Here is a 115,896-nt window from a genome sequence, read left to right as displayed (position 1 = left end):
TATTAAAAAAAACAAAATATGTAAATATATATGTAATAATAAATCACTTTATATGTGATTAAAAAATGAAAATATGGAATACAAAAAATTACAAAAAAATATAAAAAATTGCTTTATAAATGACATTATTAACTAATTTACTTATTTTACTACTATTATTCATTTTGATTATCTTGGTCTTGAAATTCTAGTACATAGTTTTTAGCTTTTCCAACTTTGGACACTCGAACTTTCGACATAATTTAACACTAACACGGCCAACTCAAAATTACACGTCTAAATAAACACACGTCCCGTTTGTCGATGTCGGTATACTGACTCGCTGTCAGTACTTCAAACGCAAACACGTATTAATAAATCGTTATCTATAATTTATCGAGGTAACAAATGTCGAATATAATATTATATCAACGGTAGATTACGGTCGATTAGTTCAATAATTGGTATTATTTTGTTTACGTACTCTTTGAAACATAGGAAATCGTATACATCGTATACAACTATTAATAAATCGTAAATTGTCGAAATATGTAGGGAAAAATGGAATTATTGAGAAATATGTAAAAATATGTAAAAATATGTAAAATAAAATATAGTTCATTACAATGGAAATCCCTTGAAACGAATTTATCACTTACCTAAATTAATTTATCAAGTCACAGTAAAAATATGTATTTACATATAAATCCGAGCCCTAGTTATATATAAATTACTTTATTCACAATAATATCATCAAATATACTTAGTAATATTACAGGCTGATCTCAGGTCTTCACTCAGAATCGTTTATCTTATACAATGATATTTTATCATTGAATTCAAATTTAACACCATCCATTACAGTGACCCACTTGTAACCTACTGTACAGCAGAGCGACATCCACTTACCCACCTTTTTTATGTTAAAATCATTGTAAATATTAAGCAAATTACTATCTAAAATATTTGACTTGAAAATATTGTTACGCCATTATTGAAATATTATATGCAAAATTAACTTAAATTTTCACACAAATAATATTATATATTCGTAATGTATATTTTGATTTTATTGCCAATTTCGCACAATTATGACAATATAGCTTATTATTATTTAAGATACAGTCGAATGCATTTAATTTATTTTATAAACGATAATAGTTTCCAATTTAGAAATAATTATAAATAATACAATTTATTTATCATAATGTTACAACGAAAATCACTTACAAAACATGTAGTGTAGAAAGTATAAACATAGAATAACATATTTTTGAACTTTTTTAAAAATAAATAAATACGTATTTAAAAAAAAAAAAAGGTAATCAACAATTACAACGAATCGATTCAAATAATAACTATAGAATCAGTGTGACATCCACTTGCCCACCTCTTTGTTAATTGTTGTTGTTACAATATAGGTATTGTTAAACTATTGGTCGATAGAAATAATGAAGTTTAAAATAAACATAAATAATATGCACTACCTACCACGTTATGTTTCCTAAGATAAGGATAATACAAGAACGTATAAAATGTGCATTCATATTGTACGGGTGTTGATTGTATGAGTATAATATTATGTAATATACTATTATAGTTAATATTAAAATTATTGTTTACAATCTCTCACGTGGTAGTCTGTTGTGGAACGCTATTTCAGCAGATTACAGAAACGCTCGACTGACGGGTTCTCACGAGTCGCTCAGTGCCGGCAGTGCAGTATTAAGCGTCGTGCAGTGAACTCGTTCAGAAATTATTTTCGGTTATCAATTAATTTCGACGTTTGCCTCTAATAAACCGGGTGTAATTTCAACAGTTGTGAATTATTTGTGTTATGATTTGCTCTTTCCGTTCATAAACCACCTTATAAGTTACAACCACAACAGCCACCTGCAATACGTCTTCGATCGTGTCGTGTTTTTACAGGTAAAAAATGCGCTATCAATTATTCCGTCGAAAAAACTCCAAAAATAATATCCCGGTAAAATATCCGGTGTTTATTTTATTTTTATAATACCGTATATTAGTTACGTTGGTGCTATTAAATTACCATTTAACTTATTACTTTGTTTTTAAACCTAATTACGTAAACAAAAAATTATAATTAATTAAATATAAAACAATATATTATAAACTATACATATTATTATCATATTATAATATATAAAAGTTATATATAATTAATTATAATTAAAAAAAAGGTTGGCTGCAAGTGGGTACCATTTAAATATCTATAATTTCGTAACAGCAGCATGCACTACTTATGAGAAAAACCTAGTTTGGAATTCTCAACCCATAGCTATAAAAATTGATTTAATAATTTTCTCAAGTTTTTAACAACAAAATAAATATAATTTATCCGAGTTCAATTGTTATGATACAGTGTCACATACTTACATATTATATTAAATTATAGTATCATCATAAGTCGTAACCACGGAATAATTCATATGCAGCGTCCTTTGTAAAATGTTTAGCCTATTATAACGTCAGCGGATTTAGCCGGAGAGAAATTTCGCGTACTTACGTTATTTTTTGATTTTATAGAGTATTCCTTAAAAGTCATTTTTCCATAAATGTTAGTAAAATGTTTTGTGAAAAAATGTACACTAGGCACCTCATGCATTTTTATAATATAATTTCAAAATTATTTAATATACAATATATTAAGCATGTTTTTTTTCCTATAATCATTTAAGAGTTCAAATTTCGACTAAACTGCAAATGTTAAACAATGATTTGTGCTTTAAAAATATTACGATAATATTATAATCTCAGACATCAGAATCGTTTTTCGTGTACAATGAATTTATCAGGGTCGTATACAAGGGGGGGGGATGTGGGGGTCAGATCCCCCCCAATAGGCCTTTTTTTAAATTTTATAAAATAGTGTTCTTAATGACTTAATGTAAGGAAATTACAAGGAAAAAAATGGCAAGGATTTTTTGTAAATTTTTATTTTAACACATGCAACAATTAATTAAAAATAATTTACTTAATATTAATCAGTAATCATATATTTATTTCATATTCATATAATCGTATTATGTGATATTTGATAATATGTATATTATATATACAAGTATAATAAATTATTATAAGATAATAATAATATGTGGTAGACCAGCCACGGGCCGTCGCCAGTCGCCACCGTCACCGATACCAACGCGGCGGAGACGACGCCCGCATGTCCGTGCGTATAATAATACATTTTCCCATACATTAGAAAAAGAAATATAAAAATAGCTAAAAATAGCTTAAATAATAAATATTATTATCTAAAAACAAAAATCAACCACAAATATTATGTCAGTTGTACGAACAAGTCATAACTACATATAACTACTTGTAGAATTTAAAATAAAATGTATTGAATATATACATATGTTTTATCATTTATTAGGTATTTAAATGTGCACATACCTAGATTTAGGTATTTTTGTTCCATAATAATTTGTTTGCAACTGATCCCCCCCCCCCCCCCCCCCATACAAAAGTTATGTATACGCCACTGGAATTTATATCCGTTCGATTTGAATAAGACACCCACGGCCAATATTACGACTGTTATCTGACCGTGACGCAGCAGATAATATCTATAACTTATTATCGATAAAACTACCGCGAACGCACACACACACACACGCACAATATATTTTATTCAAATATAATTATTATAATCAGCAGTTAGCTAATCCCTTTTATTTTATATGACAAATTGTTTTTCTCATATCGAGAACAAAAGTGCCACACCCTGTTTTTTTCGCCGATGTTGTTATTAGCGTGATTTGTTTGTCATGTGTATTAGAGGTCTATGATTATATTGAATCATTTTTTCGTTGTAAAAAACTAAAAAGTGTTTATGTTACTGTAACGTACTGTGATATTCTAACAATCGAGTTGATTGCGTCGGTTATCGGTTGCAGGCAGCAAGACCGTCTGATGTTAGGATATCGCGGGATTGTCGACAAAATAGTAGACTCGTGGAAAGTTTAAAGCGTTTATTTAAAATGTTCTTCAGCGAAATTATTCTAAGTTCAAAATATTATATTACTGTTATGCTGAGTGACGTGAAGGATGCTCAGTATTTGCTATGGTGTCAGACGTCTGAAAAACAGGCCTTTTCGAGTATGGTTTTATAAGGCCCTACCTTCTCCCTTGCCTATCGACTTATCCGCTGTCTACGCGGATATGCGTAGTGTCATTATCTGTGTCCTGTACGCCTAGTCGGCAAAATTCATAACACCATTTCCATATTTATATACATTAAACGCCAAACATCCATTAGATTACTATGTACTTACCTATAGTGCATATATATACATACGTATATATTATACAGTACCCGTATCCTGTCATCGCATGCGTAATATATATATACATGATGTGGCTTTTATATTTAAAGTTAAAATACACACTACCTCTATACAACTGGCAACTGCAGGGCTTGCAATTGAAATTACATTTTGTGATTTTAATTTCAATTTCGCCTATGGATATAAGATTTATATTATTGAAATTTAAAATAATAAAATGATTTTAACCATTTGAGATTTTATTATTGAAAAATAACCGTTCGATCTTTTTTCGTAGGTTTTAGTACCTAAAGTACGTTAAATACGTAGTTTGTATTTTTGTTTATTTAAAATATCAATTTTACATTATCTTAATTTCTACCTAGACCATAATTTGCGTGTCCTTCATACTCTTCATTACGCGTAGCTGTGCAACACGAATAACAAAACAAAATAACCTGCCAATGATCCATAATATAGACCTGTTGGTTTTGAATTAATTTGAATTTTAAATTAAATTATTTTTAAATTTAATATACATTTTGAATCGATTTTAGGACTAGATTTAGACTTAAGACATCCTAGTACCGACTTATTACACAATTAGCAATGGAAAACACGAAGCAAATTCCGGAACCCGGTAAATGTGAACCTGCTATATACGAGTATGAGAAATCGTCTTTTTCGGAGATATATGAAGTATTACAATCCTTACGAGAGTGAGTAGTAAGTGACTTGAACTGGCGGATAAGTACTTATAAGTAACACATTTCATTTTTAGAGATGAAGTTTTTTGTGATATTAAACTAGAAACAGATGATGGTGGAAGTATATTCTGTCATAAAGTGGTTTTGGCATCGGCTAGTCCATATTTCCACGCAATTTTCACAAACTTTTCCGAAAAGAATCAAGATGTTATCGTTATCAGAGAGTCGGATTCTAGTGCCTTACGTCTCTTAATCGATTTTATTTACTCTGGAAAAATCATAATCACTGAATGTAATGTACAGGTAATAATGGATAATGTTTTATTTTATTATAGTCGTCAAATTATTATTTAAATTGTTTTTTGTTTATTTCTCGAGGTTTTGTTAACGACAGCAAATCTTTTGCAGTTAGGAGAAGTAAAAGAGGCATGTTGTGATTTTCTTCAGGGACAACTATGTCCTACAAATGTTATTGGAATAATTGCGTTAGCTGATTTACATAGCTGTACGAATTTGTTAACAAGTTCAGAAATGTATATTCGACTTCACTTTTCGTATGAAATATTATTTATTATTATTTTTCTATAAGAAAATTGTATTTATTATTGTTATAACATATAGGGATGTGATAGAAGGAGAAGAATTCCTATCCTTGTCATCGGCACAAATGGTCAAGTTAATCTCCAATGATGAACTTACAGTTCCATCTGAAGAAAAAGTATGCTAAGTAAAATTGATAATTATTAATTTTAGTACCTATTACGGATGAGCAATTTAATTAACCTACTTACATAAAAATATTATAATTAATTTATAAGTACCTATATTGATTGTTGTAGATATTTGAAAGTGTTATTCGATGGGTAAAACATGATTTGGGTTCCAGAAAACAAATTTTGCCCCAACTAATGGAACATGTGCGTTTACCATTAACATCAAAATATTACATTTTTAAAAAAGTAGTCGAGGAACCTCTTATCAATAACTGTCTTAAATGTAAGTTTTTTTCTCTAGATATGGTTTTTTTACGAATTAATTTATATTTTATATATTTGTAATTTTTAAGGTAAAGATTACGTAATTGAAGCATTACATTTTCATTTATTCAAGTCAGATGAGCTTATGACCATTCCAAAAAACATCCGGACAAAACCTAGACAGCCTGGTGGTACACATAAAGTATGATTCTGTTATATTTTATTTCTTTTTCCAATATATTAACGATTTAATTACAACAGGTTATTTTAGTTGTTGGTGGATTTGGGATCGGTAATGAAGAATTAGATAGTACAGAATGGTACGACCCAAAACTCAAACGATGGCAGTTCGGACCAAAATTAATTACACCACGTTTCGGTGGTGGTCTAGCTGTAGTAAAAGATAATAATATTGTGCTTTATATTGGTGGTGCCAATTCCCGATTAACTTTTCAGTCTGTCGATGTACTAGATTTATCTTCAGAAATACCTTGTTGGAAACCAACCGTTGACATGTTAGTTAAACGACGAAAATTAGGAGTTGCTGTGATAAATAATTATGTATATGCCGTGAGTTATGTGGAATTATAATTTATTAGTTTATTAGTAATTTCTGTTTTATAAAGTAGTTGCATATAAATTATGTTATAAATTCAAGGTTGGCGGTTATGATGGTGAAAGTTTATTGAATAGTGCAGAAGTTTTAGACTGCAGAACTCAAAAATGGCGTTTGATATCTGATATGTATACTAGAAGAAGTGGTGTTGGGCTTGGAGTACTGAATAATCTTTTATATGCGGTAAAATGTTTATTACTTTATGTTTTTAAATTTGTAATAGGTACATTTGTTATGATTGTACTGAACGATCTTCTGTGTGTGGTAAACTAGTATTTTATTTTGTAATTTTTAATTTATAATATTATATTCGTTATAATTTTAAACCGAATAAAACAATTTCCCAGATTAAGAATCACGAAATTAATCCACAAAACAAAATATTTTGATAAATTAAAATAATTGTTATGTTTATTTAACATATGAACAATGCACTAAGTCAAATATTTCATTAAATACCTGCTCAATACAATGATTTAAAAATTATATGACAAACAAATGTTTTTGAATGATCGGCAGAATAAAAGTTATAAAATTATGTTTCATTATTTTACAGTTTATACTTTATGTAATAAAAAAATGTAATAATTGTATTAATTTTACAACCTATTTATATTGGTAATGTATATAAAATAATAGAGTAAATTTAATTTTATTCAGTGTCTGTTTATAGCTTGATTGCATATTATAAAATTTTTTTTTAAATACTGGTTATTCATTAATACTTGACAAAGCTTGATTTTTAATTCCTAATATTTGATGATCATATATAAATATTTAATTTGATATATTAACTTTTAATCGATAATATAATATGTGTGTAATCAATAAATTCAATGTATTATTTCTACGTTGTATAAATAAGCAATAATTCACTTTCAATAGAAAATGCTATGCAATAATATTGTGTTTCGGAGATAATTTTCTCTAGGGAAAGGGAATTTTATTCCACTCGTTGCACCTGGTTTCCCGCAGGTTGTATTAATTCAATGTACAATTGTGTAGGTTGGAGGTTTTGACGGTATATCAGAGCAGAGATTAAAATCAGTGGAATGTTATCATCCCAGTCTTGACAAATGGACGCCAAGCGCAGAAATGTTTGTAGGTCGCAGTGCTTTGGGTGTTGGTGTTTTAGATGGAGTACTGTATGCTGTAGGCGGTCATGATGGATTTAATGTGCACAGGAGTGTTGAAGCATACAGGCCAAGTACAGGAGTTTGGACAACTATTGCAGACATGCATTTGTGTCGACGCGAAGCAGGTAAATTTGTCGTTTTTTAATTCTTCATTTTTTCATAAAATATGTTTAATCTGAGTTTAATTTTTCAATATAGGAGTAGCAGTATTAGATGGATTATTGTATGTCGTAGGTGGTAGCGACGGAATTTCTGTTCTGGATTCTGTAGAATATTACAACCCCAACACCAATACATGGGCCATGGTCACAGCGTCAATGAATATTCCACGAGCTTATCCAGGATTAATAGCCATTGAAAGTCCACGACATTTTAAAACTTGTTGGTATTCGTGATTTTTTTGTCCGAAACAATATATAAATATTTTCTTATATTGGATAATATTTTTTTAATAATTTTCTATTTATTTCATAGTTTTTGAGAGCTTTGCTTAGAGGGTTTTTGAAACCTAAACTATAAATTAATAGCCAATGGCGCGCCACCATTTGTTTAAACATCTAGCAATGGATACGAGATTTTTTTTACTGTCCTTATTTGTATGATAATATACATTTATCGTATTTTTATAAATTGTTATAGTTTTCAAATGTTTTATTAAAAGATTATTTTAAATTCAATTTTAATACTTTACATTTTTAGTTAAAAATATAGAATATGTATTATCTAAATCTTAGGATTGAACATTTAAAACAAACTGTCTCATAACTCATAAGTAGTCAATACTGTTACAGATAATCACCATAAAATATTCACCTAAACGAGATTTTACTATAGATAATTTTAGTTCAAATTTGGATGAAACAACATAGGTGTTGAAACAGAGAAAATGATTTTCTTTATTTTGTTTTTATTTCAATAAAATATTATACGTGGATACTTGAAACATTTAAAATACCATATTATATAGTATACACACAATTACGTTTTTAAATTGTAATGCTTCGGAAAAAAATGAATTGAATCAGCAGTCTTACTCATAGTAAAATAAATAACATAAACTATAATAGAATCATAGAAATATCTCGCTTAGTACCTACTAAGTAGTTGTATATGCTGACAAAGACAGACCATCTTCCCTCAGAATTTTAACTTTTCATACTTTTCATACGATGTTTTATTGATAAAAGCGACAGAGCTTCTATTATAGATTCTGTAGAATATTCTACGACTCCAACATTAATAATACCTGGACCATGGTCAAAACGTCAATGAATGTTGCACAAACTTTTTTTGGAGTAAAAAAGCTACAATCATATTTTGAAGCTCCGAATTCGTGATTATTTTTGATACAATGTATAATAATATTGTTTCATATCGTATGATAATATATTTATGGTTTTTATATTAATTGTACAGTTGTTGGTTGTTTTATTTAAATTTTTTCTTCTTCTATTCGTTAATATCACGAACATTTTGAATAATCCAATCATTAAATATGTATAACATTTTTTCTTTTCTTTAATATTTGACAATTTTAAACAAGGTTTCTCGTAAATAGTTAATACTTTAACAAAATTATGTAAAAATACTAAGTGCCTACTAACTATTAAGTAAGTACTAATGCTCGGGACGTGACTGATCCTATATTTCAACAGTGATAAAAACAACAGTGTTATTAGAAAAATCCAAATGAAATTTATATTTTTTTTATGTACAATGTACCCATGTGTCATAAGTACCTATACTTAATAATATTTTTATATATATTATTAAATATATATTGTCCAAAGACCAAAGTCTTAAAATCATTTATATCTATGCACACAATCGATTTACCAAGTTATTTTGTATTGTTATTTAAATTATCTATATATTTAATAATGGTAATAACAGTAAAGTTATTATATGATATTTAAATTTGTGGTTTTTTTTTTGTCTTCTTAAATCTACATATTATATGATAATAATACACTCATAATAATTATAATACTTATATCAATATTCAATTTATTAGTTACACATATTATATTATTTAGACTATCATAGAATTTTTTACAATTTAGCCGTGCATTTTTCCTGCTCTTCTGAAACTTTTTAGGTACCTTTATAAAGACGACAACTACGTCTCTCGCCATTTACAATAAAGGTAAGAAATTTTAATTTTTTATGTAGGTAAGGTGACATTTTGATCCTTTTTTCATATGTATATTACTTAATGTAATTTGTTTTGTAAAAAATTAATTTTTGTTAAGATTTTTATTTAGATATTTTTTTAGCTCGTTTCCACTATAGTATATTACCTATACATAATTATTAGAATATGTAATCTCATTTCATACTATTTTCGAACAATATTAAAATAAAATAACATGGCAGCAGACATATTGTATTATACTATAATTGTATGTACCTATGTATCATATAATATTATTATTTAATATTTAAATATTATATTATTGACGAACGACAATGTAAACATGTAGTAACATACTCACACTACAAACTATACACCGGTCTTATTCATTAATTATACATATTTTATACGGTCATCGCGTGTCGTCTCTTCTCTCTTTTATTTGTCAGTAGTAATATATTATATTTTTTTAATTTGTAGATTTGATTTTCAATTAAAACATAATATAGGTCGTTACGATTTAGAAATAATGGAAAATTAGAGTGAAAGGTTAAGAGCCCGGTTTTAAAAAAATCAAATAGTTAATTTACCTTAATTAAATTATATACTTACTCAAAAGTCCTAATAATAACTTTTAGGCTCGAGTTACATCATTGGATGTGTGACTTCATTCATTTTTATAGTTATTATTATTCATTATTAATTTAAATTACAGTACTACATTGTCTAAATGTTAAAAAAAAACATTGTACAACTTTTAAGTCAGGGGCCGGCAATTAGATGCTATGAAGGTCTAGAGCAGCGGTTCTCAACCTGTGCTACGCGGAAAGCTCATAGGTGGTAAGTGAAGAAAATCTGCCTATATAAAAAAAAAATTGGTATGAATCATTATTAACATTAAATATTATTTGGTTTATATAATGTTTAATTGATGGTGTGGAGGTCGTTTGTAATCGTAGCGATTAAGATAACGATATTCTCTTTAATATAATACAAATCGATAAACTTTATTTATTGACTTAACCAGTGACTCTACCCTAAAAACCTCTTTCAAAACCAAAAATATCACTAATTTTTGGATGGACGTGAAAGAAGAATACTCGGCATTGTCCACACAAGCTTTACAGCTTCTAATCCTTTTTGTATCAACATATCTGTGCAAAAATACATTTTCTCGCTTATTGTACACAAAAAATAAATATAGAAGTAGATTAAACGTAGAAAATGATTTAACCAATTTGGAGCTCGATATTGACGTCATCGTCTGTTCAAAACAACACCAATCGTCTCATTGAAGTAAAAAGTAAACCATAATAATTATAATAATTTTACATATTTAATTTCTTTTTGTGCATTAAATACTTTATTAGTTTATTATATATATATATTATATATGTATTAATATATTATCTCGTTTTGTAATTCCTAATGAAACAAAATTCTATACATATAACATAAACGTATACATTATTAATGAGCAAAAAAAAAAAGCAAAAAAATGGTCAGGTGGTACGTAAAAATTTTCAAATTTTGTAGGTGGTACGTGACTATAAAATGTTGAGAACCGCTGGTGTAGGTGGTACGTGCATAGATAATATAAGAATGGATAGAACATAAGAACTTATCACATGAAACTTTAGTGATACTATTTTTAAGGTTATATGGGGCAAATATTGATATGATAATAATTGATAAATAATAATAAATATTTAAAATATTTAACAAAGTTGAGGGTAATTTTCCAGGCACAAGTGGCACAACAATCAAAATACAAACTGACAATAGTCTTTTTCTCTTTACGTTCTCGCTTCCCCAAAAAAGCACACGGCCCCATATGGAACTGGTATAGGCATGTCCTATCCATTCTTATATTATCTATGGCCTATGGGTACGTGACTATAAAAAGATTGAAAACCGCTGGTCTAGATGATCCATACGTTTTTGTTTCTTATATTATATATTTATATCTAATTATTTTCATACTATATTCGAACAATATTATGAGAAATAACACGGCAGCAGACATAATATTGTATTATACTATGATATTATAATGTATATTATTATTGTTTAATATTTAAATATTATATTCTGATCCATTAGTTTAATCAATGTTCGGACGACTGCAATGTAGTCATGTAGTGCCTATCGTGCGAACACTACGAACTGTACACCGGTGTATTGTTCATTAATTATAAATTTATACAATAATAATTAATACGCAATACGCAATCAGTACGTTGAGTACTTTGATATAGGTAAATAGATTTATATGTATCATTAAAATATATACTGACTGACCGTATTTTCTCACAACCTTTATTGTATAGGTAGAATGTTTTTCCATCTGTTCGATTAAAATAAGACGCGCCAATAATATTGTATTACTGTTCACTGGCATTGACCACCTCCGCTGACGATATAATATAATATTATTCCAACACACACACACACTCACACACATTTAAATATATTTATAATCAGCTGTTATTTCTAATCACTATTATTTCATATTATGATATTGATATAATTGTTTTTCTCATATTATCGAAAACAAAAGTGCCACGCCCAAATATTTTAGTTGTTGTTACTTATTGTTATTAGAGCGATTTGTTTGATGTAAGTAAAATGTCTATGATTATATTCGATTATTTTTTCGTTGTAAAAAAAAATAAATAGTGTTTATATTGTTGTGACGAATACTTAAATCGTGATTTTTTTGTTTATCCGTTTGTAAGAGCGAAGCGCCGCGCGAAAATTTAGATATTGTCGTATTTAGCATACGCTCGCTTAGCCATGACTAATAGAGTGTCTTATAATATTATTTGTGAAACAAATATTATTATGTAATTAAAATATCGGCCAAAGGTTAATTATTTGTATTTTTACTAGCTCTAATAACCAAGTATGAAGTATAACTACTATCACTATGAGTATATTATTATAATTATTATTCAATGGATTTTAGGTAAACAAGTCTGTCCACCGACAAATCTCTGAGTTATTATTTTATGACTGCATCAAGCGACCACTGCTGATTGCTGAAGTACCCACATTTGTCCACTCTGCCACTCCCATCACTTATTTAATATTATCCCTTAAGGGCGTTGGAGCTGGTGTGGTTTTAGTATAAAAATATATCTTACATGAAAAACTCTCACTCCCTGTAGAATAATCGGATTTCAGTAAATTGTTGTTTACCCATTAAAATAAGAGAACATTTCGCAAGTCAGATCATAGCCCATTTTTCAAAATTATAATTATAGAAGCTTAAAATTAAGCTAATATTTTATATGCATTTGAATAATGTAGAATATTTTTTTATTTTCAAACGTACTTTTCTAGCACTAGGTATTTAAAGTAAAACGAAAATTCGGGCCTTGATCTAATCTAAAGAAATCTGATCTTTCGAATAAAAAAAAATTATCAAAATTTGCCATATTAATGAGGCGTGAGACTATGAGACTATCCTTTTTTTAAAAATAAGTATATATAACGCATATAACCCCTCCCCCCCTCGCCTCCTGAATAGGTATCGGGCAATAGATGAGTAGAAAAGTATTATAATATTAAGGTAGCAACTAAAATATGAAATACAATAACTATTATTTTCAAATTGTATAGAATGGCAGAAAATTGGAAAAACCAGCGCCGACACCCATAACACAGTATTAAATTTTGCTTCAAATTACATAAATGTTTATTCATCTATATATGATATACCTATTGTACCTACTATGTGTATAATTAATTAATATATATTAGGCAAGATACAATAAGAAATATTATTTACATATTAACCAACACACAGTTATACGCACAATCCGTCGAACCTAACAGTTATTATCATACATAGTACACACCAATCATTACGTGGCTCTTCAGTTTTGTCCGGCAACCCCAAAATTACTGGCTGAGTTGTTTACTACCGTACACACACATAACACTACTAATCAATCAAAATATTATAATAAAATATGTTTTTTTATACTTTGGATAATCTTTAACTTTGGATTTAATAGGGGATTATTAACGATTTGAATCGATACTTTTAATTTACTTCATGTATTGTTTTTAGTCTAAAGTCATCCAAGTACCAGAGTTCGCGTAACATTGACAATGCAAAATACAAAGCAAATACCAGAACCCATTATACACGGACCAGCAAAATACGAGTATAAGAAATCGTGTTATGCGGACATATTTCAAGTCCTACAATCATTCCGCAAGTAAGTAGTAATAGTGATATACACTGATAGAAAAATATAGGTAACAGTGTAACACATTTTTGATTTTAGAGATGAGGTTCTCTGTGATATTAAACTAGAAACAGATGATGGTGAAAGTATATTCGGTCATAAAGTGGTTTTGGCATCGGCTAGTCCATACTTCCATGCAATGTTCACAAATTTTAAAGAAAATAATCAAGATATTGTTGTTATCAAAAATTTAGATTCTACCGCATTACAGCTCTTAGTAGACTTTATATACTCAGGGCAGGTTACAGTCACTGACAAAAATGTACAGGTAATACTAAATGATGTTTGATTTAATTATAGACGACAAAATTATTTAAATTGTGTATTGTTTATATCTCAAGGTTTTGTTACCAGCAGCGAACGTTTTGCAGTTACAAGACGTAAAAGAGGTGTGCTTTGAATTTTTAGAGGCACAACTATGTCTTACAAATTGTATTGATATATTTGCTTTAGCTGATTTACATAGCTGTACAAAATTGTTATCAAGTTCAGAATTATATATTCAACAACACTTTTCGTACGAAATATTTTTTTATTATTTTAATTCTATAATGGAATTGTAATTATTATTATTATTATATGATCCTTAGAGACGTGGTAGAAGGAGATAAATTCCTGTCCTTATCATCTAAACAAATTACCAAGTTGATCGCCAGCGAGGAACTTAAAGTTTCATCCGAAGAAAAAGTAGGTGAACTAAAATTGATAATTGATACAATTTAGTATTAAAGAAGGAACAATTAAGTTAACTTACTTATATATATTATTATATTAAGTATTTTGATTGTTGTAGGTATTTGAAAGTGTAATTCGATGGGTAAAACATGATTTGGATTCTAGAAAACAAATTTTGCCCCAATTAATGGCACATGTACGTCTATCATTAACATCGAAAGATTATTTACTAAAACACGTAGTTACGGAACCTCTACTTAATAATTGTCCTAAATGTAAGTTTTTTAATAAATATGATTTTTTTTGCGATTTATCATATACTTTATATGTTTATAATTTTTTAAGGTAAAGATTACATAATTGAAGCATTACATTTGTATTTACTTAAGTCAGATGAGATTACCACCATGCCACATAACATCCGGACAAAACCTAGACAGTCTGGTGGTTCTCATAAAGTATGATTACGTTATAATTTATTTATATTTCAAATACCCATATTTAAAGATTTAATTATAACAGGTTATTTTAGTGGTTGGTGGAAAAGGGAATGAAGGAGTGAATAAACCTAACCTAATCTTTGATAGTACAGAATGGTATGACCCAAAAATCAACCGATGGCAGTCTGGACCAAAAATGATTTCACCACGTTACGGAGGTGGTTTAGCTGTAGTAAAAGACAATTTTGTGTTATATATGGGTGCTCATACTTATCAATTTAGTGAATCTGCCCATGTGCTAGATTTATCTTTAGAGTCGCCTAATTGGAAACCAACCACTAACATGCTAGTTAAACGAGAACATTTAGGAGTTGGTGTGATAGATAATTATATTTATGCCGTAAGTTATATTGAAATATTACTTTATTAGTAATTTATGTTATAAAGGGATACTAATATACATTTTATAATAAATTCAAGGTTGGCGGTTTTGATATTTATAGATTTCCTTTAAAAAGTGCAGAAGTTTTTGACTGCAGAACTCAAAAATGGCGTACGGTATCTAGTATGTCTACTAGAAGAAGTTGTGTTGGCGTGGGAGTTCTAAATAATCTTTTATATGCGGTAGTGTAATATTTTATTGTATGATTTATTATGAGTATCCCCGAGGATAATCACGAAATATATCCCCAAAATAAAATTGTTCCCACTATTGTCAATAAGTAATTTTAAACTTTAAATTGACTGAAAAACTTATATAGGTATATTATAGCAGTATTAATATTATTTTTTTTTTTTACATTTTCATACATATAACGCAGTTATATAAATAACCTTATTAATGCTATTAATTATTGAACTTAATAAAATATTGTTTATGTTTGAAAATAATGTGGACAGACGACTATGTAAAAGTAAATGTCTATTTTCAACAATTTATTATATTTTTAATTTTCATTATTTGCTTATTCATACTAATCATTCTCGTTCAAGATTGATTTTCTTATAATTATTGTTGAAATTATACGAACTTGTTTTAATTCAACGTTTCATAAATATGTATTCAATCTCTAACATTGGAAAATACCACGCGTTTATATATTAATCTCGTTTTCCATAGATTTATTTCCAAGGACAAGGGATATTTTTGTGCGCACGATTTATTAATTCAAATGTATATAGGTAGGAGGTTTTGATGGCGATCAGTGTTTAAACTCTGTTGAATGCTATGATCCCGGGCTTGATAAATGGACATCGGTCTCAGAAATGTGTGTACGTCGTAATAATGCTGGCGTTGGAGTATTAGATGGTGTACTGTATTCTGTGGGTGGCCAAAATGCATCAAATATTTACAAGAGTGTCGAAGCATACAGACCAAGTACAGGAGTTTGGTCTAGTATTCCGGACATGCATTTGAGACGTAGTGGTGCAGGTATAACACTACTCGTTTCATAATTCTTAACTATTATTGTATGCAACATATTTAGTTTAACTTTAACTTCTCAATATAGGAGTAGCGGTATTAGATGGTTTATTGTATGTCGTCGGTGGTTTCGACGGAGCTTCTTATTTGGATTCTTCAGAATCTTACAACCCTAACACTAATAAATGGACCATGATCACAGCGTCAATGAATTTTTCAAGGACCTATGCAGGAGTTGTAGTCGTTGAAAGGCCACGATATTTAAAAAAATGGTATCAATCGTGTTTTTTATTTTTGATTGAATACATCGATATATATTCAATATACTCAATCGTCTCATATTGTATAATAGTATCATTATTCTTTTTCTATTTATTTTCTAGTTTGTGATTGTTTTAATAAAGGGGTTTTTGTAACTACACTATAAATTTAAGATTAATGATATACATATCTATAAATATCATAGCATTCGATAGTGTTTTTTTTTCTTTTTTACCACTATTGTCCTAATTTGTATGATAATATATTTATTGTTTCTATTCATGGAACAGTTTTTGTTTGTTTTATTAAAATATTTTCGTATTATACCTATTTGACAATATCACGAAACTTTGCAAATATTGGTGTCGTTAAATATGTATAAAATGTTTAATTTTTTTAATAATTGACAATTTAAACAAGGTATCTCGTAAGTCTTTAATAATGTAACGAAATTATGTAAAAAGTATATAATAATATTAATTAATTCTATAGATATTTTAAGTTCAAATTTGGATGGCATTTGATAATTGACTGAAGAATAACAATTCTAGTCATTTCGTTTTGATTTAATAATTTATTCCTTGATACATAAAACTTTTAAAGTAAGTAAATAATATTATATATTTTACATGCTGGATGACATTTTCAAATGCAAAGTTTTCGACAAAAATTATTTATTCAACCTACAGTCTTATTTGTAGTCGAATAATTTTTTTTAAAATAATGTTTCTCTGAACGATCCACAATTTAATATAATATAGCTATTGCAAAGCGACGTACTAAGTACAAGTAATATTTAAAAAAAATGGGATTTATAGACTAACCACGAAAACCAGTATTTTAACAATTTGTTGACATTTACGACGTAGATAATTTGGTATCTAATCTAAACCAATTACAAATTATTATTATTATTATAAACGTGATGACTGATAAGATTATATTATTATTATAATATAATATAGTAGATATTAAACACGTATTAGACAAAAATGTGCTCAGTAATAATATGCATTCAACTTTTAACATCACATAAAATAATTAAATGATTTGTTATCCACATGCATCATAGTCACACATGTATTTATTGTATTAATATTAGATTTCAAATTTGAGAGTGGCCCAAGCCAATGATACTTTAAAACAATTAAATTAAAATGTATATGTTCTTTAATTCACGCATTACATATGACTCACTATATATAAGTCATAAATAGCTATAGTAGGGTTAAAGATTTATAACGAGGAACATCGTAAAATAACACATAAAATAAATAATAGATATTATACCAGTTTCTAGATACGTGTCTGGAAAAGGTTCGGTCATGAGAACAATTTGAACAGTATACACATTTTTTATGGAGATTGCAAACGGATAATTATTTCAACTGAAATGTACCAATATCTTGTCAATCGTACCAATGGACCTGATAAAGCGATATTACTTCTGACAACTGATTTTAATTAGTTAATATGTCTACCTGAAATCGAACAGATCACTTTTTTAAAATGTAGTTCTTAAACTCCAGTTCATTTTGTTTGAATATTTAAAATGTACGACATTTTTTATGTTGATTATTCGAAAATTAAATTAAATATTCTAAAACGTGGCCTGATCGATCTGAAGTAGACATATTAACGAATTCAAATAAGTTTCCCGAAGTCTTATCGCGTCATCACTCATCAGGTCCATATGTAGAATTGACAAAAAGTACACGCAAATGAGCATACACCTAAGTTGTTTGCCGTTCACGGGGCTTAAGAAGGAAGTACTAATACACGGACGCGACCAATTCTGTTCCAACAGTGATAAAAACAACAGTGTTATTAGAAAAAAGCCAAACGAAATTTATATATTCTATGTACAATGAACCACAGGGGCGTATTTACGGGTGCGGATACGAGGACAGATCCGCCCCCATGGCTCTTTAAACACATGTGTATTATTATTTTATAATTATTATTACGTCGTAATCTGTAAGCTTAAATTCTTGTCGTCCGCCCCCTACAAAAAATACTAAATACACCACTGACGAACCATGTCTTAAAAGAGCTATAATATAATATTTGTATATAATATATTGTCCAAAATCTAAACATAATTTATATAGGTATATACACAGAATCGATTTACCAAGTTATTTCGTATTGTTATTTAAACTATCATTATAATAAAATATTATCATCATATTTTAATATTGATAACAATAATTATCATGCCGTTTAAATATATCGTTTTTTTTTTTGTATTCTTAATTCTTAATGTTTCATGATGTTATATATGATAATAATAATATGAGTATAATAATTATAATAATGATACCGATAAATAAATAAATGATGTTAATAAATGTAATCACTGTTAGATTGATTAAAAGTATATAATAACAGTTTGACACAACCGGGCAAATAATCATCGATTAGAAGCATGAATGAAGAAGTCAATAACTAGTTGCTAGTAGTTCATGGTAGACCTATAAAACCTAATCTCGAAAGACAAAGAGCATTCAGACAAAACTCAGCTCATATAGATGTTCAATATTTTAACGATATATCATAGAATTTTTTACAATTTAGCCGTGCTTTTTTCCTGCTCTTTTGAAACTAGGTACCTATGTAAAGACAACAACTACATCTCGCGCCATTTTCAACAAAGGTAAGAAATATTAATTTTTTTATGTAGGCGAGGTGACATTTTCATTTTTTTTCCGTGATTTGTTTTGTAAAACATTTAGTTTTTGTTAACATTTTCATTTAGATATATTTTCAGCTGCTGGTTGGTACCACAATAGTATATTATTACCTTTACCTGATAGTTAGAATGTATATAATATACATTTTTAATATTTTATCAAACCATTAATTTATTAATTGAAAAAAAAATATTATAATCGTGGGATATTTTAAGTGGATTGGATATATTTTATGAAATGTGCAGTATAGCTTCGACGTGGACTTATTTTAGTTTCTGAACAGACGATGAGTGTATTGATTATGAAAAATGATTATTTTTATTTATCATTTTCGAATATAAATGTTATCTTTTTATTACTTCTGGAAGTCAAAAGTAAAATGTGTCCATTTCTTTTCAAAATAACCACGGGAAAACAGAAATTTTTACGCAAAACTAGCCTTTGAAAAAATCTATTTTATTTTTTTTTGTCGTTACTCAAACGGTAAAGACTTCAAATGTTTAGTGTAAAAACTTTTAACTTTTCACCTGAAATAGACATAACACGATTTTGAACTTTTCATAATAGGTATATTGAAAAACACTACATAACAATTAATGGTTTTTAGGTTGCTTTTATAATGTTTAATGATTCACGATTTTTCGATAGGTAATGTCTACAATAATTGTTTTCAATACGAATATGTAGTATATAATAAATACAATATACGTAAATTAAATATACTATGTCTATGTGCATATTATATTTCATACTTACCTTTTATCATATACTTATACATTTAATTATATTATACTCATAGGTCATAATAATAATTAATAACGTTTAGGGCACGAGTGACGTTATCGACGTGATAATGAATATTATAATATTTATTAATGTCTATATATTAAAAAATGTTTACAATTGAATATTGATAATGGATCATTATTACTATAGTTTCTATGAAGGTCCAGATAAATTGAAAAAAAATTACGGGCCAGACAAAACTTAATTACTACCTATAAGTTAATAAATGTATTCGCTATTGCATAAAAAACACTTTTTACATCAAAAGAGTAAAAAAAACTTTGTAAATGTTAAGGACAAAAAATATTTAAACATATTTAGGCACACATTTTTAAAATGTTGTTTTTGTCTACGACTAGGAACAATGTACAATTGTTTCCTATAAAAACATTAAACTTTTTGAAATAATTCTTAGGCAAACAAACTGTACTGCTTAGGTTCGGTTAGGTTATAGTGACCATTTACGTCCAGTTTAAAACGGGATTGTCCCTTTTTTTGTCATCATCTACTCGTGTCACGGTTTTAAAAGATGGTCCTGTCTTAATCCTGTTATTTCCTTATTGTTATATTATGCGTGTAAAAAAAAAAAAATTTATGAAATAAATACAAAACAATCTGTATGTATAAAAACACTTGTCCTGGGTGGTTCATCATCGCCTAGCCAGGGAACTGCTGAAGCTTTGGATAGGAAATTTTCAGTAAATGTACTTATACTTACTATGTATAGGCGCACTAAGAAAGGATTTTTCGAAATTCGCATTTTAAAGGGTAAAAGGAGCATAAAATAGTTAATTTTTGATTAACGGTGGGCGAGGTTCGCGGTACGGCAGCCGTCGACGCGCGGTGGCTAGACGTGGCCGCCCAAATTTCCACTTCCGTGTCACCGCCGCCGACACCGCGCACCGCCGACCTGATTAATACCGAACCGAAAATAAACCGAACGACGAGCAGATATTATATAGATATGTCTCGGATACTCAACACTTTATCGACAACACGTCATTATAATATTAATTTCGATTTTAAAATACCCTGATAAAATACTGCTGCGAATCAGAATATTTTATTCCAGGCAGCAGAAAAGTCAGGATAAATTGTGAACACCATACACCATACACCGAATATTAAATAGCGAGAGTTTGAGTCTTATAGAATTGGTACATTTAACGGGCAACGAAGTGGCAGCGGGATATGTCTCGGATACTCAACACTTTATCGATAACACGTCATGATATTATTAATTTCGATTTTAAAATAACACGGCGGCATGTATCATTATTATTATGATTCTATATTATAACGCTTGCCATAATCGACGACGCACACGGGCTCTTCCAACAGGAGTAGTAGTGGGGTTAGGCATGCTGAGAGTTGTTAGTATAGATAAAAATGAATGGTTGTGTGTAGATCAGACCTCTGGGAAGAATATAGGCTAATTTAAAAAGTGTTAGATTTGTTTGTTTTTTTTATTCATCGGATTTTATACGGTTGCGTTAGGCTCTTGTATTAATTGATTATATCAATCCCCCGTGGGTGGAATTAAGTAAAATGACAAACTTGGTACAATTCTTATACTTTAGAGTTAAATCATACACTTGCGTACAAACAGCACGGGGTCCGCGATCTACCGCAGGTAGATTGCCTACCCGATAAAATACTGCTGCGAATCAGAATTTTTATTCCGGGCAACAGAAAAGTCAGGATAAATTGTGAACACCATACACCGAATATTAAATAGCGAAAGTTTGAGTCTTATAGAATTGGTACATTTAATGGGCAACGAAGTGGCAGCGGGATATGTCTCGGATACTCAACACTTTATCGATAACACGTCACTATATTATTAATTTCGATTTTAAAATAACACGGCGGCATGTGTCATTATTATTATGATTCTATATTATAACGCTTGCCATAATCGACGACGCACACAGACTTTTCCAACAGGAGTAGTAGTGGGGTTAGGCATGCTGAGAGTTGTTAGTATGGATAAAAATGAATGGTTGTGTGTAGATCAGACCTCTGGGAAGAAGATAGGCTAATTTAAAAAGTGTTAGATTTGTTTGTTTTTTTTTATTCACCGGATTTTAGTACGGTTGCGTTAGGCTCTTGTATTAATTGATTATATTAATCCTCCGTGGGTGGAATTAAGTAAAAATGACAAACTTGGTACAATTCTTATACTTTAGAGTTAAATCATACACTTGCGTACAAACAGCACGGGGTCCGCGATCTACCGCAGGTAGATTGCCTACCCGATAAAATACTGCTGCGAATCAGAATTTTTATTCCGGGCAACAGAAAAGTCAGGATAAATTGTGAACACCATACACCGAATATTAAATAGCGAAAGTTTGAGTCTTATAGAATTGGTACATTTAACGGGCAACGAAGTGGCAGCGGGATATGTCTCGGATACTCAACACTTTATCGATAACACGTCATGATATTATTAATTTCGATTTTAAAATAACACGGCGGCATGTGTCATTATTATTATGATTCTATACTATAACGCTTGCCATAATCGACGACGCACACAGGCTTTTCCAACAGGAGTAGTAGTGGGGTTAGGCATGCTGAGAGTTGTTAGTATAGATAAAAATGAATGTTTGTGTGTGGATCAGACCTCTGGGAAGAATATAGGCTAATTTAAAAAGTGTTGGATTTGTTTTTTTTCTATTCATCGGATTTTAGTACGGTTGCGTTAGGCTTTCGTATTAATTGATTATATCAATCCCCCGTGGGTGGAATTAAGTAAAATGACAAACTTGGTACAATTCTTATACTTTAGAGTTAAATCATACACTTGCGTACAAACAGCACGGGGTCCGCGATCTACCGCAGGTAGATTGCCTACCCGATAAAATACTGCTGCGAATCAGAATTTTTATTCCGGGCAACAGAAAAGTCAGGATAAATTGTGAACACCATACACCATACACCGAATATTAAATAACGAATTGAACAATGTTTGAGTATTATAGAATTGGTACATTTAACGGGCAACGAAGTGCCAGCGGGATCAGCTAGTAATGTGTAAGACACATTTCTATTAAATGTCGAAACCAAAGATATTATACAATTTTATTACAGATTGCGTGGAACGAGCGTCGATTACTGAATGAGATAATTATGTGTAAATTGTTAATAATCATGACATATCAATGTGACTGAACAAACTACAAATCTTTTCCAACAATTTAACTCGTCTGATCGTTGCAATTATTACAGAATATATACGTTTCTAGTTCTAATTAGTTTCATACTATTTTCGAACCATATTATGCAGAATAATATGGCAGCAGACATTTTGTGTTAGGTATAATATTATATAATATTGTTTTTATTTAATATTTAAATATTATATTATTGATTTGTAATCAAAGTACGAACGACAATGTAGACATGTGACAACGTACGAACACTACGAACTGTACACCGGTCTTGTTCATTAATTATGCATTTATACTGTCATCGCGTGTCGTCTCTTCTCTCTTTTAATAATTGTTGTCAATAGTAAAATTTCTTTTTTTTTTTAATTGGTTGATTTAATTTTCAATAAAGCCCTAGGTCGTTAAGATATTGACATAATGGAAAATTAGAGTGAAATTTTAGGAGCTTAGTTGTAACAAAATCAAATAGTTAATTTACCTTCATTTACCTATTTACCTACTCAAAAGTCATAATAATAATAACGTTTAGGCTCAAGTCACATCGTTGGATGTGTGACTTCATCAACGAGTTCATGATGATTATTATTCATTATTAATGTAAATTACAGTATAATATTATCTAAATGTTAAAAAAAAATTTACAACTTTTAAGTGAGGGTCCCAGATGATTTGAAAAACAAATTTCACTGACTAGACAAATTTAAATACCTACCCGTTACTTATTAGTTAGTAAATGTATTTATTTTGGTTTTAAAAACACAGTTTTAATATTAAATAACCAAGAATAACGATTTTAATTATTTTGTTGTTCCTAAAAATATTATTCGTGGGTACTTATTTAAAACTTCTCAAGTATATATACAAATATTGAAATATAATAAGTAATATGCAATTAATATAAATTCAACTTACCGGTTAATATAGTATGAAATATCCTAGGCTGCAGACAAACCGTCTCCGCTCATAATCGTTTTTCGTATACAATAATATTATATCATCGAATTAAAATTTAACACCATATTCCATAACAGTGACCCACGTCTTATAACCTACTGTTTAGCAGAGTGATATCGACTTATCCGCTTTTTTCCCATAAATGTTATTATACATTTTGTGTGTAGATATTATAATATTATAATAAATGTACAAATTCTCAAGCAAATAATCTGACAACTGTATCGCTCAGGTTATGTTAGGGACGTTAGGGAGACCATACGCGTAGTTTAAAAAGAGCTGTCCCTTTTTTATCATCATATCACGTTGTCTTTTTAAAAAAAAAAATGGTTCTGTTTTAATCCCGCTATTGTCATATTGTTCTATCATGATTTATGAGTGTAAAAAATCAATTAATGAAATAAATACAAAACAATATTATATTAATCATTATTCTATTACACTTCTAAACTAAAGTTATAAAATATAACCGTTTTCGTGGGATGAGCGTCTACCGACGAACAATAATGAATAAATATGATAAGCATCAGATAATAATGTGAAAAAGAGTATAATTTGTTAATAATTATGACATATTGATGTGCCCGAACAACCTACAAACCAATTACAACAATATAAATCGTTTGACCGTTGCAATTATAGTATCTACGTCTCTAGTTCTAATTGTATCTAATTAGTTTCATACTATTTTCGAACCATATTATGAGGAATAACATGACAGCAGACATATTGTGTTATGTTTTGCGTACAAATTCCCGTTTTTCCTGTTTTAAAAACTATTGGTCATTTTAAATTTTGACCTTTCGAATGCACCGACTAGATTCACTTTCACATCGAACAAGATACTGTTGAAGAAAATCAAAGCATTTTACTTCTCCGGACCGTGATGACAGACACAAACATTTTTAATTTTTAATTTTTTTTTTTAAAAAATACACATCATTGTAAAATCAACACATCCATCGCTCCACTCAGAATCTAAAAAATGTTTAGGAAATTTATCGGTGTTTGTTAACTAAACATTTAATAAAATTATGATTTAATAATGATTTAATTTATTTGATTTCCCTTAAAAATATTATTACAACATTATAAGGAAGCCCAGGAATGTATAAACAAGTATTTTAAAAAAATTTAAAAATCATAGTAAAAAAAATTCATACGAAATTTATTGGTGTTTGTTGATTAAACATTTAATGAAATGATGATTTAATTTATTCGATTGTACTTCAAAAATATTTTTATAATATATTATGCTCAGAAATTGTTATTCGTATAAGTACTATGAAGTTAAATCTGTCTGATTCGAATAAGACACCCACGGCTAATTACTGTTATCTAGTCGTGCCGCTTCCGATATCTATAACTTATAAATGATAATTCCAGCACACACGCACTCACACTCACATTTATTGAAATATAATTATCATCAGCAGTTAGCTAATCACTATTATTTTATAAAATGACGTATTGTTTCTCATATCGAAAACAAAAGTGCCACACTCTATTTTTTTTTTTTTCGTTTACGTTGTTCTTACTGTTTAGTGTGGTCTGTTGGTTGTGTGTATTATGTCTAAGATTGTATAAAATTATTTTTTCGTTGTAGAAATCTAAAAAGTGTTAATATTTTTGTAACGTACCTACTCGTAAACCACAGTGCAACTTTTTGTGTATCCGTTATAAGCGCGAAGATCCACTCAAAAGATTTATTATTACGTGTAGCACAGGCTCAAATAGTTTGCCAAAAGTTTGTATTAAATTGTTTGTACAACAACTATTATCAGGCAAGGCTGGGCATAAACGAGTTAAAAAGTTAATTTAATTTTAACTTTTTAACTTAACTAGTTACTTTTGGTTTTTCATTAACTTAACTGTCAACTTACTAAATGTCTTTCTTAATTAACATGAAATTTTTCATTTTAAGAAGTAAGTTAAGTTAATTTGTTTTGTTTTTAATTTTATAATATTTCACTATTTCAGTCTATTTCGTTTTCATGTCAAAAAATATGTATCGTAAATTGTTTAAAGTTAAAAATGTATATCATTCGAATCTAACTTATATGGAAATACTATATGAAGTATTAACACTATATCCTATAATTTAGTTTTGGGTTGGAAACAAATTAACCTTTTTTTAACTTAATAAAAAGTTAACAAAAAGTGTGTATTAACTTTTAACTTAACTGAGTTAACCTATAGTTAAATTAACTTTTAATTTTTAACTTTTTGTTATTGGTGCATATTAACTTAACTTAACTAAGTTAAAAAAAACATTAACTTTCCCAGCTTTGATATCAGGTACCTATATTATCAGCCAAAGGCTTAATTATTTGTATTTGTACCAGCTCTAATATTAGTTGGTAAATAAGCTTAAAAATGTAATACAAGGCCTTAAAATTATATTGTTATAATATTTGAAAAATATTAAAAATCCATATCCACAAATTGTATTTAAATCAAATTTTCACTGGTGGTTTATATTAGCATTTTCTTTACACGATAACATTTTCAAAAAATATTTATTAGTTTTGAACTGATTTTGGACATTTTCAGTTTCCAATTGTATAAGTTTTTTTTTCTATGAATAACAATAAAATTGTTTTCGTTCGGAAGCTGGAAAATTAAGCACAAGGATCCTAATAATATATTGTTACACTGACATTTGCAAAATATAAATAGATAGAATTTTTTTAAAAACCTATTTCTTACGCATTTAAAGTTCAAATCTTGACAAAATAGGTAAAATCACGACAATTTGAAAATTATTTTAAGTTAGAAATTCATAACATTTTTCTTTTAAAATTTAATATTTGAAAATGTAATACAAGTAGGTAATATCGATTTTCTTATATTCTTGTAATTCAAAAACGAATAACCGTAGATACATGGAATTTACACAATATTTTTAATTTATCAATTACTATACCAATTTTTAAATTTTTTTTTTTCTATAATTGCCAATATACAATTTTATTCGTTGAGTCAAAAAGTGTGAAAATGTAATACTAATTAATTAATTTAAGGATCCTGATAGGTTCCTAAAACAGTTCACAAATATTAAAAATACGTATGCATCATTTTTTTTACAAGCATTTCAATTTTAAATTTCAACAAAATGTATCAAATTTAAAATTCAAAAATTGTTTTATATTAAATATATTTATAGAATGTTCAACTTTTATAGCCAAGGATTGAAAATTTAAAACAAGCTTTCACGTATATAGGTTATATATAAATTACTTTAAACACAATAATGTCATCAATTAATATAATTAGTAATACGATAGGCTGACTGACCGTCTTCGCTTCTACGTTTTCTTATACATGATAATATATTATAATGATATTATATTAATGAATAAAAATTTGACACAATCCATTAGTACGGTGACCCACTTGTAACCTGCTGTATGTCAGTATGTACTTATGGTTATAATATTTTTTATTATTTAAATTTAAAATAATAAAATGATTTTAACAATTTAAGATTTTAATATTATTGAATAACAACTATTTGATGTTTTTAGTAGGTTTTAGTACCTACCTAAAGTACATTTTAATATAATTTGTATTTTTATATTTTAAAAAATCCATTTTACATTATTGCGATTTTAATTTCTAGCTAAATTATAATTTACGTGTTTTTTATACTCGTCGGTACACGCAGATGTACCACACTAAAATCAAAACGAAAAACCTACTCATGAACAATATTATAGACCTGATAGTTTTTATTAATTTTAATTTTAATTTAATTTCAAATATATATAAAAACAATGTCGATTTTGATATTATTTTTTATTACACAGAGGACTGTAAATGACTTCAAAATCAATTTTAAGATAACATTTTAGACCTACCTGGGTTTTCCAAGTACCGGACATATTTACTATTAGCAATGCAAAATACAAAGCAAATCCCGGAACCCAGTCGATGTGAACTAGCTAAATACGAGTATAAGAAATCATCGTACGGGGAGATTTACGATGTGCTACAATCATTAAGGAAGTATGTATAGTAAGTAGTTTTAAGTGCTCGATAAGTATTAGTAACACGTTTTTGTTTTTAGAGATAAGATTCTTTGTGATATTAAACTAGAAACAGATGACGGTGAAGTTATATTCGGCCATAAAGTGGTTCTAGCATCGGCTAGTCCATATTTCCTTGCAATGTTCACGAATTTTTCAGAAAAGAATCAAGATCAGGTTGCTATCAGGCAGTTGGACTCTAGTGCCCTACAACTCTTAATAGACTTTGTTTATTCTGGGGAAATCTCGATCACTGAAAAAAATGTACAGGTAATAATAAATAATTTTTTTCATTTATTATAAAAGACAAAATTGTTTATTTTGTATTTTGTTTATTTTTAGGTTCTGTTGTCAGCATCAAATCTTTTGCAGTTACAAGAAGTCAAAAACGCATGTTGTGATTTTCTACAGGCACAACTATGTCCTACCAATGTTGTTGGGATAGTTGCTTTAGCTGATTTACATGACTGTACAAAATTGTTAACAAGTTCAGAATTATATATGCAACAACACTTTTCGTACGAAATATTATTGATTATTATGATTCTATAAGGAAATTGTGTTTATTATTGTTATAATATGATTCTTAGAGACGTGGTAGAAGGAGAAGAATTCCTGTTTTTGTCATATGAACAAATGGTTAAGTTGATCGCCAGTGAGGAACTTACAGTTCCATCTGAAGAAAAAGTATGCAATTTAAAATTGATAATTGTTATATTTTAGTACCCATTACGGATGGGAAATTTAAGTAACCTGCTTACATAAATATAGTATAATTAATTTATAAGTATATTGTTTGTTGTAGATATTTGAAAGTGTTATTCGATGGGTAAAACATGATTTGGATTCCAGAAAACCAATTTTGCCCAAATTAATGGAACATGTCCGTTTACCATTAACATCAAAATATTACATATTAAAAAATGTAGTTGACGAACCTCTTCTTAACAATTGTTTTAAATGTAAGTTTATTATGATTTTTACGGATTAATTTATATTTTATATATTTTTAATTTTTTAAGGTAAAGATTACGTATTTGAAGCATTACGTTTTCATTTACTTAAGTCAGAAGAACTTATAACAATTCCACATAACATCCGGACAATACCTAGGCAGCCTGGTGGTACACATAAAGTATGATTCTATTATAATTAATTTTTCTTTCGAATATATTTAACGATTTAATTATAACAGGTTATTTTAGCTGTTGGTGGAGCAGGGTCCAATAACGAAATATTGGATAGTACAGAATGGTATGACCCAAAAATCAATCAATGGCAGCCTGGACCAAAAATGATTACACCAAGTTGTGCTGGTGGTCTAGCTGTAGTAAATGATAATTTTGCGTTATATTTGGGTGGTACAAATTTTGTATCAATTTTTCAATCTGCTTATGGGCTAAATTTATCTTCAGAATCTCCTAATTGGACACCAACCTACAACATGTTAGTTAAACGACAAAGTTTTGGTGTTTGTGTGATAAATAAATATATATACGCCGTAAGTTATATTGAATTATAAATTATTATTTTATTAGTAATTTCTGTTATAATGTATGTACTAACATAATATAAATTATATAATAAATTGAAGGTTGGCGGCAATGATGGTGAAAATTTTTTAAGCAGTGCAGAAGTTTTTGACTGCAGAACTCGAGAATGGCATACGATATCTAATATGTCTACTAGACGAGCTGGTCATGGGCTTGGAGTACTGAATAATCTTTTATATGCTGTAAAATGTTTATTAGCTTATGATATTAAATTTGTAATAGGTACATTTGTTATAATTGTAATCGGAATAAATAAAGTCCCCTGAGAAAAGTCACGGAATATGTTACCAAAAGAAAATATTTTTATAACTTAAAATTTTTAAATTAACATTTAAATAATATACTAATTAAAATATTTGTTCAAATACCAGCTTAGTCCAATCATTTATTAATTACATGGAAACTGACTTTTTAATTGGCCGACTAACTATAGTAGGTATATATTTTGGCATTATTAAAACTGTATTATTTCAGTTCACAATTGTGTAGGTAGTTTTGATGGTTTATCAAAGAAGAAATTGATTTTTATTACGATTAATGTTGTACCTAGTTGGCCTTGTTGTATTAGTTCAGTATAAAATTGTGTTTTTCAGTTCCATGCATAACGTATTAACGTTCTTCTAAAAAAATAATCCAAATAATGTTATTAGTTAATTATATTGTTTATGCTTGAAAAGTTGAAAATTATAATACAAACTATGTAAATGTTAATGTCTTGATTTTAAATTTCTTATAATTGTTGAATTCATACAATATTAAATTTGATATAACAAATTAACTATTAATAAATGTATTAGTTCATAAATATGTATTCAATCACTGTCATTAAAAAAAATGCTTTATTGTACTCTGTAGATTTTACAATAAGGGATTTTTATCTGCAAGCTGTATTAATTGAAATGTGTATTCTGTATAGGTAGGTGGTTCTGATTCAGGGCGTAGATTCAACTCCGTCGAATGTTACCGTCCCAGTCTTGATAAATGGACACCAATTGCAGACATGTGTGTACGTCGCGCTGGAGTGGGTGTTGGAGTTTTGAATGGTGTACTGTATGCTGTGGGTGGTTGGGATGGTGCTCAGATTTGGAGTAGTGTCGAAGCATACAGACCAAGTACAGGAGTTTGGTCAACTATTCCGGACATGCATTTGAGTCGACGCGGTGCCGGTATAACTACTCTTTTTATATATCTTAACTATTATTGTATATTTATTATTTATATTTGTATGAACCATATTTTTTTAAATATATTTCATTTAAGTTTACCTTCCTAATATAGCTGTAGCTGTATTAGGTGGTTTGTTGTATGTCATCGGTGGTCACGACGGAGCTTCTATTTTAGATTCTGTAGAATCTTACAACCCTAAAACTAATACCTGGACCATGATCACAGCGTCAATGAATGTGCCAAGGAGATTTGCAAGAGTTGTAGCCATTGATAGGCCACGATATATTAAAACCTGTTAGCGTTCATATTATTTTTTTGATTCAATATATTATTACGTTCTCATTTTGTATAAAAGTATCTTTTTTATTTTTCTATTTATTTTATAGTGTTTGAATGTTTTATATGAAAAGGTTTTTTGTAACTACACTATAAATGTATAGCCAATGATAGGCCACCATAATTCGATGCCTAAGAGGCCAAAAGTTGTACCAAAGTACCAAAATAATTTTAAGTCTATTGGACTGATCGTATATGAATAAATCCTTATATAAATATCAAGCGGACAAATTAAACAAGTCCGGAGTTGTTAGTTTTGCCAAAACCGATTGATTCAATATCTCGGACTTGAAACGTTTTAGATAACATTGACTGTGTGCATGTAAAAAATTAATATATCCAGACGTACTTGTAACATGTAATATTTGGACTGAAATAAAAACACGGGATAACTAGTACCGAAGGGCCATATAGAATGTGAGGTGATGAAATATATGTATATATATATATATATATAATATTTACGCACTCCTTTTACACACACACACGCGACACATACAACACATAAAATATAATGTTCAACACCTCTCCGTTTTGTAAGACGTTTCACACATCGAACACCTAATTCGATGATTCGTCTCTGATATCGGAAACATTCGTTTGTATTAATTTAATAATAATGTGACTTCATCCATATAGTATATCCATAGTATCTAATGTAGAATACATTTTTTATAAGCTAATCGATATTAATCAATATAAATAGAAAGCTACATTCCCAATAGATATAATTCTTAAATAATCGAATCGTAAATAAGCGATTGTCGCAATGTTAGAGGAAATAATAATATATATAGGTAAGTTATGGGATTAAATATAATATTATACAACGTCTCACGTTTCTATAGTGGTGTGGGATAGGTAATTTTAATGTTAATCACATTATTAACTCATCATCACAATAAAATCTTAACTTATTATTGCGTTGTTATTGTTGTTATCGGTTTCTAATGGTACCCTCCCCCCCCCTCCCATCGCATTCTACTAAGTATTGAAATGTAATATACTTAGGTATACCACGTTCCAGTAAACACATTAACGAATTAAAAAAACCATCATCAAGAGTAAAATAAATAAATATTCCTGAATAGACATTCTTATCTTTTTGAATTCGCATTAGACAAAATTAACGATTTGCATTTTATTATAATATTATGTTGATTTATTTATTGATGCACGTACATATAGACCCAATATATGTATTTATTTATATTGATAATTTATAGTAGGTAATATGAAAAAAATGTTTTTTAGGTAGTTATTTAATTGTATTTACTGTTATTTACATATATATACAGGGTGATTCAAAATTTATGTTACAGCCATTTTAACATATAAATATTCAAATTAGAGAAAAATGTATGATAAAAAAGTTTTTTGATTTAGAAACATCTATTATGATTTCACAATTTTGTAATTGTTAACAACATTTTAGGGCGGTTTTGGGGGGTCAACTTTATAAATTCAAATAGAAACCTATACTTTTTTTGCAATCATAATGTGGGGGAATTTTTTTAATGAATTTTAGTGAATGAACAACATTAATTAATGCAAAGCTCTATGCTTGAGAGCTATTTACAAATTTTAGAAATTGCAATAAATTGACCCCATGCCAACAAGTAGGTAGCTAATAGTGTCACTACTATCAACTCGTTTACAACTACTGTCATACCCGTTAACCTATTCATAGAAAAAAGAGATAAACCACTGCACTATCAATCGTCAACCACCTCGTAAGCATTAATCATACTCAAAAGGTGATATCCTTAATATAACTTATAATGAGTAATGACCATTGACCGATAAGCAGAATATTGTTCGTTTCGAATATCGATAAGTACCTACGAGTGGCAGCGATTACTACAGAACCCACGGCTTATAATATCTATGCTTATTACCTTTTGATATAACTTCACACAGTGATACCGCAAAATAAATTAAATTAAGTTAATTCTGTGGTCACTGGTCACACTAAAAAGCTAACCTTAAACTGTTTCATTGTTGTATTCTAAATTCTAATATAATATGATAACTGATAAGTATTCAAATATTTAATATTGTATATTGTATAAGACTCACCATCGCATATTCGCAATCCGTATAACTTAAATTTGAATTTGAAAATATATGTAATAAATAATATGTGGAAATGCGTTTTTTATAATACTGTAATTTTTAAAGTATTTCATTTATAAATAATCCAATTTAAAATATGCTATAATTACTGGTATTATGCAAGCAAATTGGATACTTGGTTACTATAGAATACTTTTGCAACATTTTTGGTAAGTTTCCTTGAAATTGAGCAGTTAAAAATCAATGAATATTTATTAAGATTATAACCTTATGCTTTATAATCTGTTTTTCTTTTAGTCGAATCTGTTATTCTGGATAAAATACAATTTTTATTTAAATATTGTACCTATACATATGGATCACTTAAATTGTCTGTTGCTTGCGGAGAAAATGTGTCACTTGCACAGTTGTACAGTAAGAAACAACACTTCATAAAGAGTGATAGGTTTCTGGTTATTTACAAGCAAACACAGTTATAGAAAAAAATACCAGTGAAGCAAGTATGAGTGTTTTATTATACAATATTCATTGAAAAATAACATAATCAAGCTACATAATAATACAATACAAACACCCAAGACAACAGACATCTTGGACACTGTCTATAAGAATTATTATTTTAATATTTCCTATTCAAATTCTGGGGATTCTACATTTCAATACAAATATAACCCAGATTTCAATAAGCAAGTTTCAACACAAATTTTCAAAATATGCATTGATATAATGAAAAATAATAATACTTTATTTTCATGATATATTAATTATGGATTGACAATAGAATAAAATAAGTATGTATGAACATTTTTAATTAAAAACTTAGTTTAATTTTTAATACTTTTTTTAAATTTTTTATATTTAGCTAGTAAATTTAAAGTTAACTCATCAAAATAAAATTCTCACACACAAAACCTACAATTGCAAACAAATGATTTGGAAAGACACCTTGAACATGTTAGACTGGTGAATGTGATACAAATTTTTCTTCAACATTATATGGGAAAAACAAAATTTCATAATAATGGGCAGGTTCAATCAAATCAAGATAACTTACTTTTACCTTTGACAAAATTTTAGTTGATAATTAATTTTATATATTTAAAATGTGTAACTAAATATTGAAGCATTATTATAATAACTATTTCTTATAAGTAGGGCTAAGAGTTTTTTTTTTTTTTAATACTAATATTGTTTGTTTAACTTTGATGTTCAAACAATTTCATCTTATACCTAATCTAACACTTAATAAAAAAAAATAATAAGTAATAAAGATAGTAATAAAGACTGAAGTCATGATAAAAGATATATGAAAAGCTTATATTTTATAGTAAAAATCAATGATTTTTAAATGATAATTATAATTTAACTCTTAAAATTAATAAGTAAAATAGTCAAGATTAAAGACATTTACAAAAATATAGATTTTAGAGCAACAATTAATAGTTTCTTAAATATTAAAAATCTCTAGCCCTATTTATATATTGTATTATAGAATTATTAAAAATGTACTTTAATTTGTATGATCTTATCTAGGATTTTGGATATGTTCATTTTTGATATTTTTTATTAGTTTTGGTCTTACCCGAATTTTGTTATAATTAGCATTATGGAAATTTGGCCGAAATCTACTAAAGATCTCAATTATCGATGTGTTCATTATCTTTGATAAGTTAATATTAAATTAAAGTCCATTGTTCGGTTATTTTCTAAGATCGTATATGGTCTATTCACACAAGTAAGATAATGTTAAGAATAACGATTTGTTGTACAATTTATTTTTACATAATATAAATTACTATGTATTTATAATAAGTGTTCAAATTGTCTTCCTCTTTGATTAAAACATATATTTAATCTTTTTTGGAAGTTATTCATACTGGCTTCTTTTATTACTTCTGGTGGAATATTCTTGCATTCAGTTATAATTCTCTCCTTAAGTTCCATAATGTCTCTTGGTGGAGTTAAATATACCTTTGTTAAAAAAAAAAAGAATGCTAAGTATTTAAAGAAGTGTTATACTTTCAATTACACAAGTTCTAAATTATATTTTGAAATTTTATTAAATTTTAATTCAAATTTTCAAACTTAGCACAAACTTGATCCTCAATTTGGTTCATCTTATCGCTGACCATTTTATTAATTAGGATTATCGAATTTTTAATTATTGGTTCGATATTTGTGTCCTTCAAAGAGTCCTAGATACAACATACATAAAATTACAGTTGACTATAAATATTGGATTTATTGCCAAAACCAAAGAATATAAAGATCATATTATTACTCAACTGATATTTGTATAATCATTTATTTAAAACTGCTTCTATTTGGATTTAAAATGTGATAATTACTAGATTTAAATATTAAAAATTACATACATACATATATGTTAAAATCATAGTGATACTAATTTGTGTCATGCTATTCATATAAACATATAAATACACTTATGTATAATATACATACATATAAATCTGATAGTGTTTTTTATACAAATAATTTGTCTGCTTAAAAAAAATTAAAGGTATCAGGTTGTAGGTATAGGAAGTTACTAAGTTATTTGAAAATTAACCATATTATAATTTAAATAAATAAATTAAATGTTTATTATTTAATTTTATGTATTTGTATTCACATACATATTGAATAATATTATGTATATTTGTACTAATACTTACTACTACCTGTTCTTTTTCAAAAATTATATTCTTTTCCAATATATTTATTTGATTGCGTAACTCTAAATTTTCTTTTTTAAGTTCTTTCTAATTGAAAAATAAACAAAAAAAAACAAAATAAAAAGTATTTGTTGTAAATAAAAGTTATCATATTTGGTATTTTAAATTCACAGATAATTACTTATTTTGAAATACTAACTTTTTCCAATTCCAACTTGCTGACCTCTTCAGCGTATGCCTCATTTTCATTTAAAAATACAGTTGACTTGGAAATAAGTTCATAATTTTTCTAAAAAAAATGTTTTAAGAATACAAGTGAATTTAAGTGTTTATTGTTATTTATTTTTTGTTTGTTTTTTTTTGTATTTATGACTTAATATTGTCAGGTTATGTACATAATAATTATGTATATTTTTTGTAAAGAAATAGAGTAAACTAGTTAATAATATAGAAAAAAAACTACCTACTGAAAACTAAACCTTAATTCACGAGTAATAAAAAATATTTTTTGATGAAAAACGTTAAATTAATTTAAATCCTAAATTATTCGTTTACATCTAACTGTAATACTACTAATACTGTGTAGTCTGTATAATAAATTAGGTACTTACTTGCTTTAATTCCTCATTTTCAATGACAATTAACTCGGCGGCTTCTGCTACCATTTTATAATAATCCAATTCGGACCCAGTAAAAGTCGGGTTATTGGAAACATATGCCGCAAACATTTTAAAAATAAAAAACTTTTAAAGACTAACGAAATATTAGAAAATATGTATAAATTCTAATAAAATCGAATGAAATCGGTTTGAGTTTATAAAACGCAATGGTTAAGAAATACATACATATACGGATTGTAAATGTACAGATTATCTCCAAACGGGTACATGTATGTATGTAGGTACTAAATAGGCTATTATTCGATAAGATCAAACATTGTTATCGATGTCATATTTCTTTACTATAAATAAACGGTATTTCAATCAATTAGTAACAGCAAAATAAAATATTGATTAAAATATTTTTTATTTTATACGTTTTGATCCATTGCAATTTTAAATGTTCATATGACGAGGAAAACTATTATTAGTTTATTAATTAATGTCAATTTTAAGTCTAGTGGAAAATGTATTAAAGACTAGGGTTTTTTTTAAGGAAAATATAATTTGCAATACTTAATATGGATTTAAGTATTTTTTTTAAACAGAGATCCGAAACATTATTTTGGCTGGGTTCACGGAGTACCCCAGGTCAACCCTTGCACTCCTGCATAAATATTTGGTATTTGGGGTTAAACGTTGACAAACAAATTATAATTATGATTAATTTTATTCTGATATACGGGTTTGCGGAAGAAATGCGAATCGTATGATAGCAATAAATGAGAACACCATTTATTTTGCTACCTGTCGGCGTGCGTTGTGTGGTTAAGCATTTAAAACGCAATTTCTAAAACTTTGAATACCTCTCAAGCATAGAGCTTTGCATTAATCAATGTTGTTCATTCACTAAAATTCATTAAAAAAATTCCCCCACATTATGATTGCAAAAACATTATAGGTTTCTATTTGAATTTATAAAGTTGACCCCCCAAAACCCCCCTAAAATGTTGTTAACAATTACAAAATTGCGAAATCATAATAGATGTTTCTAAATCAAAAAACTTTTTTATCATACATTTTTCTCTAATTTGAATATTTATATGTTAAAATGGCTGTAACATAAATTTTGAATCACCCTGTATATATTTCAAATTATAAACTCATAAGACCGCACTCGAACATGTCTAGCGGGACCCATTATCTTCTTGAAGAATAAATTCAATAAAAATATAAGTTTTATTATTTCAAATAAAATTGCCTTAATTACACATATAACACGTTTATTTGATTGTCAATGTAAAAATATACGGCAGTGAAAAATATGACATATAACATATCAAATACATATAATGAGTTATCATTTTACAATATAATCAAAATGGTATACAATACAATGTATAATATACAAAAATTAAATATACTCAAAGCTCAGTTTTCCCAATTATTTAATTTGTTTGTATTACTAAAAGGATAGTGCCATGTGGTGACACAAACTTCTGTTTTAATTGAGAACTCCCCTTGTTACTTTATTCCTATAATTTATAATTTAAACAAGTTGAACTTATAAAATATAATTATTCAAATGTGTATAATATACTAAAAATTATAGTCTTAAAAATCAGTTTACAAAAATATGAAATGTATATAATAGGTATTATATCCAATGTTTTTGTACTCGAAACATTTTTTATAAATTATTTATCTTGATAGCTGATTTATAGGTATTTATCACTAAAAACCTATAAATCAGCTAAAATAATAATATAATCACTAAATTGTTGAATTTCCATAGTCCTATATTATCTTCTAACCAGGGCTTGAAATCGGTTACCGTTATTATAAACCTATTTGTACTCCCGGTTATCGGTTACCGGTTACCGTGACAATTTTTCATATAACATAAAACATTATAATAACGTAATATGTTTTAGGGCCGTTCTTACAATGTCCGGTAAAGTGTCGGTTAACGCTAACCGACTGATGACAGATTTTATTACCGGCAGAATTCGGCCGGTTAAGTGTCGATTAACTTTAACCGGACATTGTAAGAACGGCCCTAAACCGGTTAAGAACCGATTACTGGTATTTATAAATACTGACTACCATTACGTATGAACTATAATAATATTATGTTTAATTTATTTTAGCCACATAAATGATTATACACTCGTAGCTAGGTACTAATGGTATAATAAATAATAACTTCTTAAAACTATTCTTAAATCATACTATTAGGTATATCTTTGTTTTTTTCTCTAGTCTCAATTCTTGTAATAATAATTCAAATAATTGGTATTCTATATTTCTATTTCCTACCTACCTATCTAACATAAATTATCGTTGGTTGGTAATGAGTAGGGTTCGGGACTTATTGCACACAAGTTGTAGGAAATATGCATGCACATATGCACTTAAAATAACCGAAATATGCGCAAAAATATGCAACTAAATATTATTTTAAATAAAATTAAAAAATTTGATTTATTCATTTAAATTTAGACAATTATTTGTAATTAGTTATTTTTGGACAACAAAAACACTATATCAAAATTATATGATATTATTATACGATGTGTATTTATTTTCGTTTCACAAAATTTACAAAATAAAATGGTTCCATCACTTGAAAAAACTTTTTCTCCAAACTCGGTGATATATTGTCTAATACGCGTATTGTTCGTTATTTTCGGCATCTTTAAAATTACGAAAGCTCAAGAATAACGATTTTAAAAGCCACGACGCACGAAACCAAACTGAATTCTTATTTTCCTTTTACATAGTATTACCTTAGACGATTTACGATAAACGATAGTATACGCAGAAATAATTAGGTATTTCCCTAGTTGCCAAATCCAGCTAATAATGTTATTATCTCATCTTTATTAATAAACCGAGCTATACGGAGAAACTGATTACTGAAAACTGATTAGTCTATATATTGAACAACACATGAAAGTAAAAAAAAATTATAGTTAATCTTTAAAATAAATGTACTTAACATAAAACAAAAACGGAGTAAATATGCAATAAATAACAATTAAACTGCCAAAATTGGCAAATATGCATTTTGCTCAGAAAATGGCAAAATATGCGAAAATATGCAATTAAAATTTTTGTATTTCAATCCGTTATGACTTAAAACAAATTTGAATCTTACTTAGACTATTCTGCAGTCATTATTAAGCAATATGCAAATGCAACAAGTCCCGAACCCTAGTAATGAGTAATGACGGTACTCGATAGTCGATAGTCCCGGTCTCCCTCATCGTATATTGTACTGGGAAATCTAAAAATAGCTTGATTCCTATAACAACACCGGTATTAAGTATACGGGTACAAAGGTTTAGTACAATATTTTTTTTAGAAAACCAGTATTCAATCAGTTACCGATAACCAACATTAATTCTTGGAAGCGGTTATCACTTAACGGTAACCTGTAATTTTGAATCTAGTACCGGTAATTGGTTACCGCTAACAACAGGACCGGTATAAAGCCGGTAACCGGTATCCAAAAAATGTTAGTGGTAACCGATTAAATTGATAACGGTGTCAAGCCCTGCTTCCAACTCATTATCGTATGGACATAATATTATTATCCTTAGTACACAAAGTTAAATACATCGATAACTACTATCATTAAAATTTAAATTAATACATCAAAATATTTAGAAAAACTATGCGTTAAATTATTTGCGTAAGAAGAGAGAGGTTCTAGTTTGTATCTCTACATGAAACTTCTTAAGTAATACGAAAAACCATAAGAATTTGAAAATATGGACTTTGAGTATATAACAAATTATAAAAATCAGATCTGGAAAAACTACATTACTGGAGTAAAAGTGGTGGTGCACATACTTGGCGAATCACCCTGTTTATTATTCTAAGCCCAGAACTTGTTGGAAATGAGACTGCGTCCATCTTATTCTTCTACAAATTTTGGTTTACATTCTCCGGTAGACGTTATAGTGAATCCCAGAGCCTTGCATGATATTTTGCTGAAGAGAAATTTCATTTGATTTCTTTTTACAGGATTGATAACCGTCGTTTCGATTTTACCTTTTCCACGATGGCGAACAGAGGACATATCCTCGATAGACGTCGTCGAGTTGGCGTTGTTGGCCATACTCTCTCTGGGTTTGGCCGTACTTGACTGATTATTCGAAACCGGATTCTGCGTTGCATTTTTCGCGTTTGCCGAAGTAACGATGAAAACGATGGCAACGGTGGTCAAAACCACGTGATTAAACCACATTTTAATCGTGTTACCAAAGTATTTATCACACACGATAATGAATAGAAGTCTAGTAGCGAACGGAAATTTGATATATAATATAGGTACTAAATGGGAAACTTTAAAGTCCCTGTTAAACTATTGTATACTATCCGAAGAAGCGCAATAACACGCTACAAGTGCTTCGAAATATGACTAGTTCAAGCTACCAGCTTGGTATGTGGTCTACTAATTGAAACTTTGCATTACAAATAGGTATTGGGGGAAATTGTACAAAGTGGCCATGGTAAAGTGGTAATGACTCAATATTTTATCGTACCTACAGAAAATAAATAGCTGGTAATATGACGTGTATTGATTCATTTTTATCAAATTTATCAACTGATAAACCACTAAAGATAAAAACATTTGCTGTTTTCGTTTATAACTAATATTTCGTTTTTTGAGGGTGCTAATGTAAGATAAGTGTAACGAATAAATAATTATATTTTATAAATATAGTAATTAATATACCAAATTTTTTTTTTTTCAAAATCAATATAAGTTTATGTTTATTACAATAAAAACACTCCGTCAACTCCGTGTAAAACAACGCCGAGTGAAAAATCTTAAAGATAAATGCTATAAAATGTGTGATATAAGGTGGAATCTAAGTAAATGTTCTAATGTGTAAAATGTATTTATAAGTAATTAAACCATATTTAATAAATATTGGTTATTTATTTTTATTTATGATATGAATTATTTTAACTGAAATTAATCCAAATTTAGTTTACTTGGCCGGAAAATTCAGTCTAAAATGTATTGCCAAGTACTAAGTATTATGTAATACATAATGTAGACCCCATTAAAATAAATACATTTTTTTCTAACTAAGTAAACTAAATTTGGATTAATTTTAGTTAAAATAATTCATATAATAAATAAATAGATAAACACAGATAATGTTCCTACCATCAAGTTTCGTAATAAGTCGATTAACTCTAATTTTTAAACTAATGGCATAAAACTTGAATTTCTAAGTATAAAATTGGTATGTTTCGCGTTTGTAAGACGGAGACAACACATGTGGGTGTGGCGTCCTTTTAAATGGAAATGTTTAGATTTCTGTATATACTTATACACGGTCAAAGTATGCTACCAACTAGGGGGGGGGGGAGTTTAGCCCCCCTGACTAAGATTTATCCCCCCCAAAAATATCCTTTATTGATTTAGATATAAGCCTCCTATAGGTTATTTTTAATAAATAGTTTTGTTAGCCCCCCAGAATTTTAACCCTAGTTGCGCCTATGATGCTACGCCTTCTTTTTTTTTACTTAGCTCGCGATTTTACCTTGTTTTGGATTATAGAATTGGTTTACGTTTAATTAGTTTGGGATAACTATTTTTTAAATAGTAAACTAAACACAATGAAAAGGGCAAAGTGGCTACTATTATGGGGACAATTCATCTATTGGTCTTAATTGTTTATGTTACTATGAAAGAAGTTGTTTAATATGATTTAATTATTTATTATTAAAATTTTATTAAGTTATGTATATTTTATAAAATAGTTTTGTTACTAAGAATGTTCTAAGCTTAATTAATTTAAAAAAATTGATTATAAACTTAAAGATTGAAATAAAATTACTTATTTATCTAAGAAAAGTTGTTGTAAGAATATAATATATTAATAATATTATGTGGATATTGTATTTTTTTGAAAAATAATAATAGATTTTTATTTATTCGCTTAAAACTCTTTCTGATTACAAATTATGATTTCTGAAATGTTTAAGTACACAATCTTGAAGGGTTCATAAAAAAAAAAAAAAATTCCTTCGGACACATTTCCCCTACATCGCTCCACTGTTAAATGCGGATTCCCACAAGGAAGTATCTGTCAGTCTGTTAAATCACAGAACAATATTTAAGCGACATTTTGTTTGATAGCCGATAGCTGGAGGTTTGGCGTTGACGTTATAAATGATTATCTGGCAGTTTGGTTGTGTTGTTTTGGTAGTATAAAAGTATCGTTAAATAGTATAAACGATTTCAAAATGTATGAATTATAAATTAAACTAATTCCTTTTAGTGTATGATTATGCATTAAAGACAATTAAAGTAGGATACGGGTAACTTCAGCACACATTACTCTTACACAAAAACATCAGCAAATTGATTTTACAAAATAATTTCAGATGTATAATATAACAGTGTAATATTATTAAAATAAATGTATGTAGCAATAAATGTAAATCGATAAACATTTTGTTATAATATTATTATCTGTGGGTTTTTTTTGTACTGAGGATATCCGTTGATATGTCGTGTGACGTAATAGAAAGTCTATCGAATAAAAAATATTAGTCGACTACAAGCATATTTTTTTCACACTTTCATTCCGCCTTGATAAAAATAATTAAATGTAAATATAACATACTATGAATAATTACGTCATTGTGACCGAGATTAGATATTTATTTTTGAAATAATATTCATTGAGCATATTAAATTCTTTTCGATGAGTAATAAAGTGTTTGATACCAACAATATCTATTGTATATCATAATTAAATTTTTCCTCAGAGAACAACACATACATTCGTTATAATTGTAATCGGAATAAAAAAATGTTCCCAAGTATGAATCACGGAATTAATCCTCAAAATCAAATATTTCGTTAAATTAAAACATTAAATTAGCATAATATAGTGGAAATTTAAGTAACCTACTTATATAAATACAGTTTAATTAATTTATAAGTATATTGTTTGTTGTAGATATTTGAAAGTGTTATTCGATGGGTAAAACATGATTTAGATTCCAGAAAACCAATTTTGCCCAAATTAATGGAACATGTGCGTTTACCATTAACATCGAAATATTACATTTTCAAAAAGGTAGTCGAGGAACCTCTTATCAATAACTGTCTTAAATGTAAGTTTTTTCTATATATATTATGGTTTTTTACGAATTAATTTATATTTTATATATTTTTAATTTTTTAAGGTAAATATTACGTATTTGAAGCATTACGTTTTCATTTACTTACGTCAGAAGAACTTATCACAATTCCACATAACATCCGGACAATACCTAGGCAGCCTGGTGGTACACATAAAGCATGATTCTGCAGACACAACTATGTCCTACCAATGTTGTTGAGATAGTTGCTTTAGCTGATTTACTTAACTGTACAAAATTGTTAACAAGTTCAGAATTATATATTCAACAACACTTTTCGTACGAAATATTATTGATTATTATGATTCTATAAGGAAATTGTGTTTATTATTGTTATAATATGATTCTTAGAGACGTGGTAGAAGGATAAGAATTCCTGTTCTTGTCATCCGAACAAATGGTTAAGTTGATCGCCAGTGAGGAACTTAAAGTTTAATCTGAAGAAAAAGTAGACGAACTAAAATTGGTAATTGATATATTTTAGCACCTATTTCGGATGGGAAACTGAAGTAATCTACATTCATAAATATTGTATAATTGATTTATAAGTATATTGATTGTTTTAGTTATTTGAAAGTGTTATTCATTGGGTAAAACGTGATATGGGTCTAGAAAACCAATTTTGCCCCCCGTACGTCGGAAAGCTGTTAGTGTTGGAGTATTAGATGATGTACTGTATGCTGTGGGTGGTGTTTTAATGTGTTAAAAGTTCTCAATAGTGTTGAAGCGTACAAACCAAGTACAGGATTTTTGGACTAATATTACGGACACGCATTTGAGTAGACGAAATGCAGGTATAACTACTCGTTTAATAATTCTTAACTATTATTGTATGAACAAATTTTTTTTTAAATAGTTTGCTGTATTAAATGGTTTTTTATATGTCGCCGGTGGTCACGACGGAGCTTCTATTTTGGATTCTATAAAATCATACAACGTGTTGCCACATGAAATTGAATATGATAACCATTTACGAAATCCTATAGATCCATCAGGCAAAGTTCTAGTGTACCACTCAGGATGAAAACTGTATTTGTTAGTTTTTGGGAACTTCTGAAATGGCATCTGCTGAGATGTTGGTTGAGATGCACCCAAGTTTAAAATATAATTTTTCTGTTCAAAACTTAATCTTTTGTTGGTATTTGAAAATCTTACAGGATCATTTTCTTTTCTTGAATCACTTTGTCCTTAAAACAAAATATGCATGCATTAATAAAAGTATAAAAATGGACAATCACTAATATAAGGATACATGAGTTCAATTCACTATGTATTATATTAAACGTAATAGTTAAATTAGTTATTCAGAACGTATAATTTGCTATGTTATGTGTTTGTAAGACTGAGACATAAAAAGCATATACATATAATAATATATTGACATTCAAAACATTCAACTCACTTGCTATCAATAGTTTGAGTTCAAAATATTATCAGTTTGATTTAAACAAAGCTAGTTACTAACCATAATCAGTTGTTGGAGACGGTATCGGTCCTTCGGCTTCTTTCTCCGTCAATAAAATATCATCATCAGAAATGTTGGTAGGATCATTTGAAAGTAATTGATGATCTACAGTATACAACAAAATAAAGGTATAGACGTATAATATTTTATACTAAAACTAAAATATTAAATACACCGAAAATAGGCAAGCTTATGAAACAAATTACTTAAGTTATTTAAGTTAAGTCAACGTTAATAGTTAACAAATAATATATTTTTCTCTAAAAAATGATTAACTTAACTCAGTTAAAAATAAAATAACTTATTCGTTTACAATTGCCATCTGGGTACAACATATAGTGATAGTGCAACTTATAATAATTTTAAAATAATAACTTATTTTGTGTAAAATATGCATCTTATCTTATTCCTTGTTCTTACACACCTATGTATTATGTATAAACTATAAAATATGATTTTAACTTCACTAATTATTTTGCATATCAACTGGATAAATCGAATTTATTACTATAGATCCATTAACTATAATAGTTTAGTTATTATTTATTATAAATTAAGTTGATCAGAAAATATACTAACTATTTATGGTTATATTTCAAATTTATTCAAAATATGTGAATTTGATTATAAACAGAACCATTTACTAACCGTAATCAGTTATTGGAGATTGCGCTTCACTTTTTTCTTCCATCAATATATTTTCATCATTGCTTTTATTTTTATTGAAACTGTCCAATTCAAATAGTTTATCTGCAGGGATAATTTGTATATTTATTTTTTTTAATACATTTTTATTAAATTACAGAACATGAATATAATGATGTAGATACCTTGGTACCTATATAATTAGTATAATATAACAACTTGAATCAAAATGATTTGTGCTCAATTCAGATGAAGCAATATATTGCATCTGACTTAAATTTTCACTGTGACTGGATACAGCTGTAGTTGAATTTTTGCACGTCAATTCTAGTTTATCATCTTTAAAATATAAATTTCACATAATCACATGATTAAACAGACATACAGCAATACAGTGACATAGCATACTAATTTTAAAGTCAGAATTAATATATTAAAAGAGCGAAATAAAAACACTAATGAACACTAAAAACAAGAATAAAATTACATACTGGATGTTTTAACTGTACTCGAAGGCGGTGAAGAGGCATCTACGTTAACCATCATCATATCACTTTGTTGAACAGCTTAAATAATTAAAATAAATATTATTTTATTTATATAAAAATATTAAGGTACACGAATTTACAGAGAATTTAAAGTTTTTATTTAATTAAAGAATACTTACTTACAGGTAGTTTTATTTATTTTTTTAAAAAATCCATCCAAATTAACTTTTTGTCTTTTATTTTTTTTTTGACATGATTCGATGTGTCTTTTCCAATTTGTATCATTGTTATTATTTCGATCACGTAGACAAAACTCACACGTCAAATTCATACTTAATAACTTAATATATTAAAATATTTTTATTATTAGAAAAATATCGAAAAAAAACAGACACGAGAATTGCAAATGAAGAACACGAGTAAAAATACTTTTAAGTTTTAACCATTTAACCATACAAGTAATACGACTATTACACAAGACTCCAAATGTCCAAACAAATTATTTTTGTCTCGTTAGTGGTTAGTCGTTTCGTTATATTTATCACAAACTAGTTTATACCATAGAGTATGGACTGCGATACCAATATAATATAATCCGTATTATTTTTATATATTTCCAATTTATTTTCTAAAAATAGCTGCTTCTGCAGTAATTACTGTCCAACGACCGAACGTGCAGCCCCACCACCGGGCATAATGTGTTATGGTGAGGTGGGTGGAGGTAGAATCGGTGACTGGTTATCATGCGTCGGTGCCGGGTTCGGCCGTCCTATGCGTGTGTAGACGTGTTCCTTTAACGTGTAGTGTACAGATATTAATATTGGTCATTACTCATTACGATTACTTATTTATTAGTGATTAGTTATTAGTGCCTACTGCCTATAGCGCATACTGCATACAGGCCACAGCATAAACTGTCTCTCGACAATAACTGAGTCTTGCACTCTTGCTTATTTGTTGTCTGTAAACAATTTAGTATTTACAAAATTACAACTATATTATATAATAAAAGCAGTCACTCACGCAGGGACGGATTGGAATTTCGGATCAGCCCGGGAAAATACTTTTTTACCGGCCCACTATTTGTTGGGAGATTGGGGGCGACTGGCAAGTGTACCATACTGAAGATCCTCTTCCTTTACTACCACTTTCGTGGGCTTTACGGCTCTTCTTTATTGCGGTTTCCACGTGATCTTTCTTTGAAAATCATATTTTGCTAAAAACAATATGATTTCTAAAAAATTTCCGTGGTCAAAAAATGGATAGGCTAATGTGTATGCTGCTTCAAATTGATTTCCCCTATAACTCAATCCACGTTTTCCTATAAGTTTAACAGCTTCAATCACTCTTGTAACAATTTCGCAGTTTTTTTTATCTCTTTCTTAGTTTCACAGAAAAGAAGTGAACCAATATCATGTTTATTTGAATGGAGAGAAAAAAAGCTGTTACACAATTTTTATATACTGTGCTTTTATCATGTTCATCAGTTCGAATATAAGTATGACTCCATACATCTAAACCTTTAGTAAAATTATTACTTTCTGAAGAAAATGCAAGACACAGATAGCAGAATAATTGTTTTGGATTTTTATTGTAGGTTAACCATTTTCGTTCAGAGCCATTACTTCTAAAGAAAGCTTTTTGAAAATTAAATGGAATTTCTTCATTTAATTTTGGTTTTTGAGGATAATATTTAAAAAATTGATTAAGCTGTGTAATTTTAGGTTTCTTGAATATATCTACAGGGCCAAAATTAAAAAAATTACACATTGATCAGTTTGATAATTTACAAACTGCAATAGACACAAAGACACATAGGTTATAGGTATCTAATAAGTAATAATGAGCCAAATGCTAAAATTATTAAATGGTAATATAATATTTCAACAAATATTTTTAATTGAAAATATTATTAATTCCTTTATTGTCGAAAATTGCAAAATGTGAGATTGACCCTTTTAGACCCGAGCCACAGAATTTTAATTAATATTATTTTGGTCTTTGTGCCTTTGTATGTTAACTAAAATTGTTTCCAAAATTAATAAAAAACTTATTAGGTATAACTTCATTTTTAACACTTTTTTGATGATCGATAGATTCAATTACATTCAAGCCAATATTTGCATTATTTTTATTTCCAATACCAAAAGTTTCATTCTCCAAACTAATATTATTAATGCAACTATCAGTCACCTATTTAATTACAATTTAAAAAAAATATTATACATTCAGTTTTAGTATTTGTAATAGTATAAGATATATCAATTATGTTACTATGATTATAAGTTATAATAATATTATTTACTTTTATAAGAAAAATATGAATAGTTAAATATAATAATTTAATAGTACTTTTATAAAAAAAACAATAAATTACAAGACTTACTTCATCTAAAGTAGATGTTCCAACTTCAACATCTGTAGTAGTTTCATCCTAATTAATAATATCATTACTCTAAAAATAAATCTATAATTATTATACTAGGATGGGTATTAATGAGTTAAAAAGTTTAAGTTAAGTTAAAAACTCAGTTAAAAAAAAACATTAATTTGCCCAGCCTTGTTATTAAATCAATAAATCATAATTTATACTTAAAGATACATATTATCTATAATTTTTAGAAGTAGGTATTAGTTGAATATCACACTAAAATAATTTAATGTATATTGTCATATTAAAAAAATAAAATAGGTACCTATTTGCAAAATATGTTGTTTCTCTCATTCTCCATCAATAAAATAAATTGTAGATTATTGTACTTTGTACAATAAAATAGTAACAGTTTAATATTTTTAATTATTAATATATTATTATTATAATGACAAAGTTCAGCTAAAACTCACTTCGCTATTCTGAGACTTGAAAAATTATTTAATGCTTTTAGAAGCAAAGGCTTCTAAAAGTAGTATTTTTTTATTTTTGTCTCAAATTTTTTCAGCTCCTCCTTTTCGTTTTTCACTACAGTCTGATCCATCTATTTCCATTTTATTTTATAATTCATAACTATTGTAATATAAAATATTTTATGAATTATTCCTTGTTAAGTACTTAGTAATTGAATTGTAAAATTAACCAAATTGTGCTGAATTGCTGACTGCCGATTGCTGATATCGAGGTTTTTAATGATATTTAAATATAAATAATATAAATTTCAAATAAAAATATTCTTATTAGGTATTCATATTAAAGACCCACATCGACTTGTATCGTCAAAATTCGTCGTCATTACCCGCAACCCGCCGGTCCATCTGATCGACGACAACCCGAATAACCAATTATTTATAGATTTTACTGTCCACGGAAATTGATTTTTTGATTACAATTATTGTTATTACTTATTGATAATTAATATCATTATTCAGTTTCCGTTGTAGACGTTGTATACTTGTATCATTACAATTTACAACGTTTCGCGTTATAATATTATAGACTGTTATTACGTAATATCATTGAATGAATAATTTATAATCAATGGCAATATTTATTAATTATTAGATGATAGATTTTTTTTTTTTAATTGATCTTTAAGCCCGGCGACTATGGCCATTAGCCGATTGTGGGGTTTTTATGATTGTAGGTAGTGGGATTTGTAACGGTAGGGATTTTACACGTGTGTGTTGTGTTTGGCAGAATTCCTTAGATTATATTTACGTCTACCTACTATTTACTATTTAGTACTCGGCCCATCGGGAATTTCCCGATTTCCCTATGGCCCAATCCGTCCCTGCACTCACGACCCACCCACCCACCCCCTAAAAAAGTTCTGGGGTATTTACCCCACTTGCCCTACGTGTTCGGCGCCACTGCCTAACACTATTATCTGGACCATGATTACAGTGACAATGAATATTGCACGGAGTACAGCAGGATTCGTAGTCATTTATGTCCCATGACATTTTAAAAATAATTAGAATTCATAATAACTACTCTCTCATAATATTGTATATTAGTTCTTTATTGTTTTTATATTTATTTTCTAGTTTTTGAATGTTTTATATGAAAAGGTTTGTTGTACCATTTTATAGCAAATTTATAGGTCACCACTCACCATAAGTTTAAATATCATAACATATTTAATTATTTTTTATTTTATATTAATATTGTCCTAATTTGTATGATGATATATTTATTATATCTCTATTAATTTTACAGTAATTGAATGTATCATTAAGGTCTAAAAAATCAGCACGGTTTTCCAATGATTAATATACGTTAGTGGCTACTCGCTTTTTTGTTTTTACTCAGCTTCGCGCCATTACCGTCGCGCTGGTTTAGCATTATATTATTTAATAATGATTAGGTATGTTATTCTTATATGTAATTGTTTTTTTGTCTTCTTAAATCTTATTGTTATATGATAATAATGTACTTATAATAATTGTAATAATGATATCCATGTGCAATTTATTAATTATATATTATTTAGATTTGATAATACCTAATGATTTGATAAAACTAATGACATTATTAAATATGTGAGGATAATAAATTGAATCACTTGGACTAATTAAAACTACAATAACAGTATGAAACCAGCAAACAAATAATCACCGATTAGAAACATGAACAGCAAGTCAGTAACTAATTGCTAGTATTTTATAAAAGATCTATAAAAACTAATCCCGGAAGACAAAAAGCGTTCAGCCAAAACTCAGGTCAATGTTTATATAGATGATCAATAACCATTTTGATAAAGGTAAGAAATATTAAGTTTTTTAGCTAGGTAAGAACTAAGATAAAATTACAGTCTGATCTGTTTTTTCTGTAAGTAAATTATGATCTGTTTTGTAAAACCTTTCATTTTTGTTAATATTTTTAATTTTTTTTTTGGTATTTCCACAATAGTATATAATATTTTATTACCTATAAGTGATTATTATAATGTAGGTATATAATACAGCGAAACCTCGATAACTCGAATCGGTTGGGAGCGAAAAAAAAATTCGAGTTATAGAAAAAATTGTGTGTACTTATATTGAAATGCAGGGGCGAAGATATTCCTTCGAGTTATCGAATATTCGACTTTTAGACGTTTGAGTTATCGAGGTTTCACTGAATATATTTTGAATACCGTGTTTGATTGATTGATTCATTTATTAGGTAGTTTAAATAATAATAATGATCGTTGAATATGAAATGTATATTATAGTGGCTTCGACGTGGACTTGAAATATTTTAGATTCTGAGTGGACGATAAATGTATTGATTGGGTAGTAGTGAAGTGATTTTTATTTCTGTTTGTCTACACTTTTAACTGTAGTAAAAATGTTTTGATTTTCAACAAGAAATTATAACTTGTTATAACTTTTGAGGGTCAAAAGGAAAATGTGTCCAGTTTATATCAATATAACTAAGAAAAATCTATTTTATTTTTTATTGTACTCAAAAAGGAATAACTGTAAAGAGTAAAAATTAACTTTTTTAGTGCAAAAACTTTTAACTTTTCACCTGCAGTAGACATAACACAATTGTGCATTTTTTAGATACTGAAAATTCACAATAGTTTCACCCAATTACCCACTTTTGACCATAAATGTTAATAAAATCTTGTGTTAATATGCTTTAAAATGTTATTTAAAATTCCTCAACTATATATTTTTGAGATAACTAAGCATGTGTGTTTCCAATAAGCTTTTAAATGTCGTAATATTGACAAAATTCATCAAAATCTCGAAAATTTGAAAATTATTTTGTAGTTAAAAATTTATAAAATACTCATTTTGTATAGACGAGGATTTGAAATGTTATAAAAGATTAGTAGTTCATATCGTAACCAGTATAAATCTAACACAGTCTGTATTTATTATATATTTTAATTTTAAATGTGAACGTAATTAGATTTTTAAACAGAAGATAGCGTTTGAAGTTATTTTTTAATATTAATTAATTTTAATATTTTAATTTATTAATTAATATTTTTATAATAGACAGACCATCTTTGTTCAGAATCGTTTTTCGTACATAATGATTTTATATCCGTTCGATTCAAAAAAGACGCCCACGACCAGTATTACTGTTTTCAGGCCGTGCCGCTGCCGTTATCTTATGAGTGATTATCCCAACACACACACACACTCAACGTTGTTTAAACATAATAATAATCAAGTAATAGGTTAATCACTGTTGTTTAATATTTATTTATTTATTTATTGAACTAACGTCTGGGAGGCTCAAGTACGGTTATGTAATATGACAAATGGTTTTTCTAATAGCTTTAGAAAACAACTGCTACACCTCATTGGTTTCGTTGCTGTAACTAGTGCAGTGTATTTGGTGTGAGTATTCGGTCTATGGTTACTTTGAATTATTTTTTCGTTGTAAAAAACTAAGACGTGTTTATATTATTGTAACGTACGTGCATATCACAACGCAATTTTTTGTACACCCGTAATATGTAAGCGCAAAGCCCCGCACGAAAGATTTATCATTATATTTGGTATGAGCTCAAGTATAGTCTTTGCTAATAGTGTGCAATATACTTATCGCGCAACAACTATACTGTACCTAGGTACTTATATTTTCGGCCAAAAGCTTACCTAATCATTTTTATTTGTACAATTGTACCAGCTCTATTATTAATGGTCGATCTATTGTTTACGAACGTATTCGTATTCTTATATTTATTATTATTGTTCAATATATTATAGGTAAAGACAGCTGCCCAGTCCACAAACCATAAAATTCGTGAGTTAATTATTTATAATTATTTTTATTATTAAACCTATTATAATTATTGATGTGAAATATCTTTTTGCGAAGGGGGTCGGGTAATAACCATATTTATTTATAATAACCCATGGCGCAACGTTCCCAAAGTTTCAATTTACAAGCCCCAGCAATACCATTATTACCCGCAGTTGTAATCATTAGCCATAGATCACCTAAGCTGTAGGTACCATATATTATTGTCTCATCGACGGTTGGTGTGAATTTTGTGAATTTTCTTCACATCTACCAGGTATCCCATAATCCCAAATGTTTTTATTACGTGTTGGGCCAAAAGGGCCGATTTCTTTTTAATTAATAAATTGTATTATTGCGTATTGGGCAAGTAGTGCCGATTTCCTTAATAGCCAATTTGTTTTATTAAATTCTTGTCGGAGGCCAAAAAATTTGGTTATTATTATTATTTATTGGTTTATTTCATAGACTATTATTGACAGATAAACTGTGCATTCTCCATACCCTACTATAGGTTCCCAAGTGCCGACATTGTTAGAAAGAGATAGCAAATACATATGTAATATAATGGGACCTAGGTGTATGCTATATTTTTCTAAAAATGTTGTTACCTTTGTTGTTGAACTATTCTCTCTCTCCCTTGCTATCGGTGAAAATGCTACCTAAGTTGTATTCTATCTTAGTCTAAAAATGTTGGCTAATGGATCTCTCTCTCTTTGATATCAGTCCATTTCTTTATAGGTCTATGGCTTATTTATATAATCACTAACGCGCAACCAAACGCAAAATCAATCGTATCTATACAATTATAATTATACATAGTACTCAAGTATACACCAAACATTACGTGTCTCATCACTCATAAGTTTTGTCCGGATGTCCAAAAAATTACTGGTTGACCTGCTTACCACCATACACACTTCTAATCAATCGATATAATATTATAATAAAAAGTGTTTTTATGACTTGTGATAATACTTTTAATTTAACAGTGGATTATTTACGATTCGTATCGATACTATTAATAGATCGCATGCACAGTTTTTAGTCTTAAGTCTTCAAATTACCTACTGGAATTAGTATACAATTGGCAATGCAAAATACAAAAAAAATACCAGAACCCATTAGATGTGAACCAGCAAAATACGAGTATAAGAAATCGTGTTATGCGGAGATATATCGAGTACTACAATCCTTCCGTAAGTAAGTGATAATAGTGATTTAAACTTATGAATGAATATTAGTAAAAATGTATGTTTTTAGAGATGAGATTTATTGTGATTTTCAACTAGAAACAAATGATGGCAAAATTATAAATGGTCATAAAGTGGTTTTAGCATCGGCTAGTCCATATTTCCATGCAATGTTTACAAATTGTGACGAAAAAAATCAATATCTTGTTATTATGAAACAGTTAGATTCAACAGCCTTACAGCTGTTAGTAAACTTTATTTATACCGGGGAAATTACGGTTACTGAAAACAATTTACATGTAATACCTAATATAATACGGAGTTTCATTTTGTAATAGACGAAAACATAATTTAAACAGTGTATTTATTGTTTATTTCTCAAGGTTTTGTTACCAGCTTCAAATCTTTTGCAGTTACAAGAAGTAAAAGAGGCGTGTTGTGATTTTTTACAGGCACAAATGTGCCCTAAGAACTGCATTGGTATAAATGCATTAGCTGATTTACATAGCTGTAAGAAATTGTTAACAAGTTCAGAATTATATATTCAACAGCACTTTTTGTATGAAGTATTATTTACTATTATGATTCTACAAGGAAATCGTATTTATTATTAATATATTATTTTTATACATAGAGACGTGGCAGAAGGAAACGAATTCCTATACCTATCAACCGGACAAATGGTTAAGTTGATCGCCAGTGATGGAGTGAAAGTTCCATCTGAAGAAAAAGTAAAATTTATTATTATTATTATTTTGAATTAAGGAAGGAAAAATTACATAATACATAATATATTTTAAACACAAAATAATTGATTTATAAGAATACTGATTGTTGCAGATATTTGAAAGTGTAATTCGATGGGTAAAACATGATTTGGGTTCCAGAAAATGTATTTTGCCCCAATTAATGGAACATGTACGTTTACCATTAACATCCAAAGATTACATATTGAAAAAAGTAGTTGAGGAACCTCTTCTTGACGATTGTAAGTTTTTTCAATAAATATACTTTTTTTGCAAATCAATTTACATTTTATCATTCTTAAGGCAAAGATTACGTAATTGAAGCATTACATTTTCATTTACTTGAGTCAGATAAGCTCATCACAATTCCACATAACATCCGGACTAAAGCTAGACAGCCCGGTGGTATCGATAAAGTATGATTCCGTTATGATTCATTTCTATTTCCAATATATTTAACGGTTTAATTGTAACAGGTTATTTTTGTGGTTGGTGGTGAAGGACATAATGTAATTAGCAGTACAGAATGGTACGACCCAAATATAAATCAATGGCATTTTGGACCAAAATTGATTACACCACGTAGTGGTGGTGGTCTAGCTGTAGTAAAAGATAATTTTGTGTTATATTTGGGTGGCATAATAAATAGTCGGTCTGTTGATGTGCTAGATTTATCATCAGAATCACCTAGCTGGGAACCAACCGTTGAAATGCTAGTAAATAGATTTAACTTAGGAGTTGGTGTAATAAATAATTATGTATATGCCGTAAGTTATGTCGAGATATACGTATTACTTTATAAGTCGTTTTCTGTAACAAAGTTGGTACTTATAAATTGTATAACAAATTCTAGGTTGGCGGTGATGACGGTAATAGTTATTCAAATAGTGTAGAAATGTTTGACTGCAAAACTCAAGAGTGGAGTATAGTAACTAATATGTCTACTGGAAGAATTGGAGCTGGGATTGGCGTACTGAACGATATTTTATATGTGGTAATGCGATTTTTAATTCGTAATAAAATATTTCGATAAATTCAAATTTTAAATTAATTTAAAACTATGAACTGATTTAAACGTTTGGTTAAATGTCTGCTCAATTTAATTATTTAACTATTACATGAAAAACTGAATGTTTTCTTTGATCGACTGAACAAAAGTATTGAAACTCTTCTTATTTGTTTAACTCTGTTATTTTTTTACAGTTTATACATATCGTAATAAAAAATTAGGTTATCTTATTAACAAAGCTGGGCAAGTTAACCGATATTTCTCAACTTTTTAAAGTTAAGTTATCATAAGTAAAAAATAACTAAGCTAACTTAAAATTAATTTTAAATATAAATTAATTTGGGTACCTAATTAGTTAAGTTTTATACATTTTCATAACAATAATAACTTAACTTAAGTTAAAAGATAAGTTACTTTTTTATTAATATAGGGTGTCCCCAAAAAGTGCGCCAACTTTTAAATCTGCCGCCATTTTTTTTTAAATTTTGCTTTCAGCCCTGTTCTTATCATTTCTAGTATCTACTACTACTCCGATTTAATAAGTTAATTAGTTGTTGACATAGTAATATTAACTAATGGACAGCGCTTAGAGAGAGAAACCAGTGGACGGGATACGAAAGAGAAAGAACTATGTGTTTGGGAATATCATGGAGAACAATTTACATTAAGTTTTTTCATCCATACGTATTACCAATATTATAGCCACGATATAGATATAGAATACATGTAAAACACATGGCTGAAAAATTATAATGTAAATGGTTTTCCGTGATATTCCCAAACGTATATAGTTCTTTCTCTCTCACTCTTTCTCGTCCTCGTGAACTGCAGACAGGTTGGTGTGGTGGGCGCTGTCATTAGTTTATAGGCCTTTGGTTGTTGATAAGTAATTACAAGAACAGGGTTGCCAACAAAATATTTAAAAAATGGTGGCAGATTTAAAAGTTGCACACTTTATGGGACATTCTATATATGCTCTTTGTTATAGCGATTATATTATTATGAATAAACAATTACAGATTTATTAAACGTCGTACTTTCAGGTAAAATATTAATATGTACCTAGCTAAACTTTGAAATTATATTTCATATAGCAATAGTCACTATAGTAATAATGTATTTAGTACAATCGTCAGCATATATTGCTCTTTCTGGGCGTTCTCCAGTATTTTAGACTTATCGCATAGTATAATACTCATAAGGGTATTCGTAGAACGCATGTCAATCTTGTTATGTCATGGAGATATTTACGTAAAAATATGCTATTTTCGTTGAAAAATGAATACAACAAATATACATTTAAAAACACGAAAAATTCGTAAATAACTTAATTACTGACTTACCCTAAGATATTTTCTAATATTTAGAGTTAAGAGGACATCACACCCACATATGTTGTTTCCGTCTTACACACGTACGACATAGACAAAACTTGTTTACGCAGTCTGAGCAGGACTCGCTCAATTTTAGTTCTAGAGTAAAATTACTTATTATAAAATTGAATTGTGGCAACATTTCTGAGGGCAAGTCGTTTCTTTTTTTTTCATTATACTCAATATAACGTTGATTATATTGTTTAGAAATAGAAATAATTTCAACATTTTTAAAATACCTTTAACTTTTCAAAATTTAAATTTAAAAAAAAACGAAATGATTTGCCTTCAGAAATATTGTCACAGTTTAATTTTATAATAGGTATTTTTACTCTAGAACCCAAATGGAGCGAGTTCTCCTCAGACTGCGCAAACGCATTTTGTCTATGTCGTACGTGTGTAAAACGGAGACAACACATGCGGGTGTGACGTCCTCTTAAAGTTATCAAAAAAAGTAACTTATAACTTAACTTTTAGCTTTTCAAATAGTTAGTGCCCATCTTTGTTTATTAAATTTATTAGTTTATTCATTATTACCTATTAATATTAAAATGTAGGAAATGTTTTAAATTGGTAATACAACATATTTAAAAAGAAGCAAAAATTTTACAAATTTTATTTTATTTAGTGTTTATTTTTAACATTTTAGCTTCATTTTTTAATTTTATTAAATACCCATTATTCATACTTGATCAAGCTTGATTATTAATTTTTAATAATATTGTTGATATAATATACTTTTTTAATTAAAAATCATAATGTACTTTACCTATTCATTGTTTAATAAATATGTATTCAATCATTTTCATTGAAAAATGCTATTCAATAATATTGTGTTTTGAAGTTTTTTTCTCTAGGGCAAGTGATAATTATCCGCAAGTTGTATTAATTGATTTCACAATTTTGTAGGTAGGAGGTTACTATTCTGGGCAGATGCTAAATTCTGTTGAAAGTTATCATCCCACTCTGGATAAATGGATATCAGTCCCGGAAATGTGTTTGAGTCGCTGTGATTTGGGTGTCGGAGTTTTAAATGGTTTACTGTATGCTGTAGGCGGCCATGATGGATTGCAAGTTCTCAGGAGTGTTGAAACATTCCAACCAAACACAGGAGTTTGGTCTACAATTCCGGATATGCATTTGTGTCGACAATATCCAGGTAATAACTCGTTTAATAATTCTAAACTATTTTATGAGACATATTTTTTTAATATATATTTAAAATTAAAGTTTAACTTTTTATTATAGGAGTAGCTGTGTTGGATGGGTTGTTGTACGCCGTCGGTGGAGATGACGGAACTTCCGCTTTGGATTCTGTAGAATTTTACAACCCCAACAATAATACCTGGACCATGGTTACAGCGCCAATGAATGTTGCACGAACTTGTTTAGGAGTAGTAGCCATTGATAGGCCACTACATTTTAAAGCTTAGCAGTTCGCATTCATGATTATATATGATAGCTATAAATTATAATATACATTAAGACATCGTTAAGACGCTACCATTTAATACGGCATCCCGCTTAATACGTGGATTCTTTCCGGTCATTAGTATTATTAAATGAAACATTGTTAACAAGCTCCCGCTTAATACATAATATTACAGAATCCGCTGTCTTTCCCGACCACTCATATCTTATAACCAAAATTCCACTTACTACGTAAATAAAAATGCCGTTGAATTGTTTATCTTATCTTCATTTTACACAAACCTTTATGTACTTGGCCCGGTAATATTATGTGTTCTGGCACGGCGCACCCGTAAACCTATTACCTAATTAATGTTATGGATTCATAAAGGTATTGGACGGTATTTTATAACTAGAGCCCGGAACTTGATGACCTAAAAATCTTTAAAAATTGCACACAAAAAAAAATGTTAAAATGACTTATGTATATTAAAAAAAGACTTAAAAAATTACCACAAAAGACGAAGGACTTTATTTAAGGTACGTGCCTCAGTTTAAAAGGGTGGTGGGTGTCCTGGAGACTAGAGGTATTGCACATATTATAATAATTTATTAAGTGTGTACTAAGACTAAGCCAATCTTTCCCGGTTACCATTTACATAAATACGTAATTACTTATATGAATTTATAATATTTTATTACTTATATAAATTATTGTGCTTCATAAGTTAATGAAGTTCGCCACGCCACTAATTCATGGCATAGTTTACATGACGTTTGTATTGTGTTACTAGTCATTTGTAAAATGTTTTAAACGTGTAACAGGTTGGATCCTGCATAACTGCACGTTTCAAGAGCGTATTAGGCGGGATACCACATATCACACCATCCCGTATAATACGCGGTTTTATTGTATACTAATATTACATTCTTAAATTGTATGATAATTTTTCTTTTAGTTTTTTTTTTCATTGTACAGTTTTTGTTGTTTTATTATAATTGCCCACATAACAGTATTTTATTAAGATACTAGCTGATTCCGAACACTTCGTAACCCGTTAAATGTACAAACTGTATGTGACTCAAACTTTGTTCAATGCGTTATTTAATATTCGGTGTATGATGTTCTAGATTTATCTTAACTTTTCAGTTGCCCGGAATAAAAATTCTGATTCGCAGCAGTATAATATCAGGTAGGCAATCTACCTGCGGTAGATCGCGGACCCCATGCGTTTTGTACGTAAGTGTATGACTTGACTCTAAAGTATAAAAATTGTACCAAGTTTGTCATTTTTACTTAATTCCACCCACGGAGGATTAATATAATCAACTAATACGAAAGCCTAACGCAACCGTACTAAAATCCGATGAATAAAAAAAAAAAAAAACAAATCTAACACTTTTTAAATTAGCCTATATTCTTCCCAGAGGTCTGATCTACACACAACCATTCATTTTTATCTATACTAACAACTCTCAGCATAGTGTATGATTTAACTCTTAAGTATCAAAGTTATACTAAGTTTGTCGTTTTTACTTAATTCTATCTACGGTGGATTAATATAATCAATTAATACAAAATCCTAACCTAACCTCACCGTACTAAAATCCGATGAATAAAATAAAACCAAATTTAACCCTTTTTAAATTAGTCTATCTTCTTCCCAGAGGTCTTATCTACACACAAACATTCATAGACAAAAAATAATAATACGAATCAAGGGCAACGAAGTTCCCAGGGTCAGCTAGTATATATATATATATATTAATAAAAAATAATAACAAAAATCAACAAACATGCCCGATTTACCAATAGCCAACCAATATATAATACACTATAATTATTTTTATTTTTGTTTTTTTCTGGACAACCCTTATCAATTAAGAGTATGAAAAATAGATAGTAGCCGATTCTCAGACCTACTGAATATGCATACAAAATTTCATAAAAATTGGTCAAGCCGTTTCGGAGGAGTATGGTAACTAACACTGTGACACAAGAATTGTATATATTAGATAATATAATATTTACATTTTTTGTAGAATTAGCTCTTAGATATTTTTTGTCATTAAAATGTAAGGAATAAAACGCTTTAGGTCCTAAATAATCCATAAATTTCAAGTCTATACTTTTTTTAATATCGTAGGCTATAATTTATCGTTTATTAGTAATATTGTTCATTGATAAAAGAAATAGTAGATTTCTTGTATAACTGACATGGAGGTAGAACACCAAGTTCAAGTTAATTCATAACCAAGTTTATAGATCAAATTTTATTTATTTTGTTTAGGCAGATACGAAAGACTTTATTTTGCTGTGCAATTTATGGTCTCGGTGTATTCTCAGTAGCATCCCCCCCCCCCTACTGAATACGTACGTCGGTACCTAACACATGTACGGTGGACACTGAAAATTAAACTACAAATTATTGTTCATATGCATACCTACACTTGTATATCTCTAAATATCACCTCTGCTATGGGAGCTACAGTTTAAGGTTATTATAAATTTATTTAATTATATAGATATCAAATTATGTCTAATAATAAGACATTATGGTAGAATTACGATTGAGAATTGTCATTATTAGGGATGAGAAGTTATAGAAATTGCATATTTCTGTCCATGTCTTCTATTTATAGCTAGGTAAGTAAAAAATCTGTTATATTACCCGGGGAGTTAGTGTGTTTTGGTGATATTTTCAGAAATAGCATATTAATGATTTTTCGTGCATAATATAAATGCATTTTTAGTAAGTTATTATTATAATAACTAATAACAATAATTGAACACAAAACATGTAGTTTCAATAATACAGCATTCATGCTTAAAATATAAAAAGTATATTAACGTACCGTATTATTATTGAGTAGTACTTAAATTGCAATATGAAAGTCAATAGAACATAAATACTTATCAAGGCAGTATATTGTATTATATTTTAGATTTATAGAAAGCCGTTCGTTAAAAACAACACAATTAATTACCTGCGGCACCTTTGTCACATCGCACAAAATAAAATCATAAACTCGTCAATACTATAACTTAACGTATTAATCGATTCATATCAAAAGAGGGAATAATACAAAAATCACTCTTTATGAGGATCATACAGAATCGTCACGGCAGCTGTCTTTTACACAAGAGGATCCAACTTCCACGCCAGTATGCATTTCGACAATATTTTTGTCCTTCAAAGCGAATGCGTTCATATTATGCAGGGTGTCCCGCGAGAATTTACCCATTAAGATATCTCCCGAGATAATACATTTATCATAAATCCGTTTTATTAGACTCGCAGAGTCGAGGACTACATTTGTTTTATTTTTAATTGAATTAAATTTGATGGGTAAAAAAGTTAAAAATTTTATTTTTATTTTTAAAACGATCGAAGATAGTCATTCTATATTATAGTTTAATTTTCTGAAAATGTTGATCTCTCAACATTTTTGTTTAATTTTTACCACGATTTTTAATATTTATTTTAGTTAATACAAGTGAAACAGCATAAAACTGATTTTGTCCGGGCGGCTATAGTCTCCCCCCCACGGCTAACGGGTATATCCTCAAGGGACACCCTTTATGTAGTATATTGAGTTATTTTCCAGCATTCGGTATGACTATCTAATTAATTATCTGGTATTATACATAAATTACATTCGGTTAACGAATTGATTATTTGTACTCTCGCTACGCATGTAGGGATTCTCGAGAGCATACGATAATAGTCACGTCCCAAATCACATAGGTAACAAATTTTCATATAATATTGGTGTTCGAATCACTTCAAAATCTTACCTAGAACTCAGGAGAAAAATATCTCTTAATATACTAAGTGTTAAATATACAAATCAAAACACGTAATAATATATACGTCGCAGTGACTTTGAGCATCGAACTCAACCCCGTATCCACGAATACGACTACATACTCGGGTAATTGATTTATATCAATACAATTTAACAATAATTTATACTTATAACCAGTGCTGTGAAAATATGTGTAATACCGCCGGAGATACACATATTTTGCCACCCCATGACCCTATAATATAGAAAAATATATATTTGAACAAACATAATTCACTATCTTTTTCTGCATAATTTACATCAGGTCTTTTCATAGACTCAGAATTTGATTTCCTATCAATAATTAACTTTTAAAATAGGTACATCAGTACATCGTACATGTGTATTCACTATTCATACATAGGTACTCAGAAAATTAATGCTAAAACATAACTTGTGTAAAAAATCAACCTAAGTACTGTTAACTTAATAATGTAACCAAAAAACCTATAAAATATACACCTAAACACAATTTTTCTTGTGGATCATTTTAGTTCGAATCAGGGTGAAATTAGATAGGTATTTAAACGGAGAATAACAATTTTAGTTATTTTGTTTTAATTTAAATACAATATTATTCGTGGATACTTGAAACGTTTAAAGTATAATATTTCAACGTATTATTTCATTTATGATGAATTTCTTCGAATACATTAATATTATATTTTATTCAATGCCGTAAAATGTTTTAAGTAGGCAACACGTATGAATTCTCGGTAACAAAATGTATCGAGATCTTAGTCGAGCTGTCCAATACGTAGGAATTACGTATTCGTATGTATAGTATTTGCTATAAATTAACGAAAAAAAGTTCATTCGATGAAAAAATATGAGTGAGCTTCGTATAGCTAACAATCATTTTCATCGTACACGTTTTAAGCGCAATATAAATATAATTATTCTTGTATCAAAAACATTTTTTGCACATTGAGATCTGATTGCGAATTTGTAAATTCTTGTGTTAAATTTAAAAATAATAAATAAATATGCTCAAACACTATGTGTTTCCTAAAATATAAGAATGTGCAATCATATGTTTCGGTTGTAGTGTGTTTGAGTATAATACGCGTGCTCTGTATACAATAATTTTAAAATTGTTTGTAAAAAATACCACGAGAAGTGATATAGCCACGGAACGCTGTTTCAGCAGATTCCAGAAGAGAGTGACCGACGGGTAAAGTACTCGCGGACGCACAGTAATCACGCAGCGGTGCAGTCGTAACCAATAATCGTAGTGTAGTAAACTTGTCCAGAAATTATTTTCGATAATCTAATTTAGACGTTTGATTTTAATAAATTTAGTGTCATTTCAACAGTAACAAATTATTTGTATAATATTTCGGGCGTTCCGTTCATCAAACAATTTTTACTGTAAGTTCTATTCTATGTTAATCTATTGTATTCTAGTGTACTGCAGCATAACACGATACAAATAAATAAATAAATTCATCAACCGTCTTATAAACTATGACTAAAGACCGGATTTATCTTCTCTTAAAATACCTAAAATATGATGCTAATATTCTCTAAAAAACCTTCAAATATTCTCATTATATTCTCTTAAAATTTTTAAAAAATATGCCAAAATATGCTAAATTATGCAAAAATAATCAATAAACATCATTATTTGCCTAAATATGTATGTTTCAATTTTTTTTTTCAATATTATTTCAATAGTGAGGTATTAAATAGGTATTAAAAGTTGCGTATCCTAATGGAATACTATTGCACTTTAGTGAGAGTTGGAAATGATAAAAAAAAAAAATTTGTAAATGTTCAAAAAATTTTTCTGGGTACCGTAATATTAAAATTCAAAATAAATACAAATTTTTTCTCACAATTTACGAAATATTCCAAAATATGCTAAATGGGTTAAATATTCTCTAACCCATGAAATATTCTCAAATATGCAAAAAAAAAAACTTTTTTCCACGCATTCGGAATTGAACGAATCGTCCACATTTTTTACTCTCGTAAGACTGCATAGACCCAGTAATGATATGTAAAAACATATAAACCCGGTCTTTAGTTATAACAAATACAGGCGACGAATATTTCCATCTTATTATGTTTTTTTTCAGGTAAAATATTCGCAATTGCATTCTGTCAAGAAATAATAATCCGGTGAAATATCCAATACTCATTTTTATAATACCAGTAATACCACATTAGGTACGTATAGGTACTATTATTTTTTAAATTATGTTAATTTTACTATTTTTTATTACCAAATCACCAGGACCGTGAATATAATGCACTAAAAAACCTTAATAAATGCAATAAAATATGCACTTAAATTGCAAAAAATTCAATATAAAATGCCAAAAATTATTGTATAAAATTCACTTAAAATGGTTTTTAATTTAATTTTTATATTTATATTTATAGGATATTCTACATTAGTACATTATATTTTACATGCATAAAAATGTTTTCATTTAATAAAAATAAAATTATAAAAATTACCTATACCTACTAAAATTATAAGTTAACCATCTTTATCTGGAAATTCGTGATTAATATACGGTATGCCACAAAAAACTTATCTAGTTATCTAGGAATTGCCTTATTTTATCGTTGTATATACAGCCTGTGTACAAAAACAAAAAAATGTTTACAAACCTGTCAATTGATGGAATTTGATTAAAAATACTGGAAAATTGAACTATAAAAGAAAAATATGACCTAAAAATGCAAAAAAATTAAAAACGTCAAAAAATGAAAAAAAAAAAATTGCTCAATTAAAGTTTCATAAATGGATTCGAAGTTACATTATTCAAATTATGTACTTACAAATGTACGTTTCACAATCGACAAAAAAAAAATTCACTTTCCTACAAATTGACAGCCTTCCTAATTACAATACAATATACAAAAAATACGTATAAATATATTTCATTACAGTTTTAATTGAGTAACGAATAAAGTTACTTAATTACATTAATTATCTTTAAGTACCTACACTATAATAAAAATTGATAGCACATGATAGGCCACCATATTTTTCGTGGGCTGATCAAATAATTTGTGTGAGCTTCATATAGCTTACAATCTTTCTCATTGTACCCGTTTTGAGCGCAATATAAATATAACTATTCCTTTATCAAAAACTTTTTAAAGTGACTTCAAGAACACATTTGAGACCTGATTATGTATTTGTAAATTGTTGTGTTAAATTTGAAATTAACCCTCGTAACTTTTATTATCCAAACCATTAAAAAAAAAAATATATTATTTTATAATATTTATAATTATTTATAACATTATTTAGATTAGGTAGGAACAGCTGATTATATTTTGATGTACCTATATCAAAAATTATAATGTTGTAATTAATTCTTATTATTGTATAACTCTGGACATATTATCTAAAATTCAGTGTTGGGTAACGCGTTACGTAATTTCATTAGACTATTATTTCCAAGTAACGAAAATGTAATGGGAATTACTTTTGATAAGTAATTTCTATAGAATAACGCAGTTTAGAATATTATTAAATACCCACCGATTGCGATTTATAAAAAAATATATGTACAATGCGGGTGTTATTATGTTGATCAATCTAATATGCATAATATATATTTAATTTTCATTCGACACAATTCAGTTTCAAATGGTTTTGACATTTTACATGTCTAATTGCACCGTAAGTCACGAAGAACAGTTAATTAAATTCATTATTTGATTTGATTCCTCTAAATAGGTACGCTTCGCAGAACGTTTCCTATGAATATCTAGTGTGGACTATTAAGTTTTATATAGGTACTCTCATATTATTAACCAAACAGGTTTTATAAAGAATTTAGTGTTGTACAAAAACTGTTCAATTTGAATATACTTGTTAGTTATTACTATATTTAGAATTTACATTAGAAAATAACAGTATGTTTCTGATAATTAAATAAAATCGAAATATTTGCATTGCACCGTTATAAATCATTATAGCCAATTGGCATTTATAAGAAATGGTTTATTTTTATAATTGTTGAGGTCCTTAATCTGCTCTATATGTATTATGATTTTATTTTCACATACCTAAGGTTTATGTTGTGAGTTTGTGACATAAATACATAATATACATAACTTGGTATATAATGATTAATTACTATTGATAAGTAGGTACTATTATTAATTAGTACTGTTTTTTAATGGTCATAAGTAATTACTATTGTTATGTAAATATGTACATCTTTTTTTTTGTACTTCTTTTTCAAATTATAACTTTTTACTAAACGCAAAGTATTTCTAGTTACATTATTGCCTGCAAAATGATAATTGCCAAGACATTTTTTATAAAAAAATTTTTTTTTTTTTTTTGTTTAACGAGAAAGTAATAATTTACTTTTCTATTTGAAAAGTAAATATATCTCATTACAATTTTAATTAAGTAACGAGTAAAGTAACTTAATTACTTAATACTTTTTAAAAGTAACTTACCCAATACTACTGATATTGTTCCATGTTCCGTTTTATCCCTTTATTGTTTTACTTTTACCTATATGATAATGATATATACACTAACATCTAATTAACCAATATTATTATAATAATTTAATTATCACAAAAACCAGTATTTTAAAAATTTGTCGACATTTGCGACGTGAATAATTTGTTAGCCACATTCTTACAAAAAAAAAAAATCATATTTATGTTATTGCCTACCTATCAATATTGTTAATATATGGAAAGTTTGATTATGATAATACAAAATATATAAAATTTCATTTCATTTCATTAAGTTTCTATTTTCAACACTGTTTAGCTTCGTTATTTAACTATTTTTAAATACTGATTATTTATACTTGATCGTTCTTAAGTATTCATTTCTAATAATTTTTGAACTCATACTCTTTTTAATTTGGAATATTAACTTACTAATTACCTACTATTAATAAATATAATATGTTTATAATTAAAAAAACGAAATGTATTTATACAACGTCTCATAAATATATTCTGTATTTAATCCCTTTCATTGAAAAATGCAATGCAAAAATATTATGTCAAGAAAATTTTTTGTCTCAGGCAAGTGGAAATTCGCAAGATGTATTAATTCAGTTCGTAATTGTGTAGATAAGAGGTTTTGATAGTTTGTCAAAACAAAGATTAAACTCTGTTGAATGTTATCATCTCAGTCTTGATAAATGGAAATCAGTCACAGAGATGTGCCTACGTCACAGTACTATAACTAGCTAAAAAAGAGTCAAAATATTTTGAAAATGTTGCCATTTATTAAAAATGCTGATTTAATTATTTGGTGAAAATTTCAAATGTCTACGGTTATTAACTTTTGAGATTACTATATAAAATGTAGCTGACAACCAAAAAAAAAAACACACAAATTATCATTGTAAAATCAATACACTCTTTAGCTCCACTCTGAATATGAAATTAAATTATATTAATGTATTTTTGTTCCTTATAGCCTACTATTTTTTTCCGTATTGGTGGTAGGTAAAACTATTTTTGTTTAAAGTTAATAATACAATTAATTACCTATTAGATTACAATTAATTGCACGTCCAATATTGTATACGTAAACACCAGGTCGGCCGCACAATGTGAACATTTTGGCTCCGAATTTTGTCAAACATTTTTAAGTTATTTGAAAGTTTATGTAAGCTCAATTTGGTAATTTGTAAGTACAGCCGTTTTCAATTATCCTCAAAAATTTAAATCATGGATAACTTCCGCAAAACTTGGCCGTTTTGGAATTTCAAAGTTTTTGACTGTTCCAAATCGTCCTGCGCAATTTGTAAGTATTTGTAAGCACGAATTAAAAATTTGTAAGTCATTCTCCCTAATATATTCACAAAAAGAAGTTGGTCGAAAAAGAATAAAAAAAGCCAAGTTAAATTAAAAAAAATAACTTAATATTTCCTAAAAAACAAAAATTACCAATGAGGGGCTAGGGTTAATGCCCCAAATTTTTGAATTTGAATTTGTGTTCATTCCATATGTTTGTAAGTCATTACTCATTTGTAAAGGTTTATAAAGACATTTTTTTCGTTTGTAAAGAATTTGTTTTCCTAAAAAACAAAAATTACAACTAGGAGGGCTGGGGATATGCCACAAATTTTTGAATTTCAAAATTCCGTTTATACAATTGTACTTTGTTAACAACTGTTAACAATTTAAAATTTTTATGTTATCGAATAATAACTGATCGATCTTTTTCTGTAGGTTTTGGAAGGTACCTAAAGTAGGTTTTAGACATAATTTATATTTTGTTTATTTAAAATATCCATTTTACATTATCGCAACCTATATCATAATTTGCGTGTCCGACATACTTGCCACTACCCAGAGCTGTGAAACATAAAAAACAAAACGAAATAACGTACAAATGAACAATATTATAGACCTATAAGTTTTTGATGAATTTGAATTTGAAATTAATTTCAGATTCTGAGCAGAGCGAGGAAGCTAGTGGTTTTACAATGGATCTTATTTTTTATTTTTATTTTTTTTATCCTGTATACAAAATGTCTACCAGTAGGAGTGCTGGGATTTAAAAATATATTACCTTATCTTTTAGCAAATTGGATCGGGATGGTACTTTAGAAAGATAATTCTTCGATTTTCTCAATAGTGATTGAATGCCACGGGAAAAAATACCGACAGATTACAAAAAACCGCTAAAAATGGGATTTTCATTTCCAACGCTTTGTTTGTCATTATCACCATAAAAACGAATAAAAAATAATAATATTATAAAATCAATTCAACTTACAGGCTATAATAATTAAAAATAACAGTATAAAATATCCAGACTGACAAACTGTCTCCGCTCAGAATCGTTTTTCTTATACAATGATATTATATATTTATATAATTGATTTCAAATTTAACACAATCCATTACGGTGACCCACTTGTAACCTACTGTACAGCAGAGTGACATCCACTTACCCACATTTTTAATATTAACATGTTCGTAAACAAATGTTATATAATTAATGTTGAACATAATTATTAAAAATGTCAATTTAGATATTACTTTTTATTTTACAGAGGATGTTAAGATAATTCGTAATGATGTTTTGAATTTATTTCGAAATCGATTTTAGGACCAGATTTAGTTTTCAGTCTTCCAAGTTAAACTAAAAAGTTTATATTATGCTATTGTAATTTAAAATTATCATTAAAATATAATTAATATGCTGACAGGCTGGTCTTTGCTCGGAATCATTTTTGTAATTACCATATAAAACTGTTAGGCCATAGTCCTTAACTAAACACCTAAGATTTACCGTATATATACTATAGAGTCTATAGACTATAACTCTACCAGGCTTCCCTAATAAAATGATTTTAAAAATGTAAGATTTTAATATTATTCAACAGCTGTTCGATTTTTGAGAAGGTTTTAGTATCTATAGTAGATTTTAATATAATTTGTGTTTTTGTTTTTTAAAATATAAATTTTAGATTATTTCAATTTAAATTTCTATCTAGACTATAATCTACGTGTTTTGCAAACTAAAAACCAGACCTACCGATGAACAACAATATAGACCTGATAATTTTAATTTAATTTTAAATATAAATACAAAAATGACGATTTATTTATTATTTTTTATTACACAGAGCATTCCAAACAATTTGTACCAATAATTTGAAATTTAAATTTACAAAATGCAAAATACAAAGCAAATTCCGGAACCCAATCGATGTGAATCAGCTATATACAAGTATAAAAAAACGTCGTTTTCGGAGATATATGAAGTATTACAATCCTTACGAGAGTAAGTAGTAAGTGACTTAAATTGCTTGATAAACATAAATAACACATTTTATTTTTAGAGATGAGTTTTTTTGTGATATAAACCTAGAAACAGACGATGGTGGAAGTATATTTGGTCATAAAGTGGTTTTGGCATCGGCTAGTCCATATTTCCAAGCAATGTTCACAAACTTTTCTGAAAAGAATCAAGAGGTTGTTGTTATCAGGGAGTTGAATTCTAGTGTCTTACAGCTATTAATCGACTTTATTTACTCGGGGAAAATCATTGTCACTGAAAGTAATGTACAGGTAATAATAGATATTATTTTATTTTATTAAAGTCATCTAAATGAATAAAATTGTTTTTTATTTATTTCTCAAGGTTTTGTTACCAGCAGCGAACCTTTTGCAGTTACAAGAAGTCAAAAACGCATGTTGTGACTTTCTTCAGGCACAAATATGTCTTACAAATTGTATTGGTATATTTGCGTTAGCTGATTTACATAGCTGTACGAAATTGTTATCAAGTTCAGAATTATATATTCACCAATACTTTTCGTACGAAACATTATTCGTTATTATGATTCTATAAGGAAATTGTATTTATTATTGTTAATATATGATTCTTAGGGACGTGGTAGAAGGAGATGAATTCCTGTCCTTGTCATCTGAACAAATGGTTAAGTTGATCGCCAGTGAGGAACTTACAGTTTCATCTGAAGAAAAAGTATGCAATGTAAAATTGATAATTGTTATATTTTACTACGCATTAGGCATGGGAAACTTAAGTGACCTACTTACATAAATAAAGTATAATTAAAATAGGTATATTGATTGTTGTAGATATTTGAAAGTGTTATTCGATGGGTAAAATATGATTTGGATTCCAGAAAACAAATTTTGCCCAAATTAATGGAACATGTGCGTTTACCATTAACATCGAAAGATTACATATTAAAAAATGTAGTTGACGAACCTCTTCTTATTAATTGTGCTAAATGTAAGTTTATTTACTCTATATGATTAATTACGGATTAGTTTATATTTTTAATTTTTTAAGGTAAAGATTACGTATTTGATGCATTACATTTTCATTTACTTAAGTCAAAAAAACTTATCACCATTCCACATAACATCCGGACAAAACCTAGACAGCGTGGTGGTACACATAAAGTATGATTCCGTTATATTGTATTTCTTTTTTGAATATATTTAACAATTTAATTATAACAGGTTATTTTAGCTGTTGGTGGAGTAGGGATCAATAACGAAATATTATATAGTACAGAATGGTATGACCCAAAAATCAATCAATGGCAGCCTGGACCTAAAATGATAACACCAAGTCGTAGTGGTGGTCTAGCCGTAGTAAATGATAATTTTGCGATGTATTTGGGTGGTACAAGTTTTAATTCAATTTATCAATCTGCTTATGGTCTAGATTTATCTTCAGATTCGCCTCGTTGGAGACCAACCTACGACATGCTAGTTAAAAGACGAAGTTTTGGAGTTTGTGTGATAAATAATTTTATATATGTCGTACGTTATATTGAATTAAGACTTATTACTTTATTTGTAATTTCTGTTATAAAGTAAATATTATAATATACTTATGATATAAATTATATAATAAATTCAAGGTTGGCGGTTTTGATGGCAAAATTATTTTAAAAAGTGCAGAAGTTTTTGACTGCAGAACTCAAAAATGGCAAATGTTATCTAATATGTCTACTAGAAGATTTGGTGTTGGGATTGGAGTACTGAATAATCTTTTATATGCGGTAAAATTTTTATAGCTTTATGATTTTAAATTTGTTATAGATAAATTGTTATATTTGTAATCGGAATAAATAAAGTCCCTAGAGGAAAACCACGGAATATAATATCCCTAAAATAAAATATTTTTATAAATTAAAATTTTAAATTAACATTTAAATAATATACTGATTTGAATGCTAGTTTATATGCCAATGATTTAATAATAACAAGAGAAACTGACTTTTTTCATAGACCGTCAAACTATAAGAATATATATTTTAGCATTATTAAAACTTCATTTCTTTTTTTTCAGTTTTAAATATAACGTATTAATGTTCTTGTTAGAAAATAATCTTAACTATGTTATTAGTTAATTATATTTTTTTGTTTATAAATGATAATACAAACTATGTAAAAGTAATTTTAAGTCTTTATTTTAAATTTCTTAAAATTGTTGAATTTATACAATATTACATTTGATATCATATAATAACTAGGGGCCGGATTTCATTGCAAAGTGCATATTTTTTTGGTTGATCTTAGACAATGCTTTCCAAGTACAAAATTCGTTTCATGTAAGGAGTGCTTCAAAGCTAAAAATTTTATTTTGTATTAGTTTTCATACTTCGACGTTTTTTATTTTAGAGAATTTTTACCATTATTTAGTCATTTTTGTTGGTTTTATTGCATATTTGTTCTATATACTATACAAAATTAGTCTATCAAAATATTATCTAAAGATAAATTCTCGATATTTAATTTGTTTTTGTTTTTAAGGCCATTTGTGTCTATTTTTTTGTAGAATATTTGTATGGTTTTAAGGGCATTTACATCTGTGCCCTAATAATAACTATTAATAAATGTTTGAGTTTATAAATATGTATTCAATCACTGTAATTGAAAAATGCTTTATTCTATTCCGTAGATTTTACAATCAAGGTATTTTTAATCTTCAAGTTGTTTTACTTTAATTATGTATTCTAAATAGGTAGGAGGTTGTAATTCTGATCATACATTCAACTCTGTCGAATGCTACAATCCCAGTCTTGATAAATGGACGCCAATTGCAGACATGCGTGAACGTCGCGAAGGAGTGGGTGTTGGAGTTTTAGATGATGTACTGTATGCTGTAGGCGGTAATGATGGAGAAGATGTTCACAGAAGTGTTGAAGCATACATACCAAGTACAGGCGTTTGGTCTACTATTCCAGACATGCATTTGTGTCGAAGTGATGCAGGTATAACTTATCGTTTCATAATAATTATTAACTATTATTGTATTGAACATATTTCGTTTAAGTATATTTAATTTAAGTTTAACTTCTCGATATAGGAGTAGCTGTATTGGATGGTTTATTGTACGTCGTCAGTGGTTACGACGGAGCTTGTCGTTTGGATTCTGTGGAATCTTACAACCCTAACACTAATAAGTGGACCATGATCACAGCGTCAATGAATGTTGCAAGGAATGAGGCAGGAGTTGTAGCTATTGATATGCCACGATATTTTAAAACGTTTAAAGCTGTGAGGTAAAACAGTAATTGTGAAATGTATGATGGGTATGGGTATGGATAACTTCTCAAAATAAAAGTCGTAGGTGTATGTGTTTTTATGCCGGGTGACGGCCTACTATTCCCCAAGTAATAATAAATATTGTGACGCAAACGTGCCGGTCGGCATGAGGTCTCTTTAAACTATATACAATAATTCAAGATGACAATAATATAATAATAATAAATGATTCAATAATAACCGTAACGGGTACGATGGTTTCTATGGTGCTCCGTGATGCCGGTGATAGTTGACGGTGAAATGCCAGTGATGGTGAATTGACGGTGAGGTGCCTGGCAGGGTTCCCGAACGAAACGCAAAAAAACGGTTAAAGAACATTATTTTTGTTCATAAACCAAAATGTAATGGAACGAATCAAATTATTTTATTTAGTTAATTGGCCCTTCATATGAAATAACATTATAAACTATTAAGTTTATTGAACTTTTTCACAAAAAACGTTATAATCTTAAAAGTTTTTTAAAGAATTAACATGACGAGCGTCATAACCTATTAAGTTCTTTGAACAATTTCTAGAAAAACGTTATAACTTATTAAGTGTAATCTGTCGGGTGGTACTACTGAGTACCTTCCCTCTCTGTTATATTAACGCTATTCTCCATCAAAAAATTACTTATTGTATAAAATGTTTGTATAGATTGTAATTATTCTTTTAATAGAAATATAAAAAAAAAAAAAACTTATTGAGTTCTTTAAAGAATTACTAGAAAAACATTATAACTTCTTAGGTTCTTTGAACAATTATAAGAAAAACGTTATAAGCTAATAGGTTCTTCAAACTTTTAACACATAGAACATCACAAAATAAACCGTTCTTCGAACTTTTAAAATAACGTAATGAATCAAAATTATCTTTTGCCTATTTTGTGTTTAAAATTATTCAAGAATATTTAGTACTTTAATATCAAAATCTAAAGCTTAAATTACATATAGTCCTATCTTTACTAATAACTAAGATAAGGATTACAAATATACCCCAAAAGCATCATGTAACTTTGAAAGAACTAAAGAAGCTTCAGCCAAAATAAATCCAATAGCCGATCATTTATTTTTAACAATATATGATGATATAATATGATGATAATATAGGTGATAAGTTATTATGGTAACAAAATACATTAATTAATAATAATAATAATAAATAAATGCCTCCCTAAATAAATAATAATCAATTTATACTAAAAATTAATAATAATCAATAAATATTATAGATAAATAATAATTTACGAAATATTGAAGAGAATAAACAATGTAAATCGTATATCGTAATTATAATAGGTACTGAAGTACTTATACTCAACTAATATGAAATTTTAGGCGTGCGAATAATTAAGTTTCAGATCCAAATGTATAATTTCAGTTTTAAAACTGTTCATAAATGTAGCTATTTGTATTCGATAATTTATTTATGTAGATAGAAATGGCATGCTTAACAAAATATTACCTATTTTATTTAGCGCCTGCTCTTATTGTGTCCGTCTGACAAACGTTAACATATAGCAATTCAACGATCGGAACAAATTACTTTAAACGTTCTTCTGATTAAATATTCAAGAACGTATAACTTTAAAACGTTCTTCTGATTAAAATATATTCAAGAACGTATAACTTTAAAACGTTCTTCTGATTAAATATTCAGGAACGTATAACTTTAAAACGTTCTTCTGATTAAATATTCAAGAACGTATAACTTTAAAGCGTTCGAGAACGTATTACTGTAAAACGTTCTTCTGATTAATAAATAATAATGTTCATAAACATATTATTTCAAAACGTTCTTTTAATTAAATTTACAAGAACGAATAACTTAACAACGTTTATTAGGTCTATCCTTCAAGAATTTTACATTTTTTAACGTTTTTTTGGTGAAATTTTCATAAAACATAAACAATTTTAACGTTTTTCTCGTAAAGTGTTTGGTGAACCATTTAAATTATATAGTTATATCTATAACCGTTTGTTGAATATATCTTGATTTAACGTTAATCGCAAATAATGTTCAAAAACAAATTATGGAACCGAACCGAAAATTAACGGTTGAGGTCACCCTGGTGCCTGGGATGAAGATGTGACGGTGAGGTAAAGGTAAGGTGCCGGTAACAAAACTAAAATGCTTAAACTTTTATTTTATTTTTCTATTTATTTTATAGTGTTTAAATGTTTTATGAAAAGATTTTTTGTACCCGCACTATAAATTGAGAGTAAATTATAGGCCTCCATAATTTGATAGCTAAGAGGCCAACAATTGTATTTCCAATTTTTCTCAAAATCGTTTTAAAATTCTATTGGGTTAATGTTATAAAAGTAAATTCTTATATAAATACCAAGCGGAAAAATATAACAAGTATGAACTTGTTAGTTTTGCCAAAAACAATTAATTCAATGTGTTGATCTATTTATGTAAAAAATTAATATATCCGGACGTATTTGTAATATGTAATATTTAGACCCAAATAAAAATACGGTGTAACTAGTAGCGACGGACCATATGGAATGTGGGGTGACTCAATATACATAATATATACACACTCCTACACACACGCGACACATGTAACACATAAAATATAATATTCAACACAGGAACTGGAACCTTACCGAAAAGAACCGGTTTTGGACACGAAAGCCTTTGAATATTGAATTTTGAATATTTATCGAAACCTTACCGAAACCCTTAATTAAATTAATTTTAATACTGGAACCTCACCGGAAGCTTTATTTAAATTAATTTAAAATACTTTTACATTACACATTTTTTTACCTAAGTATAAAACCAAAGCAGGTGACAAATTTTTATTTTTTCAGAACCGAAAAAAAACTGAAACCTAAATTTTAGTTTTTCCGGGAACCGAAATTTTAGTTTTTCTGGGAACTGAACCGGAACCGAAGTTTTAATTTTGCTAGAACCGAACCGGAACCGTGTAAAGTCATCAAGGTGCCAGTGCCTGATTCAACACATCTCTGATCAGGACAAAAAAATAAATTACCAGCGGCACTTTTGTCGCAATAAAATAAAATCATAAACACATCAATACTTTCACATTACGTATAATTCGATGCTTAATATTATATAATCAAAAGAAGGGATTGCACAAAAAACACTCTATATATGGATCGTGCAGAATCGACTTTTCAGACAACACAAGAAGACCTGATGTACAACGTCCACGCCAGTATGCACTTCGACAGTATTTTTGCAATTCAAACCGTTGAATAAGAAATTAAAACTAATAATAGCATTCAAAACACAACTAAAAATGTTGAAGATTTTATGTATTGCATAGCATGTGTTTAAAAACTACAATTTCAAGTTTGTTAGTCGAACAATGAATATTAATGTGTATTCAGGAACAAAAAAGTAGGTGATAATGGTGGACGTGTGAATCAACATATTATTTGATTTCACAATTGATGGCAACTGATACTAATAAAAGTGTGATAGACTTGCGGGAATTATTAATGTTACATAATACTCCTTATCTTCTTTTTTTTATTTTTTTTTTATATTATTCAACTTTATTAAATGTCAAACAATTATTTATACTTATAAGCAGTAGTGTGAAAATATGTGTAATACCGCCGGAGATACACATATTTTGCCACCTCATAACCTTATAATATAGTAAAATATATATTTGAATAATACATACTTCCCTATATTTTTCTGCATAATTTACATCAGGTATTTTCATAGACTCAGAATTTGATTTCCTATCAATAATTAACTAAAATAAAATTATTAACTTTTAAAATAGGTACATCAGTACATCGTACATGTGTGTTCATATATACTCAGTAGTTGAATTTTATTCTAAAACATAACTTGTGTAAAAAACCAACCTAAATACTGTGAATTAATACTGTTACCTAAAAATCTATAAAATATACACCTCAACACGATTTTTTCAATAGATCATTTTAGTTTAAATTTCGATGAATTTCGATAGGTGGGTATTTATTTGGAGAATAACAATTTATAATATTATTCATGGACACTTGAAACATTTAAAGTATAATATTTAAACGTCTTTTTTTATTTAACGATGAATTTATTCGAATTCAAAATTTTGGAAACATTGAATATACATTAAGATTATATTTTATTCAATGCCGTAAACTATTTTAAGTAGGCAACACACAGGTTTTCATGAAATGTAACAAAATGTATCGAGATTTTTAATCTAGCTGTCCCTTACGTAGGAATACGTATTCTTATATAATATATATAGTATTAGCTATAAATAAACAAAAAAAAGTTCATTTTCGTGAGCTGATGAAAAAAAATGTGTAAATCTTTCTCATTTTACACGTTTTTAGTGCAATATAAATATAATTTTTGTTGTATTAAAAACTTTTTTTGCACACCTGAGACCTGATTGTGTAATTGTAAATTGTTGTGTTAAATTGAAAACTAACCCTCATAACTAAAGACCGGATTTATATGATTTTACATATCGTTACTGGGTCCATGCAGTCTTATGAGAGTAAAAAATGTGGACGATTCGTTCAATTCTGAATGCGTGGAAAATATTTTTTTTTTTGCATATTTCAGAATATTTTATGCGTTAGAGAATATTTAACCCATTTAGCGTATTTTGGAATATTTCGTAAATTGTGAGAAAAAATTTGTATTTATTTTTAATTTGAATACTACGCGCTACCCAAACAAAAATGTTTGAACATAAAAAAAAAAATTGTAAATATTTACATATTATCATTTACAATTCTAACTAAAGTGCAATAGAATAATAGTGCAATTCCATTAGAATACGCAACATTTAATACCTAATTAATACCTCATTATTAAAATAATGTTGGGAAAAAAATTTTAAAATGCATTTTAAAGCAAATAATTATGTTTATTGATTATTTTTGCATATTTTTGCATATTTTGCATGTTATAGCATATTTTTTTAAATTTTTAAGAGAATATAATGAGAATATTTTAAGGTTTTTTAGAGAATATTAACATCATATTTTAGGTATTTTAAGAGAATATAAATCCGGTCTTTACTCATAACCTTTATTATCTATTAAAAAAAAAAAAAATTATGACTGCCATTATTTATTATATTATTTAGATTAGGAAAAGTTTATTTTACGTAGATACATCAAAAATTATAATATTGGCATTAATTCTTATTATTGTAAATCTCTGAAACTATTATCTAATATTGTTCCACATTCTGTTTTATCCCTTTATTCTTTTACCCATATGGCTATAATAATGCAGCACACTAAAATGTACTTAATCAATATTATTCAATTAATTAAGTATCTTATATCTTATTTTTGATTAATATCATCGTTGTTGTTTTTATATTGTTACAATCCATTTTGGAACTATTAGTTGGTAAAAATAATAAAATTAAAAGAATAATAATTAATAACTATTCTCAAATACGATGTGTTTCCTAAAATATAAGAATGTGCAATCATATTGTACGGGCGTAGTATGTTAGAGTATAATACGTGTACTTTGTATACTTAATTTTAAAATTGTTTGTAAAAAATACCACGAGAGAGTGGTAGCCACGGAACGCTGTTTCAGCAGATTCCAGAAGCGAGTCGCCGACGGGTACTCACGGACACACGTCGCACAGTCGCGACTAGTCGTGCCGTAGCAGTGCAGTCATAAACAATAAGCGTGTGTAGTAAACTTGTCCAGAAATTATTTTCGGTTATTTAATTTAGACGTCTGATTTTAATAAATTTAGTGTAATTTCAACGGTAACAAATTATTTATGTAATATTTTGGGCGTTCCATTCAACAACCGCCTTATAAGTTATAACCACTGCGGCGACGAATATTTCAATCATGTTGTGTTTTTTTACAGATAAAATATTCGCAATCGCATTCTGTCAAGAAATAATAATCCGGTAAAATATCCAATACTCATTTTTATAATACCGTATTAAGTACATAGGAACTATTATTATTTTAAATTATGTTAATTATACTTTGTTTTAATATTTAATTACCCGGGCTGTCAGCTTAATGCACTAAGAAACCTTAAAAAAGTACATTGAAAATATAAAAAAAATGCAATAAAATATGCACTAACATGTAAAAAATTCAATATAAAATGCTAACAAGTATTGTATAAAATTCACTTAAAATGATTTTTAATTTAATTTTAATATTTATATTGATATTATAGGATTTTATACAATAGTACATTATATTTTACACGCATAAAAATATGTTTATTTAATAAAAAAAAAATAATAAAAATTACCTACCTACTAAAATTATAAGTCAACCACTTTATCTGGAAGTTCGTGACTGATATACGATATGCCACAAATAACTTATCTAGCTATATAGGAATTGCCTTATTTTATCGATGTATATACAGCCTGTGTAAAAAACAAAAAAAAATGTTTTCAAACATGTCCATTGACGGAATTTGATTAAAAATACTGGAAAATGAACTATAAAAGGAATATATGACCTAAAAATGCAAAAAAATTAAAAACGTCAAAAAAATGACCAAAAAATATTCACTTGCCTACAATTTTACAGCCCTAATAATTACAATATAATATACTAAAAATATGTACACATATTATAAAATGTGGTTAAGTGGGTACCGTTTAAATCGTTAACTCAAAAATCACACACTTTCGATACTAGACAAAATGCAGGACAAAACCGCACACTTTTTAAAATAGTTGTATCCAAAAACCACACACTTATGATTTTGATCCCACAGTCGATAGTATACTTTATAATGTTTACATATTATATTTTATTATTTATTATTTATTCAAACAAAAAAAAAATGTATATTATGTTCAATTCCCCCTTTATTATCATTATTAATAATTTTAAAATCAGGGCTATAGCAAACGTTATAATAACGTTATGGTTATAACGTTATATTTGAAAAAAATTGTAAACTTAATTATAACGGAAAGTGGTAATCAAAAATAATTAAATACCGCAAAACAAAACATAACGATTAACAAAATATATTATGTATCATTAAACAAAACATAACGCAAAACGTAATTTATAGAATATCATTGAACAAATAATAACGCAAAACGAAATATTTTAAAATCTATAATATAGATTATTTATAATATATTATATTTAAATAAATAATATAATATAATATATTTATATAAATATATTATAGTTCAAAGGTCTATTGGTTTGTAGAAACATTTATTTCATGCAAACAATCTAAGAATTGATTATAATAATATTATATTCCGTATCAGGGCCAACCTACACGTATTAATTATTATTTTTGATTTTAATAGGTACCTATTAACACTATTTTAAATAACAATAAACGCAAAAGGTTGATTAACCTTTTAATTCTAAATAACATAAAACAGAAATAATTTCAAATGCATACCCTGTTTAAAATCCATTTCATCCAATTAAAAATATTTGAACAAAAATGCAAAATATCACTTACGTAGGTATTAACCAATAACTGACTAACAACTATAATGATTGGCGACTTAATACTTAAAACGTGTTAGCATGATTATTGTATAGTTTCTTATTATCTTATCTAATCTATTATTTAGCACTAAAACTAATGTGCGGTTTTAACCACTATAGGTTTGCGGAATTTTGTTTTAATGCGTTCGGGTATTGTCTATTATCCTTATTGGGGTCGAAAGCAAAAGTGTGCGGTTTTAGGATGCAACCGTTTAAATATCTATAATTTCGTAAAACATATGAGAAAAACCTTGTTTGACATTTCAATCCCTGGCTATAAAAATTGATTTGCTACTTTTCATAGTTTAAATGAATTTTGTCAACATTTTAACTTTAACAACTTGTAAAAATATACTTAACTTTTATTATAACAACAGGTGTTGGAGCAGATGCGTACGTCTCACTTGTGTACATGGAGATTTTCGTCTCAGTTAAATAATATAAGCCATTTAACATCAGTGTGTGAACAGTATAGGAACGGTGTTGTTGCTGCCTACGACAATTTTTTTCTTAATTTATTTTTACCACAATTTAAATAAATAAAAATATAGTTAAATGGAACTAATAGAAACAACTAGAAACAAACCTTCTTTAATTGATGGTATTGGGTTTCAATACCGCCTACATCGAAAACATAATAATGGAATTATAACTTGGATGTGTGTAAACGAAAGAAAAATTAAGTGCAAAGGAACGTTAAAGTCACGAGGCAAGACTGTGCTTTCCATTACCGATCACTCGTGCATTCCCAATGTGAAAAAGACTGAAGTCGCAAAATTCTTATGTGCAGCTCGGAAGAGGTAAAGCGTATTAATAATTAATAAACAATAATATACAGGGTGACCCACATTTTTACAGATTGCGTGAAGAAGATACGCCAGTTCATTCTATTTACAACGACACTATACGACCTTTAGTGGACGCTGGGTACGAGTTTGTCACAGAAATTCCCACATTTGCCAGAGTCAAATCTTCGTTTTATTGTATCCGAAAACGATTGAGATGGTCTGTTTGTGACCCAAAAACCGTAATAGAACTTGAGATACCGGCTGACCTAGTAGCTTTGAGAGACGGGACTTCATTCATTGTTCTGGACGCAACTGTCGATAAGACAAGCAGAATTATAATTTTTGCTTCTTTACCAGGTAAAAGTGCGTTGAAGAAGTATTCCGAATTTTTTGTGGTTGGAACTGTCAAGACCTATAGTCAGCAATTCACACAATTGTACACGTTTCACATCGATTTAAGCTCTAGTTTTCACGAGCGCAATGCTTTCCCTATCGTTTTTGCCCTTTTGTCCGATAAAAAGCAACATACGTACCATCGCCTTTTTGAGGAAATGAAAAATATTGGATGGAATCCACAGTCCGTACACCTCGACTTCGAGATAGCCGCAATCAACGCCTTACGAACTATTTTTCCGCAAATTCAATTGCGTGGATGCCATTTCCACTTCACGCAATGCTTGTGGCGAAAAATTCAGGATATTGGTTTAGCATCGGTATATAAAAAAAATGAAGATGTTCGAATGCATGTTAGGAAGTGTGGAGCAATGGCTTACCTTCCTCTTGATAAAATTGACGACGCTTGGCTTACTATTCAAAGTAATGCACCTGATGACGAGAAGCTAGCTGAATTTAATGACTATTTTGTTGAAAACTGGCTCGACTCCGCCACTATTTCTAAGGAAATGTGGAATTATAACCATGAAAAGCACCGAACAAACAACATCGCCGAAGGATGGAACCATAAATTGAAAACACTGGTGGGAAGGTCGCACCCGAGTATTTGGGTTTTAATTGAAAAACTGAAGACAGCCGCAGCAGAAAGTGATCATCAACTTTTATTTTTAAGTTTAAGACTTTTAGAATTAAATCCCGAAGGAAAAAAACGAAACAAAAAATATATAAAATTCGACGAGAGAATCAAACGTATTCTTCAAAACTTTTTAGAAAATAATGACTTAGACAATTGCCTCACAAAATTGGCCATAATCGTCAAATTACATTGATTGTATATTATATTTTACATTGAATATTAATTACCTATTATGTAGCATTAATCTATTTGATTATTTACCTATTATATTATATTAAACTATTTAATTATTACATTATTACAATGATATCTTACAGTTTACATTTAAACTCAGGGTGATGTACACCGAACGTATTTATTCGTGCGCCCTAATTTTTAAACACGCCAGAGTATTGCAAAATATTCTTGCAACTCCTCAGCCTGACAAATGTGTTCTATAACCCAGTGAGCTCATATTTGTAGTTTGTTTTAGTGATCTTTTCAGGAATAGCATATTAATGATTTTTCGTGCATATAAATGCATTATTAGTAAATTATAATAAGTAATAACAATAATTGAACAGAAAACCTGTAGTTTCAACTATACGGCGCGGTTCATACTTAAAATGTAAAACGTATAATAACGTATCGTATTATTGTTGTGTAGTACTTAAATTGCAATATGAAACTCAATAGAACATAAATACTTATCAAGACAGTTGTGATATATAATGATAGTCGTTAAGATGTTGAACATATTCAAATATTCAATTCAATTCATTTAATTTACATTGATGCATTTATTTTTTTACCTTTTTAGTATCCATCATAATGCAATTGTTATTGTACATTTTTTTATGCATATTTTCATTTTTTTTCTGCATATTTTCCAATTTTACCTCCTAAACTTCTCTTCTCTAGACATTATCGTCTATACCTTTTTTACTATTACGCTTAAATGCTATAAGTCCAACATTTTCAATCATATATTGTAATCAAAATTATCGTTTGGGACACAAATGACCAGTTAATAATTAATATGATAGGTAAGCCGCGTCAGTTGCATCCAAAAACCGCACACTTTTGATTTCGATCCCAAAAAGGTCGATAGATAATAACCACACACGTATTTATCCGCCATGACTAATTGTACAACAAACTTTCCCAAATTATTATATAGTGGTTTTAACCACACACCATTCTTAGTGTTAAATAATTGATTTTTTGTGAAAAAAAAGGCGTTTATAACACTGTTTGTTAAATTAAGATATAATTAACATTAAATACCTTAATTAGCATTACAAATATCAATATTACGACTTATCTCTGGTTAAAATACACATACAGAATACTAAAATAATGATATTATTATCGTATATACAGCGTGACCCAAAAGTCAACTTTAAGATCTCCCTATCATTATAATACATATGTACATGCCTATTAGAGTAAACCTAGGTTATATGGCTTATGTTTTATTATATTATACACTTTAAACTAGTACTTACTTATAAGCATAAGTAACCTATCTATTAATTATTGATTTTGATGCGCCAAACATACTTTCTGGACCACTGTGGGTTGTGTAGATAACGATTGAATTAAAACAAACCATCCGAATTCAAATTTTAAATGTATAGTTTTGACCGCGTAAAATAATGTTTCAGATCACTGTGGCGACGGTAGGTACAAACATATATATTACATATCTGGGTCCAACTTACTTTAATCAAATGCCTACTCTGTAAAAAAAAAATTAATTCTGGTTGCTTTAATGAGAGAAAATTGGTTTATAATTGGTTTTTTTAAAATTTATAATATTATGATATTATTCTAATTAATATAAATATAATTACATTACTACATTTTCGAAATTAAATATCTAATACAATCATTATAATGACTTGTATTATTTTTGTTCTTATCAATATTATCAATTCCATGTTGTCACTTGGTATACATAATTAGTATAAATTATATTATATATTATCTTGTATTCAATTTTGTCATACTATTCTATATTCAGTTTTCTCGTTTCTTAACATGTAAACATAAACTGTTTTTACTTTTATTTTTATTATTAAATTACTCATTTTGTTAGAAAGTAACTCTCTATTTCACCCCAAGCTCTTAAACGAGTAGATTTATTTTATTGTATTTAGTATATATTATATAATATATTAAGTCGTTACTGTATTTTAACTAAATAAAATTATCCAATCAAAATAAAAAAATGGTGGGTGAATGGATGTCGCTCTGCTGTACAGTAGGTTACAAGTGAGTCATTGTATAATGGATGGTATTAAATTTGAATTCAATAATATAATATCATTGTATATGAAAAACGTTTCTGAGCTGTGACGGTTTGTCAGTGTGGATATTTTATATTATATGTATATTGTTGTTGCTTATTATAAATACGGTTGCCGGTAAATTGAATTAATATTATAAAATTACAACAAAATAACTAAAATCGTTATTCTTGGTTATTCAATATGTAATTTCTTCCAAATTTAAACATGAAATGACTATAAAAAAAATATCTTTTTATATTTTTGAGATTTTTGGTTACCCACTTAGAATAACCTTAGAACTGTTTATCATTTATTATTTTTTTGATTCAATATATAACTACAATTTTTTCATAATATTGTATAATTGTATCTTTATTGTTTTTCTATTTATTTTCTAGTTTTTGAATGTTGTATCAAAATGTTTTTTAAACATCTACTATGAATTGATAGGCCTCCAATTTTGCAATAAACACTAATCTTTTAGAATTTGAATATTTTAAAGTATATTGATACATTTTAAACACATAATTTCATATAGAAAACTAGATGTTCAATACAGAAAATTGTAGTAATCATGTATACTTAGAAACGTAATGAACTAAGAAATATTGCATCGGACATCAATAAATAATGAGAGTAGGAAAAATTAAAATTAAAAATTACAAAAAATAAATATAATTGATTCGAGTTCAATTGTTATGTTACAGTGTCTAATACTCACATATTATATTAAATTATAGTAGTATCATCATAACCACAGAATAATTCATATGCATCGAGCTTGGTGAAATGTTTAGCCTATTTTATTTAAAGTTAGTGGATTTAGCTGGAGTAAACACTTTCATGTACGTTTTTTGTAGTTTTATAGAGTACTTTTCTAAGGTTTTTTCCCCATAAATGCTAGTACAATTTTGTGTGCAAAAATGTAGGTATATTTTTACTTTACCGGGCATCCACAATTTTAGAAAATGTATGCTAGGTTCCTCAAACATTTTTATAATAGCAAAATTATTTAATATACACGAGCCCGTATTTTTCCTTAATAATCATTTAAGAGTAGTTCAAATGTTGATAAAATTGCAAACGTCATCAATGTCGACAATTATAAGGAAGTTAAAAATGCAAAAAATGTTCATTTTGTATAAGTGAGGATTTGAAATTTTATAAAAGATTTCTCATGATTGGTTCATACTGTAACCAAGAAATCTACAAATAAAAAAGGTCACACAGTCTTTTTTCATTAATATATTTTAAGTTCAAATTTGGATATCGAAACTAATATAATGATTTCATTTATTTGATTGTACTTTAAAAATATTATTATAAGATAAGCTCAGACATCGGAATCGGTTTTCGTATACAATAAAATTAATATCTATATTCGACTCGAATAAGACGCACTCGGCCAATTACTGTTATCTGCTCGTGTTGCAGCAGATATGTCTATAATCCAAGCACACGCGCGCTCACACTCGTATTTATTCAAATATAATTTATTACAATCAGCAGTTAGCTAATCACTATTATTTTATATCACATATGGTTTTTCTCATATCGAAGACAAAAGTGCCACACCCTACTTTGTTCGTTGATGTTGTTATTAGTGCGACATGCTCGTTGTGTGCATTAGGTCTACGATTATATTAAATTATTTTTTAGTTGTAAAAATCCGAGAAGTGTTTATATTATTGTAACGCACGCGCAGAACACACGTTTGTGTATCCGTTGTAACCGAGAAGATCCACAAGACAGATTTACTATTACGTTTAGCACAGGCTCAACTAGCCTTTGCTAATAGTGTGTATTAAATTGTTTGTGCAACAACTATTATCAGGTAACAAAAAGGTTTAATTATTTGTATTAATTGTACCGGCTCTAATATTAGTTGGGTAAATAAGCATTAAAATTTAATACGATAGGCTCCTAGTATATTGTTTCAATGACAATTGCAAAATATTAAAATCCAAATTCACAGTTTTTTATACAACCAAACATTCACTGGTTGTTTATGTTAGAATTTTCTATACATGATAAATTTTTCAAATAATATTTATTTGTTTTCAACTGTTTACGGACATTTTCAATTTCCGATTTTTTTTAGTTTTTTTTTTTTTATGAATGTCCTATAAAATATTATTAGTTGGTAAAATAAGCTTAAAATTTAAACACAAGGGTCATAATATATTGTTACAATGGCATTTGCAAAATATTAAAAATCCATAGTAACAATTTATTTTTATACGTATTTAAAGTTCAAATCTTGACATAATACGTAAAAATCACGACAATTTGCAAATTATTTTGAGTTAGAAATTCATATAAAATTTTATTTTAAAATCCAAGAGTTGAAAATGTAATACAAAATTGTTCATAAGTTTTTCTAGCTTTATCAAAAAAGAAAGTCAATTTAAATTTTTATGAGCGTTTGAAGTTCATATTTTTACAATATTCGATATTCACTCGATTTCTCAAGTAGTGATATTCCTGTTTTGTTGTTATTCAAAAAAGAATAATCATAGATACATGAAATTTACACCATAAGTTTATTTTATCAATAATTCCTAAACTTTAGAAAATGTTCAAAACATTCCGACTATTTTTGAGCTGTTTGAGGACATTTTAATTTAGGTATCAATTTTTTAATTTTTTTTTTTTCTATAAATGTCAATTAAATTTTATTTGTTGGGTCAAAAAGTGTGAAAATGTAATACTAATTAATTAATGTAAAGCCCCTGATATATTTTTACTATAGCAATTGTAAAATACTTCTACACCATTTTTTTTTGCAAGATTTTGAATTTCGAATATTGACAAAATGTATTAAAATTGAAATTCAAAAATTATTTTGCAGTTAAAAATTTATAAAATGTTTAACTTTTATTTAAAATTTAAAATAAGCCTCCACATAAATAGGTTATATATAAATTACTTTATTCACAATAATATCATCAATTAATATACCGTACTTAGTAATATCATAGGCTGACCCCCTTCTTTCGATTTTAATTTTAATTTTTCCTATGGTTATAATATTTTTATTATTTAAATTTAAAATAATATAATGATTTTAACAATTGAAGATTTTAATATTATTGAACAATAACTATTCGATCTTTTTCAGTAGGTTTTAGTTACAGAGGGTTCTTAATAATAAATTTGTATCGATTCGTATTCGAATTTATTTCGAAATAGATTTTTGGACCAGTTTTAGTCTTCAGTCTTGCAAGTTAAACTAACAAATTAATGTGCAGTGTGTATAATATTATAATTATTTTACGATTTATTCAATTTTTTTATAACTTTTTTTACGATAACAGAGATATAATATAAACTACGTGTATACCAGATTGAGTTTAATCTTTTAATGTATACTGGCATACTGCTTTAGTTTTTAATCTGTTTATGTGTACGATAGGATGTGATTTCTCAAACATTCAGTGCAAAATTATAGTAGACGGGATTTTTTTTTGTTTTTAAAACACGTGAAGACGTGATACATTATTATTGTATAATTATGAAATATATTACATACTATAGAAAACATTACAATACAAAGTGAATGTTCTTATGCTAAATGCATCATCAATAATAATTATATTATTTATTATTTAAATATTTATGAATAAACGTAATTTGGATTCGATTAAAAGTAATTCATTATTCATAAGTCTATATAAATAAACATCAGTTAGGTAAGTGAAAAATTAAATTAACTAAAACAATATTGAAATATATAATTGATTTTAGAGTATAAAAATGTAAGATAACCACATTTTAATAACTATAATCTAATGAATAGGTCTAACTCACTCAAGAGTAATATAATATTATAATAATATTATGTACGTTTATATTGATCTTTGAAAACATGACGATTTCTCATCGAACGATTTTCTTATTTTGATGTATTTTAAAAACGAAAAGCCGTATAATATAAAGCCTATATTATATATATATATATTATATGTAAAAAAAAAAATATTTTTGTGTGTATAGTTAATAGACAGTATTGACTATGTACATTATTTATAAATATATATTGTGTGTTTCTAAACAAATCGTTTAAATAATTTGAATTGAATTCAAAATCAATTTTAGTATAAGATTTTAGACCCAGGTCTTCCAAATAACGGACATATTATACTATTAGCAATGCAAAATACGAAGCAAATTCCGGAACCCAGTCAATGTGAACCAGCTAAGTACGAGTATAAGAAATCGTCGTATGAGGACATTTATGATGTGCTACAATCCTTACGCAAGTAAGTTGTAAGTAATTTTAAATGCTAGATAAATATTAGTAACACGTTTTTGTTTTTAGAAATGAAGTTCTTTGTGATATCAAAATAGAAACAGACGATGGTGGAGTTATATTCGGACATAAAGTGGTTCTAGCATCGGCTAGTCCATATTTCCTTGCAATGTTCACGAGTTTTTCTGAAAAGAAACAAGATCTAGTTGCTATCAGGCAGCTGGACTCTAGTGCCTTACAGCTCTTAATAGACTATGTTTATTCCGGGAAAATCTCGATCACTGAAAAAAACGTACAGGTAATAATAGATAATGTTTTATTTTTATATAGAAGACAAAATTGTTTATATTGTTTTTTTGTTTATTTTTTAAGGTTTTGTTACCAGCATCAAATTTTTTGCAATTACAAGAAGTCAAAAACGCATGTTGTGATTTTCTACAGGCGCAACTATGTCCCACAAATGTTATTGGGATAATTGCTATAGCTGATTTACATAGCTGTACGAAATTGTTAACAAGTTCAGAATTATATATTCAACAACATTTTTCGTACGAAATGTTATTTATTACTATGTTTCTATGAAAAAATTATAATTTTTTATTGTTATAATATGATTCCTAGGGATGTGATAGAAGGAGAAGAATTTCTGTCCTTGTCATCGGAACAAATGGTCAAGTTAATCGCCAGTGAGGAACTTACAGCTCCATCTGAAGAAAAAGTATGCAATGTAAAATTGATAATAATTGTTATATTTCAGTATCCATTACGGATGGGAAATTTAAGTAACCCACGTACATAATTAATATAGTATAATTAATTTATAAGTATATTGACTGTTGTAGATATTTGAAAGTGTTATTCGATGGGTAAAATATGATTTGGAATCCAGAAAACAAATTTTGCCCCAATTAATGGAACATGTGCGTTTACCATTAACATCGAAAGATTACATATTAAAAAATGTAGTTGATGAACCTCTTCTTAATAATTGTTCTAAATGTAAGTTTTTTACTCTATAATATGATTATTTACAGATTAATTTTTTTCATATATTTATAATTTTTTAAGGTAAAGATTTCGTAATTGAAGCCTTACATTGTCTTTTACTCAAGTCAGATGAGCTTATCACTATTCCACATAACATCCGGACAAAACCTAGACAGTCTGGTGGTTCTCATAAAGTATGGTTAAATTATAATTTATTTATTTTTCAAATAATATTTTAAACTATTAATTGACAATAGGTTATTTTAGTGGTTGGTGGATCAGGGATCAATTTCGAAATATTAGATAGTACAGAATGGTATGACCCAAAAATCAACAAATGGCAGTATGGCCCAAAAATGATCTCACCACGTTATGCTGGTTGTGTAGCTGTAGTAAAAGATAATGTTGCGTTATATTTGGGTGGTGAAAATTCTGAATCAACTTTTAAATCTGTTGATGGGCTAAAATTATCTTCAGAATCACCTCATTGGATACCAACCTACAACATGTTAGTTAAACGTCAAGATTTTGGAGTTGGTGTTATAAACAATTATATATATGCTGCAAGTTATATTGAAATATTACTTATTACTTTTTTAGTAATTTCTGTTACAATGTAGATACTAACATAATATAAATTATATTAAAAATTCAAGGTCGGCGGTTTTGATGGCAAAATTATTTTAAATAGTGCAGAAGTTTTTGACTGCAGAACTCGAGAATGGCGTAAAATATCAAATATGTCTACTAAACGACGTGGTCATGGGCATGGAGTACTGAATAATCTTTTATATGTGGTAATATTTTTATTATTTTATGATTTTAAATTTCTATTAGGTATACTTACATTTATTAAAATTGTAAGCGGATTAAACGAATTCTCGTGAGGAAATTAATGAAATATATATCCCCCCCCCCAAAAAAAAAAAAAATATTTCGATAACTCAACATTTTAAATTAGTAAAATTTCTAAGATAAATATAGGAAGCTATATTTTGTAAAATCAAACAACATTACAAGACTACAAATAATAAAAATCTACAATACTTAATACTTTATACTTCATTTGTCAAAGACATACAATATGAAAAATTAATAGAATAAAATTAATAATTGAAAAAAAATATAGTTTTAAAAAGTACAATCTTTGGAAAAATAATAGGTAACATTTATTGATACATATTCATCAATCGGAGTTTTGCCAGTTGCCACTATTATATTTATCAAGGCTGGGCAAGTTAACGATTTTTTTTTAACTCGTTAAGTTAAGTTATTAAATAATAAAGTTAAGTCAAGTTAAAAATTACTCGTATTTTTTTCGTTAACTCGTTAAGTTAAAAGTTAACTTTGATAAAAAAGTAACTTAACTTAGAGTAAAGTAAAAATTTGCAAATTTGTAAAAATAATAAATTCTAGAAACATAGTATGGTTTATTAGATAGTTTTTCTTTACGCTCGAGAAAATTACTGGGGAAATTTTAAATGATACATCAAAGTAAAAACCAATTCAAACATTTGCATTATTCTTCGGACGAAAATTAATTTAATTCAGATACTTTTGAAATAAAATGAACTTGAAGTTAACACGTTAATCTTGAAAAAAATTAACTTATTAAGTTAAAATTTAATTTGAAAAAAAAGTAGGTATCGTGTTAATTAACTTAACGTTTTAAATTAATTTTAACTTTTAACTCGTTAATGCCCAGCCTTGATATTTATTAATTAACATTAGATGTAACTTTTTACTTTTTTTTTTGTTTTAGTATTTTGATATTTATAGTGTTCAAATTATACTATTGCATTTTATACATGTAGGTATGTTTCTATTTAATTTCTTTTAACTTTTTTTATAAACATATGAGATATATTTGAATGAATTGTACGATAGTTAAAGTAATCTTAGGTATTAATGTTATTACTTAATAATATTGTTTAGACTAAATGTCTATTTTCAACATTTTAGATTATTTTTAATTCTAATTTACCCGATTTATCATACTTGATCAGGCTTGATTTTTAATTTCTTATACCTTTAAAAATAAATATCTTGAACATATTCATACAATATTAAAACAAATTTTTGTTCAACATCTCATAAAAGTGTTTTTAATTACTGCCATTGAAAAATGCTATATTTTATTCCGTAAATTGTATTTTCTAGGGCAAAGGATATTTAACCCTTTGCCGGCCAACGGGACTTTTAAGTCCTCTAGGTATTATATCCATTTAAAAATGGGTAAAATAAATTCAGTACCATCTGGCCATTGTGACTTAATTTTTAATCGATAACATTCACTCATATTTTCTGGTAAATCAATAGATGGCGATAAATATATCACAGTTCATGAATGAAATATAGTTTAGCCCATGAAATAAATTTCAATATTTATAAAAATAGCCTCATCGCGAGCCCCTATGATAAGAATTGGGTTACATTATTATTGTTTTTTTCGTCATAATCCTGAGAAATTGAACATACTGCTGAGTGCTGTATACTTTTATTATTGGTTACACATAAGTGTTTATTGACAATAATCACAACGGACTAAGAAGTTCCTATTATGGTCTTCCTACGACATTTTCATAGTTGACGATTTTTTTCACAGTTGCGCGCCAATTTTATTATATCATTATAATTCTTCTCTTTATTAATTTTGAGAGTTGACTTTGCTCGCATGTTAATTTTTTATATATCAATGTTTTACATTTGAAAATAATTTAAATAATAAAAGTCTTATTATGTACTATAATCTTGAATATCATACCTACTCAGTTTTTAAAATAAAATATAAAAAAATTTACCATTTAGTTTTTAATACAATAATTTTTTCCTTTAAGTTTATGTTGTTGTTAATATAAAGCATGTACTATATTTAAATTGAACATTGTCATTATTTTTTTAATTATTTTTAAGCTAATTATTACTAATTCATCATTGGACATAAAAAAATAGTTGGGCCGCATCGGACCAAAGCGACTTTTAAGTATACCCCCTAAAAGACCAATGGGACTTCTTTGTCTCAATTCTCAAAAATATTTTACAAAAACTCTAATTTCAAATTTCAAAATTTTAAAATTCATCAAAAAAATAAAAGACTATATTATAATGGTGCAAAAAAAAAAAATCAAATTTTTATTAACTATTTATTGTTGGTCTACAAAGGGTTTTAATCTACAAGTGTATTAATCAAATTGTGTAATCTGTATAGGTAGGAGGTTACGTTTCAAAGCATAGATTAAACACTGTTGAATGCTATTGTCCCAGTCTTGATAAATGGACGCCAGTTGCAGAAATGTGTGTACGCCGTTGTGATTTGGGTGTTGGAGTTTTAGATGGTGTGCTGTATGCTGTAGGAGGTAATGATGGATTAACAGTGCACAGGAGTGTAGAAGCATACAGACCTAGTTCAGGAATATGGAATAATATTCCGGACATGCATCTATGTCGACAGTCTCCTGGTATTTACTCGTTTAATAATTCTTAATTGTTGTATGAAACATATTTTTTCGAAATATATTTAATTCAAGTTTAACTTCTAAATATAGGAGTAGCTGTAATAGATGGATTATTGTATGTCGTCGGTGGTAGTGACGGAGCTTCTACTTTGGACTCTGTAGAATTTTACAACCCCAACACCAATACCTGGACAATGGTCACAGCGTCAATGAACTGTCCACGGTCGTCAGCAGGAGTTGTGGTCATTGATAAGCCAAGACATTTTAAAGCTGGTTATCATACATGATTTTTTTTTTTTTGATTCAATATATTATAACAACTTTATTCTTATATTGTATCTTTATTGTTTATCTGTTTATTTTATAGGTTTTGAATGTTTAGGTTTTTTTGTACCTACACTATAATAAAAATTGATAGCACATGATAGGCCACCATATTTTTCGTGGGCTGATCAAATAATTTGTGTGAGCTTCATATAGCTTACAATCTTTCTTATTGTATCCGTTTTGAGCGCAATATAAATATAACTATTCCTAAAGAGACTAAAGTGATCTAAAGTGGTCTAAAGTGACATAAAGGTCTAAAGTGACTTCAACACATTTGAGACCTGATTATGTATTTGTAAATTGTTGTGTTAAATTTGAAATTAACCCTCATAACTTTTATTATCCAAACCATTAATAAAAAAAAAATTATGATTATAAAATATTTATAATTATTTATAATATTATTTATACTAGGTAGGAGCAGATTATGTTTTGATGTACCTACATCAAAAATTATAATGTTGTCATTAATTCTATTATTATTGTACAACTCTGGACATATTATCTAAAATTCAGTGTTGGGTAGTAACGTAACGAAAATAACGAGTTACGTAATTTAATTAGAATATTATTCCCAAGTAACGAAAATGTAATGAAAATTACTTTTGATAAGTAATTTCTATAGAATAACGCGTTACAGTTTCGAATTATTAAGTATTATTGCGAATTAAAAAAAAATATATGTACAATGCGGGTGTTATTATGTTTACCAATCTAATATATGCATATATATTTAATTTTAACTCGCCACAATTCAGTATTCAATGTCTTTGAGTGTTTTGACATTTGACATGTCTAATTGCACCGTAAACCATGAGAACAGTTAATTAAATTTGTTATTAAATTTGATTCCTCTAAATAGTTACGCTTCGCAGAACGTTTTCTATGAATATCTAGTGTGGACTATTAAGTTTTATATAGGTACGCTTATGTTATTAACTATACAGGCTTTATAAAGAATTTAGTGTTGTACAAAAACTGTTCAATTTGAAAATATTTATTAGTTATTACTATATTAAGGATTTACATTAGGAAATAACATTAGGTAGGTTTCTGATAATTAAATAAAATCGAAATATTTACATTGCACCGCTATAAATCATCATACCCATTGGCATTTATAAGAAACAGTTTATTTTAGATTCTGAGCGAAGCGATGAATGTATTGATTTTACAACGATGTGTGTTTTTTTATTTTTTTTTGTGTCTGTCATCACCTTTTAGGACAGTAAAAGTGCTTGGATTTTCTTCAACAGTAACTTTTCTGATAGGAAAGTGAATCTAGTTGGTACTTTGGGGGGTCAAAAGTAAAAATTTCCCAGTAGTTTTCAAAAGCGACGTGAAAAACAAAAGAAAAATTAAGGAAAAACGGGAATTTCTACGCAAAATCTGTTTTCGAGAAAATCGATTTTGGTTTTTGGTGTAACTCTAAAACAAATGACCGTATGGACATGAAATTTTGACTGAATGTTTATATTAGCATTTTCTATACACCATAAAATTTTGAAAATATTTCGACTCTTTTTGAGCTGTTTACGGACATTGTAATTTTTCAATTTTTTTAGGTTTTTTTTTCTATAAATATCAATACAATTTTATCTGTTGAGTAAAAAAGCTTGAAAATGTAATAAAAGGCTCCTAGGTTATTGTTTTAAAGGCAGATGAAAAAAATTAAAAATCCTTAGTCACAGTTTTTATTTATAAACATTTAAAGTTCAAATATTGACAAAATACGGAAAAATCACGAAAATTAGCAAATTATTTTGAGTTGAGAATTCATAAAAATTTTTCTTTTTAAATCTAAGATTTGAAAATGTAATATAAGATAACTCATAAGTTTTATCTACCTTTATCAAAAAAAAAAATGTCTACAAGAAACTTAAATTAAATTTTTATGAGCGTCTGAAATTTATATTTTTACAACATTTGATATTCACTCGATTTCTCATGTAACAATTTTCTTATTTTATTGTAATTAAAAACGAATGACTGTAGATACTTGAAAATTTCACTGAATGTTTATATTAGCATTTTCTATATACCATAAAATCTTGAAAATATTTTGACTCTTTTTGAGCGGTTTACGGACATTGTGAGTTTTCAATTTTTTTAGTTTTTTTTTCTTCAAATATCAATAAAAAAATTTTTGTCGGGTAAAAAAGCGAGAAAATTGAATATAAGGCTCCTGATATATCGTTCTAATAGCAGTTGAAAAATATTAAAAATACATAGGCACAATTTTTTTTTATAAGCATTTAAAGTTCAAATTTTGACAACATTTATCAAATTTATAATTTTTTAATTATTTTGTAGTTAAAAATGTATAAAATGTTTAACTTTTATGGCTAAGGATTGAAAATTTAAAACAAGGCTCCACGTAAATAGGTTATATATAAATTACTTTATTCACAATAATATCATCAAATATACTTATTTCATAGTCTCCTATCATAGGCTGACTGACCGTTTTCGCTCAGAATCGTTTTTCTTATACAATGATATTATATCATTTAATTCAAATTTAACACCATCCATTACAGTGACCCTCTTGTAACCTACTGTACAGCAGAGCGACATCTACTTATCCACCTTTTTATAATTGTATAAGTCATTATTGTGTTTTATATGTATTATGATTTTCAAATACCTTATGTTTATGTTGTGAATTTGTGACATAAATACATAATATATTTAACTATATTATAATGATTAATTACTATTGGTAAGTAGGTACAATACTTAATTAGTACTATTTTTTAATAGTCATAAGTAATTACTATTGTTATGCAAATATGTATTAACTTAATATGTACATCTTTTTTTTTTTGTACCTCTTTTTCAAATTATACCTTTTTATTATAGGTAATGTATTTCTAGGTACATTATTGCCTGCAGAATGATAATTGCCAAGACATGTTTATAAAAATATATTTTTTTTTTTTAGTAACTTAATTACATTTATCTCTAAGTGACAAGTAAAGTAACTTAGTTACTTTTTAAAAGTAACTTACCCAACACTCCTAATATTGTTCCATGTTCTGTCTTATCCCATTATTCTTTTACCTCTATGGTTATAATAAAGCTTTATACACTAAAATTTACCTAACCAATATGATTATATTAATTTAATATCTGATTTCTCAATTTTAATTAATATCATTGTTACTGTTTATTTATTGTTATAGTCAATTTTTAGACTATTTGTTGGTAAAAATAAAAAATAAAAAAATAAAATAAATGTATTAACATTATGCTCAAACACGTCGTGGCTCCAAAAATATAAAAATTTGCAATCATAATTGTACGGTGTAAGTTGCGTTTGTATATAATATATATTTTATCATTACTTAATTTTAAAATTGTATATAAAAAATACCACGTGGGAGTGTTGTTATGGAACGCAATTTCAGCAGATTCCAAAAGCGAGCGACCTACGGGTTCTCACGGACGCACTGTAACGACACAGCAATGCAGTTATAACCAGGGCTCGTAACTTCATGCACTAAAAAATGCCTAAATAAGCATGCATTCATGCACTAAAAATTATCAAAATATGCATTAAAACATACACTAAAAAGTTCAAAAATCGTTTTGACGACGAACTTTGTACGGTAGAGGATGATAGTGGTAGCGATTACATTGTTTCCGCGGTACTACGTAAAACGCATAAAATCTAAATAGGACACTAGGTAGTCACACACACACTGAATAAAAATAAATCAAAACACTATAATTTTGTTAACGGCAAAGTAAATAAAAACAAGAAACTTTTCAAATATTTGTCTAAAAAATATTTATATTATGAAATAATATGCACTAACTACCGTAAAAAATCAACTATATGCCAAATATGCCAATAATAAAATAACACCCAAAACATGCAAAAACTTGCACTATCAAACTTCATATTATTATTACTATTGTTATGAAACGGATTTGTATCTCGGTTAGCATGTTTTCCTGTGTAGCGAAAAAAACATGCAGATGCATGGACTTACGAGCCCTGGTTATAACTAATACAAGTGTAGAGTAGTAAAATTGCCCCGAATCTATTTTCAGTTATTTAATTTATACGTTTGATTTTAATAATAGATAGATAGATAGAATACTATTTTTATGACACAAAGGTATTTATTATAGGATTATCACGTAAATCAGTATTTTAACAATTTGTCGACATTTGCGACGTGGATAATTATTTGTTAGCCGCATTCTTACCAATTACCAATTATTACGTTACTTAAAAGTATCTACAAACGTGATAAGATAGAAATGTAGGTAGCTAGGTAAGTATAGGCTACGTAACGTAATAAAAAAAAAAAAATCAAATTTATATTATTGCCTACCTATTAATATTGTTGATGTAGGTATGAAAAGTTTGAATATGATAATACAAAATGTCTAAAAGAAAATTGAATTTCATTAAGTGTCTATTTTCAATATAATATATTAAGCTTCGTTGTTTATTTATTTTTAAATACTGATTATCATACTTGATCGATCTTAAGTATTAATTCTAATAATTGTTGAACTTATACTCTATTTAATTTGAAATATTAACTTACTATTGACTCATAATAAATATAATATGTTTCTAATTAAAAAAACACAATGTATTTATCCAACGTCTCAAAAATATTATGTATATAATGATCCCTTTCATTGAAAAATGCAATGCGATAATATTGTGTCTAGGAGATTTTTTGTCTGAGGGCTGAGACAAGTGAAATTTTGCAAGATGTATTAATTCAGTTACAATTGTGTAGGTAGACGATTTTGATGGTTCATCAAAACAGAGATTAAACTCTGTTGAATGTTATCATCGTCTCCATCTTGATAAATGAAAATCAGTCGCAGAAATGTGTGTACGTATTTAATGTGCTAAAAAAAAGTCAAAATATATCGAAAATGTTGCCATTTATGATAAATGCCAGTCTAATTATTTGGTGAAATTTTCAAATGTCTACGGTTACTATTTTTTGAGTTTACTACACAACATTTTGCTAACAGACCGAAAAAAAACACATACACATCATTATAAAATCAATACACTCTAAAGCACCGCTCACAATAATATGAAATTAAATTATATTAATAATTATTAAGTTAATAATACAATTAATTACCTATTTGAATACAATTGATTGCATGTGCAATATTAAATACGTAAACACCTAAAATTACATTTTTAAATTCTATGTTTTTGGAATAAGATTAATTCGATCAACAGTTTTACTTATAGTAAAATAAATTACATTAATTATAGCAATAGTACCTATCATAAATTAATATACTTAGTAGTATCTAATAAAATATAAAATCGTTTATCGTAAGCAATTATTTTTAACATTGAATTCAAATTTAATAGGACGTACCTATTTATACCTACGTACCTACATTCATTACGCAGTGAACTAATCAACATGTTTTTCCATTTAATAACAAATTTATTCGAATTGAGAATTTTGGAAATTTTACCTAATTAAACATCATATTTTATTCAATGCCGAATAAAGTTTTCAGTAGGCAACCGCTTTTCTGGGTGACAAAATGCATCGCACTTTTAATTGAGCTGTCTCTTATTCTTATCTATAGTATTTGATATAAATAAAAAACAAAAAAGTTATTTTTTCGTGAACTAAAAAATATATGTGTGAGGTTCATTTAGCTTATACAAACCTTCAAATTGTATTATTGTACCCGTTTTAAGCTCAATATAAAATATTATATAATTATTCCTAAATTAAAAACGGTTTTTGCTCACTTGTGATCTGATTATGTATTTTGAAATTGTTGTGTTAAATTTAAAATTAACCTTCAAAACTTTTATTATCCAAATCATTAAAAAGAAAAAAAATATGACCGCAATTATTTATAATATTATTTAGATTAGGGACAGTTCAAAATTAGGATATTCTCATTAATTCTTATTATTATTGTAAAACTCTATAAGTACCTTTTAATATTGTTCGGTGTTCTGTTTTATCCCTTTATTTTTTTACCTATAAAGGCTATATACACTAAAATGTACTTAACCAATATTATTATATTAATTTAATATCATGTTTCTTATTTTTAATTCACATCATTGTTATTGTTAGTTTACTGTTACAATCAGTTGTTAAACCATTAGTTGGTAAAAAAAATAAAACAATAAAAAAATAAATAAATATGCGCAAACACGTGTTTCCTTGTGTTTCCTAAAAATATATAAGAACGTGCAATCATGATAATATAATATGGTATTATATATACCTACTTAATTTTAAAATTATTTATAAAAAAAAGGTGGGTAAGTGAATGTCGCTCTGCTGTAGAGTAGGTTACAAGTGGGTCACTGTAATGGATGGTGTTAAATTTGAATTCAATAATATCATTGTATAAGATAAACGATTCTTAGCGAAAACGGTCAGTCAGCCTATGATATTACCAAGTATATTTGATGATATTATTGTAAATAAAGTAATTTATATAATATAACCTATTTACGTGGAGTCTTGTTTTCAATTTTCAATCCTTAGCTATAAAAGTTGAATATTTTATAAATTTGTAACTAAAAAATAATTATTAAATTATAAATTTGATAAATTTTGTCGAAATTCGAACTTGAAATGCTTATAAAAAAAAAAATTGTGCCTATTTATTTTCAATGTTTTTCAACTGCTATTGTCACAATATATCAGGAGCCTTATATTAAACTTTCACGCTTTTTTACCCAACAAATGAAATTTTATTGATATTTATAGAAAAAAAAACTAAAAAAATTAAAAACTGACAATGTCCGTAAACAGCTCAAAAAGAGTCAAATTATTTTCAACATTTTATCGTGTATAGAAAATGCTAATACAAACATTCAGTGAAATTTTCAAGTATCTACAGTCATACGTTTTTTAATTACAACAAAATAAGAAAATCGTTACATGAGATATCGAGTGAATATCAAATGTTGTAAAAATATGAATTTCAAACGCTCAATTTTTCACGTCAAGTTTGAAAACTACTTAGAATTTTTTTTACTTTTGACCCCCCAAAGTACCAACTAGATTCACTTTCCTATCAGAAAAGTTACTGTTGAAGAAAATCCAAGCACTTTTACTGTCCTAAAAAGTGATGACAGACCCAAAAAAAAAAAAAAAAAATTTAAAAAAAAACACATCATTGTAAAATCAATACATTCATCGCTTCGCTCAGAATCTAAAATATTACATGAGAGCGGTAGCCATGCAAGTATACGGAACGTTGTTTCAGCAGATTCCAGAAGAGAGTGACCGACTCTTTTCAGAGGCGCACAGGAACTATGCAGAAGCTAGTGCAGTAATAACTAATAAGTATAGTATAGGTAGTAAATTTGTACCGAATCTATTTTAAGTTATTTAATTTGGACGCATCATTTTAATAAATTCAGTGTAATTTTTACCGTAACAAATTATTTATGTAATTATTTTGTCATTGCATAATCAATTGCCTTATAAGTTATAACCACTGCACCGACGAATACTTCAATCATTTTTTTTCAGATAAAAAGTGTGCAATAATGTTTTATCAAGAAATAATAATCCTGTAAAATATCCAACAATTATTTTTATAATTCCACATTAGGTACTATTATTTTTTTTAAAAATTATGTTAGTTTTACTTTGTTTGAATACCAAATCACATAAATATATGTATATTTACCCACATATTAAAATCTACATAAAAAAGGTGGGTAAGACGTGGTTACCGTTTAAATATCTATAATTCTGTAACAGCGATATACAGTATACACTACTTATGAGAAAAACTTTTATTACTAGTTTTATATAATCTATGTAACTGACTTCTGATACATGTAACATAATTAAATCAGTTTATATGCGTTACACAATATAGATTTAAAACAAAACACTAAAACAGTACTTATAAGTTATATTGCGTGTATAATGGGCTATGAAATATATTTCTTTTTTAAATATTTTAAACATATTAGTGCATCTATAGTATTTTATACAAGTGAAAAGTATTACAATTTCAATTTGGAACCACAAAATGATAACAGTGAGATAATAAATTTGTTGAGTAAATAATTTAGATACCTAATCGTACTAAAAATATATTGTTCCCAAGTTCGAGTGTAACTATAGATACACTTTATTTTATATATTATCATGCCATGACTTGTTATCTATGAATAAACGTACATAGTATGAAAATGTGGAAAGGATAATTATTAATTACCAACATATTACGTATACCTATATCATATTTTATAAAACAAAAATGTATGGAATTTATAAATGTTATTTCATTCTAACGATATGAAAAATGATACAAGGTATAAAATATTTTGATTCAAATTATAATTTATTACATACCAGATATATAGGTGGGGTTCTGGATGGCAGGTGGGGTCGATGCGCAATGTCTTCATAAAAAAATACATTTTGTTGAACGAGCTATATACGCTTTAGTCTGTACTCTGTAGTATAGTTTATCACACACTATTTATGTAATTATACACTATAATATTATACTATTTACCTAGTGTGCAAGACAGTATATATTTTTAAAAATATGACACCTACTAATAATAAAGAACAATTAGAATAAATAATACTATATTATTAATCACTTATTACCTACTTGTTAAATTTTGACTAAATTAAAACCTATAATGTATTATGCAATTGCAATGGAACTATTAAAATATTCATTATTGAAATACTAAGTTATATTATTCCCATAAAGTGCCCGATCAGATTTTAATATGTACTTCATAATATAATATAAATATATAATATACCTAATTAGCCATTATATTATTATGTAGGTATAATGGTTAATATATATATATATATATATAGATGTAATCAGACACGGTATACAATTTTATTATATGAGTGGTTTAAAATTTGAGTAACTAACCATGTAATTGCTAAACCATATAAAAACAAATCCAATCAATATATTTAAAAAAAAAAAAAAACAATATTATTGTACCGTTTATTTTATTTTTAAGAGGAGCTATTAACGCTACTCTTGCGTTTGCAAGTTTACATGGCAAATTTTAATTCACTAGTTTCAATAGTGTGCTCAGAGCCGTGCCGTTACGATTTGGCGCCCGGGGCAAAATTAAAAATATTCGCCCCCTATTTTATTTATCATTAATCATAATGCGTTTCATTCCTATTTAATTTAATTTAATTTTTTTTTTACAACGTATTTTGAACATTAATTTGACAAAAAACTAAAGTTAATTGTAATAGTAATTATTAAACAAAATAGTTAGGTATAATTTATTAATTTATACCGTATTAAATAATTAAAAATGATAAAAATCACAAATTATATTATATATACATGTTATATTTACAAACGTATCATAAGAGCGTATCATATATAAGTATCATATAGTTAAAACTTAATTTAATAATTAATAATTTGTATCTGGTTTTTATTTACTAACGCTTATCGCACTTCGCGTGCTCGACGTGCAGTCGATTTTGAGATAAAGAATACGATAATTTATTATAAAGTCAATAATATAACAAGAATAAAACGTTTGGTTGACTAATTGTTACTCCTCAAACATAGTTAGAAATTTGTTCAGAAAAAATTTGTAATGGTCCAAAATAATTGTAAAACAATAATCTTTCTCATATATTTTATTTATGTAAAGTTTAAAATATTATAAAAATGTTTGGCGCCCCTTTAAACCATGCGCCCGGGGCATATGCCCCCTAGCCCCCCCCCCCCCCCACGGCACGGCTCTGAGTGTGCTGTTAGTTTTGACATAAGTGGGAAATTGATCCATCGTCAAACTTTAAGAACATTATCTGTGTTTGAGCGTCTGCGACTATTTCGATATTTAAATTCCCAAACAAGATAATAAGTGTGTAGTAACCGCGGGTTAAAGTTAAATTCCTTTTCTGATAATCGTAATACAATACTACTGAATCTTTGTTTATGTTCACCATACAATGGCACATATTATATTACCGTGGGAACACAACTGGCGAAGGGGACGACTGTCAGCCGAAATTTGCCAGATCAGCGGATTATTTTCCCTCTCTAAGACCGCGCAGTTGGGTCCGACCTGAGGCAGTCCGTTCTAGAGAAGTGAGATCAGTAGTTGTCGTAGGTAGTGGGTAGTAACAACTGTACAAGACTCATCTAACTGCGAGAGCTCACTTCTCTCCTTTGTCTTATAATAATATGATAATCATTACGTTTATGTTATTTTTATAATATAACATTTTTCTATCTACTCCTGCTTTGCCTTGTCTTAGGATCAATATATTTATGTTTGTTTTCTAACTTAACACGTCAAAAGTGATACCTAAACCAGTATTGTTCTGTCGATAGAATACATTTTTATACATTAACACACGTTATCTTCTTCATCGATTGCCGGTACACACGCAAGGATACGTCACAGGTATGTGAAATATCGCAAATCAACAATGTTTACATCTCGCTTGAAAATTAAAATACCGCTTAAGCGCAGATAATGTTCTTACCTAAACATTTGATAATATAAGTCAATTAAATCTATAACAGCACCCTATTGAAACAAGAGAACGAAAATTAGATAATAATATGGCATACGTGCTTGAGACAGAGACAACAAAAACAAGAGTAGCGTCCTCTTAAATTATTTAAAATAATTAAATTCACAACTATAGTAAAATGTTATAATAATCAAATTAATTTTTTAGAATAATATAATCAATTGGTTTCAGAGCTCCGTTGAAAACAATATAAAAACAAGATTGCTAAAAATAATGTTCGAACACATGTGTCACGGTCTACAGACTATTTGTTTACCTATCAGTTCAGCGGCGTCAAAATATTTATTACCTTTGACAATTATTGTCCTAGGTGAGTTTAGTAGGTAGGGGGTCACCTTTGTCATTCTTTAGTTATTTTATGAAAATTTGTTGAATTTGAACATTAAATGTCCGGTAACGATAATAAAATAAATTAGGTATATAATATTATTTCGTCACCATAGAATCAGAGAGACGTATCAACCAAATGCACACTTTTCAGGAAATGCAAATTGCTATATTTTAAAAACTAATTACGTTTTTAAAAAAATTAATGGAAGTTAGCATTTAGGTATCTTTTTTTTTTTGTAATTTTTATGTCTTTATAAAGCAATTTAAATTATACGTCTTAAACTTTTAAAATGTATAATTATACTTTACAGTAATCAGTTTAATACAAATACAAATCCAAATCAATATAACCATATTATTAATTGTTTCACAATTAAATTATAATAGTTACCGTATTTTTATTACCTATGTTCATCACTGGAGATCACAGTTGATAGTCGCTTTCTTTTTTTTAGATTTATTATTTTGCAAACAAACAATAATTATTATTACAATAGATTAGGTATATATTGCATTACTAGATAATAGTTTACTCACCTTCTTTAACCTTTAATCTACCTGTTGTTAATTGCATTACAAATTATCATAGGTACTCTTAATTGATAGGAATTTAGGCCTTAAATTTAATTTACCCATTTATAAATACAATTTTAATTTTTAGTACGGAGATACGTTACTTTAACTCTAATCCAAATTTTTTTTTTTTTATTAGGGTTAAGGCTTCGACTACTAGGTCATTAGTCTATGGTTCTGTAGATTAGTTTACACGTGTGTGTTTGATTTGGCAGAATTTTTAATTTGGGCACCCGTGGGTATCTGCCATGCCCGGGTGGGGGATGGCGGCACTTGTTCTCCGGACAAGGCCCGAAGAAAAATGCTGCCCGCGACCGAGGTATCGAACTCAGGTCGGCTGCGTCACGCCTTAGTCCGCCCGGCCACTCCGTCCCCCTTCTAATCCAAATTGTCGTGTTTCTTTTTCTTAGTGACGTAACGGCCGAGTATAATACGAGCGATTTACCAAAATTAATTTTTTTTATATGAATAGGCAACTCATAGTGAGTTACAAGTCTTACACATTTTATGATATTTTACTTTTATTCATTATCATAACATTATTATCTTTTTATTTATAGGTATATTATTATAATATAAAAACAAATTTGTTGAAAAAAGCGGATATTTTTAATTTTCAAATTAAACTTTTGAATACTGTAATAGGTACCTAGTGTAAAACAAGTACCTAGGTAATAATATCATATACCTAATCAACAAATTGTTAAACTCAGTCTTTAAGTTTATCTATTCATCAAACAACAACAAAAACAATAACGTAACAGGTAAAAATGAATATATTATTATAATCAACAAATAATGTCCAGTAATAATAATAATAATAATACAGTTTACTCTCGATTATCCGCTGTCTTCCACGGAATCGTCTACATACGTATATGTATACAAAAAAATATCTTTCCATTATAAATCTCTTATTAGTTATTGGATGAGAGAATGTTGACGAAGAAAACATTAATGAGTGGATAAATTGTGATGCCAATGATCCAGGATTTGAGCGTCTTAGTGATGAACAAATAGTAAGTGGAGCATTAGGTACAGTTTCGGAAAGTGAAGGCGAAGAAGAAGAAAACGATGAAGTAAATGAAGTAAAGCAAGTGAGCCATGAAGCAGCTCTAAAACATATAGACGGGATCATTAAATGTCTAGAAGAACAAGGCGATACAACTCTGTGTGACAAAATGTTATTGAAAAAACTTCAATTACAAGTTAAAAAGAAGAGTTTTCAAACAAAGAAACAACAACTTGTGACTGATTTTTTTGCACATAAATAATTTATAATTTTTATTCATTTTTCATTATACATGTACATACCTTCATTGTAGGTACATGACGTGTATCTTTTTTAATAATACATAATCTGTAATAATAATTTTCAATTTCAATTTCCAATTTAGTTTTTATTATAAAATTTAATTTTGCGGAATTCGTTTATCCGTGGATGTCCTGCCACCCTATTCCACGGATAATCGGGAGTAAACTGTACATTATATTATATTATTTGTCGGCAGTACAACTACGGAGCCGTGGTACCCACTTGGCTTAAACATGACCGTGATTTCAGATAGTTCCTATCACAGAATTTTCTGTGATATTATTTTATTTAGCCATAGAGTAATATGATAATAATTTGCGTCATTATCCTTATCTGTGATAAGCATACGATCACAAACTCGCACGTGGTCGGCGACTCGCGTCTCGCACAAATGCCAAATTATTATAATATTGTGTTACCGAACAACAACTTTACTCGCTGGACGGACTCGAATGTCTTGCAATAATCGTTAATTATTATGATACAATTATTCGTTAATGTGAAAATAACTACAAAGTCGTAGATTAGTGTATTACTATAAATTATAGTCGTTGGACACTCTCAAGTTTGCGGATGAATTTAGTTTTTATAATCAAGAAACTTCAAATTGTTTAACGCAAGTTTATTAAAACGTTGATACATTTATAATAGGTAGGTATTTACAATATCACAGTTAACATTACATTGCATAAATGTAGGTATGTTTAATTACATTGTACATTAGGTATTGAAAATGATATATTTTATACTTTTTGATATTGACCGAACTAGGTACTTACGACTGAACCTACTAGAAAAATAATAATACTACAGTGTTCTTATGATTGGTATTTCTATTTTCTATGCAGTACGTAAGAGGCACGAGGGTATTCTCGCTTTTCGGTCCTAATCTGCGCCTTGTATCGCTAGTCGCAACAACTTGTTGTAACTAAAAATAATTTAATTAAAAGTTGTACTCGATGCCTTTTTTTCATTTTACTAATGAAGTATATAATTAATCATCAATTAATAAAGCAAGTTAGACATAAGCGTTTAAAAATAGTCATTTATGCATGAAGAAAATACATGTCTTTTTTAAAAAATGTACTTCAAAATAAGTACAGCGGAGGCTCTGTCCCCTGGATAGTAATAGCTGTTACCTTTAAATTTGATTTATAAAAAAAATAGTTAAATTAACACGTTCACTGTCCGATGACCCATATGTGGTTTATGGTTTATTTCTTGATTGGTCCCTATTGAAAATTGATTAACAGTACGCGCTAGTCCAATTCGATAAGATTATTTTTGATTATATTTGGAGTGCCACAGTAAGCTACATCTATAAAAAATAACAGTAAAATTGTCCATGTAAGGGCCCGTATTACAATCGTTAAACTAAGATTAAACCACCGAATTTGGCCAGTACAATCAGTGAGTTAGGCATAAGCAACGTTTAAACTATGTTTGTAAAATAAGCCCTTAGTGTTTGATATCTTTGTGTTAACTGGTAATAGTAATTTGTATATTTTATGTTGACAACAAACATGCATTTGAACATCTAGTACCCGCCTGAGTGTAATTAAAAAAAAAAAAGTACCTACACATTTTACTACCCATTAATGTTTTGTGATTAATCATCCTAATTAAAATCTAAATTTATTTTATTCTGTCAATATATGTTTGTTCTGGCATAATCATATTAATTTTAATATCATTGTTGTCAATGATTTGAAGCTAAAACAACAAATAACAATAAATGGAAATAAATGATTGAAGCTAAATAAGAAAATATAACTTTATTGATTCAACTAAATATTAAAAGTTTACTAACCTTCTAAAAACAATACAGTGTGTGTGTGTTAAGAACAAAATATCATAATATTTCATAATCCATTCATGATTGATTAATTTTTTTGTCGTTATTAATTATTTTTTTTAATTGTATCATTTTAATATTTGTATGTACTTTTAATAGCATATTGGAATACTGTTGTTGTGTTAAGAATTCAAAGCTCCTGGACTTAATAAATATACAATTTGCAATGCAACATCTACAAGAAATACCAATATTCACTAGTTGTGAACCAGCCAAATTTGAGTATACAAAAAGGTCTTATGCCGAAATGTTTCAAGTGTTACAATCTTTACGCCAGTAAGTAGGAGGTGATTTAAACTGCCAGATAAATACTATTGACAAATGTTTGTTTCTAGACATGAGGTTCTTTGTGACATTAAACTGGAGACAGATGACGGTACTATAATATTTGGACATAAAGTGGTTTTAGCATCGGCTAGCCCATATTTCCAAGCAATGTTCACACATTTTGCAGAAAAGAATAAAGACCTTGTAGTTATAAGAGAATTAGATTCTATCACTTTACAAGTCTTGGTAGATTTTATTTATTCTGGGAAAATCGTGGTCACCGAGAATAATGTACAGGTAATAGTAGATAAAGTTTGATTTTGTTTTAGACAATACAATTATTTAAATTATTTATTGTTTATTTCTCAAGAATTTATTACCGGCGGCAAATCTCTTGCAATTACAAGAAATAAAGGAGGCATGCTGTGGTTTTTTACAGACACAACTGCATTTTACAAATTGTCTTGGTGTAAAAGCGTTAGCAGATTTACACAGCTGTCCACAATTATTAACAAGTTCAGAATTGTATATTAAACAACATTTTTTGTACGGAATATTATTTGTTGTTATGTTTTTATAAGGAAATTGTATTTATTGTTATATTTTGATTCTTAGAGACGTGATTGAGGGTGACGAATTCCTCTCCTTATCATCTGATCAAGTAGTAAAGTTGATCTCCAGCGACGAACTTACTGTTCCATATGAAGAAAAAGTAAGCAAACTAAAATTGATTTTTCCTACATTTTTTTATTGGGGAATGTAAAATAAAGTTACTTTCATATTTAATTAAATTTATTTTTTAATTAAGACCCTGTTGTTGCTCTAAAAATATATTTATGACACAAACAATGCCCTAAAAAAATATTTTGTTTTTGACCTAAATATAAACATCAACATATTATAAATACTAAAAAGTGGGTAAGTGCAGTGAGGTGGAGTAAGATAGCGGTGATGGAAGTTTGTCCATTGTCCCTTCAGTCCTCGGACAGGATAGTGTATTATTACAGTTTTCATTTTGAATGTAATTATTGCATTTGATAAGAAACAATTCTGAACAGACGAAAGAAAATGTATGAATCATAAATACCTATGTATTAATAAGTAACCATTAATTGTATATCATATACCTAATGGGAATTAGGTAATTTTTAGATTTTATTCATTTCTATGGTGATAAGCAAAGCGTTAGAAAAAAATAGGTTAAGAAAATAAATGTTGGTGGTTTTTTCCATGGCGTTAAAAATCTATTGAGAATATCGAAAAATGTCCTGTCTAATGTACCATCTTGATCCAATTTTCTAAAATATAAGATACTATATTATGTTAAAATCAAAACATTCTTTCTGGTAGAAACTTTGTTTACAGGATAAAAAAACAAATGAACAGAATCTTAAATAAAGTTCTGGTTTTTTCTTCAATTTCTGTTGAATATAAAAATATTATAATGAAAAATAATAAACCCATAATTTTTCTCAATTGGAAATAGTAAAAAAAAGGACAAAATTTAATAAAATTTGAATATTTTCTATATGTATGTTATCGTAACATAATTTAAGCTAAGAAACAATACTCTTTAATACTAATTACATATTTATAAGTATATTTATTTTTTTTAGGTATTTGAATGTGTTATTCGTTGGGTTACACAAGAATTGGATTCTAGAAAATGTATGTTATCCCAATTAATGGAACATGTGCGATTACCGTTACTATCAAAAAATTATATATTAACAAAAGTAATTGAGGAACCTCTTCTAAATAATGGTCTTTGTAAGTTTTTTCTTAAAATATGATTTAATTGTGAAAATGTGAACTAATTTATATTTTATATTTTATAATTTTTTAAGGTAAAGATTATATTATGGAGGCATTAAATTTTCATTCACTTGGGTCGGATCAGCTTATCGACTGTATTCCAAAAAATATACGTACTAAACCTAGGCTTGGAGATAAAGTATGATTCCTTTATAATTTATTTCTCTTTCAAATATTTTATCTATTTAATTTTAACAGGTTATTTTAGTGGTTAGTGGATCCGGACATTTTGAAAATCGTACAGAATGGTACGATCCAAAAATCAAGCGATGGCAGTTTGGACCAGAAATGACTCTTTGCCGAGTTAAAGCTGGTCTAGCTGTATCAAGAGATAATTTTGTGTTTGCAATGGGAGGTCATAGTTGTGGATTACCTGTCCAGACTGTTAATGTGCTTGATTTATCATCAGAACTACCTTGTTGGAAAACATCCGTTGAGATGTTGGTTAAAAGAAGTAAATTAGGAGTTGGCATGATAAATAATTGTCTTTATGCTGTAAGTTATGTTGAATTATAATTTTCATTTATTTTATTATTTCTATTATAAATTAGGAACTTATAAATTGTATAATTAATTCAAGGTTGGCGGATACGATGGTGCTAATACTTTAAATAGCGCAGAACTTTTTGACTGCAGTACTCAAGAACAGCATATGGTATCTAGTATGTGTACAAGGAGAGCTGATTTTGGGGTTGGAGTACTGAATAATCTTTTATATGCGGTATTTTAATATTTTATTTAATAATAAATTGTAAATAAATTCCTCCAAGAAATAATAATGGAATATATCTTTAAAACAATATATTTTGATAAAATAAAAATTTAACTTAACATTGATATTATACTAGTATCATAAATATTTGTTTAAATACACAATTCAAATCATAACATCAAAACCTGAATTTTTTTTAATTATTACTCCTATAATATAGGGAATAACAAAACTAGATTTCATAATATATTAATAAAAATAATTTGATATATGTTATTTGTTATAAATATTGTTAATATTTGAAAATAATAACGCAAAATATAATAATATTATAAAAGTAAATTAATTTTCGTTCTATGTATACAGTGTGTTTCACTCAAATGGTAACACAAAATATTTCCGTTCAGTGACCTTGGATTGAATTAGGGATTTTTCGAGGAGCTAGGGAATACTAAAATACACATTTTGTGATCATTTTCGAATTTTTAATTCTTTTATTGTGCGCATGCGCAGTAAAACTTACATTTTTTAAATGGAAGCACCTATTTTTAACACCAGATTTCGATAGAACTATTTTTTTTCAAGCAACTTTGATAAACAAACTATTTTCCTATCACAAAAATTGACTGAATTACAGCCATCCCAAGTTGAAACAAAAGAAATTGTTGTTACATTTTCAATGATCTGTATTTTGTAATTTTATTATTATTTTTGGTTGGAAGCAAGATAAATGGAAGGGCATGCGTTTATAGGTTATTTAAATAAAGTTATTTTAGTAAAGTAATTTTTATAATTAAGTTTAAATTTAATTTAAATTATTTTTAAACATATTATTAAAAATAATACAAAATAATCACCTTATAAATTGTTCAAAGTTTTCCCCGTTGTTAAGTAAACATGATTGTAATAAAACATATTTGTTCCTTGGTCAGTCTTGTGCATGCTTCGGTGATATTTTGGTAAAATTTACATATTTTTTCAAAATAGTTCTTATTGTATTGTGAACCAGATAGCACAAAATAATTGTATTTATAACGTGTCTTTATCGGCTGACTAGTGGATAAGACTATGTTGTTCACTACTACCTACCTTTGTTTATCTTATTAAATTGGTATACCTACTACCTACCTATTTTTGATTATTAGGTTATTTCACTGAAAGTTATAAGTTTATAATTATAATTTGATTATTCAAACCGTGAATTACGTTCGTGTTGGATACATTTGCATTGAATTCTGATTTTTCTTGTTTTATTTTAATACAAAATACAGAACATTGAAAATTTAACAAAAATTTTTTTTGTTTCAACTTGGGATGGCTGTAATTCAGTCAATTTTTGAGATAGGAAAAAAGTTTGTTTATCAAAGTTGCTTAAAAAAATAGTTCTATCAAAATCTGGTATTGGAAATAGGTGTTTCCATTTAAAAAAATGTAAGTTTTATTGCGCATGCGCACAATAAAAGAATTAAAAATTCGAAAATAATCAGAAAATGTGTATTTTTGACCTTAATTATAACTTAATATTGTTTAATTTTGATTAAATAATGATTCTTTATTAGTTGATCAAGATTGATTTTTATATCTCTAACAATTGTTGATTTTTACAATAATATTTAGTTTGATATATACATGACCAATAAATATAGTTTTTTAATAAAAAAAAATAATCTACTTATTATTTAAACGTTTCATAAATAATCTATTCAATCATGATAATTTAAAAATGCTATGTAATAATATTGAATTTCAAGTTGTTTTTTTTTCTTGGCAAGAGATATTTACTCCGCTATTTGTTTTAATTCAATTGTTTAGGTCGGAGGTTATGATTATTCAACAAGCCAGAGGTTAAACTCTGTTGAATGTTATCATCCTAGTCTTGATACATGGATACCACTTGCAGAAATGCATGTGCGTCGAAATGACGTTGGTGTAGGAGTTTTGAATGGTGTGCTGTATGCTGTAGGTGGTGGCAATAGATTTGGAGCTCTGAAAAGTGTTGAAGCATACAGTCCAGCTACAGGAGTTTGGACGACTATCGCAGACATGAGATTGCCTCGACAAAATGCAGGTAAATTCTTGTGGAATAGTTCAAAATTATTTTATAAAACAGATTTTGGTAAATGTATTTAATTCAAGTTAAAATTTTACTATAGGTGTAGTGGCATTAGATGGTTTATTGTATGTCGTCGGTGGATGGCACTTTTTAGATGTTCATGATTCTGTAGAAGTGTACAACCCCATCACCAATACCTGGTCCATGCTTAAAGCATCAATGAATGTACCACGACGTCTAGCATTAGCTATTGAAAGGCCAGCTCATTTTTAAAATTTGTAAAAATACATGATTTTTTTTCTGTAGTTATAATAGGTTTATATTGTTTATAGATATGTATCAAAATACATTTTTTTGTCTATTGATTTGACTATTTTTTTAATGTTTTATTAAAAGGACTGTACAATATAAACTGAATATATATTAAATAAACAAAGTTTAAAATTTATGAAATAGTATATTTTTTATGTAGAAAAGTGTAGAACACAATAATCTTGTTTTTTCTCTTAGTTTTCAAAATACCATTCGACATGGTATAATTTGTTGATCACTCATTTAAATTAATTATAGACATTTTTTATATCTTATGACTTACAACTATCGTCCAGAAATACTTCAGAAAGATTTATTGTTTTTATATTGTATAATATTTAAGTATATTATGCTTAATTAATAATTCTGTTATATTTGACTAGTATGTTTTGATTTGAATTGTAAATTCATATTGTATGAATATTGAATATATAGAAATGATAAACGGAAATAAAATCCATGAAAAACAATTAGTTAATGAAATATATTTGTTTTGTGCTTTAGACTTAACTTTAAAATTAGTAGAGTTACAAGTTCAGCTACAACCTAATATATTTGTTATTAAATAAAAATTAAAAATAATTTAATATTATAAAATACTTGGCACAATAAGAGACAATTTTTGATAGAGTAATTAGAATCTGATATTTTAAGAAAGTATAACGTTTTTATTTATTTTATAGTTATTTAAAAATATTGTTCTTGGGTACTTGAAACTTTTACTTTATTATCAGTGGCGGCAGGATATAGGATTATTTGAAGCATTTACTTTATGTCTGAAATGTGTGCGTGGGTGTACAATCGTAAGACCTCAACATAAATATCATGCCAAATATTATAATTAATAGTTATTAATGGCCCCTGCTAATAATATTGGTCCAATAAAGGTGAAAATATTTAAAATATAAAATATGCTTCAATGCCTTCACAATTTTGTGCCGCCACTGTTTATTATTATATTTTATATACACAATGATATTTTCAAAACCCTTGATAAATTTTAAACTATTTTACCTATACCTATATTGGTATACGGTATACCATGTACCTATTCACACTGTCTTACACAAAAGTGTAAAATTTATAACAATAAATTATATATCAGGGGATCCATCAAATGTAAAGACACCTATTATTTCAAAAACTATAAACGTTTTAAAAATATTTTTACTATTTTTTATTGCTATCAATTATTATTTTTTTTAATGATAAAGGAAACCTAAGATACATTTTTAATTCTGTATCCTTGAGTAAAATATTTTTGGTTGGAAGTCAAATATACTCATCCTTTTTTTTCTTCAATAATGAATTAGTTCAAATTCTGATTTTTGGAATTTTTAAATATACATTTAGTCTTAAGACAATATTTTCAAATATTTGAGATTTGTTGTACTACTCAAGAAATGTCTTGTTGAGTTAAAAATGCAGTTCTTCAAATGAAAACACCGCTTTCCAACTGAAAATTATATAGTGAATAATTTCTCTGAAAATGTTGACGTAT

The 115,896-nt window shown here is 27.9% G+C and overlaps 8 protein-coding genes and 2 long non-coding RNA genes across 13 annotated transcripts; 7 read left to right on the top strand and 3 right to left on the bottom strand.

Moving 5' to 3' along the window:
* The first annotated feature begins 1,683 nt into the window (after window positions 1–1,683).
* LOC132947812 (uncharacterized) lies at window positions 1,684–17,186 on the top strand. Its single transcript, XM_061018042.1, is given in 22 exon segments — window positions 1,684–1,908; window positions 3,105–3,175; window positions 4,835–4,996; window positions 5,059–5,287; window positions 5,363–5,538; window positions 5,606–5,702; window positions 5,824–5,980; window positions 6,051–6,163; window positions 6,223–6,531; window positions 6,620–6,760; window positions 7,583–7,838; window positions 7,912–8,104; window positions 13,930–14,076; window positions 14,146–14,374; window positions 14,448–14,623; window positions 14,697–14,793; window positions 14,900–15,056; window positions 15,127–15,239; window positions 15,289–15,621; window positions 15,702–15,845; window positions 16,404–16,653; window positions 16,733–17,186. Coding segments are annotated over 20 exon segments (3,729 nt in total). The 5' UTR covers window positions 1,684–1,908; window positions 3,105–3,175; window positions 4,835–4,886; the 3' UTR covers window positions 17,035–17,186.
* Window positions 17,187–19,338: 2,152 nt separating this feature from the next.
* LOC132946061 (kelch-like protein 2) lies at window positions 19,339–31,604 on the top strand. 2 transcript variants are annotated; one of them, XM_061015881.1, is made up of 11 exons: window positions 19,339–19,561; window positions 28,324–28,522; window positions 28,584–28,812; window positions 28,885–29,060; window positions 29,133–29,229; window positions 29,348–29,504; window positions 29,565–29,677; window positions 29,738–30,043; window positions 30,137–30,253; window positions 31,012–31,261; window positions 31,374–31,604. In XM_061015881.1, the coding sequence occupies exons 2-11, from the start codon at window positions 28,413–28,415 to the stop codon at window positions 31,559–31,561; spliced, it is 1,743 nt and encodes a 580-aa protein (XP_060871864.1). In that variant the 5' UTR covers window positions 19,339–19,561; window positions 28,324–28,412; the 3' UTR covers window positions 31,562–31,604. The 2 variants fall into 2 exon arrangements, with proteins under 2 accessions (XP_060871864.1, XP_060871863.1); XM_061015880.1 differs by having other exon boundaries at window positions 30,137–30,277.
* A 1,299-nt stretch (window positions 31,605–32,903) lies between these two features.
* LOC132946721 (uncharacterized) lies at window positions 32,904–35,544 on the top strand. Its single transcript, XR_009664750.1, has 3 exons — window positions 32,904–33,883; window positions 33,972–34,465; window positions 34,537–35,544. It is a non-coding gene; the product is annotated as an uncharacterized LOC132946721 (long non-coding RNA).
* Window positions 35,545–35,653: 109 nt separating this feature from the next.
* Window positions 35,654–37,585, bottom strand: LOC132946720 (uncharacterized). Of its 2 annotated transcripts, none has more exons than XM_061016777.1 (4): window positions 36,961–37,585; window positions 36,549–36,638; window positions 36,350–36,436; window positions 35,654–35,869 (listed from the first exon to the last, which is right to left on the bottom strand). In XM_061016777.1, the coding sequence occupies exons 1-4, from the start codon at window positions 37,075–37,077 to the stop codon at window positions 35,741–35,743; spliced, it is 423 nt and encodes a 140-aa protein (XP_060872760.1). In that variant the 5' UTR covers window positions 37,078–37,585; the 3' UTR covers window positions 35,654–35,740. The 2 variants fall into 2 exon arrangements, with proteins under 2 accessions (XP_060872760.1, XP_060872761.1); XM_061016778.1 differs by having other exon boundaries at window positions 36,356–36,436.
* Window positions 37,586–38,168: 583 nt separating this feature from the next.
* LOC132947362 (uncharacterized) lies at window positions 38,169–41,570 on the bottom strand. The gene is made up of 2 exons (XR_009664902.1): window positions 41,008–41,570; window positions 38,169–40,946 (listed from the first exon to the last, which is right to left on the bottom strand). It is a non-coding gene; the product is annotated as an uncharacterized LOC132947362 (long non-coding RNA).
* Window positions 41,571–45,021: 3,451 nt separating this feature from the next.
* LOC132947811 (uncharacterized) lies at window positions 45,022–47,057 on the bottom strand. The gene is made up of 6 exons (XM_061018041.1): window positions 46,905–47,057; window positions 46,729–46,803; window positions 46,423–46,576; window positions 46,241–46,342; window positions 45,593–45,697; window positions 45,022–45,314 (listed from the first exon to the last, which is right to left on the bottom strand). The coding sequence occupies exons 4-6, from the start codon at window positions 46,281–46,283 to the stop codon at window positions 45,022–45,024; spliced, it is 441 nt and encodes a 146-aa protein (XP_060874024.1). The 5' UTR covers window positions 46,284–46,342; window positions 46,423–46,576; window positions 46,729–46,803; window positions 46,905–47,057.
* Window positions 47,058–52,961: 5,904 nt separating this feature from the next.
* Window positions 52,962–60,943, top strand: LOC132946062 (kelch-like protein 2). 2 transcript variants are annotated; one of them, XM_061015882.1, is made up of 11 exons: window positions 52,962–53,410; window positions 54,436–54,606; window positions 54,652–54,899; window positions 54,984–55,159; window positions 55,235–55,331; window positions 55,441–55,588; window positions 55,650–55,762; window positions 55,823–56,113; window positions 56,200–56,340; window positions 58,638–58,887; window positions 58,977–60,943. In XM_061015882.1, the coding sequence occupies exons 2-11, from the start codon at window positions 54,501–54,503 to the stop codon at window positions 59,159–59,161; spliced, it is 1,755 nt and encodes a 584-aa protein (XP_060871865.1). In that variant the 5' UTR covers window positions 52,962–53,410; window positions 54,436–54,500; the 3' UTR covers window positions 59,162–60,943. The 2 variants fall into 2 exon arrangements, with proteins under 2 accessions (XP_060871865.1, XP_060871866.1); XM_061015883.1 differs by having other exon boundaries at window positions 52,963–53,410; window positions 54,436–54,610; window positions 54,671–54,899.
* A 3,265-nt stretch (window positions 60,944–64,208) lies between these two features.
* LOC132946060 (kelch-like protein 2) lies at window positions 64,209–77,535 on the top strand. The gene is made up of 13 exons (XM_061015879.1): window positions 64,209–64,358; window positions 65,069–65,159; window positions 70,577–70,734; window positions 70,793–71,021; window positions 71,095–71,270; window positions 71,343–71,439; window positions 71,556–71,712; window positions 71,773–71,885; window positions 71,946–72,251; window positions 72,353–72,493; window positions 73,459–73,708; window positions 73,804–73,999; window positions 76,845–77,535. Exons 3-13 carry the CDS (start codon window positions 70,625–70,627, stop codon window positions 76,873–76,875), a joined length of 1,806 nt encoding a protein of 601 aa, XP_060871862.1. The 5' UTR covers window positions 64,209–64,358; window positions 65,069–65,159; window positions 70,577–70,624; the 3' UTR covers window positions 76,876–77,535.
* A 2,080-nt stretch (window positions 77,536–79,615) lies between these two features.
* Window positions 79,616–83,601, top strand: LOC132946063 (uncharacterized). The gene is made up of 3 exons (XM_061015884.1): window positions 79,616–79,919; window positions 81,879–82,301; window positions 82,360–83,601. The coding sequence occupies exons 2-3, from the start codon at window positions 82,057–82,059 to the stop codon at window positions 83,510–83,512; spliced, it is 1,398 nt and encodes a 465-aa protein (XP_060871867.1). The 5' UTR covers window positions 79,616–79,919; window positions 81,879–82,056; the 3' UTR covers window positions 83,513–83,601.
* Window positions 83,602–88,234: 4,633 nt separating this feature from the next.
* Window positions 88,235–114,536, top strand: LOC132947810 (uncharacterized). The gene is made up of 21 exons (XM_061018040.1): window positions 88,235–89,854; window positions 89,914–90,142; window positions 90,217–90,392; window positions 90,466–90,562; window positions 90,687–90,843; window positions 90,913–91,025; window positions 91,089–91,394; window positions 91,488–91,628; window positions 94,040–94,289; window positions 94,377–94,559; window positions 107,057–107,237; window positions 109,336–109,512; window positions 109,572–109,800; window positions 109,874–110,049; window positions 110,119–110,215; window positions 111,120–111,273; window positions 111,351–111,457; window positions 111,517–111,813; window positions 111,899–112,039; window positions 113,843–114,098; window positions 114,184–114,536. The coding sequence occupies exons 1-21, from the start codon at window positions 89,745–89,747 to the stop codon at window positions 114,354–114,356; spliced, it is 3,750 nt and encodes a 1,249-aa protein (XP_060874023.1). The 5' UTR covers window positions 88,235–89,744; the 3' UTR covers window positions 114,357–114,536.
* The last annotated feature ends 1,360 nt before the right edge of the window (window positions 114,537–115,896 follow it).

Source organism: Metopolophium dirhodum, chromosome 6 (assembly GCF_019925205.1).
Source record: "Metopolophium dirhodum isolate CAU chromosome 6, ASM1992520v1, whole genome shotgun sequence".
Classification (NCBI taxonomy): domain Eukaryota; kingdom Metazoa; phylum Arthropoda; class Insecta; order Hemiptera; family Aphididae; genus Metopolophium; species Metopolophium dirhodum.
This window is presented reverse-complemented; position numbering and strand designations above follow the sequence as displayed.

Coding starts and splice junctions, on each gene's coding strand:
- LOC132946063 (XM_061015884.1), top strand. CDS start 82,057: ATGGAACTAATAGAAACAACTAGAAACAAACCTTCTTTAATTGATGGT. Junction 82,302..82,359: donor TTATGTGCAGCTCGGAAGAG/GTAAAGCGTATT, acceptor ACATTTTTACAG/ATTGCGTGAAGAAGATACGC.
- LOC132947811 (XM_061018041.1), bottom strand. CDS start 46,283: ATGGAAGAAAAAAGTGAAGCGCAATCTCCAATAACTGATTACG. Junction 45,698..46,240: donor ATCTCCAATAACTGATTACG/GTTAGTAAATGG, acceptor TGTATACTGTAG/ATCATCAATTACTTTCAAAT. Junction 45,315..45,592: donor GTCTCCAACAACTGATTATG/GTTAGTAACTAG, acceptor TTTTGTTTTAAG/GACAAAGTGATTCAAGAAAA.
- LOC132946062 (XM_061015882.1), top strand. CDS start 54,501: ATGCAAAATACAAAAAAAATACCAGAACCCATTAGATGTGAACCAGCA. Junction 55,160..55,234: donor TATATTCAACAGCACTTTTT/GTATGAAGTATT, acceptor TTTTATACATAG/AGACGTGGCAGAAGGAAACG. Junction 55,763..55,822: donor AGCCCGGTGGTATCGATAAA/GTATGATTCCGT, acceptor TAATTGTAACAG/GTTATTTTTGTGGTTGGTGG.
- LOC132946061 (XM_061015880.1), top strand. CDS start 28,413: ATGCAAAATACAAAGCAAATCCCGGAACCCAGTCGATGTGAACTAGCT. Junction 28,813..28,884: donor TCACTGAAAAAAATGTACAG/GTAATAATAAAT, acceptor GTTTATTTTTAG/GTTCTGTTGTCAGCATCAAA. Junction 29,505..29,564: donor TCTTAACAATTGTTTTAAAT/GTAAGTTTATTA, acceptor TAATTTTTTAAG/GTAAAGATTACGTATTTGAA.
- LOC132947810 (XM_061018040.1), top strand. CDS start 89,745: ATGCAAAATACGAAGCAAATTCCGGAACCCAGTCAATGTGAACCAGCT. Junction 90,844..90,912: donor TCTTAATAATTGTTCTAAAT/GTAAGTTTTTTA, acceptor TAATTTTTTAAG/GTAAAGATTTCGTAATTGAA. Junction 111,814..111,898: donor TAAATAATTGTCTTTATGCT/GTAAGTTATGTT, acceptor AATTAATTCAAG/GTTGGCGGATACGATGGTGC.
- LOC132946060 (XM_061015879.1), top strand. CDS start 70,625: ATGCAAAATACAAAGCAAATTCCGGAACCCAATCGATGTGAATCAGCT. Junction 70,735..70,792: donor GTATTACAATCCTTACGAGA/GTAAGTAGTAAG, acceptor TTTTATTTTTAG/AGATGAGTTTTTTTGTGATA. Junction 71,271..71,342: donor TATATTCACCAATACTTTTC/GTACGAAACATT, acceptor TATGATTCTTAG/GGACGTGGTAGAAGGAGATG.
- LOC132946720 (XM_061016777.1), bottom strand. CDS start 37,077: ATGTTTGCGGCATATGTTTCCAATAACCCGACTTTTACTGGGTCCGAA. Junction 36,639..36,960: donor AAAATGAGGAATTAAAGCAA/GTAAGTACCTAA, acceptor CATTTTTTTTAG/AAAAATTATGAACTTATTTC. Junction 36,437..36,548: donor GCAAGTTGGAATTGGAAAAA/GTTAGTATTTCA, acceptor TTTTTCAATTAG/AAAGAACTTAAAAAAGAAAA.